General features: G+C 41.3%; 10 protein-coding genes across 21 annotated transcripts; 6 read left to right on the plus strand and 4 right to left on the minus strand.

The window, feature by feature from the left end:
* Nucleotides 1–5,982: 5,982 nt before the first annotated feature.
* On the plus strand, nt 5,983–23,281 carry LOC120949577 (zinc finger protein basonuclin-2-like). Its single transcript, XM_040366966.2, has 2 exons — nt 5,983–6,834; nt 17,121–23,281. The coding sequence occupies exon 2, from the start codon at nt 17,329–17,331 to the stop codon at nt 21,265–21,267; it is 3,939 nt and encodes a 1,312-aa protein (XP_040222900.2). The 5' UTR covers nt 5,983–6,834; nt 17,121–17,328; the 3' UTR covers nt 21,268–23,281.
* Nucleotides 23,282–58,982: 35,701 nt separating this feature from the next.
* Nucleotides 58,983–62,559, plus strand: LOC120950797 (uncharacterized). Of its 3 annotated transcripts, XM_040369119.2 has the most exons (4): nt 59,116–59,225; nt 59,287–59,321; nt 59,689–59,956; nt 60,183–62,559. In XM_040369119.2, the coding sequence occupies exons 3-4, from the start codon at nt 59,709–59,711 to the stop codon at nt 62,215–62,217; spliced, it is 2,283 nt and encodes a 760-aa protein (XP_040225053.2). In that variant the 5' UTR covers nt 59,116–59,225; nt 59,287–59,321; nt 59,689–59,708; the 3' UTR covers nt 62,218–62,559. The 3 variants fall into 3 exon arrangements, with proteins under 3 accessions (XP_040225050.2, XP_040225053.2, XP_040225052.2); XM_040369116.2 differs by lacking the exons at nt 59,116–59,225; nt 59,287–59,321 and adding an exon at nt 58,983–59,109; XM_040369118.2 differs by lacking the exon at nt 59,287–59,321 and having other exon boundaries at nt 59,116–59,243.
* Nucleotides 62,560–62,562: 3 nt separating this feature from the next.
* On the minus strand, nt 62,563–64,005 carry LOC120950804 (mitochondrial import inner membrane translocase subunit TIM50-C-like). The gene is made up of 2 exons (XM_040369132.2): nt 63,730–64,005; nt 62,563–63,655 (listed from the first exon to the last, which is right to left on the minus strand). Exons 1-2 carry the CDS (start codon nt 63,956–63,958, stop codon nt 62,634–62,636), a joined length of 1,251 nt encoding a protein of 416 aa, XP_040225066.2. The 5' UTR covers nt 63,959–64,005; the 3' UTR covers nt 62,563–62,633.
* A 267-nt stretch (nt 64,006–64,272) lies between these two features.
* LOC120950798 (tyrosine-protein phosphatase non-receptor type 9) lies at nt 64,273–82,037 on the plus strand. Of its 2 annotated transcripts, XM_040369122.2 has the most exons (8): nt 64,273–64,963; nt 65,105–65,257; nt 71,527–71,760; nt 71,956–72,186; nt 77,351–77,559; nt 78,898–79,497; nt 79,577–79,967; nt 80,034–82,037. In XM_040369122.2, the coding sequence occupies exons 2-8, from the start codon at nt 65,243–65,245 to the stop codon at nt 80,466–80,468; spliced, it is 2,115 nt and encodes a 704-aa protein (XP_040225056.1). In that variant the 5' UTR covers nt 64,273–64,963; nt 65,105–65,242; the 3' UTR covers nt 80,469–82,037. The 2 variants fall into 2 exon arrangements, with proteins under 2 accessions (XP_040225056.1, XP_040225054.1); XM_040369120.2 differs by lacking the exons at nt 64,273–64,963; nt 65,105–65,257 and adding an exon at nt 67,755–68,532.
* Nucleotides 82,038–82,722: 685 nt separating this feature from the next.
* LOC120950801 (sorting nexin-27) lies at nt 82,723–89,945 on the plus strand. 2 transcript variants are annotated; one of them, XM_040369126.2, is made up of 5 exons: nt 82,723–83,454; nt 86,002–86,104; nt 86,185–86,913; nt 87,052–87,420; nt 87,501–89,945. In XM_040369126.2, the coding sequence occupies exons 1-5, from the start codon at nt 83,144–83,146 to the stop codon at nt 87,567–87,569; spliced, it is 1,581 nt and encodes a 526-aa protein (XP_040225060.1). In that variant the 5' UTR covers nt 82,723–83,143; the 3' UTR covers nt 87,570–89,945. The 2 variants fall into 2 exon arrangements, with proteins under 2 accessions (XP_040225060.1, XP_040225061.2); XM_040369127.2 differs by lacking the exon at nt 82,723–83,454 and adding an exon at nt 85,043–85,687.
* Nucleotides 89,946–90,549: 604 nt separating this feature from the next.
* On the plus strand, nt 90,550–101,996 carry LOC120950795 (myogenesis-regulating glycosidase). Of its 8 annotated transcripts, none has more exons than XM_040369109.2 (8): nt 90,550–90,652; nt 91,957–92,435; nt 92,494–92,656; nt 93,265–93,404; nt 95,518–95,686; nt 99,630–99,725; nt 99,805–101,665; nt 101,756–101,996. In XM_040369109.2, the coding sequence occupies exons 2-8, from the start codon at nt 92,104–92,106 to the stop codon at nt 101,890–101,892; spliced, it is 2,898 nt and encodes a 965-aa protein (XP_040225043.2). In that variant the 5' UTR covers nt 90,550–90,652; nt 91,957–92,103; the 3' UTR covers nt 101,893–101,996. The 8 variants fall into 8 exon arrangements, with proteins under 8 accessions (XP_040225043.2, XP_040225044.2, XP_040225042.2 ...); XM_040369110.2 differs by lacking the exon at nt 90,550–90,652 and adding an exon at nt 90,661–90,819; XM_040369108.2 differs by lacking the exon at nt 90,550–90,652 and adding an exon at nt 90,661–90,815.
* LOC120950800 (cilia- and flagella-associated protein 45-like) lies at nt 96,401–99,623 on the minus strand. Its single transcript, XM_040369125.2, has 4 exons — nt 98,277–99,623; nt 97,051–98,209; nt 96,731–96,972; nt 96,401–96,653 (listed from the first exon to the last, which is right to left on the minus strand). Exons 1-4 carry the CDS (start codon nt 98,387–98,389, stop codon nt 96,548–96,550), a joined length of 1,620 nt encoding a protein of 539 aa, XP_040225059.1. The 5' UTR covers nt 98,390–99,623; the 3' UTR covers nt 96,401–96,547.
* Nucleotides 101,948–121,276, minus strand: LOC120950794 (A disintegrin and metalloproteinase with thrombospondin motifs 7). The gene is made up of 13 exons (XM_040369106.2): nt 120,438–121,276; nt 112,349–113,725; nt 111,924–112,158; nt 111,362–111,524; nt 109,476–109,604; nt 109,250–109,375; nt 108,681–109,072; nt 108,487–108,588; nt 108,276–108,389; nt 103,554–104,263; nt 103,104–103,485; nt 102,925–103,042; nt 101,948–102,858 (listed from the first exon to the last, which is right to left on the minus strand). Exons 2-13 carry the CDS (start codon nt 112,419–112,421, stop codon nt 102,274–102,276), a joined length of 3,129 nt encoding a protein of 1,042 aa, XP_040225040.1. The 5' UTR covers nt 112,422–113,725; nt 120,438–121,276; the 3' UTR covers nt 101,948–102,273.
* A 3,632-nt stretch (nt 121,277–124,908) lies between these two features.
* Nucleotides 124,909–127,600, plus strand: LOC120950807 (uncharacterized). The gene has a single exon (XM_049606043.1). It carries the CDS (start codon nt 125,067–125,069, stop codon nt 125,865–125,867), a length of 801 nt encoding a protein of 266 aa, XP_049462000.1. The 5' UTR covers nt 124,909–125,066; the 3' UTR covers nt 125,868–127,600.
* A 5,069-nt stretch (nt 127,601–132,669) lies between these two features.
* LOC120951273 (uncharacterized) lies at nt 132,670–136,994 on the minus strand. The gene is made up of 7 exons (XM_049606757.1): nt 135,822–136,994; nt 135,468–135,756; nt 135,243–135,393; nt 134,956–135,180; nt 134,521–134,850; nt 134,380–134,466; nt 132,670–134,304 (listed from the first exon to the last, which is right to left on the minus strand). Exons 1-7 carry the CDS (start codon nt 136,258–136,260, stop codon nt 134,179–134,181), a joined length of 1,647 nt encoding a protein of 548 aa, XP_049462714.1. The 5' UTR covers nt 136,261–136,994; the 3' UTR covers nt 132,670–134,178.
* Between the last annotated feature and the right edge of the window lie 6,695 nt (nt 136,995–143,689).

The following is a 143,689-nucleotide window of genomic DNA, read 5'->3' on the forward strand; positions in this document are numbered from 1 at the left end:
CTCTAATTGAATTACTTTATGGTTAAATTGGTAGCTCAGCATAGCAAGCGGTTGGCTTTGTGATGTTACCGAAGCCTTGTAAAGGATCAAATCGCATAATTTTGAAAGGAAGTACAAGCGGACTAAAGTGGATGGAAAAAACAGGATAGAGTTGGACGGAGCATTCAGAGACAACTACATGAATATCAATACTGGAACAAGAAATTGAGGACCGGAGGCATTGTAAAACCATAAAACTTTATTGCCAAAATCGGTCCCTTTACTTTATTTTCTCAGATGTATTTAATTGGTCGTCTGCGGATTCGTTTGATGTTTTCAGACGATTTTTTTTACTTCTGTCTTCTTTTAATGAAGATTATTTTGGAAGAATTGTGAAACACCAGCCAGATCATTGACAAAAACAATTACCAAAAATATTTTTTGCAAATCGTAGCCTATTATTTTCAATAGGTGATACTGCACGCCCTAACCTAAACCTGTGCGATCTGTTATTTCTTGATTACCCACCTCAGGATAGTCAATATATGGTGGCTCCGTTTCCTATGGGGCTTGAACCCATGACGTGCAATATTGTTAGGCCGTGCGAGTTGACGCCTGTACCACGATACCGACTAAAAACATATACCATGACAAATTATTCAATCTAATGGTTGCTTTTCGTAGACTGAGGAAATCCTAAGCAAATATGCTGACGAGAGGGTGAAAATGCCCAGCAAACCCTAGAATGGTCAAACTTTCAAACAACCATCTTTCGTTTCCTGCACCCCTTCTCATCCCGGGCAAGAAGTCACACAACATATGCGAGAAACCTGATCGAGACAACACTCATTGTTTAATATTCAATCTACATGCGTTCTTCTCCACACCGGGATTAGTGCGCGTTTTTAATGGCTCGCTCGTTGCTACAATTATCTATAATTTATCATAACTATCAATTTTGGAGTGCTAGAGATGAAGACTACCTCATGCAAGTACACCTGAAGCGCGTTTCGATAAAGAAAAATGACACAACAAAACGTGCCACCTCATTCCACCTCTCGTGTACAATGAATAAGTGACCGTGAACAGTATCCATCCGACTTCCTCGCTTCATTAGACTTTCTTCTTTTCCCTCCATGTAGTGCTAGATGGTGGTCATTCAATGTGGTCACTCCGGGGGAGACGTTATTGAACCGTCCCGTGAAAGATCCAACAGTGAGACAAGCCACAAAATGACAAGACAAACGAGTTTGATGGTTGTTTATGGAGGGGACGCTTTCAAACCGTAAGAGAGGATAAAAAAACATAACACATCTATACACCTCTAATGGGCGAAAAATAGAACTAGCCCAACTTCATGAAAGGCAAAGCCATAAGTAAACCCCGTAACAAAGAAATAAACCCGACTATCGTCTAAAGGAAGCTATCGAGCAAAACAACTGACACACCAAAAAGGTACAACGCCCCGGTAAATACACCGATTGTCGGCAAGCCAATGCAACGCAGTTGCTACAATAAAATATTTGGAAATCTTCATTATGCCATTAGCCCGTTGGGTGGTCTCCTTTACTTTCCTGACCAAATACTTTCCACGATCCTTCCTATGCCCCTGTCACTGTACTCGCTTTTCTGTTTGTGACCGGTTGTCCACCCCAGGTGACCCTACCGAAACGCTATCTGATCAATGTCGGGTCGGGGCTTTTGAGGTTTTGCAAGATGCCACACAGAGCAAATCGTAGAGTAACGGAACCTTTTCTCGTTTTCTGTCACTATTAGCGTAAAAAGGGGCGCACTGTTGTTATCATATCAGCACAATCAATTATTACACTAGTGTTTATTGCTTTACCTTAAATTTTCATTCGTGTAATGATTTTTTTCGAGGTTGTGGATAAGAAAACAAAAGGTTCAATTACATGACACATCACGTCATCATTCGCTATCTCAAATTTGTTACTCATAGCATATCCCTAATCATAAACGTATCATAAATCGTAAACTGATGCTCACAATTCTCACATTGGATTACTTCTTCTTCTATGGCACAACAACCGTGGTCGCTCCAGGTCTGGTTGTACCGCTACTAGTGGGCTTGGCTTTCAGTAACTTATTGATGACGAGCATGTTGTTAAGTCGTACGAGTGGAAAACTGTACCACGAAATCGGCCATTAGATTACTAATCAATACAATGATGGAAAATTACTATTTAAACAAAAATATATTTTATTTCATTTCATTTTATAGTGTTTTTTTCTTCAATATGTCATCTTAATATAATATTTGCTACATGAATTATTTTAGCTGTATATACCATTTCATCACACTCACCTATAACTATATGTTTTGAAATCATAACAGAAACTTTTGTTCGAAACCCAAAATAACATTGACTATCTCAATAAATTTGCCTATTCTATCCTTCCACAACACAGCTGCGCCAAATCGATGTATCCCTTCTCTGTATAAGGAGAACGAAACATTGCTTTGCATGCCGCTGTTTCGCCTGCAGATTCCAGTTGGTTGCTCTTCACGCTATGGCCAAGAAAGGGAATCTTTACCGATATCGAGTGCATCGTCTTTATCTTTTTACAATACACAAGAATTTGTCTAAGAAAAACAGAAATAACTTTGGGAAGGAGGGAGCAATGATTTTTGTATGCTCCTAATTAACCCCTTTCCTGTGTACAACCATCAGATCCTTTCAAAACATCCGTGCTGCTCTTTTTTACTTATTATTATTTTTTGCTTTATTGACTGGGTTATGTGGGGGAAGGGATATCCTCACGGCTCTACCTGTGCTGTTACAACACTCTTCATATAACTCGTTCGTTAGCGGTAAATTTCAGAGCGCGCATTCGAAACAGAAAAGCGAAGGAGGCCGTTGTTTTTCTTTCCTTCGTCCATAATTCTGCCACTCTTTTCGTTAGCATAATTTCTTCCCTAATTGTTAAAATAACAACAGGTCTTCTCCACATGCACATATTCTTCTCGCTAGCATTCGCCCGTGACGACAAAAGGTTGTGCTTTGATTACCCTTTTAACCGTTCATAGTTCATACAAAATGATCAGGTATTCTTCTAGTTCTTTAGAGTTTTAAACACGCCTCGAAAGTTCAATTTTTCGTTCCAATAGCATCGAAAAATAAAACATCTTTCAACAAACTGCTGAGATATCTAGCTAGGGTAGCTTGCTGCTTGCAGGGGATTTTCGAAAAAGTGTGGAGATTGTTATGTGTGAATTTTTTTCTTTTTTTTTGATAACATAGTATGTCCTGTTATTCTTATTTCAAAATGTTTTTTTGTGGTTTGTGGTGAATGAAATACATAATCAAGCAGGAGACGAAAAACTGTGTCACATGATATATCCGTTCCTGTCAGATGCTGCGTTTGTGTGCGGCTGTGACATAGCACAACTTTGCAAGTATTTGTGCTTGGGAGACAAAAGGACGTGTTTGCGTCACATAAAACCACATAAGAGCAGAAAAGTCTTTCGCTTCGTCCACCCATGGCAGGTTTGCGAGAGAAAAGGAATTCGAAGAGACAGCAGTTTAGATTCCAAAGAGAAAAAATCTGAGCATGAGCAGGATGTGACTGCGCTCAGAGAATGCTGTGACACTTCAGAGCATAAGTCGCAGCATCCCTAAATTTAAAAAAGTAGGCGTCACCGCAATGACAACGAAAACAATGCGACGCTTCGCAATATTGTCCCCGTATTTCCTTATTTATTTGTCCCCTTTTGTCCAATATTCTGTAAGGACACTATAGTTCAACATAACACTGTATACACAGTTATGTACGTATATAGGTTAGTAACTGCGTTCTCCAAGCAGAACCATTCTGCACTAAATAGCTTCTATACGTTCTCTACATGGCAGGAATATCAAAATGACAATTTCAATGGTAGGGATGGATGGTGAGCAGGCTGCCAAAGAATATAAAGAATAAATAAATATAAAGAATAAAGACTGTACTAACTAATCCCTGGATACTCTGAGCGATTCATTCGAGACCATCAATAATATCAATATGGTTCCTGGAAATTTTGTTTGCATGGAAATAATTTTAACTTTGAATTATCCATTTCATATCAGTTAAATATAATGTACATACATTTTCTCTTGTAAATACAGAAGCAACACAACATGCTACTACATGAAGAAATGTGTCACAAAAAAATCCATCAAGAATAATATTGTAATAACCTTGTAAATGGAGTGATATAAGCGCATTGAAAAAGTATATGACAGAACTGTCGCACGCCGCAAGGACGATATTATGAGAAATAAGCAAAACTCCTGATCCACAGCTTTCCCCGAAACAACGGTTGTTCTGTTGATTTGAACAGCACAGACTTCGCCTATATATACAGTCGTATGTCGTTCGAGTAGATTTGCTGGTGTTGGTGCACTGTGAGGTGCGCTATGCAATCGAAGGGATATCTTTCCCACACAGCTCCGTGATGCCGGCTTATGTTTTTGTTCTCAGAAATGCCATTCAGCTTCAAAGCGTTTGCAGGAAGGAGCGAGAAGAAACGATAAAAGCTGTCAAATGCGAGAGAAGGAACTATGTTGTATCCTGGCCACCTATCTAGGATAAGACGGTATAGCTTACTATATTTACACAACCAACACAACCACACAAGTAGATGAACCGATTTCCGCAGACTGCAGTCGGTGACATATCGTAAATGCGAACTCAAAACCTCTGCGGAAGGAAAGGAAAGCAGCTGAGAGATTTTAGTGACAATCTTCTCCTGCGCTCTCTCAACTTCATAGTATGCACGGAGCTACTGCTTTGACGCAAGCAACTCCTCGCTTATTTGCTCGGTGACAAAGTAAGGACTTTTTCTTATTTCCCATACTGACCACACACACACAACGCTTAGCTTGTATATATAATAATTACGAGACCCACCGCTTTGACGACACAATCCGGTGTGACACTCGCCCAGTAGGAAGAAGCCAAGCGTAACCGACCAATCAGAACGATTCGTTTAACGGTGTCCGGCGAACGTACGGCGGGAGATGTCGCTGTCGTTCGCGTGGTCGAGCATTTGATTCCGCCTACCTTTTGAAGCACGTGCTCTTTGCTTGCACTGACAAAAAGACATAACTTTTAGAACAAACTGAGTTTCGAACAAGAATGTGTACATAGAAGAGTAGGAGCAAGATGTACTCTTCTTGCAGTGAAGGCAGTTTGACAATCTTGAATTAACGTTAAAATTGAAAACAAGCAACTTTCAAACTGTGTTCATTGATTATTTTTAGCCTCAGTTTTCTGGATATATTTAGAATGAAATTAATCTATTCATCATCTATAACTGACTGAACTTCCTGGGCGACGTTTGTAGTAAGTGTGCTTCCTAAGATTTGCCACTTTAATCGATGGGAAATTAGATAGTTTTGTTAAATGTTCTTCTAATTATTCGCTGCACTACGCGGCAATCATCTTCGCATTGAATTTGGGACTCAAAAATTGTGTCGCTACTGAAGCAATGCGTGACCGCAGGAATAATAATTTACTTACACCGAACAAACATTCTCTACCTTGAATCTCAGAAAAAAAACGCATAGGCTAGATGCAACGTTCACAGAGCATCACCACTACAACTACATCATACGCAACGTTCTTTGAGAGAGGGGAGGTGATGCTACATAATCCACATAGCAAATGTAGCCTCTCTGGTTATTGCTCGGTTCTCTGCTTAGCACACGTTTTGTTACGCACTTGAAACTCAAGCTTCACCTGACTCGCCAAACCAATACATGCACAGTCAGCGATCGGCTCTGCTCGGTATTCTTCGGTAAAGCTTGTTACTGGGTGCAAGGGGATGGATGCTACATGTAGGGGGTGACTGTGAGTGAAATAGCAATATAATGAAGCTACTGCGTTTTCTTTCTTGTGCGTTAAAAATCATCATGTTGCGCTACACGAAAAACAAGTTTCTAGGTATGTTGCTTATGTTGAGCGCACCTTACACTTTCTAACAATACATTGCCATTTATTCGAAGTCCATCAAGCGAGTGAGACCGTCGGACTCTGCCTCTCTTGGCTGAGGTATTTACTTGAGTTAGTGTGTGTCCCTGTCCCTAATAAAGGGAATTTTGCAGGACGGTTTAATGAAGACTTGTGATAATGTAAAGAAAAAAATCGCAATTTGGGGATAGTGAAGTGTGAATAGTTAAAGTGTGCAGCTGGTAATTTGTTCAGTTTCTTCCGAGTAGACAACTATCTTTGTGCGATCGATTGCCCTCAGTAACATTGAAAATAAGTTTGAAAACTAATATTCAAATTCCGAATTCATTGCTTGTTACATACTTTCGGAGCACCTTTGATAAAGTGAAGTGAACCAAAGTTGAAATGAATGCGGAAGTAAACGGATGAGTTACTTCAAAGGCCTATCAAATAGTGTGACAAGCCTGCGATGAATATGATACCGTAAGTGGAATCGTGCATATTTTGTTCATGCAAAGAAAAAAAATTGCGTGCTAAATGGCTTTGGCGTGATCCATTCTAGAAGTGATTTAAGCGTTTCGATCCATCAACAATTCTCTTCAGTTTGAGAATTAAAGCATTCTTCTTTGTAACAACAAGGTGTCACTTTGATAAGTAAAGGGAGAACGGGAAATACTAAAATGTGTATGTGTTGAAGGATGTGATAGTAGCAGTGTGTCGTCAATTTACGTACAACTATATACAAGCAGTGATCATTACCGCAGGGAAAACCAACTAGAACATGACACAATAAAAAAAAACTGCGCGGTCTCCCAGATTACCTGCCACAAATAATGGCTATTACATTATACATTACAGTGGAAATAAAACTGTGAGTGTGACCGGACTTGTTTAAAAATTTAGGTAAGTTTGTAAATTAGTGTTTTCTCAAGTGTCCTTAAATATTTGTTCAAGTAGTGTGCCTTGTGAGTGATTGCAATGTGATAGTCTAGTGTACAGGTCATGTAAGTTAGGGAGAATAACATTGAGGAAGACCACATTATACGATTGTGTGTTCACTGCAAGTGTCAAGTTTTTGATTGACGTATCGCAAAGCAAATGCATTTTTTGCGGCTTCTTGGCGCATCCTATGAGTGTAGATCAAGTCGGCGGCTGAGCTACTGATAATGTGTCATCGAGTTCGTCCGGATCAACATCGAGGGCATCGTAGGAGGGAACTCAGATCGGACTACAAAGTGACTGAAGAAAACAGAACACGTCGTCCGGTGTCACAAGGTCCCAAACGTTCGAATTCTAGAAGATACTGGAAACTAAATGCTTATTGCTATGGCGCCAGCTTCGGCTGGCACACCCATTGTATGTTAACAGTTGGAGGATGTGTTGTAGCGTGTCACTTTCTTTTGTTTGGGCTCGACAAATATTAAAAAAAAAAAAGTCGAATAGATCATCCAATAGTTGTGATTGAAATGGCAACATAAGAAGATTATTCTTGCAATCTGTGCAATTAACATGCACAGCAACTGGAGTCAATTCCATTTGACGATAAGCGCCGGACGCAGTCACTAAAACGCCGACTAAAGCCTTATCGAAGAGGCTAGGCCGCGTGCTATTTGTATAAAAAACAACAACATTGACTGCGACACTGACATGCTGTCAAACGGCAATACCGCCATCGCCGCCGGGGTAAGAGGCAGTGACCGCGTCTTCATCATCATCATCATCATCATCGCCGTCTTCTTTGTCGTGATCATTTATAAACCTGCAAACGAGTCTTATCGCTTGAAGAGTGTCAAAAGTGATCAACCGTACAAGCGCTGGTAGTCAACGCCAATACCACTTTCTGGTGTCACTGCACAACAAGTTGTCACAATGAGATTCGGCGTGCTGCACAAGAGATGGAAATAAAAAAATAATCTACCAGTTTTCACACTAACGTTTTTGAGCCATTAACGCACAGTGCTATTGATTTACGTCACACATCGTTGCCTGGAATAGAAAGAATGACCTTGTCACATAGACATTATAAAATACTTCAAAAAGGCATGTTATCGCAAAACTTGAAAAGAAATATGCTACTGTTTTGTTTAACTACTATCAATCTTTATCAATAACATTGCATATCATACATAGTCACCTACAAAAACTTATCTGTTACATTAGTTGATAAATATGTTTGAAAGCCTTCTTGTGTTGTTTGTTCACATTTTAGTACACTCAAATCGTTTTATAGCTTTGAATAAATGTACATTGAAAGGAAATAAATTAAATATAGACAGACTTGTGACAGAAATAACTCTTCTCTCAGAGAGATAAAGGAAATAGAATTTCCGTAAAGATACCAGCTAACGCGAACCAATGTTTTCCAGATGACGCAAGGTTATTTTCTTTTGTCACCAAAATGTGGTTTCTGGTGAATCTGCGTTGTTTACTCGTTTGCGTTTTCATCCAAGTTCATTTTTCCACTGTCCTATACGGTAGATTTTGTAGGAACATAGCGACAAAAAGAGCTTCTAGATCAGGTCACCGTCAGCCGCTAGGTATGCTGTCAACCCACAGCGGGATGCTTGCCCGGCAACGCGGACCAAACTGATCCATCTGAATCTTGGTTTGATTTGTTATTGTTATTACACATTGATTTGTTATGGTTAGCGTCAAACGGAACGAATCGGCTATGGTTCAATCAGATTTAGAATTGACGAAGCACGTTGAAACAGACGAACAGACCAAAGCAGAGCAGAGGAAGGAAATAGAAACTGACGGAACATAGACTCTTGGGGAACGAGTGGTGAGGTGGAATAAGTGAAAATGTCACTCGTTTAAATCGTGAACTGTCATCCCGCATTTAAACGATCGTCACCTCACACTATATTCATTTATACTGTATATTGATACACAACTCATGTACGTAAGATATGGGTACGAGAATTCGACGAACAGACCAAGAGCTTAAAGGGTGATAATCGGATTACTTATCGGAGTATTAGTTTCAAATCATGTTTGAACAGATACACTCGTGAGTTTATACAAACTCTCAATATATTTAAAGCAAAAATACTAGAGCATATTGGGTTACTTACTTACAGCATTAGTAACTTACAGCAAAAAAAAGACTCACAAGACAGTCAAGTAACAGTGTCTTAAACGCCATAACTTAGTCAGTAAAAAATATATTATATCAAAATTGCTACGAGCACCTTAAAGCAAATGTGAAAGAAATGCGATCATTACATTATGCCTCTTGACAATTGCTCTCAACGACCTTGAAGAAAGCTAGCCTTTTAACAACGCGAACGTCGAACGGAGAGTGGATACGAACGCTGAATATGCTAGCAGTCCACGGGGACACGTTAAAGATGGATACAGAAGTAATTAAGCTGCTCAGACGACGCACTAATGTATGACCGCATTCGTGTACATTTTGTAACATTTTGTTATTTGTAGTAAGAAGAGCCTCAGTACTAACGCGCCGGTTTTACTGACGGCTATTACGAAAAAATAGTAGGTTAGTGGATACACGTTAAATGTAAAATAATAAATATTTTCGTCCAATATCTGTTCAACTATTGAAAAAGTTCAGTGTGAAAATGTCACCGTTTTATGTCAGATTTTATAACAGCATGCCTCAATATGCTGCAATGCCAATGGCGAGAACGATGACGATCCAAAGGGTTATTAATATTTTATTGAACAGCGGCTGTCCGGTGTTCGTTAGGATGATGGGGCACGTTTGTACGATGACGCGACGCGATTTTTCTTCTTCGTGTTTCGATCCAAATTTTTTCATTCCGGAATCCTCGTATCCAACGTGCGAAGACAATCTTGACGGGTTCTAATTGTAAAGGCTTTCAGCGGACCGATACGATGCGAGATGCGACGAGCTCTCCTCGCTTTTTTATGGATCAACGCCCAAAATCACATCCGTCGCAAGCGACAGGACACCGATCGCCGTGAGTCTGTCGATCATCCTCTTTTCCTCCATCTCAAATCACTACCACCCTTACACCCAACACACTCTTTCAATTGCACATTCCCTGCATCTTGTTGGTGCTGCCTTATTTTAAGCCATTTACGACACTTTCGGGCTTTTTGGTGGCCGCTGACCGCAAAATGAACGATTCATCATCATCATTGCCATCCGTCTGTTCGTAGAGAGTTATCTTTCTGTCTTTGGAGTTGTCTTGAACATGATTGTGTTCTTGTGCTATGTCAACCGTAGCGTTGATGCGGTTGACTCCTAACAGCGGGAAGGTTGAAATAAAACTTATTATTGGTCACCAATCGTAAACCTGGTGCCTGGTCTCCTTCTTTTCCGCCGACTGTTCACCTTTGCCTCGTTTTGTGAGAGGGATCATTCTTCTGCTGGCCAGACGCGCCTGATACAAGTGGCAGGAATTTTTAATTTACAGTTGACCAGCCGTCCGTCGGGAGCCGGGAGTTTTATGTTTTTATTGCTCGGTCACCATGCTTCATTTGCTTCTCTTCGGGACTTGAAGCGCAACGGCCACTGTTTTAGCCCCTTTTAGCCCCAAACCAGGACATTGTAGCAACCTACCTAGTTTTACTTTTTCTCGCAATCTTCTGAACATTCATAAGAGTTTGATTTAAAAATCGACCCCTATTTAGAACTCTTCGGGGGATTGCGCCGGCACAGAACCGCACAATGATTATCGCTTTATAGGCCACAACCACATAGGCTTTGGTCGTCTGCTGTCCTCGGAATATAATCTTCATGCAGTACCATACACGCTGAGGTATGTCTTGCGGAAAAGAACCGTAAAAATCTGTCGCCTTCCGTCTTGAAAGAGAGACGCAAGAGATCCAGTAATTTACAACTTCACAAGACCAATGCATGGTCGCGGCAATGATCAACCGATCCTTCCTATATTGGCGTTGCAAATTTTTTCCCGGAACACATCACGAAAGATTGAAGTTTTTCGAATCGCCCTATCCGAAGGGTATTTACAATCTCTCAAATGAGAAAGATTGGGGAGATGAAAAATCGTAAATTTTAATTTGTCATTCCAAAGAATGAAGTTCTACTCTGAGGTGGAAAAGAATGTGATGAAGAAGAAAAGTGAAATAACAATATAATGCGGCATACCGCCTACCAAGACGCCTTCACGATCGGATGGAGAGATTAATCACGGATTCGTATGGTTCTGCTCCTAACGTAGTCATCTTCTCGTGAAGACAAAACAAGCGCTTGATTAGTTGTCCAAGCATGACGATTAGATAATTTATCAAATAATTAAGACAAAAGAGTGTCCGATCTTCCGATCATTCCAGCCAAGCAATGGAATGATGCCAGCAGTTACTCATTCAACTCGGGTTTATGAATTTGAAAAAAAACGAATGAAAATAATAACACTAGGATTTAGAAATGTACAAACCAAATACAAATGGCTTCCAAAGATCAAACCCTCTAAAGCTAAACCACATTAAGCTGACCCCACTTTGGTTTTGATTAAAAGATCCATCGTCTATTTTGACAGTTTGATATTCTCTTTGCTTGGCGCGTATCTCCACGAAGTTTCGACGCCGACGGTTGGTCGGTTGGTTGTCTTAAATTAAATTCAAGGTTACAAGGAGTCTGTCGGACATTGAAGAACACACCGTTCAGATTCATCTTTTATCCAGCGGACACATGCCAAATGATGGCGTATGTCGAAGTACGAATGTCAAAAACTTAGTGATCAGAACATTAATCATCAGCGTTCGTCATGGCGATCGTAGTTCGCTTTCGTGACAAAGAACGCCAATAAGCACTGGGTGTGACAAGGTAGTGGGGGTACAGGTGCCAGTGTCGACCGTGTATAGAAAAGAAAGTAAACACTCAATGTACGCAGGTTATCAATGAGTAAGTCTTTCATAAACCCCAGTTTGTCACACGTTTTGTGAAAAAAATTGAAATCAGTTCCAAAACTATATATTTCATGAAATAAAATCGTACATAAGCTGAAAATATCGCACGAAGTAATCATTGCTTTTTTTACGAAAATAAGAATCTGCTACAAAATACATAATTTAAAACAGTATTTTAGTTAATTAAGTTTGGTAAAAAGGGACTACCCATCTTCATCGAGTTGTCGTGTGAGTTAATTACCATCAACATGACCGCAGACCAGTTGTACAAGGAATCTGTTTTATTTTGAATGCCGATTTAGAATTGAGTTGAAGAGTAAATCACCATACCTGGACGGAAAGCGCTTTTGAACTACGCTTTTTTATTATTTGGCAGTTTGTTTTTCATTACCACAAAGCGGACTTACAGAATAACTGTCGTCTTCGTTGAAGGTAAATTGGTGCAACTTTATAACATTTGGAACCTCATGCATGTACCGCTTCAGAATAAATTCGCTCTCCAAAACACTGTGGCTTGGCCCCAGCGCTGTGATTCGACAGCCAATCCTTTTTGGATATGAAACGTATGGAATCCCTGAACATCTAACCATCCGTCGACTTTACACCGATCGTACTATGATGCTGTCGCGACATTACCGCATCGCGATCTACCTTTTTGTATGGTGCTAAAAAAACAGCCGTCAGTACTTCGCCTCAACTTCCTTTACCCCCTGAGCAGATTTCACTAATGACAAATGATTGATTTGTCCCTCATTTTCGTCAAAAGGCCGGCTGCTTTTTTTGAGACACGGGTAAATTAATTGATGCGTGCATACCATACGCGCCGAATGTGCGCTGTCATCAGATCCGTCTGATCCCATCGTTTTGCTTTACACATTTTATTTAGAAGACACATTAAACTACAATCTTCTACCTAGGCATCTTTGAGATGATCGGATTGCTGAACGGTTTGTTCTTAGGAAAATGACATTCTGTCACATTTAAGAGTTTTTTTTCTCATATTGCGCAAGTGTCATGAATGTTCGGTAAAGTTTTAGATGCTTGTATTACTGTTTACAATGTTAACCGTTGCCAAGGCGAACAGGGTACAATGCATAAAACAAAACGAAATAATGAACAAAAACGACAAGCTCTTACGCTTCCATTACAACCGGAAGGAAACATCATTTTCCCCTCTTTCGATAAATCGATGTAATTGTGCTTAATTTTGTAGGGGTCGTTAATCGAGCTGAAGGTTGTTTTCGAGAATTGCTTGGAGATAAATCGATAACCCGATCTTGGAGAAGGTCTGTTAAGCTTGATATTTTGTAGAGGTTGGTCTTAAGCGGGAAAATGTGGATGAAATTATCAAAAACTAAACTTCCTCTACTGCGCTGGAAGACATTTGTTGCCTAGCAGGAGTCCGTGTTGTGCCGCTGCCCTGATTTATGACAAGGGATGACACTTAATTAGGGGGTACAGATAACGTCATCCTTAGCCTTAGACTAAAGCAAAAAGGTTCCGTCGCCAGAATCGCTCGATTCATGGTTTTTATTTGAAAATTAGTGTTTCTTTTTTGACAAAAAACAGCTGCGATAAATATGCTGTGCGATCGCTATGTCGATGGAATGGACACAAAACACCTCAACAAATAGACTATATATCCCCAAATGCTAATATAGACTGAATAAAAGTAGAAAAACACAAACAAAACATTTAAAGTGCTTTTACCATTTATCCACCGTTCTGTTGAAAATACAGCTAAGCAAAAACAACAATTGAAAGTGACGTTCAAAGTCCTGATATCTTGCTTTCATTTCGAAGGGTAGAAACAAGACGACCCAATTTACCATTGTTTTTGTCAAATAAAACGAAAAACTAGCGCCTTCAAGTATGAAAAAAACATAAAGCATTGCTTTGCTTATGTCTACGAATGGTCTGACTAATTTCCAATTATTAAAATAGGGGTTGAATTTCAACCAAACTTTTCGGTACATTAATTTCACACAAATAGCACAAACATGTTGTTTGGCGAAGCATATTGTGTAAAAAACATGAAGCTGTCGCACAATGCCGTTGGTGTTTAACACTTGCCAAAGTATGTCGTACAGAAAATGGCTGTCATTTGGTTATGAAAAGAAATTTTATTAACATTTCTTCGTGTTTGATTCAACATGTTAAGTGTAGGCCTAAAAAGTGTCATACATGTTGCGTTGATTTTTCTCTCCACTCCTGACGAGACACGACCATAAGAATCGATATAAGTTTCAGCAACAATCCAATGAAATTGACAGTTCAGAAATACACCAACTGATTTGATTTGTATAGGTCACTGCCATGAATACATTTAATGTATTTCCTTATACTCGTACTTCTATCGCTCTCATGTGAATTAGCTATAGATTTCAACTCAATCCTGGATAAAAACCATAGGTGTGAGAATACGAGAACGGCAAAAGATTTTCCGCATTTTATTAATTTACAAGCGTGCGAAAATGAACGTCACTGTTTTACGTTGATGATCGATCATATCGCGACGTAATGATCTTGTACACTTGGTCAATGTTAAACATGTAGCGGTATTTGTGAGACCACTGGTGACCTGTAATATCTACACAACTACATCCAACAAACAGGTTTGAATCGGCCTGTGCTTATGGAGTATTAGTTATTCATATCAATTTATGGAACGGACAGCCTCGATGAAATCGAACGATCACATCAACAAAAAGCAATGAGACAAGGGATCTTAGGACGATCCCATGCATTTCCAGTATGGCTCAATGTGTGATGTATCCCTACGGTAATCGTGCTATTAGCGCTTACGCACGCTAGGGTCCTTAGCTAGTAGGCTAATAATTTTTTGGTTAACGTGCTCAATCCTCGCTACAATAACTGCCTTATACAATGTTGTTAGGAAGACTGCGACTGCGATCAACAGTAGACGAAGTGGTCAAGCCGCATCATTTTTATTTATAACTGCCCCGACGCAGTGAACGTCCACAGTACAGCCCGTTTAATCCAATGTTTTATTCAATTTTGCCAGCAGTGGTGTGGTGGGCTGTGAAGAGCATTTATTGAGGCTGTCACACACCCGGTTGGATCATGCTGGATGACGTATTCACTCTTCCGGCCAATGATCTTTGAAAGAAACAGCAGATCGATTGACGAAAGAAAATGATTTACTCGTTAAATGACATTCCTCGCCGTTTCTTTGCCTGAGTCTGTCAAATATCGTGGCATATATCCAGCACAGCGCTCGAGAAGACTTGCTATAGCGGCTGTAGAAGTGAAGGTTAATCTTAAAATAATTGAAAGGCACACATACAGCGACTAAGATGATGCCGTCCACTGTTGCGGACGACCACCCGTCGATGCATGCAGACAAACGCGCATGCGTTGATGTATAGTTACAAAAACTGCATAGCATTACGTTGCAACTGCCTCCGCTTCGTGCCCTTGTCTGTACTATCTACGTTGTGAGTTTCCATTAAACAGGAACTGTCACTGTCGTTGTCTTTTCCAGTGCTGGCAGCATCAATACGTCAATACTAATGATGGTGGTACTCAGTTTGTGCATGTCGTAGCTGTAATCGACAAGCGACATTTCTCCTGTTGCCATTAATCTACTCAACTCTACAACCACTACGAACCAACACATGATCTATACTGAACGTACTTGCTTCGATGATCTCTATAGACTGCGTCGTACCGGGTATATCATCATTACCCATTATCTGAAATAAAAATTCTCGTTTCAACCAAACCTGTTCGACCAAACCTCGCCCTTCTAGTTCGTTACTGGTAACCGATGATCATCAGGAAATTAAAAAAATTTTGAAACTATGAAATTAGTAAATTTATACTCTTTTCTTTACAAATGAACTAAAGCTTTACCTGTCTAGTTCTTTAATGAGCTAGAGTATATCTCCTTCACTTGATAGTTAGCAGCAAGCAGATTTAGAAATTATACTCCTATTCACCACATGCTAAACGATAAATGTATAGGATTGTTTAACAATTAGACACATTTTTTAAATGTTTGTCACATTTGTTAACAATAAACTTTCGTAATTTTTCATTTGCTTAGTATTAGAATAATGTTGTGAAATAAACTTTTAAAATGGCGACATGACTGTGCAGATTTTTTCATTAATTATATATTTAAAAAAAAACACACATTATAGGCTATATAAAGCGGGCCAACAGTTTTACCAATTTTTACTAAAGTCTACAATAATAGAACAAGCAAATAACTATGCCTAACTTATATACAATAGACAAATAAAAGGAGAGTTAGTTTATGTTTGTGCTCTACATGCCCATGCTATAATCAGCTAGAGTATACTTTATACAAAAGTGATTTTTCGCGCATAACTTTGCGTTGATGCTCAGTTAAGCACATTTTGATCTCGTTTCACCGTTTTATCTTTCATCTGAATGAAACTTTGGCGACACTGAAACGGATAAAGGCAATAAAAGCAATCGAAACCATTTAATATCTCCAGTGACAGCTAAATCACATTAGCAGCTACCCTTCAAATAGGAAGCTCTCTAACTCCATTCACGCTGCATCTGGTTTAGTGGAAGAAAACACAAGATTTCTTATCTGCATTGTGAATGCAATACGAGCACTTACGTTATAAAATCTATAAAACCCTATGCTATACTTTCCGACTGGCCGCTTCTTGTCTCTTGACATGTGCGCTTTTGGATGTTCCAGCGTCGTCATCCTTACCATAACATGCTTGAGGTCTTGAACGCAAAAGGTAGAAAAAACGGCTGTCAAGTAAAAGGGGTATAGTGTTTTTCGTTTATGGTCCATCTTCCTACCGCCCTGTCGTTTTAAAGGTATGTCCCCTTTTATTCCCCTGACCCAACAACAGTATTGATGCGCGCCTGTTTCTTTTTGAAAGGCAAAATTTCTGAACGGATGAAACAATAAACAAACCATCAACCTCCTGCAACTGACATTTGACAAGCCTCGGGTCCAATGTTTAGAAGCGTTGTAAATCCCTCCGCCGCACCCAAGAGAACTGGGAAGGGGAATCGGAATGGGTGAAGGGGATTGAGAAAATCAAACATTTGATTAGTGAAAACAATTAATCTGACCCCATACCAAAGAATGAGAAGGGTGCGTCTCGCACACACAAACAGTCGTTAGACGAGAAAGCTGCAACTCATCCTACCCAGGATCGATTATTTAGGTTCTAGAAGCGATTACCGAGAGATGGATATGGTTTTGAGCGTAAACTATGTAGGAGAGGAGATAGATATGGGTTTTAGAAGAAACTGGTTTGTGGTATGATGTACCTAACAATCTTTGTTCTTCTCATTTTCCATTGCAGATTGTTATTACTCAGCATAAAATAATCGTGATATACTCTCCACACGATGAAAACGGCACCATCACACGCTGCAACACATTTAATGAGTACGCGCTACGGCGTGCAATCGTAACGTACCGTCGAGGTTGGCCATTCGCTGTGAAACGCAGGCAGATTTACGCACAGGAATACGTACGGGCTGCGGACCACTACACATCAAGCTACCCAAATGGTTATGTCGCCCAGCAGACGACTGTCTTCACCAGGTATTGCTGCCCATCCGATAAATATGCATTTGAGCTCTCTGCAACTGAACTCACAGCTGCAACTCAATGCTCAAATGCACCAGAAGTTTACGGTCGGACTTACTCCAAACCACATGAGCGGATTTTTCAAGAGCCCATCGACTTCTCCGAGCAGTATTAATGCGAATATGAGCAACAGTGGCGCCAGCGCCTTGACAAGCTCCAGTCACACATCGTCCAAGCCGGCAACCAACGGTAACAGTGATCGTAATTCTCGGGACAACTCCACTCCCACTAGTGCCAGCACTAGCAACAGCGGGAACAGCAACAACAGCATGCCTTCCGTTACGGAACTATCTGCACATCCACTCAATCGGCTCCAATCGATGCAGCCCTTTGATTTCCGCAAACTTTCGGCTGCTGCTGCCAGTCTGAGTGGATTCACGGCGGCAGGTCTGCCACCACCGAGGCTAAGCCCCGAAGCAGCTGTTGCTCAGCATCATTTTAATCAGCAACAAGCAGCAGCCGCAGCCGCATACGCTGCCAACACGGTCAAACGACGTAACTCACAGACCTCCTTGGATGCGCAGGCGGCAGTATCTCGTGAGCATGCTGCAGCTGCGGCCAACTTTATGAATCTGTCCATGAGTGGCCATGGTTTACCCTTTCCCTTACCACCTCCACCACCATCATCGTCAGTCGCCATGTCGTTGGCAAACTCGCTCAACCACTCAGCTGCCGCAATGGCCGCAGCGGTCTCGGGCAACCCTTTGGCAGCTAGCTTCGTCGCTCAGTCATTTCCAAACCTGCTGGCTGCTTCAGCCGCCCGCGAGTCAACTCGTAGTAAATCACCTCACTCACACCACAAGCTGCCGCATAAAGCAAGCTCCCATGAGCAACACAAAAACTCTTTGGACAACAGCACTTCGAATGAATCTGGAATCGTACGAGATCATCGGGCCGGAGACGGAGAAAGAGAGTCGTCAGCAGCACACCATCATCAGGAACAGCGTGATCGTGAACGAGAAAATGTTCTAAATCTGAGCCGTGACTTGGCAGCTGCAGCAGCGGCTGCAAATCGTCGCCTCCAGCAACCACCTTTGCAACCTGGTGCGGCAATGTCTCGCATGCACCACCTACCACCATCGTCAGGAGGTCAGCTTAAGAAGCCTCCTTCGTCTCCAAGCAGCAAGCGGCAATGGGGTGCAATCCCGCCCAACCTTGGTACACAGTACGTCAACCCAGCGACAGGAAAGAAACGCGTTCAATGCAATGTTTGCTTCAAGACCTTTTGTGATAAGGGTGCCCTCAAGATCCATTTCTCGGCTGTACACCTGCGAGAGATGCACAAATGCACTGTTGAAGGGTGCAGTATGATGTTCAGTTCGCGTCGTTCCCGGAACCGGCATAGTGCCAATCCTAACCCAAAGCTACATTCTCCGCACCTTCGTCGCAAAATATCACCACATGACGGTCGCAGTGCACAGCCTCATCCTATTCTCCTTTCCACAGCGGGTATGCCACTTCCGAATGGACTTAGCCCGTTACACCCGTTCGGTCCCGCGTTCCCTCTTATTCCACCCGGGGAACACCTACGAGGGCATCCATCGCTCTCGGCATTAGAGTTCAAGGCAAATATGGAGGCCAGCATGCATAGACGGCTCGCTGCCGAACATCATCATGCGCAAGTGGCAGCCGAAAAGCATAATCGTGAAAGTGCACGCGTTTCCCTGAGCCCCGAAAACTATCGGTACCGCAGCAGCCCCCATAGTGATACACCTGATCGATACATGGGCTCTTCTTCGGGGGCGTCGTCAGGAGCACCACATCTAAACAGTTCAGGAAGTCGACTGGACGACGAAGACGGCGATGAAGACGAAGACGATGATGATGATCGCAACGGAATCGTCATTGATGGTAACGATGTAGATGACGATGTCGAAGGGCACCAATTCGACATGTCACTAAGCTCAGAGTCAGAAGACGTGAAGTCATTTGGCCGACATGAAGACGATGAGGATGGATTTTCGGAACGAGGTGAGGAGGAGCCACAAGACTTCAGCCTGTCGAAACGCCACAACAGACCCTCTACGGATGCTGATGACATTGCTAGCAATAACGGCGATAGCAACGGTGAAGTAACTCGTGATGATGTTAATGCATTCCTCTCAAGCAATAAACGCAAACGCAAGAGTCTTAATCCCACCAAATGTGCCGTGGTTCCTTTGTCTCGGTTGTCAAACAACGAAGACAATGAGGAGAAAGAGCCAGCAGCGCGAACCGAAGAAGAAGCATGTGAAACATCGATTCCGCTGGTGAAAAAAATTAAGATAGAATCAATCGACGATGATCAACCTGTAGCTTTATTGAGGTCGGAACAAACAGTATCGCCAGGTCCAAAATCGCCAACCGAGCAGGATTCAGCAGTGGTTTCTCCTTCTCTGCAAAATGGAGATTGCGATAAAGAAGGTAAGGAGAGCAATGCTAACGAAATTGAAAAAGATGATTCATTAGTCTCCGATCGAAGGCCCTCAGGGGATGAAGAAAAAAAGGTAGTGCCCAATGAAACGGTTCGTGTTAAAGCGGAACCTACGGAGGAAGGACTTCAAGAACAATCCGCATCAGAAGCCACCGATTTGTCGTTAGATCTTTCCAAAAAACAATCTCGTTCCAGTCCTGATGTTAACGCGAATGAAAAATTCCAGAGCAAGTACTCGATTGATGTTCGACCATCGTCCGAGTTGCTAGAAAATCCGCTTTCATTAATACGCCCAAAGCAAGAAGTTTCCGAAAACGATCGCCAACGCCCGGGCTCGGCAGACAGTAAGAAAAGTGCAGGTGACAACTTTGATTCGGCTAACACACTACGGCGGCTAGAAAATCTTTCACATGGTCCATTGAATGATATTATGATTCAACGAGCTGCAGGGCTTCTTGGCGGACCACAGTTCCCCCCGCTAAGCTACTTGATGAATGCAGCGCCTCCGAGCCCGGCTAGGTCACGCAGTCCTTCTCCACCGACTTGCCAGGATCACGAGCTAGAAGATTCGGACGACAACGTGGATTATTGCGAGGAAGGAAACTGTTTCAGTGATCCCGACGTTCCATTAGACAAGGACAACCCAAAGAAATGCTCAGCCTGCGGCAAACTTTTCCAAAACCATTTCGCTGTGAAGACTCACTACCAAAATGTACACCTAAAATTGCTTCATAAGTGCAATATTGATGGATGTAACGCGGCTTTTCCTTCAAAGCGTAGCCGTGACCGCCACGCTTCAAATTTAAACCTTCATCGAAAACTTCTTTCAACCACAGCTGATAGCAATGAAACAGTTTTACCAATGGAAAAGCATCAACAGCAACAGTATACTGGAGCAGCAACTTTCCCCGGATCAGCTCTACCAGCTGAATTTTTGGCCCGTCTGTATGCCGATTCCCAAAAATTCCCTATGAACTTGGAAGCAGCGTTCAAGAATCATGCACTCGCTTCGGGCGGTTCCGCTTACTCTGATCATTTTCTAAATGGATCAAGTACCCAGCGCAGTTTCCAATCGGGTGCCACCAATCCCTTCCTGTTCCCTCCTCTTGGGGGCCTTGCCGGTTTCCCTGCGTTGTCTCAATTTTCTCACCTTCTACCGCACCCGTTAAATGGCATCGCTACACAATTATCGGGTGATGGGACTGCTGCAGCTGCAAGTGGATGTGGTAGTGGCGGTGGTGGTCGAGTATCAGCGTCTAGATCCGAATCTCCTATATCCGCTTGTTCGCCACCAGTTACCACCAACATTCCATCACCTCTATCACAGCACGACAGGACGACACCGAATTCTGGCAATGGTGGATCATTTCACAGCTCAGCTTCAGAAACACGATCAACTATCCCAGCCAATAACAATCGATGCACGCCGGACTCGTTTTCGTGATCAATAGATGGAGTGAAACACTGTTGCCTTCTAAACACCGAACCATAGGTCTGTTGTCACAATGATCTCGTTTTATTTTAATTACTTCTACATATTCGGCCTATTCATTACGTTAATAGAATGAGTGGCGAGTATACTTATAGCCTTTAATAGATTGAATAGAGCTTTGCTACTTTCTTTGAAGGGTTAGGAGATAAACTTATCTACTATTGAATTCACTCCATAACATACAGAGTAACAGAAGCTACCATGCTTAAAGTAATGACATGATTAAACGGCCGTTAATTAAGTGCGGTGCCCACAAAACGACTGTGTAATCTTAATCTCAAATAAATGAATTTATCAAACAATTAATCTCCGAGCTCCCTTATGGGTAAGGAGCATAATAGCCGGGGGAATGTACCAAAACATTGCGTATCTCGTATCGTAATTTATTATTAAAACCTTTCATTGATAATCCCGAGGTTATATATGAGATAAACTCAATTAAAAAACGATAACGTAATCACAAACCTTCATTTACATTGTAAGAAATGACGTAAGGCTTGCTTTAGCTTGGGTTAATGTGGATATGGGTAGCTACAATTAGAAAAAGAGGAAAATAATTTCTTTTCTTCTTAATCGTTGCGTTAGGGAGATCGTCACTTTACTTAAGTGCCCAGTGATATGAATATATATGTACATTCAATAATAGAATGCAATGAAGATGTAAGGCACTCGTGAATCATAACATATTTGTAGTAAAATCGATTTCGAAAACAGTTTGATTGAATAGACAAACTATTTCCATAAATTGATATTTGATTCGATTTCGAATTTTAGCTGAAATTAAAAACCAAGCTCATGTTGATCTACAAAGTGCAGGAATAAGGAGGAATATAAATAAGCTTTGATTTAAATTGGATCAGAAAAATTAAAAAAATCATTTGATTTTAATGTTCGCTAGGTTATTTTGATTACAATTTATTTTTTTACGTTAACTTTGCATGGTTCCTAATTGTAGAAAACATTCAAGTAAGCATGCAAAAAAAGTGTACATTTTAGTGAACTGTGAGTCTCATTACAACGATCTAGCAATATAAGCATACAAAAATGAAAAAATTGGAATTATGTACCTCTGACTCTGTCTCCAAACTACTCTAGTTTTTAACATTGAATTGACAAGCAACAAAGATAAAAGGAGCGTTGTCCTTGTCGACCAGTAAGCACATGTCTGTCAGCAACACCAAAATCTTCCATGATTTAAGTTTAGTCTTAGAAGAACGTGAGAATACTACTCTTGTAGGAACAATAAGGCAACGTCGCACAAATATCAAAACTAATCTTGAGAGCTTTTTACTTTACTTAGGTATTCACAACGCACTCCATCTTGCTGGAGGTTACAGATTAAGCGTTCTGCAGGTAGTGATTTCAATCACAGGCGTTAGAAGTCGTTGCGTTAGCAGCAAACATCCTATTCATGAATGTGCAATATTTTAAGCCTCTATCTAAGACTGCGCTCAAACTTAGTCGTTGCGGAAGTAAGCTAGATGTGTGAACGGTAACTAAAATGAAACTGTTTAATTAGTTTCATTTTTTCACTAATAACACAGAGAGTCATACGAACACTGTGTTCCATGGGTTAAGAAGCGTGTGCTCTCCTGTATAACAAATATAAAATGTATCGTAACATAACGATCGCTGATTGGATTGATAGGATTGAAAACAAACAAGCGGAGAGCATTTTCAAACACACAGTAAAAAATATTTGAAAATTTTATTTCCTAGATAATATCAACGATGCTCTATTGGAACTGATAAAGTCTACTTGTATAAATATACACATAAGAAAAGAAAAATAAATTCTGATGTAACTTAGATAAATATTAGTTCCTCTAAAGGGGAAAGATCAGTTTAATGTACTACCTACAAAAAGCAAAAATCAAGCAAATATTGAATCTTCCCACCTTCCCATTCAGCGAGGGGAGTAGACAAACATGGAAAAATAAAATATCTTACATGAATCTTGATACAATTCGTTAATTTCTTTTTTATATGTTTCTAGGGGTAAACTCAAAGTGAGAAACACCAATTCGTAAAATTGTATGGGTTTGTATTTAGAGTAATTAAGTCAAATGATTTACCAATAAATCTAATTTATTTTTCAAAACTATGTTACACAACAAAAGCATTTTTGCAACATTTTCACAACATGCTGTGTGCTATAATCGTTTCAATGCTATTTTCCATGTGATCACCTTTCATCTCAATTATGTATCCAGTAAGTGGGAAATGCAACCGGTGCATTATTTGTGAAGCGTATCCTATTTTGGATAGTCGAAGAGTTTCATTTAGAGACAAGGATGATGTGGTGGTCCCGTTCTATTCGCGACACCATAGGCTACAGAATAAATAAACAGATCCTTCAGCGCCTGCTGCATTTCGATTATCCATCACCTACCGATTAAAATAAATGGGGGAATGAGCCGTTGCTAACTCCCCAACGCTTGCCCAATAAGAGCCAGCAACAGACTCTCTAATGAAATCACTACCAATACGTACTAGCTGTGGTCAAAGGCGAAGCTATTGCAACGCGGAGAACATAGTCATGTCATGTCATCGAAATCGCTTCCGGTTAAAGGGAACGAACTGGTTACGAACAAGGGAGTCGATAGGTAAACACTGAACTTGCTGTTACTGCTCCGCTATTATGCGCCCCATAGTTTGTGTCAATAGCAGGTCTGTCTGGTATGGTTAGCTTTTCGCCCAAGGCAAGGGAACATACTTTTCGGTAGTGTTTGCACATTGCTATATGCAGGACTCCTCCGGAAGTGCAACCCATATCTATTTGTTAACAGTACAGTTATTTCAACCGCTTGCAAGATTGGGCCAGTTTTTGATATTTACAATTAGCCATTTTAGTGTTGCAATATGACTGGGGGACAGCCACTCTAAAAGCACATTCTAGCGGGATTCAAAATGTTAAGTGTGTAAATTAGTTAAAAACATATTTATTTCCATTAAACAATTGATCTTTTTTGTTCAACGTGCTAACTTCAATGTAACATGCCAGTTGATTTATGAAAATGATGAAAATAAGATTTCATTTCAGGTGGGAGATACAATTAATAAAATAATAAAGTTAAAATAAATTAAAATTAAATAATTATTAAATACAAGATATTGTTCTTCATCAATTTATCTTCATTCATGCCATAACAAACTTTTAGTGGCAAACTTTTAACAAACAAATATTGTTTGTCTGTATCCTCAACTGTTTTCAGAAGTGCCTATATCTTCAATTGTTTCAAGAATATAATTGAGCGTCAAAATACTGTTTATAATAAATTGCTTAAAAAACTCAAATTCTGACTATTTTTATTTATTTTTGATAAACGGGCAAACCATGTTTCTTAAAAGAATACATGAGTTGACACTCTCTATTCTGCTAAGAAAACATACTAAAAAGATTTTTCATAAATAATCATGCAACTCCACCGTATATTCGGTAACAAAAATTTTGATGATGTGATTCACATTAAAATCTGAATTAAAAATCCTTTTAATCTATTACTTCTAGGACTAGTTTAGGTTGAGGATAAAAGCTAATATATTTTCAACGGATTTATTAAATCCTTCAAGATAGGTGGTACCTGCTAAGAGTTCAACGACAGAACATGATAGACTTAATCTGAATACAGTATTTTACTTACGAATGATAATCGCCGAATTAAAAGAAGCAAGCTTCTTAAATAAAACTTTTATTCATTTTTGTTAACAGATCATTACAATTGGTGATCTTGCAGCGTTCCTACTGTTTATTTTGTTAATTTTTTGTTATAATTTTTACATTAAAATATTCATTATTCAAAGTATATCAAATTGACAGAAATTCTAGATTTACAATGTTCAGTAACATATTCAACCTGATAAAAACAAAATATTCGTAATTGTACCGCACCAAGCCTTCAATGGGTGGAGTTTCAGATACAGCACGCATTATAGAACGGAATGCAAAAACTAAAAGAGACAAATGCTCATGTGGTTGAGAGTGACGGAGAAATCTATGGTTGGGATAAGGATATTCGTTGCTGTAGAAAAGGAATTCAATCGTATAACTCTGCGTAGTACGCAAGAATGGGATCATTGTGGTTTCAGCCTTGTCGCACATACGCACGAATACAACGATGGTTGTCATTCTGCGGACTCCGCCTCGCAGAAAATGTTGATGCTGTGGTCAAGATCGACGTTTACTTTTTTACTCTGCTCGTTGAATACGCGCCATATTCCGCGGTTTATCATCATCAAGACCACGACATCAGCGATTTGTCGCAAACGTTGGTTGATCAGGAAAAAGGGCGGCAGGGCGCATTTAATGACAACGTCACGATGTCTTGGACTGGCGTTCGATTCTCTTATGGCCTTAGAGCATGACCAGCAATATATAAGCGAAGGAAATGTAAAAAATCAATCTGAACACGATTTTAGTTGTTCGGATGGATTCAAGGTCTGAGTCAATATCTGAGGCGTGGCATTGGCAAAAGCTAAATTTGCATGTAAATTTTGTGCGTGTAGCATTTTAAATATAATTTTTAGTTGTAGCAAAAACACATTTAATAAAAATATATCACTATTGAAAAACAAAATGTATAAAATTTATTTTAAAGATTGATGTACTGAAAATTACAGTTCTGTTTTTATCCTTTCGCGACCAAGGGAAGTATTTTTCTTTTTAAAAAAATCGTTGTCGTTGGAGAACTTATGATCGTGTGAACATTTACAATAACAAATAAGGACCATACATACAATTTGATGTTTCTAATGTAATTTTGAACCCCTACTTAAGTCAAAAGAAAATAATAAAATTCATCCATATTATTTGATATGTTCCTTACATGGTTTAAATATTGTATCTCGTTTTTGATTGCCAATTCTAAAATCCATGATGCTTCTCGGATTGACGAATTGACGGTTTGCTTCTTAACAACATCGCAAAAATTATCAAAATCGAATGGCGATACCAAACTCCTTGTCTGTCAGGAAATATTTATCATACCCTCATGCCTTGTTACATGTTTGTTGATGATTTTTTGATTCCATATTCCTGGGAGAACAAAACTAGGACTGGTTATTATAACTGCGAAGGACGTGATTTTGTCATTTCTATTCGACATTCTGGAAAACCACTTTCGCAAATCCACGTTTGTTGTTCTACGTTTAACAGTTGGATGAAAACAAAATTGTCGGATATTCCATCGATATCGGACACTACTAGAATTTAGAATTTTTGCTAAATCATGCCCATTCCGTCAACAGTGATACAGATTGTCATCGTTCGTCATTTGTTATTCTTTCAGCACCATATAATGCGGGGTACAGTTGATGCCAACCATGAGGAAGAAGACGACGTTCTCGTAATGAAGATGACGTCTACAAAAGGGAACGGAAAGCAATTAGTCATTTGTGCGCCGTTTTGGTGATTGATTTCTTTTCAGTTTGAGGTATTGACTGCATTACGATTCGTTTCTTTACTGGACGCTGTTTTGTAGTATTATTGAGCTTGCTCAGAAAACACAAGACTTACTATGCTGTGAGGTGCTTTAATTTACATGATTAATAGTGTCTTTGGTTTGTATTTATAAAATGAACCTGACAGTTTAACTTTAAAGAATTGAGAAAAACTTCACATTAAACCGTTCCAACTTTAAGCACCTTAAAGCAAAAATTTTTGGTTTTTCCCCTTACTTATATTTCATTTTGAGGGTGCACTTTTACAACGTTAATATCCTTGTATCATTTGTTGGTAAAGCAGTTGGCACATTTTGTCATGTCATGCTTTAATTTGATCCGATCAAAACGGAAATAGGAGTACTTGCCAATATTGACAAGGCGTTATACATTGTTGCACTGTTAGCAGTCATGCAGTACAACTAGTATAAAGTATTTGATCTTAGCCTTTTAATAAAACCACATCACACAGGCCTTAATACACGCTAGAAATTGAACACCAAAAAGCAGAAGAAAACATTAAAACCTGGTTATACCAAAAATGTAATTTTTTTCTTTACATGAACGTTAATTTGATTTTGTTGCTAATTTATCAAACGGCATTAATTAATAAAATCGAAACAAATATGTTTTTGTTGTACTGATATTCTTTCATTAGTTCAATATTAAAGAAAGTAACATAAAATGCATACCAAAAGAGTTTTTTTTTAAATTTTAACGCGTGATTGAATTAAAAACAAAACCATCTTCTGCGTCTTACATATTGTGTTATATTGTTGAGAAGAATAAATTATTTGCTGTAATAAGCATACTCAAATATAAATACAAAGATGAATGTCAAAACAAGCAGCTGCATCGGACAACATATCATGGTTGCTGCACATTCAGTATGAGGAAATAAATACCATAAAAGAACTGAAAACCCTACGCGTTATTCTTCTTTTCTATACTGGCGTAATCCTATGAGAGCAGGTGATCAATGCGATCCTTCCTTCGATCCCGTGGCCATAGGGCTTTTGAACGTGTGTCTAAGTATATGTTCGTTCTTTGATCTAATGTTTTTCGGTCTTTAAAATAACAATTGGTTGAAAGCAAAGGCTGTTATTTATGATCACCATCGCATATCCGTTCCGCAAATTTTGTTACGCTTCTGTTCTTATCGCGTTCATCGTCTCACATTTTGGTTATCATAGAACACTGGGTTAGCAGAAAAGATTTAAATTTTGATTAAACAACTGTTAGACAACACAAAAATAAACAACAGTATACGTAAGCCCATTGCTTCATATTAAAGAGTTTTTATACTATTTAGGAATTATTTTGAAAAAAAAACATTATTTTTCTCTCATTATTTTGTTTAAATAAACCCAATTTCTGACCAGCAACAATGGAAATCGAACTATTTCCAACCTGAGCAAGAGTCCGCACGGATCATGCTCCGTCTTCGATTATAGCTGTTCTAACCGATGGCAGATACAATGAAACCAAATTAACTAAACATTAAGTGTTCAATTTTTCCACAGTAATTGAACTTTCACATTGGCCCACATAATTACATTAGCTGCGATGACCAAATACTGAATAATTTGCTTTAATTAGTCTGCAGAGTTTCACAATACATTGTTTGATCGGACAGCTAAAACAACGATTAAAAGGAACGTTTTCTAATCGACTTTGAAACAAGTTTTACCATGTTGGTAATTCAAACCCGTTGCAAGTAGCATGTTTGATCGAAGAGACACGGATTGACTTCAGCAGCCATGTTTGCATTACGCACCTTCAACCATGCTGCAACACAGCGAAAACGGAAATGCGTTCTTTATGTGCGACTCTATAGAAGGTGGCTTACACACATTTCGGTATCATTATCGGCTCCAATCTTCACAGTAGTTTTCGGAAAAGTTTTAGAAGTGCTGAGTTGCAAGACTGCACCTGCATCGTGGACTTTTATAATTGGCAAACTTTATATACATTGAACTACGCGCATAGGCTAAATACACCCGCAACAATGCTTTTGAGACGCATCCCTTGAACACCCTTAAAACCATTCTGAAGTTTATTTACAGGGCTAGTTGCAAAATGTGCTACCTACCGGTTTGTTTTGTACCGTGCACAATTTTGATTAGAATGGTTTCCACTCTATCTAGACACCGTCGCATTATCCTACTAAACATACAAACACAGTAGTTCACATACGTGTATTTTTAACATGTTACTTACTTCGATGTAATAATGTAGCTAAAGCCGATTAAAGAGTGAACTCCACCATAAACAAACAAATTAAAGGCAATTCTGCAACTAGTGAGTTTTCTGAATATTTAGGTACTTTAGAGCACGTTTCAACTTCTTATGCTCACATATGATTCATTTAACTGACAGATCCTGGAAACAAAGGTTGTAAAAGCATAACAGCTCGAACGGATGAGTCACAAGTACGTGTATAGGTTTGAATGATCTTCTCGGTCCTACAGCTTACTGAAGATTGCAGCTGCACAATCATGGTATTGAACGTGGCTGAAGGTTGCCAATTAATAGTCGTTGCGATTTTTTATGTAGCGGTAGAGGATTTAGTTTAACTCAATCATTAACCATCCATATAATTAGCAGTGGACACCGGTCGCAGGGGAACCTTACCAGGTTGAACCAAACGTCTCAAACCATTCGAAATTGGCTGAACGGTAAGGTCCCTGCTTTTGCATCGATACTCGGGTAACAGTCACAGACATTGGGAAGCGCTTTCCCACGCATTGAAGCTGAAGATTACTCGAAAGGAGAGCACGAGGATACGCCCAGCAAAAAACTCGTTTTGCTAATTCTTGTTCATCGTTAGACACTGTTTGATTCATCCAAAGTCCTGTTCGTCAGCTTTACAGCGTTTGCAGCTTTACAGGTTCATTGATGGTGAGAAAGCTGGAAACTGTGTTGATGGGGCTAGCTCAGAGAGCATTGTAGATGATCTTCGTGCTTATATGTAGAGAACAAAATGCTACAGTGATTTCGTTATTTTACGATCACATTGCTTTGTAAATATTTCGAAAGATGTATTCCGATAAATTCTCCAGTGATTGTTTCTTGTCATCTGATAGATTGTAAAAATAACAAATTTTTTTTGTTCGATAGTTATAAATCTTTTGTTTTTTTATGTATATTTGATGCTCCAGGAACCGGTTTTTCTCTCGCTCCAACGGTAAGACACAACCGGTAAGGACAAACACCCAACGGACAGTATTCAGTTTTTTTCGAGTAGCTGTTTGAACGCTGCAAATGATTGACCGTTTGCGTAGAAATAAGAAAATGTCGTACTACAGAATTATAGTTCAACCATAAAAGAAGTACAGGAACAATTTAACATGATTATAAAATGCAAAGCATACTTTGCAATAATCATCGTCATCACTTACCGAAATGTACCTGTGTACTTACAATAAATGAGACAAACAAATGAAATAATGCCCTAATGCGTCGCTTCAAATCGAAAAACAATAGGTATAATCAACCTTTTCCAGAGCTCAAACGGCTACTCGGAAATGAAACTCTTCGTCGCCGTTTCTCCTCAACCTTTCTTACTGGCCATTGGATTTATGATGTCCTTTCCTGTTATGCTCTACCGTGCGAGCGAGAAAAACACCCGCTCCTGAGCTAGCAAATGCTCGTTTATATGCATTTATTCATGCGTGTTTAAAAGTACCAACAAAGCTAACATTGCAGCTCATTGATTGAAATTGAAAAGCAGCCGCGTCTGCCAGGTCAGTCGACTCATTGATGGCTATGCCGAGGTTTCGATTTATTGAAGCTGAAGGGACAGAGCTTGAAATTGTTTTTACAAGCAATCAGCGTCCACTTCTATGTTCACTTGCTGCTACACAAGGGATAGAAACTCATCATTGATGCAAAAAGGGTCCTCGTTCATCTGCTTGCCACACTCACTGGTTGAATTGTTCTCCATATCATCATCGATATCAATCGCTTGAGTCGATTCATTTTGTACTTGCCTGTAACCTACGCATGAAACAGTGTAAGCAGTGTATGTGTGTGCATAGCTGTGGGTATTTGTATGCATCCGTTTTATTTGCATAACACGCGACCGGACAGCATTTTGCTCTCGTCATCGCCTTCCGCAGCAATTGCAAAAGAAAGAGGACGTAGGCATTACCATCAAACCGAAACCATTCCATTATCAGTGATTAAATGTTGTAATCTGGGGATGATGCCATTGTTTGCTCTTGTGGGTTGATCAATCTTGTACGATAGGAAACTGGGAAAGGGTGGGAAAACGACTAAAGAATCAAAGCATGAAAGAGTAGCAGAGTAGTATTTTGATCTGATGTTCCATTCCACTTCATTGAATCTTCATCTGATGTTGCTAATGTGAGGTAGCCTCATTCAGTTTTCAACCCCAGGTTGGTTGAACGCAGGTTGGACATTACAAATTAAATTAAATCCCTTCCATCAACTACCTGTTCCTGTATCGGAATTCCATTAACACCGATTGTGCCAGGCGTTTGAAGCGTTAGTGACAAACAGTGACAAATGGAATTAGTGGCTACCTACATTTTCCACATTAAATATTGAACCACTCATATCGACTATAGGATTAATCTGCTAAGCTTCAAATAATCCCCAAACAATGCAACGCATACTTGATCCTCTGTTGCGGTACACAGCGGTGGTACAAGGAAGCGAAACAAGCTGATGGATTAAAAACCAGCTGTTTAAAATGTGTCGGTGGCGAGGGGCTTAGTTGTGTAACATCCGGAAATGTCCCATAATTTCAACACCCCTCCAATGCACCAACATCAGCAACGATAGAACCGCACCGAAGAAAAACCGATAAATAGCACCGATAGCACTTCCACCTTTGCTGTGTTTTCAACTCTACCTGCGAGCTCCTATGTAGTTGATATGTCTCGTAATGTTTTCCATGGAGCGGAAGGTGGATAGCGTGAAAATAAGCAATTCATTGCCATTTTCCAGCAACTCCTACCATTGTTACCATCATTGTTTGCTGCACATCCTGATGGCTGCAATTTAATACAATTTATTTATTCACAACGCTCGTCGAGGGCGACGCATTTTTCAGTCTTGTGTTGTACCTGTGTACTGAAACTGTTGTTTTCAAAGCGGCTTCAAAGGACTTCTGCCTGTCTTGCGCGGTCGCTGAATAACGCCCAAAAAGGACATGCCGTGCACATGGCAGAATAGTTCATACTCAAAGGACTTTGGAGGGCGTCCTTTTCGATTCGTTCAATTGCAGGCTTGTGTCATGGCAGACGGAAAAGAAGGCTTCCTTGCTGGACTATGGTTCGGGCCATTGGTGTGCCTGTTTTACTTTAAGCATGGCGTAATGCAAATCTCCTCCTCACCTGACAATGTTTCTGTCTCCTCGTATGGTTGCAAAGTAACAGAAGAAGTTTGAGTTGGGGACGGTACGTTATTTATGCAACATTAATAGTAGGAACAGTTTTGTAAATTTATCAAAGACACGCCTCTGCGCCTCGGCCATGTTGCAAGAACGACACAAGGGCTTCCCATGACACAATGAACAATTGCACACTTGCTAGTGTCTGTTAAAAGAATTTTAAACTCTGTACCAATCAATCAACAATGCGAATGAAAAAAGATCCTAAAACGACAACAAAGACCAAAAAATGCGCTTAAACCATTATACAATTTTCACTGGAAAAGGGACTTTAAATCAATCGCGAAATATCGTCAACATATTTATTTATTTACGTGTTTCCAGGGATCAGTAGCAATTCAACATAGCGTTCGTCCATTTATTGACGACCAAATCAGAGAAACAATAAAAATTGTCAGAGATGTTATTTATTTGGAGGCATTTTAATGAGATTTTAATGTTTCAAACGTTTAATTATGGCTGTCTTTCAGGAGCTGTATGTATTTTTATGTTGCTATTTGAAACGTTCTCTTAGAAATCGTTTGCCGGCTATTCGTTATGTTTCCCAGTCATTTGCAGACGATTCATTGCTCTTCCTTCTCTGAGAACGGACTCCTACAATTCTCTTCCTAATAATCATGCCGTTCATGTTCCGTTTTTAACCCAAGCCACTGTCGGTATGGTTTGCCATCCTTCTAAAGTTTGGAAGGCAGTTACCACGTTTAATCTTTGTGTTTTGTTCGTTACCACCTTTCTGTTCTCTCGACTCGCCATATCTTTCGCAGCTTCCACTGAACACGAATGTTGACGGAAGCGATGACTGCGATACAAATTTGTACTGGATGTGGATGCCGCATGGCGCTTGAGTCAACGGACCGATTCGTGACGAAAATGAAAGAAAACGTGAGTGAGATGAGCCACCATCGACCTACCGCCATAATGCGCCAGATAATGATGCGTTCCTTTATGATTCAATGTATTTCGGGGTTTTGGCAGACACCTGAACAAAAAACGCTGTAGTAAATAAAGGACCCATGGCGTCTGGGTGGATAGGACGGTCCATTTGGAACGGTGGGCTTGCTCGTACAAACCAAAACAGATACCCGAATGCTACGGTTTCGTTCCTTTGTATCAACACCGACAAAAAGAAGCATTTCGAAGGAAGCGCCCCGCAAACGAACAACCAGACGCAACAGTCTCTTTGTGCCGTAATGAGGAGTTATACTTTTTGAATCAGTTTGCTTCTTGTACCCTGTCGTAGCTCATACTTTTTGGGGATGCGCGAATTCAAGATCCCGATTGGCCCGTTGTATCCATAGAACAAGATGCATGTACAATAAGATTTATCCGATGTCGGCCATGAGAAAACGCTTACTACTTCGAGATCTTCATTTCGTTCATGCCAGCCTCTCCACATCGAGCTTTCTCTCTGTCAAGAAGGTTGCTTCTCATATTCGGATGAGAAAAAACGAACTGTCTGACCTAGGCAGTCTCTTACAAGTGCGACTAATGATGACCTCCAATGGACAGAGGATTTCTTTAGGCAATGAGGAGTAGGAAACCCCCGTTGGTTAATAGATATCACGCCTAATTCCCTTCTGCGATTCACTTTTGATCATGGTTCACTTCTGAAATGCTTTTCTACCTTTTGGAATGAGTGTACAGGCGCCAGATTTGACCACCGTTTCGGAGGTGTATTTTTATTTTATTAGCTAATGATTACAATTTAGACTACCGAATTAAGGCTGGTTGGAAGATCGAAGTATAGCGCGACTAATGCTTATAACTGGGAAAATAAGATGAGGAGGGTCACGGCTCGAGAGATATAGTGAACTATTAAATGACCGGAGTCACTAATGTTAATGATTTGCTTCTGATTCCGTATCTTCGTGTGAAAGAGCCACCTCAATTTTAGGCTTACCTTCATTTTACCAAGGATCGATTAAGGTATTTCTAGCTCTGTTAGGTACCAAATAATTGTTGATCATCTTTATACAGCCATCTCATACGTGAAAAATGTTCACATGATTTCTCGAGGGTCATCCGCTTCAGATATTGTAAGTGATTAAATTTATTTACTTGAATTAGAAATGATTTTATATAGTTATTTGCAATCATTATTACTATTTTTATCGATAAAGCGACAGTCCGTCAAATCAATTTTTAGCACTTGCCTGAAATATAAATTTAACAATTTATCTTTCGCAAATTTTATTTCGTGTTGTTCGTAGCACAAATAACGTACAATCTATGATTCAGCAGAAAGATTTCAATGTTTGTTTCTCGTTTGCTACCCTGCCGCGACCGGGAAAGGCGCCAATGTCTTGCGCTACATGTGGTTGATGTAGGCCATCCGTTTTTCTTCCATTCAGTGATCATTTTGGGCTGGCTGGATTCTTGTTCCTGTCAGAGCTTTTCTTTCCCGAAACAGTTGCTTTAAGTTGCAGTCCAATCCACCTTTTAAACCGAAGCACCTTGTTGAGCACCGCCATGTGCCGTGTGCTGATTTAAATCGTTATGTTCACGATATTTACAAGAAATTATTATCCCCTACATATACCCTCTTTGTCGAACCCGGTAAGCTTTGTGGCTAACAGCTGCCTGAAGTAGTCTCCAAAACAAGTCACCAGCCCAAAACAAGATCTGCTAATGTAGTAGGATCGACAGAAACGAGAGACAAGCAGAACTGACCATAAGATAAACGAGACGGCAACAGTGAGCATCTTTTGGTATCCACAATAACAAAATGTTAACAGAACAAAGCGATAATGTTTTGATATTATTTCTCCACCGTTCATCAGCTTTTTTTTTCCTTCAGCGCTATCTCATTTTTATAATGTTTTCTACATCTTTTAGTCGTTTTTATTGATATTTTTCTTAGTGCCCACAAAGAAACCGCGCATCTTATTGAAGTTAGGACGTAACTTTTCTGCGCTCATGTTTGACAGCGCAGATCGTCGCGCGGCAAGGAGCCCATTTTTTTGGCATAATGGCGATGTCCAGTGTCTTTCTATGTTTGTTTACTTTTCTTTTCTGTTGTTCCACTGTCTACCCAGATTGTGCATTTCCGTCAGATTTTAATTACTTTTCCTGTGGTGCTTAAGTTGCGATGAAATAGTTTACGATAAGCCATCGATTACCTTTACACGACAATGTCTCGATATTGCAACGATTCGTAATATGCCGGAAAAGACACAAAAATAACGATCTTTGTATTGTGATGATTATAGACTATAACATTTGTTGTACGGGGGAGGGTAACTTGACTGTTAGGGAGGAACATTTGATGGTTTTCAAATGATCAATAGATCGCAATCGATCGAGCGATGACATTGAACTTCTGCTTCTGAAACGTTCAGTTCTGTTCACCTCTAGGGAGATAAGGTAGAGTGAGTCTTCGTATTATTTGTCTTTAGCTTATATATAATGCAAATTATTTCAACTCTTTTCTGTTATAGCAGCCGTAAGAACGTGTCTCTTAAATTCCGACGTTTAGGACGTTAACGTGATTTCGGAATATGGTATCGTTTGCATGTTTGCAACGTTGTCACTTTCAGAGGAACAATTTTATTAAAAGAAAAAAAATCATGCGATTTTGTTTCTTTCTTGTAACGTCTTTGGTCTTTGCAAAACAAAGATGAGGACGAGAAAATTGGTTGTAAAATACATCACAAAAATTGGCATAGTATATTTACGAACGCAACGGGTACTAGTTCCGATCATTCAAAAACACATCCGCAGTGAATCGTATTGCCACATCCGATTTTGCATTTAACACATTCAAGTATTTTTGATTTCTGTGCTTCAATTCTGATACCCATATGTCTCACCCATATTAAAGGTGTTTTTAGGATTTAATCTTTCTACTATTTTTTAATCCATTACGTAGGTTTAGCCAACACTAAATCAACCAATACACTTTCTTAACTTTAACCAAACAAAGTACGTTTGTTCCGTCGTCGAGCCACATACTAACTAAAAGGAATATTTAATTGAAAATGCTCAACGTGTGATTTATGCTTACCGTGTGCCCAACCACATAAATTGAATTATTCAATTAACCGTTAATTTATTAACGGCAAGCGTTATGCTGCCGCGGGTCTTGTAATGGTGTGCTTTTGTACAGCATTTGCCTTCCAACTAGTTTCTTTCGCATTCTCACATATCCCTTTCTTTTGTTCGATTGGATGGATATGTACATCAGGATCGTTTAAGGAAATTCTCACAGAAACAACAACACCGAAAGGGAAATGAGTTATCACTTTGATGCGCAATCCAGTTCACTTTGAAATAAAAAGCAATGCAAGAAGTAAGCTATTCGACTCGCTTCGCCTTAAATACATCAATTTTGCGCCTCAATAAATCTAATCATTATCACACTTAAGCTTTGATGTAGCCCTTGCGAACCAAAACAAAGTTGTATTCGTTTTTGTCGATTTCATAGCCTCAGCCACTTGTTTGCAGTTCCACTCGTGGTCGAACGTTGCGTTGCAACCGATTTGCTTTTTCTTACCCTTGCCTTCTTGTACCCTTTTATAGCAAGGCTGTACTGAAGCTAAAGGTTTCGCTACATGCCACTAAATCGAAGTGCAAGACGATAGACGATCCAACGTCTCCGTTTAGCGCGCGAAGTTGAATTGCAGAAAACGAGCGTAAAATGAAACTACCGCCGCTGGGCATCTCAGTACGCGAGAAACCAGAGCATAAATGATCAGAGAAAAGCAACACTAAATCCCCCTAACATTTTGCTGTATTGTTAAGTTAATTTTTATTCACTTGTTTTAGTACGCATTGTTTCTTTTTTATACTTCACAAATCGATCATAATAAATGCATTCGTTCATGTATTCAATTATATATCAGTAAATGTAACAACACTTTTATCACGTTTCTTAACTGTACTAAAATCTTTCATCGAAACCTTATTTATGCTATTCACATCCTCCAGCGGAAATACCGCGCCAATCGTATGTGCAATGCAAAAACGTCACACGAACGAAATGGTGTGATTCGATGGTGCAAAAGGTTGCGCCCGGGTGATGCTGCATTGGCACTGGTCTTCGACACGTTGTGCACCACAGACTGTTCCGGTCGTGCTTGGTAACCAATTCCCTGCGGAAATCATCTCCCAGCATCGTACCGGTCGTTCTTTACAACCAGCTGTATGAAATCACGGTGCAGAAAACGCGACTGACGACGAAGGGTGTCGCTCATGCAACAGCCCTTCCGTCGTCAATGTTGTCCGGTTTTGAACGTCATTTGTCTTCGGAACGCAAACGCCGCAAACTTCACAGAGTAAGGAGTAGAGCTTTGGCGTGATGTTATATGTGTAGATGTATCGTTAGCTTCTTGTGCACGTTGCGCGGTTTGCGCGATCATCATGATCATCTCTCTCGTGTTGGTAAGGAAGAAAATATGCTACCCAATGTTGAGCATTGGTTAGTCATCGTAAAGCGACTAACGTCGGCAACGCACCTAACGTCGGCAACGCACCGTTGCAGTACTGTTGAAGATAGCGGCAAACTTGTTAACGCTCTTTATAAATGTTCAATATTTTATTTTTATTGCACATTTTATCATTGTTAAGACATTTTTTTAATTTAAAATAAATATGATATAACCATAAACGTGCTCGTTGCTCCTACTAGCGCCAGGTGATGCTTGACATGCGTTCATATCTATTAAATTTTGTAGCCAAAATGCCTCTTTACTCTGTTTGAAATTGATCTATTTCGGAACGAATCGTAAACGTAAGCCGTATCAAACGGAATAAGAATCTGCTGTATCCTGTGTTCAAGTATGTTATTATTATAAATTTGAAATGCAAATCATTAACAACACGTATATTGAAGATTGGATTAATCAAAAGTGGGCAAATAATTTCGTTTTCTATATTTATGTCACTAAAAATTCTAAAAAGGGTTGTCAAGCAATACCATCCAATCTCATAAAAAATGCCACTCAAAAACACATTTACTCCTTCTTTAACATTCAGTATCCACCCTTCCACAAAACCGGTTCAATGCGTTAAATCACTCAATGCCGGATAGGTAACATGACGTATACAAGAAGACCTTGACAACCGAGGCGCCTTCTGCGATGAGTTGACAGATTTCTATGCACCCTACTCAGCCGGAAGCCAAAACTGGAGAACTTTGAACTGAAACTATCGAAATAATCACTCAGAATAAAGCGTTCAAATTATTCAATTTGGAAGCAAAATCAAAGCCGTGCAAAAATTTTACTCACATCACAAATATTACCATATTCAATTGGTGTGGTTTTTTGTTTATTATTTATTCATTCTGTGTGGGCCAAGCAAGACATAGCCAACAGTAGAAATTTAATTTACATATTAGTATTATAATTTGAGGACCTGGTAAATGTTATGGTAAAAATAATTTCAGATCTGATTTATAGACGACTGCTGTTAATTCACTCAAAGTTTTATATATTTTACCTATCTTAATTATGGCAATTATTTGTTTTCTTCTCAGAACAAATAGTTTACCAATCTTCAGATCTTTTGTATGACAACAAGGATACCTAACCATGTACGGCAGTCCAACTGCAGTAGTTTCATGAACGTACTACATTATCATCAACCAACACAATGGATCGGCAAAGCAAATCTCTTTGGCAAATTATTATTAGCTGTCGCGAACAGAAGCTGCCGTCACAGACAAAAAGACTCTAGAAAGGAACTCTTTTCAGAGACGATCATAACAGCCTCCAAATAGCAGAGCAGAGCGTACCATCAGAACACGATCTTGATCAAAAGCGACGCGTGTTCGTATAACATTACCAATCAAAAGTTGAGTCATTCCATATCTTCTATCGTGTGTCGTATTTTTCGCATTCTTGCTTCTTTTTGTAAAGCTTTTACATAATTTTCGTACGGTTTTTTACGGAGTATTATACCTTATGTTTGCAGATTCTATAAAAGATACCGTATTTTTTGCACATTCTTTACACATTGTTGCACTTTATGTGAACTTCTATCTTTTTTTCATACCTGTGATGCTGTTTTTATGGCATAAGGGCTTCTGTTCAATGTTTCCTTGTGGGTGGTCTTTGAAAATACAGAGAATAAAAACGAATAATTTAAAGAGATGAAAATTACTTAAACTCAATGGACAAACATAGCACACATCCTTCGAATGTGAGGTATTTTTACACCTTTCAAGTACGGGAGAAAACAGTAAAAGGTACGACCGCAAACATGTTAGTAAGACTGAAGCTTCACACACCCTTCATAAGCATATACTTCAGCCTTCAGTCATTACTCAGCGCTCATTATGATGTTTTTGGTTTATGATTTTCCCGACTTTGGCGTCTCGACAATTGGCCTCGACAAACACTACTTTGCGGCGAGCACGGAAGAATGATAATCCCGAGCCAAACTAAGTTGAGAAGAAACCTTTACCGCAACGTCTTTATAACTATGATATACAATCGTTCCTAAGCGGGTTATGTTGGTGATGAAAACAGAAATAGTGTTGAATGTATTTCATAAATTTTCACCTCAGCACTTCTTGCTATCCACGTAAAACAGCTTAAGGCAAAAAACCCTCGCAACACCATTGGTGAAGTTATTTAAAATATGTAAAGTTGTACCACGTCGAAACTTAAACGACAGGTGCAGATATATTGTAGCTTTGTTACATTTAAAATTGACAAAAATTCCAAACTAATGCATAACGATTGTGATCTTAAACGCCGATTCACAATAATGTTTCACTATATTTTTTCTTTCAAAGCGAGATAAGGAAACGAATAAAAGGACAATAATAAAGGATGGAGTTATTCGAGCGATTTGATATTATAAAACTGTTGAGAATGTTAATTTAGCTAAACCTAACCGTAAACTATCGGTTAAGTTTCCGGACCCGTATCGCCAAAGGCGAACCTGCTGTGTTAAAATCTGCAAAATCGTACAATCTTCCAATATTTCGTCGCCACACAGCGATTCTGCGGGTCCACGGGAAATGTAACTTCATTTGTCAAATTGACAACGGGTTCATTTTTCACAGCGGGGATGAAAATCATTGACAGTTCGTAGTATCGTTCAAAACTGACTCAATCCACCCGCGGCCTACTTGTATTCACATGCTCAATCCGCCACCTTCTCCATCTCCATTCGTCACCCATGGTGATCATCACTTCCCGTCATCGTTTCGGGATTCTGTAAAGACACATAAACGCAAGCCAATCCGCGCGATTCCATCACTTGGCAGTGTTCATCCGTTCGTTCTCACCATACCATAAGCACCAGCACCCCCAGTTCCTTACCGATCGCGTTTGATAGGCAATGATACAGTCCAGGTGGGGGTGCGGGATCACAATACAATAAATTGTAATGTTGATATTGCGCGAAGCAGAACAGGCGGAAACGATTGAAGGACCAACCGATGGTGGATCCTTCTTGCGATACTTCACCTTTACCTTGGTTTATATTACCTTACTCAATTCGCAAGCCTCAATCGGTTGACAGCGGTCACTGAGCAAGACCCTCCCCCATGCCTGAATTTCTGCATGCCATCCTTTCCCGAGCCTCCCGCCCAGCACCATAAACCACCAAGAGAGCCTCAAATCGGAAGGCAGCGTGAAATCGTCTTGGCAGAAAGATAAAACAGACAACGGCAACCCTGGAAAGATTGTCCCTTCCATTTCGCTATGCATCCCTTCGATTCACACTTGCCGCTTTGGTATTCACATACTCACACACACACACACACACACACACACACACACACACACACACACACACATTCACGCAGCGGTATCCATACATAATCGCTCCATAAACCAATATTTCATCGGAAGATATCGAAAGCAGTATAAAATAATCATATTTTATCCAGCGGTGTGTCTCCACATGGAGTGTGTTTTTTATCTACGTTTTAACTTAGGTCTCGCTTTCCCAGTCGCGTTATGTTGCGGTTTTATTTTTTGTTATTTGGAGCCGAAAATTGGACCACTCTGATTCTCACTCTTTGCTCACCCCTCTGGCAACGATTTAACCCAAACCTTGAAATTGATAACTTTTTTGCCTCTTCGCTCTGCTGCAACACATCCACGTTCCTCCCCCGTTCGGACACGGCTCGCATGCTAACGAACTGTCCCTTACCCTGAGGTGATTCGATTATGTGTATGAAGCGTGGTACTGCGGATATAAACATCATTTCTCATACTTATGATCGCGTCACGTTCGGAGCCCTTTTGTCCGAGCTGATCTGACATCAAAATATTCATTTAGTTTACAATTCCACTCTCCACTGCACGGTATTTCATTTCATCTGTCTTGCCGTTTCACCACTCTGAAATATCTTCTCCCGCGTCATGATTCCATAAGTGACCGCCACCATTCGTGCACGCAAAACGTTTCCCTTTTCGGGATAGATTCCTGGGTCCCGATTTACGTTGTCGTGGTCCGATGAATTCCATTGTGTCGCATCAAAATCATACTCCAACCACCAAACCGTTGCTCAAAGTCTAGGCTTCTGATTGTTTGACATTTCTATTTTTCTTACGGGGTGTTTTTTGTTACTTCACTGTCACTGTTGTTGTTGCTGTCGTGGCTGATGTTTTTCTTTGGCATTTTCTTCATGTCGCCGAATGCTTGAAAGAGCAATGCGTGTTTAAGGTGCGCTCATGGAGGTACGGCAAACAAGTGGTCCATCATAGCCCATGTCGTCAATGACAAGACAGCTTGCACCTAGTCACGAAGCCGCTTACATTTCAAGCTTCCCTTAACAGCCCCGACACATGAGAGACACATGGAAAGGACGCTAAAAAGGATTTGGAAGACCCTTGGAAAAGGTGAACGAAATACATTTGCCGTATCACTTAATGTCTCATGATGAAGCGATTTTATAATTTGTCGCAAAGCATGGAAAGAATACACTTGTTCTAAAGCTATGCTTTTCTAGAGAGGTCGTTCAAGGTTCGACTTAGTAACGATAATAAACACTTGGTCAAATTTGAAAACAGTTTGACCTGAAGTTGATAAAAACCAATCCTGTTTTGGGATGGTCCAACAGTAAATTGGATGAACGCGCCAACTCCTTAAAATTCGGATCTGTTCGATACTCATCGGGAAAATCACCCCCCCCCCCCCCCTTCCTCTTCTCCTCCCATCACTGACATGCCTGTCTCTTTAAAAGGAACCTAATAAGATATTATATATAGGCTAGCCTGACCGACATGTACAGTTGAAACTAACAAGAAGAAAATGATAAATTTTTAATAAACCGCTCAACTCAATTATAACTGTTACGAGAAATAAGTTTAAACATTAGTCGTTTTATTTGCATTGTTTCGTGTTGATATATATGATGCTATTATATATATATATATATATATATATATATATATATATATATATATATATATATATATATATATATATATATATATATATATATATATATATATATAACAGGCGCATATATATACTGCAATGATACTGTAATGATATCTTGTTACATTTATAAACATATATCTTTTTCAATGGTCAGTACGAATCAGACCTGAGATCAGTGATAGCTCTCCATCGATCACACCCCATTTATCTTCCAGCATGTCTCATCTAGACATTCAAAATATGTCATTATTTATTGCGCCTGACTAGATTTCAGCTCAATCGCAACCCTTTGTGTTTAATGGCATAGTTAGAGGGAAGAGCAACCCAAATAAGTAAGTGCATTGATGATCCGAATGCAAATTAATTTAGGCTTATAAACAGACTCACCACCTTTAAAACAATGAGAAGAAACAATTAAATACACTGTATCACTATGCAAAACTTATTAAAATTTTCTTGTGTAAGAATGTGTACCAATGTGCATGGTACCAATCACTCTGGTCAATGCTAGACGACGCGACAAACGATCATTGAGCTAAAATGCAAGCTGTGGTTCGTGTGTCGTTATTAATGTGATCTATAAATACATATATTTTGTCGGCTTCATGACAAAAGAAACAGAAAATTAATCATATTTTTTCTTCGTCTGTGTTCCACACACGCAGCGTGTGCCCGAAACATTCTACCTGCGCTAAAGCACGATCGTCACACGGTCCTTGGATCGTTGCCGACTGATCCAGACTGTCCGAAGAGTCTGTCCAATCGAGGTACCCACGAAATTGAATTTTCGTTCGTTTGACTGTCCATCCCAGGGGTTCGTCGCTTGCCTCTTTTTGTGATCCTTCACTACGTTTTGTTCGTTTTAGTCACAGTTGTCGCAAGTCAAAAAGCCTTATGGCGAGCGCCTGGCTGTGCTTTGCGTTCGTCTGATTTCCCATTCGATTACATCAGCTTTGCGTCCCGAAAATTGCGGTAAGGGACGATCTGGCCTCGAGGCAAACGAAACGATCCTGGACTGCTTCACCCGATCTGTAAACCATCGCTTGTTGTCATCTTTCTCGCTCAGCAACAGATGAAGCGTAATTTTGTTCTGGATTAAGTCACCGGATGAAAATCAGGACATAAAATTGCTTCTATAATTCGGTAAATTGGATCATCCAACCACCAAAGACACATCTGCCAGAGTATCAGTAATGGCTTTTGTTATTATTGTGCTCTTAAAACAATCATCGAATCAGCCGATCGAAATCACGATCACCTTATTGTGCCTAATTTAGGTTCTGTTCTGTTTTATGGTATTTTTGATACTACCTTTTTCGAGACGCTTGTTTCCTGAAATGAATGTTGTAGGGATGATCGATTTCAAACATGGTTTACTTGCCACGATCAAGCCTCCCGCAGATACTTCTCATGCATGATCAGAACAATTTTCATTAGTGATCCACCACACTGGATGCGACAAAGGGGACCCTCCCAGGGGAACTATGTCTGTAGATGAAAAAAATAATTTGTGAACCGCATGATCCACAATCTGTTGGTCCTTTATGGTGCCATCAGACACTCAAAAGTCGTTTAAAACATTTTGTTTTTGGAACCGAGCTAGCAATTGTTGTTGCATGATACATTTTCAACACGTTTTGGTTCTTTTAACTTTGTTTGACTTGTGCCTTCTTCAGATAATTCATCGTGTCATCAATAATTTTAATAATAGCTATATTTTGTGTTGGAAACTCGTGAGTGCCCAACAGTCTGTCAGGTCACAACGCTAGAGAAGAGAGTGAGAGGGTGGATAAAAACGGTAAATTAGGAGAGAAGGAGGAGGATTGGTCGGCTCCTAGCGAGTTAGTTGAAATTCGACAATCGGTACATGTGGACTAATTTTTTGATTTAACCTCATACCACAGTAAATAAAGTGTTTTCTCTAAAAAATCCACCGCGTTTTTCAACATTTTGCGTTAGTTGCTCTTGAGTGCTATAAACAGATAGAAAAGCATATAATATAAAGTTCAAGCGAGTCTATCATCTTTTTTGTGAAAGGTGATTGATACATAGGTCACCATCACCATAGGTCATTGTTTTGAAATTGACCTTAAAGGCGATCATTGATTCTACCTGATAGTAAATTCCGCTTTTTATCGTATCTATCATCGTCATGAGTTCGAGCCCCAAATGGACCGTGCCCCCATACGTTGGACTGACTATCCTGCTGTGGGTAAAACAAAAAATCACAAAAAGCAAAGCCCACTTGTGGTACTTGTGGTTGTTGTGCCATAGAAGAAGAAGAACAACAACAACGATCGTTTTTCATTGTCTTTTGCTTTTCAATTTCTAGAGGTAATATACGGGGAATTGGGTACATAGATGACAATGATTTAATAAACAAATATTTTGCTTTTTTAAATTAAGCTTAAACCAGCCTCCCATTCCACACATAAGGCTATCGAATGGGTTAATGTTTAAGTAGAAGTCGTACGCTATTTGAAATATGCAATATCAACTATTAATATGCTGCATGCCAAGATAAGAAGATTCCATTTTGCAAAATTCATCATAAAATATAAAAACAATTCAACGGTGTGTGAAGTATAGAGAGCACTTGCAAAACGGTGATTAGGATATGACTGCAACGTATAATACAAGCCTCAAGAAATTCAAGGTCGCTGGAGGTGGAGCGCTAGATTTTAAACTACCTATTTCAACTGCCATTCATTGATGATAACGGCTTACTGGTAATTCTCTTTAGATATTTGTCTTGTTACCTCCTCACTTAGAGTTTCTTGGTCCATCGTTTTTCAGCGCGCTTTACCACTGAGTGGAAGGTTATAGATTGCATTTTGATAAAACAGTAACGAGTAAAATGCATCAGAGTAGGTCCATGGACATCAGTGCTGCTTTATGTAGCCGCTGTCTGAATTATTGCCAGTTGAGTTCTCCAAAAGAGGAGGAGTTCCTTTACTTCCCAATCGCTAAGGAGTTAGCACCAAAACACGCTACGGAGGTACTGCAAAAAACAGTGCAAATGACCCAGTTGTGTAGGCTTGCTCTGCATACCATATATTGTTTGTTCTACACTGGTGTATATGATGATGTAGGTTGTGTAAGACATTCTATGCACCAATCCTCGTTTACAATATGACCACTGGAGTCGTTGGGTCGACTAGGACCTGGCCAAAATGATGCAAAATTGCAACAGTCTCACGTATCGGCCGTTCTTTTCTCGTTTACATCAAATGATAGTTTGTCTGTACAATAAGAGCTGGTTTTATGGCGTAATGTAACAGTATATTTATTCATCAAACATTCTGCTTAAAGCATTTTAGCTGATTGCATTGAAGATAATTGCCAAGGCACCCGTTAGAGAGTGAGACTCATTTTACAAACTGCTACACGCTATAACAATACATTAGAATAAAGAATATGTTCTGGGTAAATATTTAAAAATCTAAATTCATCAGTAAAACACATAAGCAGAACAGCAAAGTTATTCTTCTTTTCGTAGAATGAAACAAACCGATAACCTTGAACCCAGACGACCTGTGCGACAATCTGGGAAACCAAAACAAAATCATCCGTCTCCTGAACAATCATCTCCTTCGACATCCACGAGAAGCCACGATTTGAACATTGTGTACGACATAACGACAACCATGGCTAAGGTATTGCTATTTCACTTGAACCATTGGAGCAGAGATCAAGAAAACTCATTAATCATTCATTCTTCCAGTAAACACGTAAAGGAAAGACATTCGACACAGGTTATCTCCCTAGGTCCCTAGCAGAGACGGTGATGAGAGGGTCGCCAACACGGAAGGGAAGCTTCGTCATCTCGGTGCTACCCAATTGTATACCTCTCTACTTATTAAATTATTACATTTTAATGACACGTATCAAACCGCTCGCGCATGATCATCGGCGCGTCGCAGCAAGGGCAAAGAGCATGGCTGAACACGAATGCTGAGCCTTATTTATCACCGAGAACTTAGTAAAACTGTTAAATAGATGCACCTCACGGCCAACCACACGAACAAGTTGATTATAATGATATTACACTCTGTTTCACTTCAATGGAATGTCATCAAAAAATAAATCGTGACATCGATCGTGAGCTCTATTTCCGACAATAGAAAAGGCATATTTATCAATGTTGGTGCGGGTAGTTGTTATTATAAAAACACAAATAAAATATGACTTATTTATGATAGTCGTACAGTAGATATCATGGCTCCTATATCACCGATCTTGGTTTTGTTCTAATCCGGATTAACCTCATACTGCTAGGACTTGAATATTGTATAACGCAGTAAAAATAAGTCTGATAAGCCTGTATAAGACCAGTCTGACTACGTAAGTCGATATGCTAACAAGCGATCATGCAAAACTCTTTATAATACTGTTTTCAACTCAGGACGAGTATGTTACTATGCAAAAAAAAATTGATAAACATGATTATCCAATTGTTTCCAATCGCTAAGTGTTGTTAATTGACAATGTTTAAACATTCCAGAACTCAACACGGAAATGAGGCTGAGTAAACTGAGCAAAAATAAAATAATCCATTATCTTATAAGCATTGGCATCTAATTACCTGTAAATAAACACAAATGCGCTCTTCGTTCTCTTACGACTGAACTCAATCCCCGCCAATGTCCCCTAGGGCTAATTGACGCTGGGTAGGATTTACACATTAGCAAATTTCCTGCAATTTAAAAACGCACACACCAATTCTATCTAGCCCTTTGTAACAAAAGCCAAAGTTTTGACGTAAAAGGCTTTTTTGTCGGTGAATCAACTCTCACATTCTTAAAAAAAAAATACTCATTCCAGTTTCTCTTTCATTATTGTTCCTTTCACTTGCTTTATATCCTTTCCGTACATTCGGCTGATTTCTTCCCTGTTCTTGCTCCTTTGTAGCCTGTTTCGCCTGTTGGTTATTGAATTGATTTTCTTCATATTCGATGATATAATTTATGCAAAATATGTTAATGGTTTAGTTGGCGGCGCTCGCTGCTGCTTTATCACACTTTTACTGAGCAGAGCAGTGTGATCTCGTTTGAAGATTTCTGCTGTGGTTCATGGCATTAAATTAGTTAATGTTCTTGTTAGGCACGTAAGTGATGCGTAAGAGACGCTACTAACCACTGAAACACTATGTGTGTGTGTGTGTGTGTGTGTGCCCGCGTGTGTCTGTGACTGTTTGTGTGTGTAAATGAAGCATCGTTGCGATGCAGTTTTGTTCATTCTCGAGTGAAAAGAGCATGATCAGAAGCAGCACTTCTTTCTCCATCTCTACTCGCTCTCTGCCGCGCATCGTCGATGCATTTAGTTGTTGTCTGTCTTGCAAATAATACGTTCTTTAAAGGCTGTTTAGCTCCAGGGCGTGCCATAAATTGACATGTGATGATTTTATAACTAATTGAAAGTTAATACAACATTACATAACCACTTGGATTGCACGCAGTTGGCCGCTCTTCGGTCGATCGCTAGCAGGAATTGACTTAACATTTTTTTCATTACAGTTATTTAGGTGCAGCTAAAAATTCAAAAAAAAAATACTCAGGGTGGTGCAGCTATTCACACCTTGGGAAATCAATTTGATGAATTGCCGCGGCGCATAAATTGGATGTTAATGAATTTAAATTATGTGTTGCACTTTCGCTCGTGCACATATCACTTAATGCCAGTTCGAAGATAAAATCACAAGTACTTTGTGATAAAGTAATTCATGGACGTTTCTTGCTCAGATCGATTGATTAGTTTCAGTAGGCGTTAGATAACTGTCATATTGAAAATAAATCTTTTAGCTCGCACGGACGTTAGGGATCAGAATCGGGAAAACCTGTTGGTGCCGCTTGTAATGTACTTCGTGACAGTTCTGGCAGAGTGTTGCCATACGAAAATAACCTCGGGCAGAAACGAGAATTGGCGCAAACCTGACGACGGAACGGTGATGCACTTTGGCAATGACGATGATGAGAGATGGCGATAAAATGTGCGATGAGTAAGGAATAAATAAAGCATTTATCTCGCTAATTGCTGACATTGTAGAAGATATTCTCACACTTTACATCCAAAGCTACATCTGAGACCTTCGCGGGTGTCACGCTTTGTGATGGTTTCTCTCTATAACCGATTACAGCCGATTAAGATAGTCGTTCTAGAGGATACTGGATCAATCGCGCAACCAGGAGAGTACCTGATGTATCAGCAATTAAAGTGCTGTTGAACAGAATGGAAACATGATCGAAGGCAAAGACGAATAAATCAATAATGTTGCTAGTGGAAGACTTAATTTATGCAGCGAGATGTACGAACGCTACAGCAACTGCATTCATGATACTGTCCGATTGGGAGGTACCCTGATCTGGTCATGGTTTAAAATGAACTTCAATTCAATTTGAAGTGTAGCTTTTGCAACTCAATAAAAGCTAATGCTCGTCTGTCATTACAACTTTACAATGTTTGGCGGGACGGCATTTCATATAAAACTTTGTGAGACTTTTATTGTCATTAGAAATTGTTTATATTTAACAATCAGAGAGGCTTTGGTAACAAGTTAAAAGTGTCGGAAATGGTCATAACATCAAACTTTTAATCACCATACTGCAAGTGAAAAAACGATGTGTTTCTGGTAGCGTATTTCTGTCAGTTAAATAATTGTAGCGAAAAAGCATGAGCTTGAATGACCTAATACAATACCGCTGGTATGGTTTTATGTTTAATAGCTAAATATATAGATACGGTAGAACTTTCCTTAGGTTATGCTAGGTAGAGAATTGCTCAAGCCGTGGACCATAAAGGGATGGTAAAATTTGAACTAAGAGCCCGAAGAGCTATGGTTGGAAATTCACTCCCCTATCGTTTACTTCAAATGAGCCACAAATCTTCGGTGTCATCTCAACAGTTGATTAGCCGCCTCAGAAGTGAATTTAGATTGCACGGTGTGCAGTCTAAAGGAAACACGTCACAAGACAGTTGAAATAGTACCTGTTTTAGAGTGCGAGGCAAAGGATGTAACATACAGGGTAATAAATGGAAAATTTATTTGCATTTCACTACTGACGGTACTGATGATTGGTGCTGCCAGTTTCTGTACCACTGTCGGGGCTGGGAATGCAATGCTAGGGGAGACCTAATCCACCTTTCCTGTACCTTGAGTGCAGTATGACATTTTGACTTCCACACCGCTTCCGCCGTCCACGTCGTCCGGCATCCAGCTCCATCTGGGATCATTTGCTACGGTAGTCGTGATCGTAAACGTACGTTGCTATATGAGCAGAACCGCTTCACATTCAGCGTTCCAAGGCAAGATGCTAGTAGGCCCCAGTGGCAGACCAACTCTTGATCCACGATGTGATGCTTTCTTTGCGTAGTGTTCTCACGATTCGACACGCGGGAGAGGATCGGTGTGTTCCATTCGTTTTTACCGGTACGTGTTGCAAGCTGCTTCCTGAGCATGGTTTTGACTCCTGAATAATGATTTCCATATCTCCTCTCCGCCTTTGCTGTTGAGGCCAAACACGCAATATGTATGCTCTCCGGCAGGATCATCCTTCCATTGCTTTGAGGTTGTACATTCGGTGAAGCTAAACGCAAGGTTGGAGAATGGTTCTGTGCCAAAAGCGTGGTTAGGTCAGCTCAACCGATGAATGCAGACATCAACAATATCGCCTTCGTCGTCATCAGCATCTTCTGGTCATCTGACTTCTGGAGATGGCGAGGTTCTATATAATTTAGACACACGGTTTTAAGTTCAGTAGAGAATTATACATTATAGTTTCAAGAAGAAACACCCATCATTCGTCAATACAGTTTTTTATCTTATTCGCTTTCCAGACTTGTATCCTGTGTCATCAATCGTTCGCTTATCTTTTTCATAAAGTACATTTCAAAAGTTATTTAGTTAATTCAAACAAAATATGTATCCAAATTTATAAAAATAAGAAGTCAAAACTTGTTCTTAGTTTTTTTTGCTGTTTTTTAAATAATATATTTCTATCTCCATACGTTATCATTCAAAAACTGTTCTGATTCATCAAAATGTTCATACACAAAAGTGATTAGATGGAAGATTTTCATACAAAAGTATAAACGAACACGTATACGATGGTGCGGTACCGATTATCGTGCTATGTTAGTGCTTGATCGCCTTGGTTTCTACGGAATGCCGCTTTTAGAGCAGTTTGTGTCCTGTAATGCCAAAAACTCCACTTCGAAAGCCAGCCCCGTGGTCACGATTCTGACATCCTATGCTGATAATTATAATGACAGTTTACGATTTGTGGCGTCTCGATTTTCTGTACGTTCGTTTTCCTCGCAATTCGCATTGCCCATCTCTCGACCATCTGCTGTAGCGTTCGCTACCATAATGTTGTGTTATCTTCAAAAATATCCACCCAGACAACTTGCGCGTTTGTGGTGCACGTCAGTAAGGTAAATCCTACCCGATATAATTAGTTGGCTGCGATATCGGTGCAAAGAAAAACATTATCGAGGTGCGTTTCCTCACCAGTTTAGTACGATCGATGAGTGATCGCGCTCATGATGACGTTTGACGCGGCGTGAGAACAAGTTTATGGTGCTGGCAATTTTTGACAAATACCCGGATATCCCGAACGAAGCGAATGACAGACTAGACGGAAAAGAGGAGCAAAAAATGAACGCTACGCTTGCATGTCGTGACGAAGAGATGGCCTGCGCTTAATTAAAGACTACAGAGAGCAGCACGAACGCATGTAATACATTAGAAGTAACGAAAAGTAATCTGAACAGTACTGGAGTATTGTTAAAGTGTTTGTTTTTAAAGAAGCCCAAGAAGCAGTTACCCATTTATGGTATAAATTAAATGAAACATGAATTGACTCATAATTAATGACAACAAAGTAAACTTTTAATTTTCAATGTAAAAAGTACGTACTTAGCTATTCATGAATATTCGATGTCATTTTTGTACTCACAATGAGCTGGAGCTAACCCAAAGTAAAGGAATCCGAACGGTTATAGATCTGAAAGTTTCTGATCCATTGTCTTGTCTCATTTGATTTACTTATCTGTTGGTTCAAACTCGTCAAATTGAATAAAAAATCATGTAAAGCAATATGAATACAAATATCAAACGAAAGGGACATTTTTAAACCCAAACAATATGTCATGTTGTGTGAGCAGTTATAATGTGCACATCGGCAGATAAATTCCCATAATCCTTGTTGAATTCAAAATGCTTCACGCGTTGGTGTACAGCAAGATTTTTCGGGGTTTTTTTTCTAACTTTTCCGCTCCACCGCATGCAGTTTGAAGTGTTTGGGCAAAGAATCCTACTGACCTTTTCTCCTTCAACACCCAAAAAGAGAGTCTGATAAACCACGACTTTGCTCTGTCAAGTGCAGCCAAATTCAGCACTAGAAACGGATAAGCAATTACACAAACGCACATATATACAAACAGTTTGGATACCGAATGTGGCATTTAGAATGTGGCGAATGGTCGCTGTGTCCTTTTACGAGAGAAGCAAAAGGGGTTTCGTTGCTGTCGGATAAATCCCCCTGGAGGGTTGTCCATTTTCCGAATCGAAGATTGATTGGGCCCGAGAATAAGTTTTCCTCCATCACGCTCCGCAATCTCCTTCAACCGTGCGCGGCATTACCTGTACGGTTTCGTTCGTTGCAAACAGAAATCATCGAAGTGAAAAGACCCGTGAAAAGTCTTGCTTGCGGATTTTTTCAAAGCATTTCACCCGTCGAAGGCCAGCAGCTTAATCGGTCGATACTTGGATACGTGGCTGGGATACGAGAAGTTGAGATGGGATTATTTATCATGCTGGACATATGTTTCGGGGAAAAAAGGGTTTTTCCAGTCCATCCTGTGGAAGATGGGTTTACACCTCCGTTGAAAGGGGTGGTAGCCGCTGTGGTTAAATTTAGTGCTGCTGTTTGCTTTTCACGTGTTCCCCCTTTTCCTTATCGGGTGGATTGCAACGCATTAGAACTGATGAAGGCGCGATTGTCGGTGGATTGTTACTGAAGTCACTTTCCACATACCACTTACCCATTTTTATATTCCAACTGCCGTCTCAAATTTCTCCCTTTCTTCCATTGTATCCTTAGTTCCCGATCGATGAAAGTAAGTAACTGTTAATCGATTCACATATATACCGTATTCGATGCAAAATAATGCAAAGCAAATTCCTATCCAGTATCGTCCGGCTGCTGATGGGATGTGATGAGTTGATGTGATGAAAGCAGACCGTTGTAAGTTTAACATTACATCGGACAGTGTAGAAAACTACTCTAGAACACGATCATCAAAATGGAAAAGATAAAAAAAAGTTAATCTAATCTAAAGGATCCAAAGTTGGTGGTTAAGATGGTACCCCTGTGCTATCGAAGCACGGAAACTGGACGTGACCAGAAACAGTGACACCAGGCTTCAGAGATCGGTCAATCATTACGGTAGCGAACGAACACGACCGTCATCCCAGAAAAGCGTCCAACAATCTGCACCAATGACCACGAACCGGCGACGGATTGATTATGTTCATGCTCCCGCCACGGAATCCAATTATACTGGGTCTACGACGCTCGACCACGCTGATTTGTGGTTGCAAAGGTGTCGCTTTTCTTGATATCAACTTGCGCGCGCACCATGATAAACTTTAATCAACATACCTGCAGTAACCTTTTGACATCACTGCGTCTTGATGATAAACAAGTTTAGCACACTGCTCGTCTCCTGCTTTCGGATGTAAGACACCCACTTTGGTATTATACAATGTTAATTCAGGAGTGATCGATCCATCCAGTGATGATGAATTTCCGAGTAAAACCAAATGTCTGGACGTCTCACAACTTCGCAGCACAGCACTGTTTTTATGTGTTGTCCTCGTCTTTTTCGGGTAACTAAATCGATAAGCATGGACTAAAAAACTAAAAATCGTTTTGTTAATTTTATTAATTGGTTCCCGGGAAAATTGCATACCCCTGAAAAGGGAATCAGACCATCGGTTTCGGCTGCTGTTGTGCGTGTGCTCGGACGAAATTAAGGCAGCCTCACCTCGCTGGTCAACGCTGACTGTTTAAGCATGTTCTTTTTTGTATCGAAAAGATTTGTCTCTGGTGTCGTGCCATCCCGAAGAAACGAATCAGCTCCGAACGCAACGGGAAAGTCTAATGATGATCGCTGTGGCTCCCGTCGTCTGCACGTCATATTATTATCATCTTTATAAAGATTACTTCTATAAATTATCTCTTAACTCTTCAGCTCGGATGATAGTCTATGATTATCCACAAACTCCTGAGCATAACTCATTTTGTCCTTGTTTAACTGGGGATGGATAGGTAAAAAAAGTATGTTCATGAAAGGACGATGAACAATAGCTGTGGCAGTGAAATAAGGGTATGATTATTTGAAATAAAAAAAAATCACTTGTTAGATTCAAACGGAAAAACACTCTCATATACACACTCTTTTAATCAGTTTTTGTAATTCGAAATTTTTCTACAGATCTTCAAGGAGTTTTGGTTAGTGGATGGACAAAAAATTGCATTTCTTCTTTTGGAGAAGAGACAATAAATAACTCTCACACAAGCACTGACCCCAATTACTCAAATAGAAAATTTAAGGGTTGATTTCGCTTGACGTGCCTTTCGTTTCCATCCGCATCGTCAACACCGACAGCAACGCTGACCACTAGCAAACTCACCTATGGGATCAAAAATCACCCCTTGTGAGAACGGGTAAGAATGCAGAACACTTTCCCTTGCCAATCGTACTTCAGTGTTTCTTGTTCGTGATTATTCTTACGAGGGTGAAAGATTCCTTACGAAAATTAGCTAAAGATTGAATATCAAGTAGCAATAAATCGTTCAAGCGTCTTTTTGTACAAAGGTCAAGACAAGAAGTGAGGTGCTAGGATCAATGCCTTCGTTTTCGGCCAGTCAATTAGGCGTTTGACATGCTGGATAAAATCTGTTCCAGTCACACCTTTCAAATGCAAACCAAACCTTTTGCTAATGTATTAATGCTTTATAAACTAAAATCTAAATTAATATTGACCTCAGTTTTTACATATTTTAAAACTCAATTTGTCATCGAGCAATATCGAAATTATGAGGGAAATGTGAATATATTTTGATCGTTATCTATAGCTAAAAGCCTATTTTTATAGCCTATTTTTTAAAAATGCGCTATATATGTATGATGAATGTGTTTAAATTTCTTCTCATTATTTCTCTCAATTCTTTAAACCTTCTTTCGCTATCCTCATAATTCTGAATGGTGACTTCATAACAATGAATTAAAAAATGATTGAAACCATAGAATGATTATAACGGTTTAACTGAGAGGAGGAGAAGCATTGGAGAAGATCGTAGATTCAATTGATTTTTGTACATTATTTTACAGCACGAGAACGATAGCAGCGTATATGTTTGTAGTTTTACATCGTTCAGAGATACTAAATGCGATCCCGTATATTACGAATGCCGTTCAATATTATGCATAAACTTTCCAAGTATCAAAAGACATCTTAAAAACTCCAAACACGACTGACATTCTCAGTTTGAACGGAATCCTGAACGACCACAGTAGATGAACAAATTGGACCATACTACTTACTTGGCGGAACGTCCTACGCGGATATACGAGAGGTTGGTCCTTTCGAGATTTGAACCCAGGCATGTTGTAAAGTCATGCAAGTTGACGACCACGGAACCGCCCTGATTGTAGGAGCGGAGCATTCTAAAAATAGCTAAACAGCGGGTGGCGCCATCTATTAGTGAGATGAGGTGTGAAATGAAGCTTTTATTGCCTCGAAAGCACCCTAGCCGCAAAATTGAAGATTTCGGACGTCGTGTGGACGTCGTGTGGACAAAATATCATTCAATGCACTAGTCCGCTCATGTTAAGCCAACCAAAGCTTAGTTAAAGTCAACGGAAGGTCAAATATTAATATGAGGGATACCCTTTTAATCCTTGTTACCGGAGTCTACTGATCGGAAGAGAAAAAGGAACGTCTCCCCCGCCTCTCGCTCGATGCTGTAAGCGAGAAGCGACCCGCCCCGGCTTGACTGACGCATGCATCGCTCGCGTTGCCTAGCTTGCTCTTTCTCTTGCCGTTTTTGAAGACGCATCATCGTTGCGGATGGTGCTGCGCGGCCATATCGCTATCTGGAGGGTGGCATAGAGAGTTGTATTCTAGCCCGTCGCTGCACTCGCCATTGACGTAGCATGCGTAAGTGACGTTTATGATGTATGCACAGTCGATAGCGCTGCGGCTGCACTCGGGGATTGGCTGTGGCGACTGGCCCTCCGGGAGCCTCAAATGCGGGTGGTGCAGCCGGACCTTTCACGCGCCAAGCTGCTCTACGCGTCCTCGCATTCTATGGATGGCTTGGTTGGTTTCGGCTGCCCCTCGTTGTCGTGATACCCGAACACAACACAATAACATACCCGTCCTAGGTTCAAGCCCCGTATGATCCTAGTGGCACAGGACTTTCTATCCCGCTATGGGTAAATCAAGAACATCGACTAACAAAAAAAATCATGTTGCTCCCTTCTTGTATGTCCTTCCCGTTCCTGTATGCTCCCTCCAGCTCGCTTCGCGCTTGTCCCCCTTTGTTTAGAACCTATCGTCGCTCTGGAACAATTCGCGCTGCCGCACGCAATCCACGCCTTCATCTTCTCATCTCACCTCTTCGACTATCACCCTTCCCGCTCCTCCTTCCGCTCTTGTTTGACCCCCCTCCCCCATTTACCCCCATTTTCTCCCTTCCACCTTCTTTCGTTTTAATTCGTGATGCTGTTCAATAAGGCCAGCATAGTTTAGTATACAACATGTAATCTGTATTTGGTAAAAACAATAGTAAGGTGCGGGCAGGGGCTGATTAACCAGTACGCTAACTTAGCGGCCGCATGGGGCTTAGAGGAAAGGAACCTCCCCCCCCCCCCCCTTGCTCACAATTAAAATTGATTCCCAATCTGTCTCTGGTTTAAAATTCCTCATACAACTTCTCGCTCGACATATCCGAATGGCTAACATTAGTGTGACCGCTTAGGGTCTCCACTTGTGTTGATCCGCCACTGGGTGCGGGTCGACCTACCGGGTCGGAACCATCCGCAAACGATCCCGATCATTTGGGTTGACTCGAACTCGATGCTCCCACGATTGTCGTCGTAGCTGTCGAACTACCTAGCGTTCCAGCTGGCCACATACTAGCGCTGATAAGCCCCTACAGCTCCCTGCCATCTCCCTACTTTCTTTGTTTTACAGATGATCTTGCATCCCCCACGTACCGAGGCCGAGTGCAGCAACTCAAGCCCACATCTTCCCGTACAAATTTGCTTCTTCTTTGACGTAACGAGTAATACTATGGACCGGACCGTAACGGCTTCTTTACCTTACTAAAACCACGTTATAGGATAGTCGGCTCTTGATACCTGGAGAATGGTCCGGATGAGAATCGAACTCGTCTGGCCTCGTAGGAACCGATCTAATCACAGCACGCGTTCAATGAGTCGGGACGCTGGTCGAAGAGAGCAGCAGAATTAGGATTAAAATGCATTCTGCCTTTTGGTTTAAAGTCTGTATACAATATGCGGCAATTAATTGTTGCTCGACCGAACAAAAAGTTTACCTAAATGTGTCCCAAATATACACATATCATAATACTGTGTTTGTGGTTGTGTTAGTCACTCTTGTGGAAAATGAAAGATTTGACAAACTTGAAATCAACATCATACATGAAATGTAGGACCCCTGTGGGGTCAATGAAGGGGGAGTTAGTGGAGTGTATTAATTTTTTAGGTCATTTAATTTTGCCCACCAACACAATCACACACCAGCGTGAGCTTTTTGGCGGCCATCTTGAACCCTCAAAAACCCCTCGCTCGAAACGTCAAAAACCGTCACAACTACTTACAAAAAGCATCGCCAGCGAGGTAAAATTACACCGATTTGGAGCGTTGGCGAGCTCGTGAAAACCGGGGTTTGGCCTGCGGGACTTCCCCAAGCGAAATTTTTCGGGGATAATGAACATAAACTCATGCCATCTCCTTCTATTCATCAGCTCTACTCTCTCACACGCATCGATGAACTTTTACACATCTCTTTGTTCATTGTGCTATATTTGAAGGGTTTAAAACTGATAGATAACGATTCATGTTCATGAACTAGTAGTGGTCAAATGGTAATGGTGTAATGTTTGCACCATGGTCGACATGAGTTCAATTCCATTTTTATTGTTTTCATTGATGATTTAAAGTTTTGATTTCTTTTTAAAACATGCAGCTCCAGTAACTTCAGACCCCTTTACTCATTGTTAGAAATGCGTGTTTAATAGTCAATCTATTATTTTTATTGTTTTATTTATTTCTTTTAATTAATTTAGTATCAGTACCCCTTCATACAACAAAACAAGCAAATACCCAAGCTCCCGACCACGCTGGTTTTCGCTGGTCTTTTCGGGGATAATTCGTTTACGAATTATCCCCGAAAAGACCAGCGAAATACAGATCATTTTCGGGGATAGTGAACACACGTGAAGGATGAACCCATGCAAAAAAGAGCTAAAAATAGAAATGAACATTCGGATTCATTCCCTTCCCTCATATTCCAATTCATGCTCATGCTTCATCCTTGATGCTACCAACCACATCGCTAATTCTACTTCGAATCACTTTGCCAGTTGCGCCACCATGTTATTATTCATGATCGTGCTATTTGCTTGTTTTGTTGTATGAAGGGGTACTGATACAAAATGAATTAAAAGAAATAAATAAAACAATAAAAATAATAGATTGACTATTAAACACGCATTTCTAACAATGAGTAAAGGGGTCTGAAGTTACTGGAGCTGCATGTTTTAAAAAGAAATCAAAACTTTAAATCATCAATGAATACAATAAAAATGGAATTGAACTCATGTCGACCATGGTGCAAACATTACACCATTACCATTTGACCACTACTAGTTCATGAACATGATTCGTTATCTATCAGTTTTAAACCCTTCAAATATAGCACAATGAACAAAGAGATGTGTAAAAGTTCATCGATGCGTGTGAGAGAGTAGAGCTGATGAATAGAAAGAGATGGCATGAGTTTATGTTCATTATCCCCGAAAAATTTCGCTTGGGTAGCACGATCATGAATAATAATATGGTGGCGCAACTGGCAAAGTGATTCGAAGTAGAATTAGCGATGTGGTTGGTAGCATCAAGGATGAAGCATGAGCATGAATTGGAATATGAGGGAAGGGAATGAATCCGAATGTTCATTTCTATTTTTAGCTCTTTTTGCATGGGTTCATCCTTCACGTGTGTTCACTATCCCCGAAAATGTTCTGTATTTCGCTGGTCTTTTCGGGGATAATTCGTTAACGAATTATCCCCGAAAAGACCAGCGAAAACCATCGTGGTCGGGAGCTTGGGTCCAATGAAGTTTGATATGCACGATCCAACCTGCTCTTGAACAGCGTGGCGGAAACGTCAAATATTTTATGCCAAATTTGGCAATAATAACAAAAAACAATAACAAAGCGACACGTAAATGTTTCGGTATAAAAATTGAAACGCAATAGACATCGTTTTTATGAACACAGGTAATGCTGCATTTTCAAACGGTCAGAACGCATCACAGGTCCTGTGTGTTAAGGATTCAAACTACCCCCTCTGATCCACTATTGTCCAGTTATTTTCGGCAGATTGAACTGCCCAGGTATCTTAATCCTTCTAGGTAAATGTTTGCTTAAAGCGTTTGTTTTAACCAAAAGGCACAGTTTCTTCACAGAAAATACGCCTACAAACTTAGGAGGTAAGAATCAGCGTACAGTTCCAACGATACATGAATTCTACATGTAAATCTGTAAGATATCGATTTGTAGGCGGTTTTGTAAGCCACTTTTGTAGAAGTTTTGTCTGTAGTATTTACTTTATGATTTTCTGCCAATCAGGTAAATAAATAGAAAGAGGTAAGAATGAATTTAAAAAAGTGCAAGCTCTGAGCAAATGGAAACATCTTATTCTTTCCACTGTTCTGCTAGCATCACATTACGGTTGGCTTGCAAACAAAAGAGGCACACAGTTATAAATATCCCTCGCAGCACGAACGTGTCAGCTCCTGCGCATAAAATAATCACTGTTTGGTTTGTTCATACTGTTTTCTTGTGATTTGTGAATAGTGTGACAAAGACCAGCGAAGATGGAAGAACCGGATCGTGATGCAGCACATGTTGGTGCAGTTGGAAAAGTTGACACAAAAAACGATGCGCTAACGGTTTCATTTAGTTCCGAGGATTCCGACAGCTGGACTCTGCTGGGAAAGGAAAGCGATCGGCAGAGCAAAGAACCGAGTGGAGTGCAAGAAGTTATAAAGGAAGAAGTGACTGTGGAGGAAGGAAAGGGCCAACCGTCTCGAAAGCAGCGTCACGACAGTCATCGCAGCACTGAGTGAGTTATTAACCATTTTATATGCGGACTTTAGCCTTTAGGAGGATAAAAATAGCTTTACTAGAGACAGACTACGCTCCACCTTGATGCGATCTTTTATGCACTACCAATGTGTTCCGGTTTGTAGTTTTCATGTAATAATCTGGCAACAATTTAACAAAGGTGTAACTGTTATCGATTGTGTCACATGTGTTGAACTGTGTTTAATTTAAATTGTCCTTTTCAGCTCGCAACTAGATGAATCTTCCGATGGAATCAGCATCATCAGTGAGAGTGACGCCAGCAGCTTGCCAATGGAAGAGGATTTGCATGATGATAGAGGTACAGTTCATTTCTCCCGAACCATCGATTTAAAGGCTGCTGACTATGAACCTTTAACGCCACCATTTACGCCGGATGATGTAAAAACAGTAAAAGAAGAAGGGAGCATTCAAAGGAAACGAGAAGTGCAGGTGAAGCATGCAGATGAAAATTCAGTTGAGCCGGTACAATCGATGGTTGAACATTCCCCTGTCAGCAATGCCAACTGGATCATATTTAGCCTGATAGCCACAGGTATGGTAGCCGTTATACTTGGCAACTCAATGCGACTTCAGAATCGCGTTAATGAAATCAATTTTGAGCACGAGAAACGCATTTCGGAGCTTGAACTGGAAAACAATATTTTGAAGAACGAGATGAACAAACTGCGTCATCTTTATACGCGCTCCGAATTAGACGAACAAGTTCAGCGGGCTGAATTTGAGTGGATGGATGCGCTAAGAGAAGCAAACGTGGTAGAACCAATTGAAGATTATGAAGAGCCAACTCGGGAAGCTAATGCCGCCGAGGCAAGTTTAAAGGTTGAACAAATGGTCCGAAAAGTACCTCCTCAAGATAGTGGAGTAAAAAGGAAAGTTGTTTGGTCAGGAGACGAAGAGGAACCGATGTTGATTGTTGACAAAGACTATGTTTTACCGGCGTTCTGCTACAACAAAGACCAAGCGGTGCATGACGATCTGTTTTCCGAGTATAGTGCCAAATATTGTGATGTAAAGAAGCGGAAGATCGAATCAAAACAGAAAAAGGCAGAGTTTCAACAGAAACAGCAAACTAAACAGGAAAATTATAACAAATTTATTAATCCAGCAACATTAGAACCATCTCAAGAAAAGCGCTCTGACCCTAGTAAACCAGCATCACCATTTAATATCGATTATCAGAAAGCATTCGATGCCATTAAAGCAGAGGGTAGTGTTATCGTGGATGCATTGGGGAGCATTTTAGATCTATCACCCGAACCAGAGGACAGTTTAGGAGCGAAAGTTCGAAAAGTTACTCCTGAAGCTACAACGCCAGAAATACTTGATGTGAAAGCAGAATTGCTTGAGCCAGATCATCACCAGGAATCCAAGGAACTGAAGCACGACGATAGGAAACAAAGAAAGTACAGGCCGGAAGAAAAGAAAACACATAAACAAGAGGACAACTCTCATTCTTCGGGAGAAAGTCAATATTCGAAACGTAAAGACGGCAGTAATCATTCGACGCACGAAAGTCGTCATAAGAAGCAAAAGAATGGTCGTGCAGACAACGGTAAATATGAAAATAAGGAAAGCCAACGCGAATACGGAAGCTATGAGCATAAAAAGTTCGTCGAAGATAGCAGTCATAAGAAAAGTCATAAAAAAAAGCATGGCGACGATGGCAAACATAAATATGTTACGGAACGAAACAATGGTCGTTATTCAGATTCTTATATTTCAGCTGACGGTAGCGATGATGATGATGATGATGATGAGGATGATCATTACAAAAAGAAATTCGATCAGCGTGAAACATTTAGCGATCACAATCATGACGGCAAGTCTTTTGAAACAAATCGGGCTAAGCAAACGGAGGCACTCGACGAACGGATACAACACATTCGCGAACCAGCTGGCGAAGGTTCGTATCTGGAGCAATACAAACGGGCAGAATCGAAAAAAGGAAAACGTCACCAGGAAGATGATTATTACCACGGTCAGAAGCATAATAAGCATGCGAATAAGCAGCAGCAACAGCGGAAAGACGGAGACTGGAACGAGAAAAGGTATAAGGGCAGAGATGAATACCGTCAGAATGGCGGTAAACATGGTGAAAGAGGCTCAGGTGATCAACATTGGCAGGAACGCACGAAGCATGGTCGGCAGGAAGCTAGGGATGAGCAAAGAAAACGGGTGGAAAACAATTGGTATCTAGAGCGAGGAAATCAGCGAGAGGAAGACCGAATTTTCCATTAGTCAAACCGTAGAGCGCGATAAGTGAGGATTTCATAAGCATCCCGCTTTAAAATTCATAAAACTCTTTTCTATTCAATTTTTCCTTTCACCCACACTAAACATTTTAATTTTTTGCAGTGTAATGAAAGGATGTCGTTTATGCGTTTCTGCATACATTTTTCAAAATGAGCTTCTACCACAAGTCAGTTTCAATGCATACCGTAGTAGTCACAATGGGTATGCTGCATTTGGTGTGGTTTTGAACAACCATGCCGCAAATGTTATAATATCCACCGCTAAACAATACATGTGATATATATGGAACTAATAAAAATGTGTTTCAACTCTAAAGAAAAAAAAGAACAGTTTTTGTATGTTTGGACATGATAACGGCAAATACGACATGCTATGGCCTTTATTTGTATTTCCCAGCGTATCTAGCGTCCGCCACCCAGAAAACTCGGTCTCCATCGCTGTACCGCTGGCAGGTTACGTTGCTTTTCCTCGTGCTCCCGTTCGGCCATTTGTTCAGCTAGGAGACGCTGATTTTCGCGGAATTTTACTAATGGATTTTCAAACGATTTGTAATAAGTCATCACATCACGTACATCTTCAACCTCGCTCGTAGCAATCGTCACCAGCATAGCCATAAGATCGAACAGCCCAGCATCGTCATCGTTACCGGTCCAGCGCGGTATGTTTAGGGTATTCTCCGGGTGCAGTTTGGTAGAGTTTGGATCCCAATCGACAACGATCACTTTACTTAGGTCTCGGTTTAGGTTGTCCAGATTTTTCACATGATGACCATCGACAAAGTGTGTAGCATCCCTCACCAAACGGTACATTATGTAGCCCCGAGGATCAAGAGCGTCCAGTATCGGGAACACTGTCATCCCTTGATCGGCGGTGAACACTACAATTTCATAGTTTGCGGCCAGCGTTTCAAGGAACTTGTCGACGCCGGGACGCTTCTTGAAACGCCAGCCAGTTTGGTAGGTCCAGTCTGGGTGTACCAGCACATCTTTCATTTCAAGCACAAGCGTATAGGGTGGTTGAACGTACGGATATTTCAGCGGGTCGGGCAATAGTTTTTCGCGTGACGGTTCTTGAATCATTTTTTGGTAATAGGTCATCGATTTCCACATCCTACGGAAATATTGCTGAAAGGTGGGCAGTTCCATGAACTCATCGACGATAATGTTACCCTCTGCGTCTCGGTCAGGCGCACCAAACACCCATACCGTGTACACACAGAAAGCGGACACGGAAAATCCAAAGAAGACGAATCCGAACTTCATCCTCTTCCAAGATGATTCCTTCTCTGCCTCCTCCTCCTTCCGATGCTTCTCTTGCTGCTGTTCATTTTCCGTACCTTCAACGGCGGTTTGAGGGAATAGCTTTGAAAGCAACTGCGGTGTGGGAGCATTCTGCTGTTGTTCGTTGCTAGAACCTTTTCCAGCTGCAAAATAACGGGGAAATTACACATATTACACAACTGTCGTTCGGTCGCGAACACGCGGGATCGATACATACAAACAGCCGAAAAGAGCCGAACTTGCCGGCAGTGCAGAAATTTGGCCGAGGTACAGTACGACCGGATCCATTTAGATGGAAGCGGACTGGCGTCCCAAGCCTTCACGTATCCTTGTTTAGACTGACAGTACTGCGCGCGATTTGTGCCATACAGCGAAGAGACTGAAATTGTTTGAAATTGATAAAATTGTCTGAAACGAAGAAAGTCGAACAGGTTTCTCGAAACCATTTTTAATGTTTAGATTCGTGACATCGGAACGGGCTCTGACACATGCTACTTGACAGCTTCGCCTGTCCTATGTGACAGGTAACATCATTTGAGATGTGGATAAAATTTTCTGCATATACTTTATTATCCATTTGATTAAATTACCAAAACCAATCCTCCAAAACCAAACCAAAGTCCCGTTATCGTAATGGATTTACACTATCTAAATGAATGAATCGGGTAAAAAGTAGAATTGAATAGAAATTCTGAGCGCCTAATGTCATATGTTGATCTGTCAACACGCACGGAAACTGGCCAACCGTTCCATCTGTAGTTGTCATTGGTTTCGGTCGTGGTTAGGTGGCATACAATTAAAAGAATAGAATAACACAATTATACTACAAGACTATAAAAGCTTTTGCTGATATCCAGTAATTACAACTAACATTTACTGTTGTGAAATAGCATAGTTACGCGAGTGGCTCGAAGCCAGCATATACTGTGTTTTAGTAGTGATTTATGCAAAACAAAGCTGCAAACGCCAAGGAATCGCGTTTGTGTGGCGGAATTTCCTGTCCACTTCTTGTGCATCATTCCTAGCACAAATGCATTTGTAAAGGGGGTTCTTTCGTGATATTCCTGGTTCGTTGTTTAACCATCACAAAATTGCACATTTTCGGGCCATACACACGGCAGAATCCTCTCAACTAGATCTATTAATTTCCAAGTGAGCCGAAGTGTTGTGTGACCTCCAGTCAAGCCAAAGCGATTGTGAAACAGTATCACGAAAGGTCATCATCGGTGCCACATCTTGTTTATTACAAAAAGTTAGTGCGGCAGCGTTTTTACTGCATACAATAGAACAGTAAAACTGGAAGGGGTAAACGTGACAGCGAAATTCATTTAAATGTGATTTAAGATCAGCCCCCTGAGCAAATTCACAACTTCCTGTGACGATCGGAAATTTGGTCTGGAGATAAGCTATCATTATTGTGGATGTTATCAATACGTTGAGAACGAGAAAAGGTGTGTTACGAGTTCTGTGTGTATTTTCTGTTACAAGTGCCTATAATTTTGTTTGTCCAAGGTGTACATGCCGTTAAAAATACCATTTAACACACTGTATAATAAAAGGTTTGTGTTGTATGTTGTGGAACGATTTTTAAGCAAGTCCGATCGCTACCAAAACATTCCCACTCCAGGGAAGTATACACTAGACGTGGTTAAGAATAGCTGGAACACGAACAACATTTGCTAAAAGCCATTCCAGTGCTGGCGTACCAAGCATCAGTTTAGCTGGCAAAAATGGCACAAGAAGCGGTAAGTAGGCAATGCGCTCTGGTAGTTAGTTTCAGATCAAATTAAATCATGCACTACCACAATCACTCGTCATCATAGCAATTGGCAAGCGTTTGTGTCCGCGATGTAAGCGCCCCTCAGTTTGAAATTGCGTCGGAGATTAACTGAAGATGTATTTAAATAGTATAGTTGTTTATGTTCAAACGCAAAGAATCGTCCGTCAGCTGAAGGACCCTGTTCATCAATATGAAATACTGGTGCCTATTTAGCCACTTAGTGTGATGTGCAAAGAATGCCATGGAAACCGAAACATACTTTGGAACAATATTGAAACGGTACATCTAATTATGTTGTGCTATTGCTAATAGATGAAAATACATTACTTTAGAACATGTTCGCCTGGTTTGGCTGGGTTGGCCGAGTTAGTTGATTAAGAGAAAATTTTAAAGTAATTCAACTTACTTTGATGTTGTGTTTATTGTGTTGTAGCTACAATGTTGTCATCATTTAACATAAATTCTACTTCATGTTGTCACGTTATGCTGGCGTATAACTACTTTTTTATTGATTTTATATTGATGACGAGCCAAAAAGTGCCAATTTTTCTAATTTGTTGGCGGGCAAGTTACCCCAGGAACGCACGTGTTCGGTACGCACTCGATCATTGGATCGCAGCAGGCACGATGAGGATAATCGCACACCCATTCACGAACATTGAAGTGCAATCCAGGCGGACACTTCATTTCGCACGCTCGGCCAGTCTCACACACATAATAACGGGTGCAGTCGCTGTGCGGCAACATCACTGGCTGGGGTGGATTGAATGCAGGACAGCCAGCATTCGCCACACAGTTCAGTGGACAGGAGTTGCAGTTATCGTTAAACTGTTCCAATGATACTGACGGAATCGGTCCCGAATTCAGTTCCAGGCCTGCAGCCAATGCAATAACAGCGAAAAGGATGAATTGTTTCATCTTAATCTTTGACCGAGACGTGTGATTTCCAGAGTATTGACTGATCGAAAGTACTTAAAACAATATGAGCTTTATGTGTAAAAGGCAGCTGATTTTATACTGCTTTTAAGCTTAAAGATTTACAGACATCAAACAACAGACATCAATTAGAAACGATTTATCGATATTGTGAATGATTATCTGATAATTTTGTCACATCAAGTCGATTATTAATAGTGATTCCATCAATCATCGTTTCTTTCCATTAGGAGCGACAACAGAAATTGGAATAATTGTTGGACGGGTTAAACTATTTTTTATTTTACAGAAAGCGTTTTATATAGAGTTAGGCGTGATGGATGGTGTATGACAAGTGATGGCTCGTTTATTTCTTTGTATTCTTAGGATTTAATACAGGATATCTGAAGGCAATGTAAAAGGATTTATTGCTATTACCAGGTATAAGAACAATGGAGTGGCATTTCCTGCTATTGTGGACTGGGCTAATTCATCTCCAAGAAACACTAATCGGGGTTTGATATAGTTAGAGAAGGGCATAAAAAATAATATTAGAATTAGAAGCGAAAGCCTTTGCAACATCACAAATTATGAATGCAGGTTACGTTGCTTAAAATATCAATCAAGCTTCGAGATGCATGATTTTGTTGCCTAATGCACACTGTGCGATAACCTATTACCAGGTATCAGTTAAAACATTCTCGAATTAAAAAAAACACTAAAAACAAAAATGTTGTCCATGTCTCTCAACAAAATACATCCACCCTTTTTGTATCTATGATTGTAACTATGATTGATTCGTATAACTGTATGTTGAATATCGGTATCTGAATGTTATCTACACCCGAGGGCTTAATTTTTGTTATCTAACAACTACAACTTAACAACATGCCCGTCATGGGTTAATACCCGAATGGACCGTGCCCCCATACGTAAGACTGACTGTCCTGCTAAATCCAATTAAATAAGTCACTGAAAGCCACTAGCGGTATAGGCATGCCTTGACTTGGCCGATGGCCGGAGAAGAAAACAACTCTAGAAGCAAACAACCTAAACATAGAGAAAAGCTCATAACAACGTACAATAGCTATCAAATGTCCAAAAATCCGAAATGGAAAGGGCGGATTTTGATGCTTTTTAAATCAATTTTCGTTTAATTTATTGTGCCATAAACATGTCTTAAGCTATTGTTGGACAAACTTATTTCCAGCAAAATGCTAGCTAACTAGCAGCTGTAATAGAATCAAAGAAAGCCATGCGCATCATCATCTGAAATCATGTTGCTGTAGAAAAGAGCGCATTTTAAAAGTCCAAAATGGCTCTCACTATTCCATGCTCTCCGAGCATTATTTGCAGTTCTCTCATTTGAAGACGCTGCATAAAATGTTTGCCTCTTCTCTACCATCGCTCTCTCATGCGATCGTGTGTCTTGATCGAGAGGCTGGAATTTTCCAGCGATCGTGTTGGTGCTGCACACTACATTAGCTGCTCGTTCAGAGCGATGTTGATTGATGTAGTGGTACTGCAGATGCAGTGCATGGAGAGCCAGGGCAAGTCTTAGCTCGGAGCAGTCCGGATGAAAGAAAGAAAGTCAATTTCTTCGCAGTATGTGTTCAGTGGTGCTCGCGTCGCGTAGCCCATGCGTCTCTAGACAACGTTGATAGAGATCTTCACAACTAGGATACTGCACTGTTTCCGGAACTATGCTCCCTGCAGAATAACAGTAGTGTGGAAGTGACGTGACAGTGTTTAACTGTAGATTAGATTTACCCTGCAGACTGTTTCAAGCGAATAACGTACGGTTTTACAAAAGAGGATGGCAACTATGCTGTTCCCTACAACGATCCATTATGCGTTGCGCATAGGAACTGCTTTTTGAGAAGCACATGATTTCGTAAAGAAAGAAGCAAAGCCCTGATGCTGCTGCGTGTGCGTGAGTGTTAGTGTTGCAGTTCATGCTTCGCAATTTTTTCACGGTGGTAGTGTTCCGTTATAGTGTCGTTATTAAACCGGCAGGGCAGCTAGAAGCCGCTGACCTCGCCAGTGCAATTTACACGAATGTCGGAAAGTAAAAGATGCCCTGCAGAGAAATGGAGCAAAATGTGAAAGTGAATCATCTGCTTTATGTGCTGCTGTAATGTGATATTTTTCGATGCTATAGTGTACGATTCTCCAAAGCAATGTTTTGTCGCTTTCCTGAGTGGAGTTAGTAGTATGTAATATAGTATCGTAAGTTGTAATACAATTAATAATCCCCACATTGTGATAATGAAGAAGAAAAACAAAATTACAATCATGGACCTTATCCTGCTCTGGGCTCTAAAGGTAAGGATGTTGCGTAAATAGAAATTTGACTTAGTCTGATTGTCGGATTAATTATGATCTTTCTCGATGTGTTTTCATTTTTATTGAATACGATGCAAACGATACTAAAATAATGTAACTTTCCCTTGGCACGTTTGATTCGAAACACAAAATATAATGGGATTTAATGAACCATTATAAAAATTGCAACAATAAAATCATAGTTGGTTATTTGAAGTGATGGATGAAATAGTTTGATCGCGAAGCAATTTAAAATGCCAGTTACAGCTAATGATAACAGCGTGGCAAAGCCTGATCAATTTATTTAATCCATGTCATTTAGAGTGGTTCATATTTACACTCGGTCGATGCTCCATTTTTGCTTTAGTTTTCATTTAAAGTTTAGGTCTCTCTTTCTTGGCCTAAACTGAATCTCGCCTAGGATGTTCGAGAATAGAAACAGGAAATCAGCAAAGCTAAGCGAACGTTGCAGATGCACGTAGGGTTGAAAATCATTTCCATTTCGAGTTATTTGACCCATTTCCTGCGCGTCGTATATTCAAATGAAGTATGAACGTGCTCGTGGCAGCACAGGAACAGTGGACGCAATAGGATCGAATTGGCTCGCATCCGCACACAAGCGCGAACCGATCGCCTCTCAGCATCCGCAGACGGCATAGTTAAGATAGTAGTTGAAAACGGGGCAAAATTGGCCAGTTAAGCAGCTGCATGTTTTATTGTTTCTTTATTTTTCTACAAAACGCTATTATTCTTACACTGTTTTATACTTCTACTATTTATGATTTCAAATTATACACGGCCTTAAAATAATTCATTAATACATCTTTTTTTATTCAGGAGAATTCCTTATCAATTATATTTAAAAACCTGTAAAAACAGATTGATGTTTGAAGTCATGCTCATTTGCCAAGTTTGCGATTGGGGTAAAATGGGTACATATTTTCTCTTCCTATCTTTTTGAATTTTTTGATTGGCTTTGCGTCATATGTCATCAGAAGCTGCCCATTTTGCCCCATGCGAAGCGTTTTTTAATATTTTCTGTTATTGTTGTTATTGTTGTTTAACAATCGGTTATAAAATGTACATGATGTTGATAAAACACTTCATTGAATACATTCTGAGTCTGGGAATCTATCTTTTCTGTGAAATAATGCTTAAATAAAGAGTGCCCATTTTGCCCCGTTTCCCCCCTATTTTATAGTGTACGGTTTCTGATCGACCTCGTCTGCGGGCTTGAAACGGATACACCTAACTGCCTGTTTTCCTTATGGTGATTACAATGATGTTGACTGTGGGGCTGTTGCTGGTGATAGTTGCATTGAAAACGTTAGCGAAGCATCGTGGAACTTGCTTTTCTCGTTTGCTCTCCAGCAGTGGCTTGTAGGCAAGACTTAAGAAAACCTGCTCGCACCCTTTCTATTACTCAGTTCTGATCTCTTGCGATGCATCCTTTGTCGCTCTATGAAATACTGGTATCTGCTGTACCGGCCGGCATTTATAGTACTTCTCTTTGCTTCTTATTTTTCTTCGGATCGAATTTGCGGTATCGTAACTTTTTGCGGTTTTCCGCTTGATCCGGTAGGCGTAGTAGGTTACATGGCTTGAGGGGTCTTGGAAATCGGTCAACGAACGGGTTTCGTCGAAAGTTGCCCGGTTGTGTCGATACAGCAATTGGAATATCCAGCTACAAACGCGTACGGAAGAAAGTACCAAAAGTTGCTGCTTGGCCTCAGCTGCTCAATGTTAGCTACATGTAATTTTCAAGGGATGTATTAAGATTTGTGCATCCTAAAAAATGAATAACACATAACATTTTAGATGTTGTGTCCAGAGCTCCTAACGCGTGAGTTAATCTAATTTGATATGCCCTACTACTTTAATATGCTACTGTCAAGTATTATGAATCACGTTCACTGGTACTATTTTAATGGATTAGCAACTCTTTTAAATGAATAAAAACGTTTTGTTAATGAGCGTCAAAACGGTAGTAAATCTATTTTAAGTAAAAAGTTTGTTTGATCTGAGCAAAAGAAGAATCGATTCGTGTATGAGCTTCCCATGTAAGGTCGAATTAAACGCAAACTTTCTTTCCGAATGATTACAATCATCATTTGCAGCCAAATCCGACAAAAGCTCTCGAATCAGGCGCAAACCTTCCACTTGAATTGACCCAACAGCTGTACACGTACCTCGCCACTGTCCGAAGACTTTCGCTATGTGCTGTGTTCCGAATTGAAACCGTTACGCAGTAGCTTCGAGATCGGGATGTTGGAGTTGGTATTTTCCTCGTAAATCAACGTTTTCGCTATGTTCTTCATTTCATATATCTTCCTATTGCTTTTTTGTTCGTTTCTCAAGTGATGTGTTCACTTCCATACCTACCATATCCATACCATATCACGCTCTGGGTAAAGGTGTAATAAATAGTAAGACAGCTGAGTATCTACCGGACATGTCTGTACTTCTTCATCAGTAAAAGAAAACTTGGTCCATAAACTTTTTTCTTCTTTTTTTAATTATTATATTTTGTGAATTAGCACCAAAATACGCGAAAAACGTGTATTCGATTTAAAAATGGTAAAGCTTGTGTTATTTATGTCTGCTGTTGTTATTAATCGTCTAACACAGCGATGTTCAAACGGTGCAGAATTCCTCAGGGGGGGATTTTCAATTTTTTGGGTGGCAATTTTTGGGTTGCCACGCTCTCCCCTGCTCATGAGCTTTTGAGGGGGGAATGAAATCCTATATGCACCCTACATGGGGGAAAAGCTGTATAAAGGTTGAAAACCACTGGTCTAACACATAACATCAAGTTCGTTTCTTAGACAATATTCGATAGTAAGTAATCCAACAAAATGTAGCTTTGCAATTGATTCATTCTAAAATCACGAACCTGTATAACAAAAAATCGTGCATTCGTTCGGCTCGTTTATACATTCAAAATGTTATTAAGATGGCTAATATTGCATTGAAATTTTTATTTTTCACACGCAGGCCGTAAAACAGTTCATCGATCGAATCAACAGCTCTAGCAACGACCCAAACCGAAAGGCGGTGACACCGGCAATTGCAACCCGATTCCTCTTGGCACGAAAATATGACATCACTCGCGCAATGGCACTTTACGAGCAGCATGAACTAATACGGCAACGGGAAGGGTTGTATGGATTTGATCCACAAACAGAACCGCTTCGAACAGAGCTGGAGACGGGCAAATTCACGATTTTGGTAAGATATGTCATCTAACATTCTCAAATATGACAAGACAGTTACGATTAGCGCGCTTGCCACAGTTACAATGCGTACACTTGGTTAAGTGTACAAATTGTCTAGTTGTTTTCATAGTTTTACATAGAATTTTTTATTCATTCAAATCATAATCTAAACATAAAAAAGTAAATATGTTTTGCTTGTTTCTTACAGCCGGGCCGGGATGCCAGTGGGGCAGCAATCGCCCTGTTCACTGCCAATCTTCACTATCCAATGACCGTGACCCATAAAACAACTCTTCAGGGTGTTGTATATCAGCTAGACGTAGCTTTACAGAGCAGCGAGACACAGAAAGCTGGTTTAGTATTCATATATGATATGAGTACTTCGAAGTATTCCAATTTTGATTACGATTTATCGCAGAAAATCCTCACACTGCTAAAGGTACGTAAACATTATTACCATGTTTAAAAAAGTGTGTGTGTGTGTGTGTGTGTGTGTGTGAGAGAGAGAGAGAGAGAGAAAGAGAGAGAGAGAGAGAGAGAGAGAAAGTGAGAAAGTGAGAAAGAGAAAGAGAAAGAGAAAGAGAAAGAGAAAGAGAAAGAGAAAGAGAAAGAGAAAGAGAAAGAGAAAGAGAAAGAGAAAGAGAAAGAGAAAGAGAAAGAGAGATAGAGAGAGAGAGAGAGAAAGAGAAATAAAGAAAGAGAGAAAGAGAAAGAGAGAGAGAGAGAGAGAGAGAGAGAGAGAGAGAGAAAGAATAGCTTCTGGTGTTGTAGGAATCTTCGGTTCTATTCAATATAATAGTGAACCGTTCATATATAGAACAACTATTTTAGTTCATATTGCACTTGAAACCAGTTTTGATGAACCAGATAATATATACTTCAAGCTGCTACGAAGAGAACTGTCCTATGCAGACAAAACTATCTGAAACGCCGGCGTATTTGACAACCCTTTAGTGACCTAAAGTCGGTGGTTGTCGCGTTGGTCGAATTAATATACTCTGCCGTTATGTTGGCAGACACAGCCGTACAGATGCTAACCATTACGTACGCATGTCCCGCCCACGTGTGCCAACAGATACTAACCGTACCCGAGGATCAACCAAGTTATGGTCAATTGGCGTCGTTAGCTGATCGTCACAGCCCAGGTGACGCTGCATATCGAACGAACACTATATTCAGTACGTCATAATTCAGATGGCGTATGTGTATCCCCGGCATTGAGCGCTTGTTGCCTAGTCGTATCGCTGTCACAAATGCGGTGTGTATATATCGTGCTCTCGAAAGTTTCATACAAGAGATAGTAGTATTTAAATAATATGTTTCAATTGAGAGTTACCCCGCGCGTCTCCGTATGGCGCGCATATTGTGTTGCTACTGTTTGTGTTTTTAGCGACGTTCTAGTACGGACGTAACAGCATGTACACATGCAGCGGATGTTCACATATACACTGTCGCTTGTCGAAAAGAAGCAATTTGTAAGCGGCGCAAAGCGACAAACGAATGAACAGTAGTAAGTGAGGGCGGTGCGCTAGGCACACGGCGCACGTTACGGATTTCCTGGAAACCGAAATATACGCCTGGATGCCTATTGCATCGCAGGGGCAAGCCCATCTTAGGACAAATATCACCTGTTGTTCCGCTGTTGCCCTCATCGAATTCCTTTCAAAGTCGCGGGGTGATTCAGTCAACCGGGAGTAATCAAACGAAGCGGGACGGCGTGAATTTTGCTCGCGCAAGTCGTGTTGATTTATTTGCTCACTCGCACCACTACCTGCCGACATCGTACATTTTTTTTCTTTATTGTGCTTGTTGTCTTTCATTGAGTCATCGTGAAACCTAGAGGTTCCGTTCGTAATATCAATCGTGGTGACAACACATGCGCATGCTCGAAGACGTTAGCCAGGCGCGCGTATTTCGGTGCACGTATTCGTCGTGCTCAAAAGTGTAAATATATGGTAGATCGTCGTGAATAACAAATCCATTTATTCTGCTGCGGAAAAACGTGTAAGGGAAAACATCGGATAGTAAAAAGTGCAAGATTCGTACGTCCATACTTTGTACAACTACAAGGAAAGCGTAGCAATAGCGCTTCAGAACGTAGCGCATATCTCGTGACGGTGAATAATACATAATTTATAATTATTTAATTGTGCTGGCAATCGATAAGATATCGATGATTTGTGCTGGTGCGATGCGAGCTGGTTATTAGGTTGACGATCCTTAAGTGTTACGAAGTGCCTAGCTCCCGGTTGACGTAGTATCTTGAAATTGTATTCGAATCTCGTGTGTGATGTTTATTGTAAGTTTAATAAAATTTAATAATTAAAAGCAAGGTGTTGGTTGCGTACATTGCTTTTCATTGTTAGCTTACTATGTCGCTAATTCACTAGCATGTTCACGTGACCTTCGTTAGCAGAACAAAGTTTCGAGTCGATCTAATATGTGTCTGTAGATTTGCGCACACGCAGAATCAGACCGTACACAGATTAGTCTCAGCGCAGAAGATGCTTGTCAAATACGATGAAGCTGCCATTGCCTCTCATTAGAACATTGGAATCATATTATATTGCACAGTTTCAAAATGCCTTTCTTTCTGTGCGTTGCGATGCATTGCGATTGAATTGAATGTCAGCGAAAGGAGTAATCGTCATAGCAGTTGAATTGTTATCAACGGACTTCATGTTTTAATTTGCATTGTTTTCCTTAAATTTCTTAATTTAAAGCTTAATCTAAACTGGAAACGTGTAAAAACATGACGTAGTTCTAATACTGGATAGCGGTTGAAATTATACAGAAGTAACAATTTATTTCTGGTGGTATGCTCTAGCCACCGGAAATGATTCCATATTCTGCTTCTTAGATTTCGACTTCATTGAATGTTTCCCTTTTTTATGCGATTGCTTTTACCTGTATATTACCATCACATGCGCGTCCCTATTCCGAGTTCCCTTTTTGCAAGGACGATATAACGTTATCCTGACAACCGATACCAACGCTACCATCTGTATGCGTGTCTATGACGATGCGTGTATGTGAGTGTATGCGTGTTCACGGGAACAAGTTCATGTATGTATGGGTTTCGTTAAAATGCGTGTGCGTGCGGTCGTTGAAGGCGCACGCGTTTCACGAACCAAACACGACGGGAAGAGTTGGGTTGTTATTTCGTGAACAGCAAGGTTGTGTTTGCGTGGACACGCACGCGCATTTGAACGGTTCACCCTCGTTTTGGATTGCACAAAACGGCCAACTACAACACACATCGACAAAATCAGCGCCATATTACGAAGTGACCGCTAATCAGTATGCATCAACTTTATACGCGAGGCAAACGAACAGTGTTGAATTCGCGGTGCCAAAATCAAAATCTCTGAAACATTGGTGTCAGTGACCAACTTATTTCCAATACGTCTCTATGGTATGTGCATTCATGAAACAGTACAAAATTGAGTGACGGTAGTTTTTCAAGTGCAAACATTAAGCATCACGATATTTCGACTCTCGTCGACCCTTCGAAAATGACGTCGTTAGTGTCATGGTGTTGATGTTAGATAGTGTTTGTTTTTAATTGCGAAAATCTCCCAGCATGCTTACCAGTGTTCTGTACAGAATTTGATTCAGATAGTTAGTTGGCCGTGGATAACGTTTCTATGTAAATCTGTAAGGCTGGCTTCCGAATCTGCAGTTACGGCGGTTTTGTGAAACACGATAGTTATCAGTGAAAGAAAGTGTATGGTGAAACAACTCACATCCACAATCCGAACGGATAGCTCTTGCAAATGTGGCGGCTGCGGCAAGTAGTGTTATCGATTTTGTGGAAAATCTAGCATCCGTCCAACTTGTGGTAGCGTTTTTTGTTCGAGAAAAGGTTATAAATATTTCCTTTGTTCTTCTGATCTATCCAAGCGCTGCGTATAACAACAGTGCATGTAACAATTAATCGAATGTACAATCGACCTACTATCCTACAAAATTTTCCATATGATAGGAAATGTTTGTCGTCATTATAAGAAATATCTGTGATTAATATTAAAGAGAAAGCGTGCATTGAAGGTTAGTACTGAAAATGTCGGCTCGGTTAACTGATGACTGTTTTTGTGTGTGTTTTTGAACATTTCGGGACTGTGTCATTCCGTTTCGAGTCGGATGAATGGTCGTCCTACGCATTTTTGTCGACTGTCGTTCCTGCAAAAAGAATCGATTTTACATAATTGAAATGTCATTCAATTCCCTGAAAACAGGCGTGACAAGGCGACAAAAGAATCAGTGAAACCATACTCAAACGTCGTCTCTTCCATCGGTCAATGAAGTACGACAAAATCGAACATTTTTTAGCAACGCGATACTTAAGAAAGCAATCGAAAGCGAAGGATATACAGAGAGAATTCATTAGATGCATTGAGTTTCAGTGAGAATGCAAAATGCAATGCAAGCAAGTGATCATGGCAGAATGGAGCGCGTTTGTGCTTAAAATTAACAAAAAATCAAGCACCTCGTTAATTAGTTCAATAGAAATAACATCACATTGTTGTCCTTGTTCAAGGGCGTGATTTGGCGTTGGATCAAGCATTCTTGAATTCTTTGCGTAGGGCTAAAAATATAATACTAAATTGTCGGCTGTTCGTTCGACATTTTTAAAATGAATACTGTAGCAACTGTAAACTGCTAGCTAAGCCATATTATACTGTTATCGGTCGCTGATGATTCTGTAACAATTTCCCTCGTATGGCCTTGCATATTTTGATAAGGAATTTTAGCGAATTAATGAATTTATCAAAAACAATAATGTGCAATATCTATAACCATTCTACTAAAAACACAAACAAAAGCAAACCATTGTATTTGAACATTTTAAGCGCTACAATTCCTAACCAAAAAATAACTCATGGCCTTTAAGGGATAATCTTATCAATTCCTATGAGTTTTAAGATTTTTAGTATAATTTACACAATCTATTAACGCCTAAGCACATTCCTTGTTGACCCTGATGCGCTAGTAAATATCAACAAATCTTAATGCATAACAATCGTAAAATTCATTGAATGGTTTTAACCATTAACTTTTACTATTTATGTAACTTTTACAAAGGAAAGAATCGGTCTTAGTTAGAACATATGTCTTCAAGACGAACGAAAAAATAATGTTATGTCCCCTTTCGCTATTCTTGTATTCTTTGCGTCTGGTGGCCTAAGAATGCGTTTTCCCTACCATGCAATTGTATGTTTGTATTGTTTGTATTGTAATGGGCGCTCTATCCAGTTGCTATTCCGGTTTGTTTTCCTCTTTTTTTCGTGTGTTGAATGGAGTTAGATGCCACTTCATGTGATACTTGATAATGTTTTATCTGAAATAGTACTACATATATTGGATTATTTTCCTACACATGTAGAAAGTTCAATCAGGGGCTTGAAATTAACATTGTCTTTAATAGTACATTTCATTACTACATTATTTTTTGGGATTAAATATCATTTAGTGATTGAGTTAAAATGAATGTAAAATATTGCCATTTAAAAATGATCACTTAACTGACGTGGATCGATGGATCACTGTTCGGCATCTACTATCTAAGCTATTACTGATTACGGTCATCTTTTCTATTTCAGGGCGGTTATCCTGCAAGATTGAAAAAGGTCCTTATCGTAACAGCTCCGCTTTGGTTTAAAGCACCTTTCAAAATTCTAAGGTTGTTCGTGCGAGAGAAATTGCGGGAACGTGTCTTCACCGTATCAATACCGCAGCTTAGTTTACATGTTCCTAGGGAATCTCTTCCAGTTCGGTTAGGTGGCACTCTAGAAGTCGATCATTCCTCATGGTGAGTAGAATTTATACATAATTTGATTAGCAGCACACTTTACAAAGCGGTGTCCAGCACTGTTACTGAATTTCGTTTCGATAAACCCGATTCTCACATCCTTATTCCCTGGTGCGTATGATGTGGCTATTATTGCTTGATTGCACCTGTCGTTGATTTAGTGTTGTTTTGTGGCAATGCGATCGCTGTTTGTTCATTCTCGTCATCGCTATTTAGTATAACTGAAACGAGTTTTCTCCTCTGGCCGCCTTTTCGGCTGCATATGTAGTTTTATGAAATAGCACTAGCATAAAGCTATGCAATAGTAAGGAAAGAGTTTAGTTATCTGGGATTAAAAACAATCGATTCTTTTGTTCCCTATAAAAATCGGTATCTCCTTCCGCAGGACGCACAAATCATACAATTTCTGGGTGTTGGACTGCGTCATTTATTGTGCATGCCAAGTTTAAGGTAACATGAAATTAACTTTCTTCTCAACAGTAATGCATCCTTTAATCGAGCATCAGAATTTCACTGACTCATATTCGCCCACCATAGATACATGCCATCCTCACCCTGTACCACAACAAACCATTCTATGACCTTTTCGAAATTGAGTTGTTTTTTTTTCATTTGTATTATTATTCATCGCTTTCAGGATTGAACGTATGATGCAAATAAAAAGAGTAATGAAAACTGTCAGTCTGTTTGTTTTTTTCAACGAACATGTGCAAACAATACACGGAAAAAAAATAACGTTAATGAGATACAAAAAAAAAACGAATAGATATCCTTAGCTATAGTTCTGATGGTTAACTGTATGAAACCGACTTCTAATTGTCAATCTGACACCTTTTTATAATTCGTATGTTGTATTTTTATACCTTGGAAGCTTCACTTAAGACGATTTAAGGCACGTGTAAGAATGAAATATTTATTTGAGGTGCATGTTTAAACAATTAAGAGGTCAAAGACGAACTCCTTGTAAAATTGCAGTGAAAGTCTATTTTCTGTACCGATTTAATTTGGTAGTAAATGAGATGCATAGTATGTCGTGTTTCATGTAATTTTTGTAAAGAACGCCACATTTTAATCATACATTTTCCACCTTTGTGAGGGATAACGGGATTATAAGTTGTTGGAAGATAGTCATTTGGATAAATGTAAGGCTAGTATACTTTTGTCATTATTTTTCACGGTCTCGCTGGTTTTTTTTTACACAATGGGTTTTCTTACCGTCTGTCATGTTTAACTATTCTTAAATATAAATTTAAAATGGTATTATATCCTGCATCGAAATCATTTGAGTCGTGTTTAATCGTTTGAACAATATTAATTAATGTTAAATTATGTTTTCAGGTTATTGCATTGTTACAAATCGATGACGAATCGTGAAGACGAAATTATTGCAACAGCGGGCCAGCAACAGCAGCAGCCACAAACATCTCAGTCCAACTCCACGGATCTTAATGGAGTGATTGGTGCGAGTCCCGTAATGGGTAGCGCGGGCATTGCGGCGATAGCTGCTGGAACAGGTACACTGGACACTCATCATTCTCTAACTGGTGTTGTTGGCTCGGAACTAGTGGACGTAGAATTTGTGAATTCTCATAACCATCGAGTGTCTCCTGAAAATGGCGCCGAGGTGGAGGATCACTTAAATGTGGAGGATATTAGCAACATAGCAGTTGTGGGTGCAAATCAACATCTTCCGGCAAATCATGCAGGCCATGTTGGACATCAAAATCACCATACAACCAGTGAGCTTTGGACAGAAAACCCTCCGAGTAGCGCTTCGTCTGGCTTTAGCGACGATGACAGTTTGGCCGGGGCAGAAGGAGACCCTAAAACGATCGAGCAAATTGTGCAGATGGTTCGTGAAAGGGGAAAAATGGGTTTAATCCGCGAATATACCGAAATAAAAGCCCGCGCTCCAGATGGTACCTTTACGCATGCAAAGTAAGTATAAGCTGTGCACGGAATCGGCCATTTATTTTATTCTGTAATGGTAATGGATGTGAAATGTCTGTTTTTACAGGTTAAGAAATAACCTAGCAAAGAATCGATACACGGATGTGCTGTGTTACGACCACAGTCGCGTAGTACTGTCTCAGGAAGAGGATGATCCCGCGACGGATTATATCAACGCGAATTTCGTCGACGGTTATAAGCAAAAGAATGCATATATCTCCACACAGGGTCCGCTGCCAAAAACGTCGTACGATTTTTGGCGCATGGTCTGGGAACAGCACTGTTTGCTGATCGTCATGACGACTCGGGTAATGGAGCGGGGCCGCGCCAAGTGTGGACAGTATTGGGAACCGACCGAAGGCGGTTTGGCGGAGTATGGTTCATTTCGATTGCGAACAATGTCGATAGAAACTAACGAAGATTATACAGTGGTGGAGTTGGAAATAAGAAATATTAAGGTAAGACAGACATATTGCATGCTAACCGAAGCGTGTGTATTAAAGTATGGTATATTTGTATTGCAGACTGATGAGGTAAGATGCGTATCGCATTGGCAGTTTACCAGTTGGCCCGATTACGGAGTGCCGTCGTCGGCGAAAGCTATGCTAAACTTTCTACAGCGTGCCCGTGAAAAGCAAGCAGAGATGGTCCGTGCGCTAGGCGATCTTTGGGCCGGTCATCCCAGAGGTCCACCTATAGTGGTTCATTGCAGTGCCGGGATCGGTCGAACGGGAACATTCATCACGTTGGACATATGCATATCGCGCCTCGAAGATGTCGGTACGGCCGATATCAAGGGCACGGTGGAAAAAATTCGATCACAACGGGCCTACTCAATACAAATGCCGGACCAATACGTATTTTGTCATTTAGCACTGATTGAGTATGCTCTTTCACGCTCAATGCTACAGTCGGTGGACCTTTCGGAGTTCGACGATCGAGACGAAGAATCCGATTAGAACATAGCAACTTAAGTGACAAAATCAGCATTAGCGAAATGTGCGCGCATGTGATCTAAGACGATTGATACTGGTCCGGCTCATCGGCTTCGGATTTAGAATTCCTGAGTAGGTGTGGAAGCTATCGTATTTTGTACAGTAGGCAAACTGTTGTTAATATTCTGAACGCTGTTTTGCACTGTTCCACCTCCAAACCGATTAACACTTTCTCCGCAATCACAGTAAATAGCGATCCGTTTTTCTAACAGCATTAGAGGTTCTGCTGATGTATCATACATGCAATCACGCTTCACGTTAAGTATGTGGGTTCTATTACTGTTTTAAAATAACTTCACTAATTTTTGACACAGCAGACAGAAACCACGATCCTACATCCTACATAAGAAACGATAAATCCTGACTGTCAATCTGCGAAATACCAGGAGATATTAAACTACAGCATGGGAAGAGATGTGGTAACACACGGTAGGAGACTGTGGTGTGCCCTAGTATTCGCATTTAATTTGGCTTTTTATTATGTATTAGCATCAAAGCTCTTTTCCCAATCCGGATGCTTTTCAAAGACAGTAGCAAACGAAACGGCCAAACTCATTTCAACAGCAGGTGTAGCAGGTGATTATAGTTCGAGTAAACTCATGGGAAGACGTTTATCTCTACGTGCAACAGACAGATTTCAAGCTTTATCACCTATTACAGTTCAATGCGAAAGTCTTTTGCAATCATCAGGAGTAGATCAAAAACAAAAATTGTATGATAATTTATAATAATTTTCCAAACCCGCTACATTTCAGTGCGGTAACATTAGAGACAAGAAACAGCGTAGATGGCGTAGAAAATATCATCAAGTCCAGTGAAATGTGAAAAAAATCAATTACAAAAGGGAAATGTAGTAATATTAAAAACCACGGTAAAAACTGTTGTAACAAGAATGCGAGAAATAGAAAAAAAGATATCAAACTTTATTTTTTCTATTTATTTTATCTTTAGTGAAGGCGATATTCGTGAGTGCAGATAGAGATATTTAAAAACTAGAACGGTAAAACAATAATTGGAAAGTGGTACTGGTACGTTGGGCGTAACAAACAAACAAAACAATAACTAAAAAACAGCTCCGAAAATAAATTTAGAACATGATACACATATTGTGACTACACTGAAGGTCGTTCAAGAAAACTTGTATTATTCATCCCTTTTAAAGTAAAATGAACAGAAGCGGGTTATTGTCGCCGCTGGTTTGAAATCAAGTGAAGGCAGATAATCAAATTGTATTGTCATAAAATTAAGCCAAGTTTACTTCTGAAACCCGTCATCATTCTTTTTATCTCAGTAAAAGCATCAGATATTGTGCGGCCAAGTGCAGATGCAACATAATTGCAAAACCACGCCGGCTCACGACTCCGAGCTGGCGGAGGTGGTCGTCATATTCCTTTTTGTAACAAAACCCATGATCGTAAGGAAGCAATCGAATAGATGAGATATTTCTGCTGGACAACGCACTGAATCGTGAAGCCAGTGTGAGGTGAATGTGAGAAAGAAGCGAAATCTAAAATATAACCTATTAATGGTTTACAGCTCTGTTCTTCTATTGTGTTTATTTCTCAGAGAAATCCCTAAATGATATGAAGTATTGAAAACTGTATGCCGGCATGACCGTGTAGGTTGCTCGCCAAAATGAACGAGATGATCGCGCGGAACAAGGTGGATTATTAAGATATATGCTTAGTCCACTTTGGTGCGAAGTTAGCAAATGTTGACGATTATAGACTGATGTGTAGGTGTCTTCTTCTATTTGGCGTTAAAGTACATGTCCTACGTGGACATGTCGGCTCGTACAGAGAGGAGGCAGGGAAGGCTTTCAAGATTTTATTCAGAACTACACAAGAGCCTTTGATACGGGGCGGGGGATGCATTCGAGGCTTGAACCCACGACAGGTCCGTTGCTAAGTTATGCGAGTTGACGACTGGACCATGGAATCACCCCACGAAGAACATTTCAACACGATTTCGTAATACATAGTAATTTAAGGCGCGCTTATACGTAGTGCGTAAGATGTCAAGATCGTATTGAGATTTATATGAACTGTGTTAGATTGTATGGTATTGTATTCAATAATCCATACAAAATTCAATACCCGGATCCCGATAAGCGCTACGTTTAAACGCAACTTAACACTCAGCTTTATTGTCGAATGTCATTTAGGATGACCGCATCAGAGCTTATAGTGATATCGTCATGAATGACAGCGACTGTCAAAAGGAAAGAAACGAGAGAGATAGAGAGTAAGCCTGTGAATAAAATATAATTTTCTCCCTCGTATAGCTAGGCAACTTGTGCGGATATCTGCCTTTCTTGCGAAAAAAGAACTAAGTTCTGGCGAAACGGGCGGTCGATATCTTTCGGTCAAGTAATGTTCTTTATCGGAACGAGCGAGGCTTAAGTGTTAATAGTGACCATTTGTTCGACATTTGTTTCCATTTGACTGTCTGCGTTAAGGGTGTTTCCAAGCTGGAAGGGAATGTGTGTAAGCAGATAAATACAACGCAAGGGAAAATGTGAAAAGTTGCTAGTTTGCTGAAACCCGTTTGTGAAGTGCTCGTGCCATTCCGCTGTACTGTGCCGTAGTGCGTCGATTACAGAAATCTCGACCGACAGAATACAAGAACAACTCGAAGGAATGGAAGCGAAAAATGGCAAATCTGGTCCTACAACCACAATCCCTGTCGCATCGTCGGGTGGTGGGGGGTGCAGTGTTACCGCGACGGTCAAGAATGGGGTGAAGGAAAACCCGAACGGTCCCCGGGTGGTGACCATCTACAAGACGGAAACCGGTTTCGGGTTTAACGTCCGCGGACAAGTCAGCGAGGGTGGGCAGCTGCGATCAATCAACGGCGAGCTGTATGCACCACTGCAACACGTCAGTGCTGTTTTGGATAACGGGGCCGCGGAACAGGCTGGCATTAAAAAGGGCGATCGAATCCTGGAAGTGTAAGTTCAGAAAAATACCCAAAGTATTGTAAAGAAACCAACAGTGCGGATTGTATACGTTAATAATTAATTATTTAACTCCATGTGAGTCCATGCTGGCCAAAACGCTTGAACTCTGGTTGTGGAAAATAGCCGAGTAAACCAGATTGTATTGACTACATTTCCATCCTTCGCATCAATACATGCGCAAGTAGTTATGTGCCTTGCATATCATTCCCTCATAGAAAAACAGACACGTAATTACCTTACCGTACCGTTTTCCGATGTACATTGAGTGGATTATGCTTACTGATTGCCACTCGGTTTAGAATAATATCAGTCGGTCGACAGGGTATGGCTCATTAATTGGATTGAAAAAGGTTTGTCGTATAAAAGGTTAGATAGATGGTAGAGTTCCCATATGATAGTAGCCAGAAACATAAAACAAGCTATCTGTAAAGTAGGTATTCATTTTGGGGTTTCTAGCTATATGGTATGGGTGTACCTTATGATGGCGTTAACGTAAACAGTGTGAAGCAATCGATAGTAACATATGCTAGCAAAACTTATACTCCCCTTTTTTCTCATCACCATCAAAGTCTCCGTTCTTAGTGTCTGGAGTAGAATGGCTTAACGGCCAATGTATAACATGGATTGAACTGTTCACTTTCCAGGCAAATTGTTAAAATCGGATAACTGATTTGTACGTGAGCCTTACATTGCCAAAGTACGTTGATGTAAATAATTGTTTGAGTTGTTTATTCAGAATTTAATACAAATTACGTCTAGCTATGGTTTGCAAGTAGTACAGATTGAGCGAGTAATGTTTGACTTTCCTTGCTTATCTAGTGCGGAGGATAAAAATTACATGCATTTTTGACACCGATCCCTAACCGAGCTCACAAACGGGTTGATAAGCAGAGAAACAAAATAGTCAAATTTAAACAGTACATGCACGCTGAGCAGCATACTGCTGGCCTCTAAATGTGTTGGATTGTTTGAGCTGGAGATAATTTACGAACATATTTGAGTGTAAAAATGTCGCACTGAAAAAGTACTATGGCTGTTTGTATTTTTCACCGTCTTCAGAAGACACGATATGGTATGGTGCCCTGTTTCAATGTTTATTTAAAGGAAAGGCGGTTTCGGAGAATTGCTGTACGTTGATTATATCGTGTGCAGTTGTATTGTACTAACATACGAACAAATGCTCCGTATATGAGTGCGCATGCCATGTAAAATGAAGTTCGTTTGCGATAGACACATGCTCTGGCGCACTCAAAGGTTATCGGGTTGGGATCCACTAGCTAAAAGAAAGTCATCCGGATTTCAGATGTTACGTTAAGGGAAGTTAGACTGAAACTATCATGCAGAAATGATCTTCTCCAAGACCGATTCTTTCCTAATTTTGCTCTCCTTTTTTGGGTCGCGAACGAAATATTTGCGCTATTTTTACTAATGTATCTTTAATCATACTTTATCATGAAAGATGGAAGAAAGCATGGAAGAAAGCATATTGTAGCATACTTCTTATTAAACTACTACTTTTCTAATTACTATAACGTTATTTTATTCATTTAGTACTTACACATATACTGCGTGTTCTACGTGTATGCAAATCGTTCGTAATTTTACACGGTTTATGTTGCAGTAAAAGCTATCAAAAAAGGCTACAGCTCTGTTCCTATCTATTTCTAAAGCCAATCTCAATTTGTGGATGTAAGCTGCCGTATTAAGTTCACTAAATCACAGCCGGCTTTGTCTGTGTAGCCATCCACCAAATCGCTACAGCAATACTTGTGGCTGTGACTGTCTCATGTGAATTATCCGCTACATCGAAACAAATGAATCATCCAGCAGTAGGCACATGATTACAATGATTATACGGTAAACTGACTCCAGCATGCAGGGTCTAGTGGCGCTGTGAAGCTTAGCTAGGTGGCTTTATCAATGCGCAAAGATCAGTCTCATAGTGCTGTCGCAGGTTGGTGGACATTCGTTAGTGCTTTCCGCAATCAAAAGCTGTGTTAGGTGATATCAGGTTTGAAGCGATTACACATTTGAACATGCAGCGAAGTATGTTTTCTTCGTACTGCGCGGAAAATACTGATGACATTTTCGTTCCGACACATTTGACTGTCCTGTGCTGCGAAAGCAGCGATGAAGAGGAAAGCAGATTTGCAGCTGGTGTCAGAAAACGTTGCGGAAGACGTGTTCCTATTCCTACTATCAGCAGTCTAGTTGCAGAGCGAAGGTTTGTCCGCTAATTTCTTTTCGCAAACGCTGCACTGCTACTGTGTACTGCGTTGAAGAATTATTTGAGCGGCAGTAGTATGAAAAATGGCTTCTCACATATTATGTAATGGTGACACACATATGCACCACCTTCTAAGCTATTGTGTACTAAATGACTTCGCATAGGTGTGTTGCCTTTTAATGATACACATGATGGAAATGGCTTTCAAATCTATTGAAAAAATAAGTAAATACATAAATTGCAAACTCTACACAACAGCACAATGGTGGAATTATCATTTGGTTGCTGCTCTTGTCTTTTTTCATATTTAGCAATCATGTGAACGTGGAAGGTGCTACTCACAAGCAGGTGGTGGATCTCATCAAATCCGGTGGCGATACTCTAACGTTGACCGTCATATCAGTCACACAGCAAGTAAGTTCGAACTCTGGCGACAATACGCGGTCGCTTGTGTGTATTGGTGGCACTTACTAACAGTTTGTTTCTTGCTTCAGGAGGCGGAACGTCTTGAACCGACGGAAGACCCCGGCGGATATTCATACATCGACTATTCGGAAAAACGTAGCCTGCCCATTAGTATTCCGGATTACAACATCATTCATCGTGGGAACGAGCGATACGTTGTTTTCAATATCCATATGGCTGGTCGGCAGTTGTGCTCACGACGGTATCGCGAATTCTCAAACCTACATCAACAGCTAAAGAAGGAATTTTCCGGCTTCAGCTTTCCCAAAATGCCCGGCAAGTGGCCGTTCCAGCTAAACGAGCAGCAACTGGACGCCCGCCGACGTGGGCTGGAGCAGTATTTGGAAAAAGTCTGCGCCGTACGGGTGATTGCGGAAAGTGACGCAGTCCAAGAATTTCTCACCGACACTGTAGATGATCTGGCAGCGTCACCAGTCGATATTAAAATAATGCTACCCGATCATGCCGTTGTAACGGTGTCGGTGCGAAAGTCGGCGAATGCACAGCTCGTGTGGGAGCAGCTGGTGCAGCGAGCCAATCTGACCTCTTACACTCAGCAATATTTTTACCTTTTCGAAATTGTCGAGTACAATTTTGAGCGTAAGTTACAACCCCACGAAATTCCTCATCAGTTGTACGTGCAAAACTACAGTACGGCTTCCAGCACGTGTCTTTGCGTAAGGCGATGGCTGTTTTCTATAGAGCGAGAAATGTCGCTTCCTGCCGGCGAGCAGGCAGCGAAGTTCATTTTCTATCAGGTACTTACCGTGGGGCTTCAGTCGGTCCTATAGGTTTCGTAAAATTTTGCATACATTGTGGAGACAGGAGCTTCTGAGTGTTCGAGGTTTAATGTTGATTGTTCTGATTGTATCTTTTTGTCATTGTGATGTTTGCAGGCCGTCGATGAGGTGAATCGCAGCAATATTCGTGCAGATGGACGTTTGTATGAGCTGAAAGCGCTACAAGACTCGAAAAAGGCGGACGAATATCTTGCACTAGCACGCACTTTGCCCGGCTACGGTGATATCGTCTTTCCACATTGTGCATGTGACAGTCGTAAGGAGGGCCATGTGGTACCGGCAGTAGGCATGAAAAGCTTCCGATTGCATGCCTGTAGGGAAGACGGTGCACTCGAGGCACAAACCGTAGAGTTGCAGTGGGCTACAATCTCACGTTGGGAAAGTGACGAGGAATCGATGGCGTTTTGTTTCCAGTACAGCCGCTCGGACAAACCGCCGCGATGGGTTAAAGTTTTTACACCATACGTAAGTTAAAATCTTATTGCGGTTATGTGCTAGTGTAAACATTATGCACTGATATTGATTTTATGGTTCTCTTTTTGTAGCACGCATTCTTGGCCGACTGCTTCGATAGGATAATGGAGGAACGAGCATGGGACGACACAGGAGAGTAAACAAACGCACGTTCGATAGTCGGATATGATAATGCATTTCAGTTAGCCAGGATGAGGATAGTTTTATTAGCTGTGAATGATTTGTCTTGGATGAATGCACGCCAAGACATGAAGATGATGTTACAACGGATGTTTACATGCATCGACAACACAAATTGTTGCTAATTATTTAGTCATGAAATCGATGGCGAACCTATATTTCCGGACGATACTGCGCCTGTCGCGATCGTTATGTTGGATCAAGATGGTACGAAATTATTACGATCGCTATTGTTGTAGTATTACGAAACAGAAGAAAGAAGCAAATATTACTACTATACCTTCTGGAGCATTCCGCCATGTTTAGCTATGATCTGATGGATCCATTTATGACTAATCTAGTAGTTTTGCACAGCTAGTAATATATTGCGACGCATGTTGGATGAAACATTTTTCACTGAATAGTGCAGCGATACGTCTCTCTCTCTCTCACTCTTTCCTATTTTCAAACTCTCTCTTTCTTTGTGTATTTCTTTAAGATGTCTATTATTTACGAAGTACAGCTGACGCCATCGTATGATAAGATGTTTTGTTATGGCAATTCTTTTGGAGTGATAATCTCGAAGTACTACAAAAACACACCACACACATATTTATCCCACGTCATAAATAAGCATAATACAAGTAGAGTAGAGATCTGAAATTATTTCCATTTAATTTTCCGCGTTGCATACCATTCGCTGTTGAAAAATGTCTCGCTTAGGTAGCTGATGCTTCCATTTTATTTGCCTCGAAACATGTATTAGTTCCTTACCAAACGATTTTTTAATCATGCAGCATTCTGTAACGCCTTGCAAGTAAGGCATGTTTGCGTTTGAGGTAGCCAAGAAAGGGATGCGTCGTGTACTAGCAGCAGTACGAAACATAATCGGTAACGCCTAACAACCAAAACATTTTTAACATTTTGGACAGTATGTAGCTTGTTAAAAATATTCTTATATGTTTTCGTAAATACAGTCATTTGGTTAGTGGTATGGTCTGTCAGAAAACATTCCAATTTATGTTTGTTGATTGTTGAAACTGTTGCTTCATTCCACTACGCCATGATGCCTTTACAGCATTACTATGACGCTAGTCTGCATGTTCAAAAATGGTATGAGTTGCAAAAGGGTTATGATTGTTTAGGAAAAAAAAAACAATAGTTAGAAGAAAAGAGATTTGGAGATGCAACAAAAAAAAAAAAAAAGATAATGAACAAAATCAACAAATTGGAAAACAATGTCCAATGATCTCTCTACAAAATTATCACTTGTATCTATGTCGTGTAAAGCTCCCAATTGTTAGCACGTGAACGTATAACAAGTAAAAACCTTGTAGTATTTCGATCTTAGTATTACCAACAATCAAGGACCGATAAAATTAAAGCCACCACAAAGGAAATTAATGTTTGAAGTAGACAAACCATGTACATAGAAATTAAAGAAACTCGGAAGGAAATTTTACTCTTGTGGAAGAAAGATACGAGTAGAAAACGTCCTAGATTATATGCTGACCATCATATTTAAGGCAAATTTTTGCACAGTAACTGATGTATGCTTGCGCACCGATACACACGTAACGAATGAAAGGACATAGATTTCAATTAGAACCGATCAAATGATATGCTGAACAACATCATTAAGATAGTATTCTGTATGTTAGTCTATTTCTTGTGAGACCACGATAAACAGAATTCATGAGAGTTGGCAATGTCGAGCACAGGAACGAAAAAACAATGCAACATAATCACATTGACTGCTACATGAGGCAGCGCTAGTTGACACCGAAATTACTGCTCAGACCACGTACCGTATCGATGATTACTATGGTACCGAAACCGCGCAGCTGGATCGGCTTCATGCTTGACAATGGTCGTGCGGTACTGCGCTGTCGCATCGATCGGTGCTATAGTCTCAAATTGCTTCAAATTGGGTACCGGGTGCGCTCGCTCAAACCGCAATGATGGAAAAGCTGTATCTCTTGGCTGCAGGACCTGTTCATAATTAATTTCACGAATTTTCACAATATCCAGAACCATTGTATGTTTTACTTACGTAAATAATTATCTCAGATCAGATCATCGAGTTCGTTTCCAACAAGCGAGTAAATGCACCTACCACATAATTCTAACAAGCTATTGCAATGCAGTGGAAATGTCTGTACGTTTTCCCGAACCAGTTGACGTGCAAATGTGTGTATCGTTTATGCAACACGCAATAGTCAGAACAGAATTGGATAATTTGGAGGGATCTAATTGTACGCCATTATGCAACAATATAGCAACTGTTTCTGTGTACTCTGGCCTTCTGTACATACCAGAAATAGAGAAGCAACGGCTATAGTTAAAACAATTATCAATGACGAGTCTTCTTCTCTTAACAACCGTAATCGATTTAGGCCTGGCTTAGCCAAACCGAAACGGGACTTTGGTTACCTGCTCGGTTCAGTTGAGATTTAAATTCATCCAGGGCATGTTGTAAGGTAAGGTGCATCTGACGACTGTACCACGGGACCGGCACATCAAGAACAATTAAGCAATGGCAATTAATAAGAAAATATTGTTAAGAAATAGTAAATCCTGATAACCTGATACGATAATTGGACAGTTTAAAGCTCGGTATAGATCCACAACACATTATATTATATAAAATACAAAAAGAAGCAGACCATAATTTATTATATATAAAAGTGATACTATATAAAGTTTTAAAAATAATACTAACAAAGTGTAAAAAAAACTACTGAAACATTTTGCCCCATTCCTGTACAAAGCGTTCCGAAATAGTTTGTATTTTTGAGAATAACGTCATTGGCTCTATCGCTAGAGTGGAGCCAGTTCGACAGTTTCGCTTGTTTGTCAGTGTACGTCTTTTTCAACGGCCTGAATGTCTTTTGTGTTATCGGCGAAGGTAATAGGTTTCAATTGTTTGGTTATGATAAACAATCAATTCACATTATCATCAACGAGATTGCACATTCGTGTGTCTACTGCCGCCAGTGACATGGTTTGTTGCTTGCGTCAGGTAGATTGAAGAACTAATGGATCTGTAACCTAATCACACCAGGTAAGCGAAAGAGAATGGTGTACAGCGGTGCTACTAACTCATCGAATCTGACTAGAGTTGTCCCCAGAAGCTACGATTTGCTTGACTAAGCCACCCAGTGTCTTACCGTGTATTTGTACGGTTACTTGTGTTGCGGTTAAACCGTCTGCGTGTTTTAGTGACTGTCGGTACTAATAAGTCGATAAGGCGACGAGGTTGCTCTATAGAAAACAAAAAAAAAGCGATGATATGGATTTTCATATTCTGCCTTACCGATGAAGTTTCGCGTAGAGCTGTGTGATATTGTCGCTCAGAGCATGGCTTTGAGCAACACGATTAACGGAAAAGTGTGAAATAGAATTTGCATCGGCGGAACTTGGCAGCCACTGTATGGCATAGCAGTACCAGCTCCACAGCTCCATTGCCATAGATATTGTGGTGTTGTAAAGTAGTGGAAACATTCGTGTGCAAGATTGGTTTGATGTGTTTGGTAAATTTATCTGAGAATCCTACAACAACTTCATTAGAGTTGTTCATATGGCATAGCAGTACCAGCTGCATAGCTCCATTGCCATAGATATTGTGGTGTTGTAAAGTAGTGGAAACATTCGTGTGCAAGATTGGTTTGATGTGTTTGGTAAATTTATCTGAGAATCCTACAACAACTTCATTAGACATAATACAATAATCCGTTTAATTCAAATTGTTGCATGATATGTGAACGAACGTGAAGATAATATTTTCTTTTTCGTTGGATGAAGCGATAAGATTCCGCTTATTTAGCGCATTAACGGGTGTAATGAATAATTGTCTGTTCGCATTGGAAAATGTACTGTGTAAAGCAACGATAAAGAAGACCCACAAGCGTGATGGGCTCAGATTATCTTATCTTTCTGGACATCCTTCTTTTCGAGAGGTTCGATTGAAGATTGGTCGTGCACGAATATGATAGTAAATTCCAGGTGGAGCTATTTTTTGTTAGTTGAAATGCTCAAATTCAAATAATGTTTAACAGTTTTTAATTTTTAAACAACAGTTGGTTGTATCGCCGGTGTTGCGTTTGCCAGCTTCGCAACATTGGTTAATTGCTGTGTGCCTTTAGGAAATAATTTGAATGGCATAATGGACGGCCGATGTAGCTCACGGTGCAAGTGTCCCGGTTGCAAACGACACGAATTAAAAAAAAATAAATAAAACGTGACTTTTCGATGCGTCGCTGTACCTATTTTGTGGATTGCTATTGATATTAACCCTTCATAACTCAATAAGGTTGATGGTGCTAAGAAATGTGTTTAATTTTTATTTTCCTAACGTAATATTTCTAGAATAAGAAAGATAGTCAGTGTGTACGCGAACGAAATAGTGTGTGTGAGTGTGTGTGTGTGTGTGTGTGAGAAAGAGAGGTGCTTCGAGGGAAAAGGCACATCGTTCGTAAGTTTGTATCAAATAGATAGTGCAAACAAATCGCGATCATGCACAAAGGTGCTACAACGGATGAACCACATGGAACGTCACGGCAAGGGCACGGTCGGCAGTCCAAGGCAGGCGTCCCAATCGAGAAAGAGAATATCCCCTTTGTCGATTCGGATCACGAAGACGAATGCTTTGACGACGGCGGCGATCGTTTGGCAGCCGCGATCAGTAGTAGATCGACAGTTGACCAAGAGTACGACATTATGACGGAAAGCCAGGAGAATCTCGCTCGAGCCTATATTACTGGCCGCAACGCAGCTGGTCCCAGCCTTGCCGAAAGAAGAATGCAGGAAAAGCTAACAGTTTCCATCGACACCAGCAGTAATGATGGGTGAGCCGCCGTATTAGAGAATAAACTCACAGAAACTAATTACTGCTTCCACCCATAGGGATTTGATCGAAGAGGCCAGGGACAAAGCTACGGAGCTGAAACTGATCGACGAACGAGCTAGAGGTTTGCGTCGAAACTCCATTTCCTTACCAAGCCTGAATGTGAATGAGCTGGAAGTACTGAGATCAGCGCATGAATGTGAAAATGGTTCAAAAATATCGGTAAGTATGATGTGACGATGCAACTGATGTGACGGTGAAAACTGTGAAAAAGATGCATTCAATCTCCTCAACGCCTTTCTGTACAGTTGATGAGTTAAAGGGTGTTGTCGAAGGTTATAGTACTGTCGGCATGTGGTCAGCAACACTTTGCGATTCAACTAAATTAGGTACGTAAATTAGTTGGCGACTAATTTACCCTAAAATGGTGCAAGGGTCGTTTTTTCCGCCGTTTATACAGCATCGTGAGGCATATTACCATCTGAAAGGATTTCAAATTATAGGCAAACATAGAACGACCATGCTACAAATTGCGCCATTACTTCTTAGCTTGGTAATGCTAATCGAGTAACAATGGTTGAGTGGATCGGGTGATCTTGAGTGGAGGTAAAATGTGTTCGCTTCTAATTACGAAGTACTCTCACGATACTGGGGAAGATGCATTGGAAGCACGAAACTACTGTTCAAATTGCGCACAACGGAATCAAAATCTTCTTTTTATAAAAGTGTTTTAAACAAAACGATTACCAAGTGCTCTAGTGAACCTTTTAACACGAACGAACACGCAATGGCTAGAGCACACATAATACATAACATTGCTTTATTTCCAGGTCATGGAATCTGGATCAGATTCTCTGTCGGACGGAACTACGGTTACCCCAGAAACTCCTACTACACCAGCAAACCTCAAACCAATGCTACAGTTTAATGATGATAGCAGTAGCGACGAGGACGATAAACGCCGTAGCAAGTGAGTAGCGTTGAAGCTGGATATCTTTTATCAAAGATAAGATTTCACTTTTCCACAAATAACCTATAAATCATTGCAGAACGCTTATCGCACGAGCGTCTTGCGATATCTTACATAGCCATTGGATCAATGGTCAAATGGACAAAGAGATAGTGTGGACAGCTAAAAAAAACATTGTGAGCTGGATTGCGAGCGAACAATTTGCTTCTTTCGAAAACAAAAATAGTTGCTGTAATCACTCGCACGACATGCAAATTATCTCTTCATTTGTTCCCTTTGCAATCACAGCGTAGAAAAAAAATTTTTTTTTCAACATGATTCTATTGACCGCAAATCCAATGTACTTGGCTCATTGTGATTAGTGTGGCAGGTATGAAAATAATTGTATTGCAATAAAATAAGATTGCAACGGCGCAACGTTTAGCAGCTGTCGCTGGCACTAAGTATCTTCAAACACATCAACTGAGCGTTTGATACAATCAGCGATGGGGCTTTGGCCATCATCATCATCATGTGTGTGTTTGTGCGTTGTGTTGGAATTTTCAATCGGTCAGCATCTTAATCGTCTCTACGACTAGGCTAGGTTAGTTCCTTAGTAGGCGCAGGAATCGATCAACCGTTTCCATCTTTTTCGCCCATCGCATCTCTGCGAGCTCGGCATATAAGGTAAACAGAGCAGAGGGTAGTTTGAACTGAGCGATCGAATGATAAGGTGTATTCGTTGTGAGCATTTGCGTAGGATTAGAAGTTTTAGTTTGAGCACATGTGACCGTATTTGCAGCTGCCAGTGTTTGCCAAATAATTGCTGATTATGGTCAACCAGTGTTCTGTGCAGCGCGAGTGTGAAATGGAAGAGTTTGTGGTGGAGCCTAAATATGCCACCTTCAGTCACTTCGGCCAAACAGGGTAAGGGTAAGTAGGGTCAGGGGAAACATAAGCAAGCCAACATCTACAGAGTATTAACGCTGTTCCAATTACTGTTCCATCAGAAGAAAGAGTGTTTTTTAATTGAAATAATCGAAACTATTAAAGTGTTGCAAAAGTGGTGTGAAAAGATCACTGTATGTGCAATGTGCATCAGTGATAATTATTGAAACTTTTACGTACATATTTTTTGCTTATCATGGCAACCTTTCCTTGTGAATAACTACTCATTTGCTTGCAGTGCATATTCCGCGTTCCTCCTACGCTGCCGATTAATTCCGTGCTGATATTGTATTAGCGGCTATCCTTGGTCCGAGGGTCGTTGAGGTTCGCGTATGCGTATACGTATACGTAAACAAAGCACGCAACATCTTGGCAGAACCAGCAGAAACAGAATACGTTATCATACAAAGTTGAATTCATTATATTCATATCGTGCAGATGGGTATTTTACTCCCAGCCTATAAGAAGGACTATAAAGAATGACGACACTGAACCTTACTCTCCGAATCACAGAACGAGTTTCTCTCTATCGCAAACGCAAACGGTGCAGAGATAGACAGCTCTCGGAACATTCAATGATATTACAGTGGGTGCAATGTGTTTAGCAGTATTTACGTTTTCGCTGATTTACATTCATACAGTGCTTGACCGATTATTGGCAACAGAATGACAACAAATACGAATCGTTGAAAGTATATATGATACAACAAAACCAGTTTTAATTCAAAGCATTTGCCACACTCACACCTCAAACAAAATAGCACTACAGCGCGCGTAAATTTGAAACCGATTCCGAGACGATGACGAAGCTTATGATACAACAACATCGACAATAACAGCCAGACAAACAAACAGCTGTTGTGTGTCGAACGGTGCGGCAGTGCGTCTGGCACTACCATTGCCGCATTCAACGAGATAAGGTCTGCCTTGCCGGTCGGTTCAGGGCTGTTACGCGCGGTGTCAGATCGTTTAAGTGTATAATGTCTACATTGCATTTTACTTCCTAACAACATAAAGCTGCTATAGTAAGCATATTTTGTGTATTCATCAAGTGACATTTATATCAAAGTAGAAGTTTAAATCGATTGTGATGGGGTGGTTGTATGGTTATCGAAACGGTTATTTACACTAAGTCGTGATATTGTTTAATTTCATAACCCGCTGCATGTACCACCAAATGAAACAGAAACCTCTTCCGGACTAAACGACGCTCCTCGATTGCACCACTGCCCGCCTTGAGATTAAACGACAAGGAGATGATGTCGAACGACTTCGATACGCACAGCGTGCTAAGCAATCAGGCTTCGATCACCAGCGTAAACTCATTGGCCAGCTTGCTGAAGGAAAAAATGCAGGTAAGCTTTTGCAATGAGCTGTTAAGAATTGAAGAAGCAAAAAGGTAAAATTAATCCAGGTTTTTGGGAATCCCTGTGTTAAAACGTGCGTCATCGGGGGCGGGTGGTTCATGTTTTGCGGGAAGTTTTGTTTCAGTTCCAACCAGTTCCAACGGGCTGTATCGGGCTGTGTATCATTTGCTTTGGTGATCTACAGCGCACGGCAGGCGTCGCCAGGTCTTGCTTAAGGCTGACATGTGCTTAAGGCGACAAAAGACGCCGTTGAGAATGGGGTTAAGTGAGCCAAATTAGAAAATTACCGCGGTCGTTGGTAGCGAGTACAGTGTATCCAGTGTAACGAAACGATCACGACTAGGGGGATATTGGTGCTGGCTTTATGTTCTGATCGTTTTACGTGTTCGCAAAATAGATCCCATAGTATTCTGTATGATTTATATTCAGCGATAAGAAAATGATTTGCAACGACTTTGCACATTGACTTGCATCTTTTCAGCACGAAAGTAATAGATACAAACTGTCTGATCAATGAGACGGCTGAATGAATGAGAAACGAATGAGAAAACCGCAAACTGTATACACTTGAGCATTGTTTCCCGTGTAAAACGAGATGATTAATATTACAAGGTCATCACGGCACCAAGCCAAGTTTAAATCAGGTTGCAAGTGCTATTTGTGAAAGTTTGATCAACAATTAGTGATTGTGAAGGCGACATGTTTGAAAGATAAGAACATAAAGAATCACACACGAATTTATTTGGATAGATTCATATGAAGTGGGGAAACACGATATTGAAACCAGACGTACTTGCGAAACGCATGCAGTGAGCCCCCTCCTGCCCTCCTCGCGCTCTCCACTCACGCTCACTTTCCGAGATTGAGTTGACGCTCCACATCCTTGATGAAACGTTCCGGGACCTGGCTTTCTTTCATCATTTTTATTTTGTTGGCAATAATAGTTTTGATGTTCCTAATGAAAGAGAATGTAGTGTAAAGGGAAGTGTATGTATATACTATTGGCTAAATGCGTTCGTATATGTTACATACCTGTCACGTTTCTTTTCCGCTTCCAGTAGGGCTTGCTGTTCGTTCTTAGCAATACGTTCCTTTTCGCGGCGCTCTTGCTCTTTGAGGTTCATTTGTTGAATGATCTCTTCGCGGTATCTTTCACGCAGTTTAAGCTGCTTCCGTTTCTGTTCCATCTCCTTGGCTTCTTCAACTTTTAGCTTTTCAATCGCTTTTTTATGCTCTTGCTCATCGCGAGCTAGCTGCATGGCACGTTCCGTTTTCTAAAATGGGCAAACAAAATGCTTTACTGAATGTGGTGTTGCATATGCGAGTTTATGCAAGCTTGGACATAGACTTACCACGGCCTCTAATTGGGCGGCCCGCGCCACTGCCAACTGTTGTTCGAGCTCTTTCTTCTTGATGGCGGCTTCTTTCTCACGGCGTCGAAATTCCCGCTCGATGTGTTCCTGGCCCCGCCGAAGGTCCATATCATTCTTCTCCGATTTGGTGTCGAGCAGTTTTTGCTGAATCTTGAGCATTCGGTCGTGCTCCTTCTCCCGCACTTCGGCAGCAATTTTGCGCTCAAATTCTATTTTCTTCTGCCGTTCCATTCTCTGGCGCATATACTCCTGAATTTTAAGCTCGGCTATACGTTGCTCCTCGAACTCGACCTGCTTGTAGTGAGCGGAAAGCTCGTATGCCTTCTTTAATCCCTCGCGGACCTGATTGACACGATCGTGGCGTTCCTTTTCCTTCCGCTTTTCCTCTTCCGCAATTGCCATTTGTGCTTGTTTCAGAACGCGCGCTTCTTCCTCGATCCGTTCCGCTTCCTTGAGGCGCATCTTTTCGCGTTCCAACAGTTGGTTACGTATTTCCTCCGAGTGTTGCGTGGTGAGCACTTTGTTCACTTCCCTTTTCTTTTCCTCTTCTTTGAGTGCCTTTTCATTTTCCTGCAACATCATTTTCTCGAGGCGCAGCTCCTCCGTGCGTAGTTCCCGCTCGATCTCCTGCTTTTCCGCTATCTGTGCATCCCGTATAATGTGACATTTGGCGGCCAGAATGATGCGGTTGGCCCGTTTGACCTCTTCCTCTTGCTCCTGTTTGGCGAGGAACGCTCGGTCGATGATTTTCCTCGGGCTCGTATCGGAGTCTCGGTCACCTTCTCCATCTTCCAGTATGTTGCCCACTTTTCCACCTTTTTGTTGACGCTCGCGATCAATTTCTTGCAGTCGTTTCTTGCGCCGTTCAGACTCTTCCAGCATATTCTTCTTCTCTGTCTCATTTGCTTTAAATTGGGCCAATCGATCCTCGAGCGTCTTTAGTTTAGCCTTGTCCTGCATGCGTTCATAGTCCTCCTTAGACCAGAAAGCAGGATACACGGACGATTCTTTGCTGGGGATAAGCAAATTTCGCACATTGTCCTTGTTCATGATTTGAACGACATTTTTCCCTTCGTACGGATCATCTCTTTGAAGATGAATGGGTCTCCATCGAAGCATGAGATCGCATTCCTGTGGGCTGAAAACGAAGCAAACACTCAATAACTGTACGATGGATCCTTAACATAAAGTATTAGCAAGCTTACTGATGGCGATTGTAAACTCCCGGGCGATGTTGTTTCGCTGGCAAATCATTGCTGTAGTTAGATTTGGCTTGAGCTTTTACAAAGTTTTTGGAATGTTTCGATTGCATTGGCATATTGAAAATCGTTCAATAAATTGTTTGCAGTTATTTAGATCGAGTTTTAAAAATTGTTCTGGAAACACTTTGCACTACTCTCTTCCAACGTCGATGCAACCCGATACCAATGCGCTAATAAAGTGAAATGTTTACTTAGGTTTCCAGGTGTACCCTAAACCGTCGCGTAGTGAAAGTAATAAACAGCGCCGATCCTACAGCCAGTAGCCTAGGAAACGTTTGATGTTCGCGAACGACCAATACGAAATGTTTCCCAGTTTGTATTGCTTTGCGATTGTTTGATGTGTCCGACGTGCCGGTAACTCATAGTAACGGTTGCCCTAGAATGGAGAGGAAACAGTGGTGTGGTGTGGTGCGACTCATCATCATATATGTTGGCCAAAAATGTGTGAAAACGTGCTACGGATGACGGGGGCCGGGAATTGAGATGATAAAAAGAAGATAATAATGTATATCAATATTGAATACGTTTCTCAGGAGCCTGCACCCTGATAGATGCTTCTCAGCGATCAGACTAGATATGGTCGCCCAGAGTGGCAGTAGTGGGTTGGTAGAACAAACGTATTGCTAGGTTTTCGGACAAGTTCATTTACAAATCAGCAATGATCGGTTTAAAAGGAAAGGCCGAAGCTTCTATGGAAGAGCTAGATAAAGCTGGTCAATCGTTGAACGACGAACCAACAAGTGCAAACGTTTCATTCGCTTGTTTAGCAGATTTAGATAACTCAAAATATAACCTGCCTCTCCGTTCGAGGAAAGTGTCTGTTTGTTATATAGATCGTGAAAAACGATCACAAATTCCATCGCTCTTAAGATGGCAGGCATTGCGCGAGGTAATGATTGTTCCGGTATGAAGTGATTTTATTGCTAGTGTCGCAACAACAGGCAAAATAAAATTTTCTGTGAAAGTTTCCGAAATGCCCTGTAGCAAGGATTGGCTACTATTAATTTATGTGGTATGTGGTTGCATAGAGAAAGTGAAATATTTGACACAATAGAAAACACTACGTAGTGTAGTTACTTGCACAATCAATATTGAAATACGAAGAAACCAAATACCTGTATACCGATATCAGCAATGTTAATTATTCCGAGCGTCGCCCGCCGTAGGCTGAACCTACAACTGCTATCAAAATTAATTTGGAGTGCGAGTGGTGTGATAATTCAGCGACCATGCCGACGCTGATTGGTTTCCCACATACGATGGTCGTGTTCTAATATTTGCTTGTTTCGTTTACAGAACGTACCTGCTATCATTCGCAAGAAAAAGCGCGAAACTAAAGACTACAAGCTTCGCGTGTTTGTCGGGATGTTATTCCTTATCATAGTATTTCTGGTGAGTAAATAACGAACGCAATGCACTGTTCTTGAGAGTGTGGTGTTTGTGGTGCTAATTAGTTTGTAAAACGTTTCAGGTTGGCTATGCGTACGTTATGTACAACCAGAAGCTGTTGGCCAAGTCGTACTTCGAGAGCATTAAGTTTCACAAGAAAACTAGGAACTTTCGACTGCTGGATGGGAAAGGGGGCGAGCTGTTAACGGGGGTGTTGGGAACATCGCTGAATATCGAGCAGCCGTACAACTGCTTGCCGAAGGATCTGAAGGACGATGGCAGTGTTTGTTATGAGTGGAACTCAAAGGCGAGACTTTACATGAATCTAGCCAAATCGCCAGGACCGGACATCAAATGCTACTCCTTTCAGTGGGAGTCTTTGCTAGCTGATCTCTACCCGACGGACTGTTTCGATGTTTCCGAGGAGCGTGGGTTCTGGTATGGCGGAGGATTGACCAAGGGCATTGAATACATTCTCGGGAAAGCAACGATTCCTGCCGGACCGTTCGTGACCGGTGACATCAACATGCATCAGTGGGGCAACGCACTGAAGCGATATTTTCTAAACTCACGCGGAGTTGCCATTCAAGTGGACGAGAAGACGCCTCTATACGTAAGCGTAAACACCGATTCCGGCAAACGGCTGTGTTTGCAGGGCAAAAACGACAAATTTGCCTTTGTAAATCAGCAGACGCGCTTCCCAGAGTTGAAGTACACCGTTTGCTCGGGACCGGACATGAAAACGCTTCACAACGGGCTGATGCAGAAAAGCCTGTGGGATGGATTGACTGAGCGGGATAATGACGTGATAAAGTCTCTGCTACGCGAACCAGTATGGCAGATACCGGCCTCAAAGCAGGAAGATCTCACCGAGGTGGCCATCTACAATTACACGGAAAGCATCATTGCGCTCGGATATCTGCGGCTAGGGCATGTGCTTGTGAACGAGTTTTGGCAGCGCACGATTGGCGATTTCCGGCTGGATTCGGAGCGTTTCCCCACGCTGGACGAAACCGTCAACATACTTCACCGGCGAGGCTTCCGCGTTTCGTTTATGATTCAGCCGTTCATCAGTACCGAAAGTAGCAACTTCCGGGAAGCGGTCGCCAAAAAGCTGCTTATATTTGAACGCGAATCGGAAAGAAGCATCCCGGCACTCACGCGTTACAAGAGCACTACGAGCGCCGGTGTGTTGGACGTAACCAATAATGCCTCCATACCGTGGCTGGCCGAGCAGCTGAAAAAGATATCGGAAACGGTAGAGATAGACTCCTATTTTGTGGACTTTGGCACTGCGTTCAACATTCCACGCTACTATCAATGCTCCCAGACGCTTGTCAATCCGGACGAGTACAAAAACTACTTCATGGAGCGCTTTGAAGGCACGCTGAGCATCTTTGGTGTGTCGAGTGCCATATCCGTGCCACGTCCGCCAGCGTTTCTTAGTCTACCGCCAGTGAATAGCTCGTGGAGTGGACTGCAAAGCATAATTCCTACGATGCTTTCCTACGGCATTATAGGCTTTCCGTTCTTAATGCCCGGACCCGTCGGTGGAGACTTTGTGCTGCCTACGCAGCAATTAAAGAAAATGTATTCATACTACTCCTTCGAGCTGCCACCACTGCCTGATAAGGAGCTGTACATCCGATGGCTTCAGCTTGCCACGTTTCTGCCCGTGTTGCGTTTCACTCACCTACCGTCGGAATATAGAGATGAAACGGTAACGGTAATTGCGAAAGAATTGGCCGACATTCGGCAGAGAGTGCTTCCCTTGCTGGAGCGTTTTTCGAGCATCGCCATGGACGAAGGATTGCCGATCATCCGCCCGCTTTGGATGCTGGATTCGACCGATGTGAACTGTTTTTCGATCGACGATGAATTTTCCATTGGCGATGGAATGATTGTGGCTCCCGTGCTCAAAAAAGGAGAAACGGTTCGTGAAGGTATGTTCGTGGCTGTCTCTGTCTGTTTTGTATCACGCACGCAAAAGTGGTCGCATTTGTCTAATTTTTTTGTGTATGCATTTGTTGCAGTTTATTTACCACAGGGCGTTTGGAAGGATGGCATCGATGAGTCATTGCGGAAGGGAAGCCGATGGATACACAACTATCACGTGCCGCAGAATAAAGTAGCGTATTTCATAAAAATGCCCGATAATACGCGTTTCTAGCTGCAGCGCTAGCCTACATTTCTCCTCTGTCCAGAGCACGCAAAAGGCAGATAAATCAGAAGTATACTATTTATTCTATAAAATAAAGATTTATTAAATACAAACACGTGGTCTCAAATGACATCATAAAAAAGTACGTAAAGCGTTATGAAGAGTGCTGCATGTTCCGCAGCCAGCAGTTAGCATCATACACAGTGCGCAAATGCTGATCGGCAAATGCATGCAGTTTTGTACTGAGTATAGTCACGAGTGCGTTTTATTTCACAAACTGTTTGGGCAAGGTGTGTCCAGCATGTCTATGCAAACACCGAGAGCAGTGCCATAAATGTTAATATAACATATTCACTCTCCAAGGTTGCACTGCGGCGCGATTGTTGTGTTTCAGATGTTGTTGTTCACCTCATAGTCGTCAGCCGGTGTCGACGGGGATGGAAGATCGGAGGGACCGAATTCTTCGAATGGTATCGTATCGGGACGTTCTGTTTCCTGGCCAGATCGCTGATTTTCTTGACATACGGGCAGTTCCTCGCCGCAGGGTTCCTTGTCGTGTGGTCGGGGTTTGTTATTGCAATGCGTATCCGGTCGAGCGTTGGAGTTGGAATCAACGCATAGAATCGATCTGCGCCGTATCGGCACAGGCTTGTGTGGCTTGCGGCAAGTCATTGGGCATAGCTGCCAAGGTCCAACCCACCAGTTAAACGGACACGGATCGTCGTTGCAGTCTCGCGCAATCGGTTCATGCCGCTTCCCAAATGCATGGCGCAGGCACTGCTCCTCCTTAGCCACTCCCTTGCCACGATGATAACATATTGACTCACGGAACTGTTTTCCTCCGCCGCAGGTGGCCGAGCAAACTGACCAGTCCGTTAGCTTCCAGTAGTACGCCGATTGGTTTTTGCCGTTGTGTGAAGGAAGTGTATACTCGTAGCGAATTCCTGCCTGATTGTTCTTCTTCTTGATTACGATCTAACGAAAGATAAGGACAAATTAGGACAACCGAACGCTATATACAACTTACATATATATACTTACAAACACATTCACATCCTCCATGATAGGGCCAGGGATTTTGAGCCGTTCTTGTTCGTTTTCCCTCTCGTATAGACACAGACTGCTCGCTACTTCGTACTCGCCGGGCAGTTGAATGAAGCTAAGATGGGAAACCGAATCGTGTTAATGATGTGTGACGGCACAGCGCTAAATGAACTTACTGGTTGCAATTAAGATAGCATTCGTTTCCAGTGGAACGACCGACGCCGATGAAATTTTTTGACGGCAATATCTCCTCTATAAGCACATTGCGTGCTCCAGCGGGAATCATTAGTACATCGTGTACACCGTCTGTTGTGTTGATCTTCTTGTTGATTTCGCCCTTCTTCACGAAGCAAGTGTCACCGGTACCGCCGCAAACGCCACACCTATCCTCAGTAGTGTTTGAGTCGACAACCCAATCACAACCTACCTTGCGACAGATGCCGCCGATGCACATGTCGTTCGTACCCAGGTTGCAGAAGGTACCATCGGCCGCCGTGTCTCCGAACGGTACGATCATTGTGTCCTCCGTGTTACTGCAGTACAGCTCGCACGGCTCATCTGGAAAGGCAATGGAAAGAGCGGCATTAATCGAATGAATCGATAATAGTTCCCGTTTTTGCACTTACTTTTATCGAAGTAGGGAAGCCAGGTGTATTTTTCCCCCTTGATAGTGTCATTGTCATGGGCCGAGCACTGTTCCGCTCTAAAGCTGGGCGTTCCCAGCGGGCAGGCCTGGACGTGGCAGGTTTTGTAGCGTGCCCGTTCGCCGATGCAAAACATGCCACCGTGGGCCGGCGATGGATGGTCACATTCCCGGGTTTGCTTAGCAATGCCGACGCCACACGAGCGGGAACATTCGCTCCAGGGACTCCAGTCTCCCCAGCCACCGTCGACCGGGGCGGGCAGTTCTTCGACATCGACGCACTTTTGATTTTGGCACCACATGCGCCGACCACAATTGGTGCCCGGGGCCGCAGGTCGTAACATTGTGGTGCACACTTCACCCACAAGACACCAGAGCTGTGTGCAGATTTCGTCCAGCTTGGAGCACACGGTCATATCCTCGTCGGTCGAGTTGAACTGCAGTCGGCACTGCAGATCCGCATTGTACATGGCCCCTGGGGGGAGCTCCGGGTACTCGTACTCTTCCTGGCTGGGGGCATCTTCGAGACACTTGCCAAGACCCTGGTCGAGGAAGTGCGTAATGTCACGCCGGCTACAGTTTGACCATGACACCTGCATAGTATCGGCTTCGAAGCTTGGCGTCATAATGTGAAGAATCGGTCCGATACGGTGATCGCAACCGGTTTTCGCCGTATCGTGGTACATACCAAAACTGCAAACGTAGAAAGGAACAGCTCATTAGGGCAATTGTCTGTGCGAAATAGTTTCCGAATCGTGTGAACTTAATACTGAACCAGGAAGCATGCAACCTATACGGTAAGGGCTAGCGTTTTTAATGATGGGGCTGAGCTCGTATAATTTGTCTTATCACACAATCATATGTTTAGTGATTTCTAATAACTTGTCTCCGCTGCACAGAAAGCAGTGCTCCGCTGCTTTCTGTCTGTCTGCCTGCCTGCTTGCCTGTGCGAGGGGTGTGGGTCCGTGAGATAGTATGTACTATGAAATTATACTAACAAAATCGCCAAGCGTGAATAAACACAGCGTTTCGCAGAGTGTGAATAGAAATCGAAAGAAAGATTTATGGTGACACACCACGATAAATCAACCAACACCAAGGGATTGATCTTGCAAGGCATATATGTTTGCACGCTTTACCTACACCCTGAACAAGACAGGCCTTCAGGACATGTTCGACATGGCGAACATTATTACGGCACTGGGTAGTAGTCAGAGAATTGAGTTGTTACTTGTGTTGCTGGTTGTCGAATCGCCTGAATTTGTGCGCGCCTGCTTCGGACTGACATACTACACGGAATGTTTATTGCATGAAAACGTAGTCAACAACTCGTCATTGTCCGGAGTCAAGCATCAGCAAGTTAAGCAAAACCGTTCGTTCCTCCTTGGAACGGCCGTTACTGGTGAGGTTCAATTTCAGTAATATCAAGTAGTAACTCTATTAAGATTTGAACAATTTCCAAATGAAATTGACACGTGGTAATGGCGCAAGGCTGTTGAATCTTATGCAGCGATTCATTTCGTCTACATATATCACACTACGCGAATGCTACCATTCGGCGGGTGTATGATTGGCGCGCTTAAGTGAAGTTAATTAATTGCACCCAAGCTGATCGTCGGGCGGTCGGAATTCAACAGAAGTTGATACCATAGCCACGATATAAACCATAGGCCAGAATAAACCGTGCAGATAGCAGATAGCAATAAAGTATCCGCCGTTGCCGCTACGCAGAAAATTTCGCAACTGATCGACATCATTGGGCAGTTTTTATGAAGCTCATATCTGTTTTTTTCTCTCTCTAATTGTAGATCGTACTGCGGCTGTAGCTATCGTCTTTCTGGTGCGCAGAAAGTAGCACGAGCACCCAGCACTGAGCTCAGAAATGTTCATCCATTGGTTTAACCGTTTGATGGAAGTATTAGCGATCGTGCGGTTTCTGCTCGCGCGTCAGTTGCAGCAGCCTCATGATAATGCAGATTTATGGGACTACTTTCGATAGTGCATGACATCATCTTATCATTATCTGCATGCAGTGACCAGGACCCGACTGACTAGGACTAGTAATCGATACAGCGCAGCAAACACTGATGGATCGTTCCGAGGTGCGTTTGTGACTTTTATGATTGTGGCTCGAACACAGACACAAACGGCATACGTTAGCGTTTGCAGGTTTTGCGTTGGGCCTAATAAAGTTGTTCTAATTATTCTGCATCGCTCGGCTTCACCTTAAACGCAGTGGTAACCATTAGCGTCACAGCGTGATGCCTGAGGGGCCATCCGGTAGAACAAACTGTTTGTTTGTTATAAAATTTATAATGAAAAGACAGCTTGATACACCTTACGGTGTGGGGTGGTTGCGCTATTAGATGCAGCCAGCGTGTCGCTGTTGACATAAATTTCAATATAAACCCACCGGTACCGGTTGACGGAGTCCCGATTGATCACCCGCATTGAGAATATATTTGTGACGGGTTGAAACTGTGGAATGAAAAAAAACCCCATCAAGCTCGGACGAGACGTTAAGGAGACTTTGCGACGGCGTTATAGGTTATGTGGCCAATGGAGCTACGATGCCTGGCGAAGGGTATCTCGCGATCTCACAAGCGCTATTGGCGTAAAGACGAACGATCGCCAGCAGTGCGACGCTCGTCTATCGCACCCGTTAGAAAGATACGATCAGGCACGGGCGGGGTGTGCTGGTCTAAATGAAAAATTAGCTCTAATCTAAATAATTGCAGAATAATTAATCCCTCACCTCCCAGTATCCACCTGCATCGCAGTGCAGCTTGCAGTGCGGTTAGGGGACGTACGTATTCGGAAGCATTCCGTCGGAAGGGACGGTGCCACTGACGCTGAATTTAGTGGCATTAGTGTGAATGCGTTCGAATGGCTTTTGTCACGCTTGTTCGCACACTTTGCATCTGGTTAGCATATTATGTTAATTATTGTCTTTGCCAAGCAGCAATCCGTAGCATTTCGCATGTGACGGTTGTATGTCCCTGAAACAGCCTCTCCGCGTCTTTGCGTTGGTTAAAAACTGGCAGTGGCTAATGCCTACTAAAATGCCTCACGCTGCTAAAAGGACAAATTCAGTAGTGAGAGTAGTGGGACAACAACAGCAAAACAAAACTTCAAAGTCTTAATCGATGTTACTTTATCAAATCGAAGGATTTTTGGTATCACAACTGCATTATCTGTTGTTTTTTTTTTAATGTTGCTGGGTTGGAATTGAAATTAGCTTCCATTTCGGCTTGTCGGCTGACATGTTACAGCAACAGATAAAACCTCACAAGTCATCGTTCGTGCCACGTTTGTTTAAACGAATGTGAGAAAAAAAATCATCGCGCAAGCATCGTGAGCCGACTTTGCATCGTAAGGAACGCAAGAAAGAAGATGAAAAAATGCCAACAATCGTATCCCAAGAAAGATACATAAATTATCGTTGGTGAGATTTTCCTGACAGTTCAATTAAAGCCGCCCTTTCTTCGGCCGGATCAACAAATCGGCTACAAAGGAGCCGCGTGTAGTGCAGCCATTGCCATCATCGTCGATCCAACAAACGAGCGAGACTCAACGCTTGCATACAGCATTTGCTACAGAGCAGCCGTAGAAAGATCGCTTTCCATCGATCAACTCGATTGATCGCGTACTGTCGTCGAATGCAAAGATGTGTGTCTCGGAAGTGGAGAGTAGATCAGTGTAAATCATCAACTCGCTGCAAGGATGTCTAATTGAATGTAAGAAACACGTGATAGTGTACGTTTGTGCGAAAGGAGTGGCGAAGGGGGGGGGGGGGGTGAGGTTCGCTCGCAAAGCAACAGCTACAATTTATCGAAATCAGACCGTGATTATAACAAACTAATCCCCTGACTAACGTCCGCCTGACACGCGTGCAAAGGTGTACACAATAAATAACGTAGCACGGAAAGGGTTGACCAATCGATGTGCTGTACCCCAGAACGTTCGAGGGAGGGACTTAATGCCTTGCCAATCCCAGGGCCCATTTGGTTCAATTACGGCGATAGGGGTGCTGCCCTGGCGGCCGGCATTCTCCCTTCCATCGGCCAGAATAGCAAAACAATAAATTATTCAACGTGTCAATACAATTAGGGATCATAAATCTTTGCCGACGAGGTTTGGCCAGCGCATCGGCTTTGTTGTTGTGAGTCGAGTTTTGATTGGAAAGGCTTTGCAACCAATGCTTCTTGATGCGAAGCCAATGGGATGCTGTACGGTTGCAGTGTCGTCTTTTTGGTGACATCTGATCCATGCACACCATTTCCCTTTTTTCCTCGTAAGTCATGGCGGAGGAAGTCATCAATCAAAAAACTGTCATCTAGCCCCCCTCACCTTCCAGTGCGGTGTTTCTGATACCATCCGCAGTAAGCGACTGTGAACGGATTATAACAACAAATGCAAATATTGAACAACAATTAAAGCAGGCCCGTCGGCTCGCGCACCTCCACCGGTGCAACCATGCATCGCGCCCGGCATGCATCGCGAATGGGGACGCGAATGGTTTGCGGAGTGCTACTGTCAAGGCAGATTAGCGCAGAGCCGCGTGAAACGTGAAAAGTTGTCGAGTGATGGTGGGCGAAGCGGACCACCATCGGCGAACGAGCATGCTTGAAAGTCGGTATTTGCCGGCAGGAAATAGGCAGTTGGGTTGCAACCGAGCACTCTTGTCGGAACGGTCAACACTTACTTGTGGCCCAGCTCATGGGATATCGTATGCGCCAGGGTAATGCCGTTGTCCTCGTTGACGCTGCACGATTTGTCCGGCCGACACATGCCGCCTACGTTGGCCACGCCGAGGGTTCTGTTGGGAACGAGCAAATTGGTCGATCGGATACATACACATACACACATAAAATCACACACAGGTATAGGGAGCAGAATGGCACGGCGGTACTTACGCGCATCCATAGTTGGAACAGATGTTCTTTCTTGTCACTAGGATGGCCACGTCATGATGGTGTGGATCTTCGTCGGGTTTGGGGTTAAGGTTTCGCTGCCAGCTGTCACGGAACGAAAAGATGAAGCATACGATAGACATCGTCAGTGATGGCGGCGAACCCGGGCGCGGGGATATGTAACAAGCGAAAGTTACCGACAAAAGTTCTCCAGCGTGTTGCTGGCCATGTGCGTGACGTTGAAATCGGCATGCGAATCCTCCTCTTCGAGAATGATGATTTTGACCACCGTAACCTGGATGGAGTTGCCAATGGTGGGATCTTTGTACAGCGACGAGACCATATTCATTATCATCAGAAGGTACTGCTGAAGATCGACGTCCTGGTGAAACTGCACCATCGAATGGTCCGCAACGACGAGGGCCTCTACGTGGCGGGGTTTGCTAATGCTTCGACGCGTTCGTGCCTTGCCTTTGCCCATGGTTTTTGCCATCTTTCGCTCACCCTCCTCCCGGTGGCCCGTGTGTGCGAAAGACGCCGTCAGATCGGGATGCTGATTGCGCGTTTTGCGGCCGCCTTGCACGAGGACCTGTAATGGAGGCCTTTGGAAATTTCTTACACATTCGCAAACAAACGAACTGTACGTAGAACAGGAAAATGAACCTCATTCAGATTGCATTGTTGAATGAAAATCGTTCAATCATGATCGACGAATGAAATGAGGCGTGGACACAGGAATGCGTTGTAAATAAGCGTTGGATATTACCTTGCCTTGGTGTTGCCATTCTAGCCGCGTTTCGGTCAGCCGGCGGGGCTCTCTGGTGCCGCAGTTGCTAAGATGACGCTTCTTGCGCTTTCTTTTCTTCTTTTTGATGGCAGATCGCGAGTTTTTCTTATAATTGAAAGAATGGAAAAGAGACCATCGAGAGTTGAATGTTGTTTTTTATCTTGCTTTACTCATTAAAACACTGATCGCATTATACGAATTGTACCTTTGCTGGCGTCTCTTTAACATCGGCTCGTTTGAAGACCACGTGCGGATGCTCTCCATTCGGACCTTGGGGATGATGTTTCGCTGGTTCAATCCAATACTCCGTACGATTGGTTCTCAAAACACCGGCCTGAGGTAAAGCCCGAAAGGTGTTAGTTTCAATTACTGTAATACTTTCTTATGAATTATATTGAGTTTGATTCCACACAAAAACCCATATTGATCTCGAGCATGAAGCAGATCTCGAGCATCATTAGATTTAATTAAAAAAAACGAATTTAAAGTAAATCCCAGCCTTAAGGCAAAGCGTACGCTTTGTGGATTCCAACGTATCGGATGCTAGGATCCAGTTTTGGCAGCAATCGGTCGCATCGTATCGGACGGTGGCGACATGTTTAGTGGTGTGGTGAGTCCCATTAGCTGAGCATAATGTTTCCGTGTTTGCTAAGCGGCTAGTGACCGGTTTCTCCACACGTCCTACTCTCCAAATGACATCGTGCGTGTTAACATTGCCACCGCAAAGCCATACTCGCGATGAAGGAGATGCTTTGCTTTTGAAGTAATATTAGATTAATTAAAATATTATGCAGGCAATTACGATCAATTAGTGCTCGTACTTGAGAGCATCATCCAGAAATATAATTTCCTTTCGGAATAAAATATGATGCTCAGTTGTGGAAGGGCTATAACGTAAGAAGTTGTTGAAGTGTGTGCGAGTTGGTAATACTTATCGTATTTTTTAGTTATTCAAATAATTTTTTGATGAAAATATGGTTGTGTTTGCACTTAAATATTATCAAATCAACTAACAAAATATGTAATATGATCGATTGTTTGACGAAAACCGAACACCGAAACTTTGAGAGCAAGGCAATAAAAGAGGTTCGTTACTATACATAATTGTTTTATTCAACGTCGCTCCCTCAGGATGATGCAAAGATGAAAAAGCAATGTTGAGCAGATAAATCTTATCCGATAATTAAATTGATCTCGAGGGTCAATTGCATTTCCCGTCTACCGCCGATTGAAATCTTTCGTTGCCATAGGCTTCGTAAAGGGTTGTGACATGGTCTTCCGATGAGATTAAAAAGCGACGCAGACATGTTACTGATTGCGCTGGCTGTGGAGTTTCTCAAGTTGATGAATTTGTCATAGCCAAGCGTGCCATGGTGAGGTGGGGTCACCAGAAAATGCAATGGAGAACTAATTAATCGGCAAATGGAATGACAAACGACCGCTCATTCACCAAACCTAAGATCTTTGGCAGGATTGGTTGATTAAAATGAAGCGCGTAAATCCAACAGAGTTCGATTACAACAGCTCGATACATGCACGATGTTTGTCCCAGCACATAAATTAGGTATGGCAGGGATCGATCCTTAAAAGGGCGCAACTGCCCTTACTCTGTAGATTGAGCTGACGAGCGGAGATTGTGGCAGTCAAACTATGGTAAGGGGGTAGTGGTTTTCTCGATGCTCCGTCGCGCTTGGTGCACAACCTCACGACTTAAAAATTAATTATTTCGTCTGATGCTGTACAGGTACGTACGAATGAGTGAGAAACTTTAAAGCACGACTGAATCGATAATGATCGGTGCAGTAAGGCGCTGGCGCCAGGAAGGAAGTCGCCGCTGCGCCGCGTCGTGAGCATTGAGGCTGGTAGAATGCAGTGTTCGATCGATTGGGCGGTCTGTCTAGCATAGTGCACGGTTGCATGAGATGCAGAAGTTGTTGAAAAGATTCAGCTTGACAAATCCATACGAACACTCGCCAGCGGAAAGTAGGAAAAGTTACGTTGCTACAGCTTCTCTTGTGGCTGCATTGCTTGGAGAATTGAAGTAGACCATCAACCGTGCTGAACGATGGCGCCAACGGCAAAACAACTTACCAGTCCATTGCAGGCGGATAGTGCCACTCGAGATTGGTCGTGACCTCGGACCTGGCCTTGGTAGTGACAGTTGATGTTCCTCATAGGTCGAACTCGCGTGCGAACGTCGCGCCGATGTCGCTCGATCACCATTAAAGGCGCAACAAACGAAGCCGTCGACGGTCTGGACTCGGATGTAGTTGAGAATGGAATGGAAGAGAGTTTATCTGTGAGTTTGGTGCACTCTTCAGTGCAGTTCTCTTGCAACGAGTTTCATATCAATCAACAGGCGCACTATGGATTCATTAGGCTTCAACTGTTTTAGAGGCGTCGCCAAGCCTTATAGAATAAGCGTCGTAGAAACATAAATGCGCAGCGTAGACGCCACAGGTTACGCAGCGATTGAAAAACTCGTTTTGTCTCCTCTAAATACGCTACTAGCATTGATAGTGGCGCCTAGCCGTTCGTGATGCTCGAGGCATAAGCGTCACGGTGGCGACGAGTATTGATTGATAGGTGAAATCACTACGGAATATTCCCAACCTTGCCCAGCCATAATAGTTTTCATGCTCAAAATACTTACTCAAGCTCCACATGAAGCGTTTCATCGTCTATATCGATGTGGTAGTGGAGTTGTTGTGAGGGATTACTTTCCACTACGCTACGCCGACCACGCCGCCGGCCGCGATCAGAATGAGATTCATCTTCCCCGTGGGTGTAATGATGAGTTAATGTATGTGAAACAATTTCACCGAGATGATTTACTTTTCGTGGTACGATCACTCTAACGCCCTCGTTCAGATGGTGAGTGTACAGTCCTGTTAGGGTACAAATAAAATCTTATACTTTTGGTACGCTACTTATACGCTACTTCGAAGCGTGCTAGTGTTTTGGGCTCGAATTGTAGCTCATGTAGGGAAAAATGCGTAGTCACAGAAAAGCTTAGTTTAACGAGGAGTTGTAGCGTAATATTCTGAAGACATTAGTGTATTTGATCGTAAGTCCTACCTTGATATGATGTGAGTACAGGATAAATAAATAAAATCAACGGTAAAATGTACAATGCCGTGGACGAACTCATTTTATACACTTGCTCTTTTGTGGTGATGGTGATGTTCGCATACAGTAGATAATCGAAACAAAATATTAAAGTTTCACTGTTCACTTTTCATTTTTAACATTTTTTGCTTCGATCAATTGATGCACTTGCAAAATATCCAACACGGTACGCTAGTTATGGGCACTAATTTCACTGGGCTTTTTCTCGCACTATGCAATACTAGAGGCTTGGTTTGAGATTTAGTTAATAGATACACACATCAGAAGGTTTTTGCACTGCTTAAACTGTACACTTCCAGCAATTGATGTGCATAGTTCTCGAACCCGATACAGAATACTGAGAATTTAAACAAGATGCACTTAAAATCGCCACTTAAGCATTTTGTTGCTTAAACGTGTAGAGATAATATTGTGTGTATGCAACACAAACAATGTACACTAATCAAATGATGCGTCCGATCGCAGATTCACAGGTAATGACGATAAACTATTGCCCTTCGCTCGCAACTCACCACGCTGGCCAAGCAGTTGGCGTGGATTCGAGTTTTTATCCATTATCGATCAATCTACTCATGGTGAGATCGCACTGGAAGTTGGAATCAACCTACGCGGGATATTGAGGATGAATTAATACCAATCGCTTCCACAACTGTGAACTGGGCGGATGGCAAGAAGCCGCAAAGAATCAGTTAGGGCTTGGTGTCGCGGCACACGTTACGCTCAACTGTTCGGCTCGGCCGTGCGTACGCAAGTGATCGCAATCGTGGTAAGCGGCGGGATTGTGGTCTCGCGGTGCGCAACAAACTCGAGCAGCGGTGGTCGTGATGCTGTCGCAATACTACGACAAAACGACAACGCTGCCACGCTCTTTGGAGTATGGCGACAGCTGTTGGGTGGAGTGTAGCGCGCAGCGTAGTGCACGAGGAAGCGAAGTAGGCAGTGATTTTCAATCGCTGCCGTAGCGATGAATTCTGCGGTTAATTTGTGGTCGCCCGGTTTGAGCGCCGCGCGAATCTGGAACCAAACCGACGGTACGAGTTGTAGGCGATCGCGTGAACCGTCCGGTTTGGACGATTTTCACAGCTCCCTGTGATGCCTTCCGCTTGCCAGAATGGTTCGGAGGATGTACAAGAAAAGGTAGCTGCAGGTGGAAGTCTGGAGAAGTTCGACACGCTTTTATCTTTCGTCGGGCATCGGGTAACAGCATCCAACCAGCGCGCCAACTCTGCTCGTACAGCGTGGAGCGGCCTACCTCACAGGTTGACTGTGAATAATACCTCGCTCCAACCTCAACGGGTATTCATTGGCTTCAAACACTCCACGAATCTGAAAGGAGATGAAAACAAAAAATAAAAACGGCTCATCACCACGGCGATAGCGGTCTGGCAAAACAGCAAATGATCAGGTAAAATCGAAATCAGATAAGGTCTAATCGAGTTTTAATACTGTGCCGCCAATGTCGTACATCTTCGGGAATGGCTTTTCGATGTCGTCGCATAATTCGAAGGGACGTATTGGAACCGTCTGGAAGGGGACGACTGTGCGCCGCGAAAAAGATCGGCGGCTCCTCGGGCACAGGCGCCACATGTAGACTCGAATGGGTGCCTGAATTGCTTTCATCAGCGGCGACGTGGGTGGATATTGGAATACCTTTCAAGAGGCTCGCGTTGGCCCGTCAATGTTCGATAGCTTTGGCGTTGAACATCTATTTGAATGAATAATTGATTTTTAAACAGTTCACACGGTTGGCAGACAAAAGGCTTTGTTTCGGCGACTTTTACTATATGCGAGAGGTAATAAAATAAACCTTATACACTGACTTCGGAGTAGGACGTTAGCCGCTGATGCTACTCCTTTGCAATACTGTATCGCAAATACATTCGTTGACGAACGTTTTTTTAAACCAAATCGTTATCGATAATCGGTCGTAAAACGCTGGCTTGGGCTGTGTTCCTCAAATTGCTGTCATATACATAAGAAAAACGAATGTTGCAAATAACGGAGTGGGATATACACTCATTTATTGATGTTTCTATATGTTTACCCGTTTGTTTGGGTTTCTACTACCAACGCCAACCAGTTAACAACTGCGAATTTGATCAACTCATCTTATTGTTGTTATTTCATAGATTTGTGTCGAAAATCAAAATTCATACCACTGCCATTCGACGCAAACTGTTATGCAGACATCTCCAAACGAATGCTTTCCTGGTGGCGCCAGAAATTAAAATGCTAATCGCTACTAGCGTCGATAACAGTGTCTCATCATTGGGCCAGAGAAACTTGTGCTACAATTTATGGACGGTGTTTAATTAAGAGTTTTATGTGAAGAGAGACGCTGTGGCAAATTTTGGGTCGTTTTGCCGTGGGTAGGATTCGGCATATTATTCGGAATCAAATTCTGGGAATTGTCACAGTATTGTGTGAGTCTGAAATATCGTATGATAAATGAAACCGCGGGGGTAAATGGTATCGCAATTTGAAAGCCCGATAATACCAGCCACTCTAGTAGTAGTGATAGTGTAAAGAACGTCATTCGCACAAGGAAAACGTCCTCCACCTAATGAATCCTACACCCACGACGCGAAAGGATGATATATTGGTTTAACCTTGTGGTAGGATTATATGCTGATGGCTTTGTTACGCCATGTTACGCATTGGAAAACGATACAGGCAAAACGAAAAGTTTATCTTTCTTTCGGGAAACGTGAATCCTACAACGTTCACGGCCTAGGTCCAGTTTTGTTTAGCCGTAAAAATCTTCCCGCCATCTGAACACCGGCAAGCGCTTTGGTGGCCAACTGAAAAGGATTTAAACCCTCGGTGTGCGATACGAATGGAACATCGCACTAAGCTCTGGGTCGCCGATGTGGGTCGAGATAGAAAACAACAACTCTTCGTAAGATGGAGGAAAAATGAGAGCTTAAAACAGATGAAATAAATATAGCACACACACACACACACATAAGACGTCGATGCATGCGTATTCGATTCGCTTGAATATCGATGCGACCATAATAGCATGCTCAATTCAGCTTAAGATCAAGTCAGATCGGTCAATATGGCATTACTTTGGGCGATTTGTGCCGCAATTACTGTGTTCATCACTTCATTCATCATACCCAAAATGGCCGTCGTTACTTTACGGTAAAGTGGGTAGACAGAGTGTAAACTATGGACTGCTCGCTCCAACCATAATCGAAACCACGATCAGTCGAGGCGACAGCTTTGCGTTATAATCCTTTCATTCATTTATGTTTGCTTCCGTTGCGGCGGCGACGACGACGACGACGACGGCTACCAGAGCAACGCAAATGGATTAACTGGACTGGCGAGTTATGAATGTAGGATCACTACTAGGCGCCAACTACTCACTCGCTCGCAGATTGGTCTAGAGCGTGACGTCTTGGGCAAACATAAAAATCCCATAAAATAACAATGAATAAATCAATACGGCCAAAAAGGCCATTGCTGTTTTCGTTCCCCAGCGGACTTCGAAAGGAGTGCTATGGTTTATAAGGAGTGTTTCGGAAATGTTCACTGAAAACTGTCGAACTTCGATTGACATTAACATGCGGCTTATCACCTGTTAATTAAAGTGTCATCCTCAATGTCTCCGTTTGCTTTGTTCGCAAATCCTGCACACTATTATTGAGTGGAGCTTTTGAAAAGAAATCGACGAGGGTGACAATAAAAAACTACAAACCAGGCTTGACGTTGGGGATTCAGAATGCGTTTCGCAAACGAACTCCTAGCAGCGGGTTGTTTTTTACTGATAGCTTTTTTTTAAGATTTTGCAGTGCGTTTTTTGGAAAAATTAAAAGCAGTTTGTTTGATTCGATGGTTTGCTGCTTGAAACTGCTCGTCAGTAACAGTTTTTTAGCACCATCACCAGCATTTTTTTTTTGTAATTTAATAACATACCATATAGTTTATGTTATAAAACTAAACTACCTTTAGTTGTGAATGTCTTATAAATTGTTTACTTGATACTTCTTCTTCTTTTTCTTCGTTGGCCCAGCAACCGTTGTCGGCCTGCCTGTACGTACCACTAATGGGATTGACTTTCAGTGACTTATTGATTACCATAGCAAGATAGTCACGTCCTACGTATGGGGGGACATGATCCATTCGCGGCTTGAACCCATGACGGGCATGTTGTTAAGTCGTACGATTTGACGACTGTGCCACGAAACCGGCCGCCTGATGCATCTAACTTTTTTTTTGTGCATGAACTGGCTGGTATAGCAATATTTACCAATTGATTGGAATCGAGGGCAGTTTCTTCGTACACTGATTACTCATAACGTACGAGCAGAATCGAGAGCGTGTGGTAATTAAATACTTCCTATGGTTCAACGTTCATTCACAGATGAAATAACGTCAGCGCTTGCTATAGGTTATTTTTGGAATAATGGATCGTATGTTATGGTAGAATGGAAGGTTAAGTAGGCAATAATCGTAACTTTGCTTTCTACGAACTCTAGCATTGATGACGATGATCAAATTGCTAATTGAATTAAAATATGATATAGATTAAAATGTGATACAGTCAGCAACTTTATGATATTTGTAAGATGACTATGGCACGTAGATGCAATGTCAACTCAAAAGCTGTCTGCCAGCGAATTACCTTGCTCTTGGAATTTGGAGAACATGGTTTATATTAGCAAAGCTCTGTGCAAATTATCACTCCATCGTACGACCTGTCTGGCAGTGGTGTGCAGAAAAGTGATAATTAGCCATGATTTATGTCACAGATTGTTCACTGCGTGTTTCCCTACCCAAGCAGGCAAAGGACTCCAAAACAGCTCTGCAGTCCGGTCGTATACGATGTTAGTTGTGTTAGAGTTGGGCAAGCACTGGCTGTCATTTGCATAGCCCAACACGGTTTGATTATTTCTACTGATATCTTGCCTTTGCTATCGGTACATGCCAAAGTTAACACAAGCATGTTGATCGAACGGAACATTTTCCTCGATTTTTCAACTGTAAGTACGATTCATAAGATTAACAAGTATTTTTTCAAGTCATTGTGCAAACATCTCACATTCCGCTGTGGCGACGTTAAAAATGTATTATCAAAACTGTGCTTTTGCAGAATTATATTGCTGGCAGTATAATTGCGTTGCACATGCATCTGTGAGTGACCACTGGTCAACTACAATCACTAATGGCCACACAGTGAAAATGTATAAAACACAGAGATGACCACACACAATCTTGTTCCTACCACTAAGTAGTTACCTCCTACGCACCACTTAGCACCTTCATGATGTTTGACATACACTTGAGTTTTGAACCAAGGCCCGTATGCCGTTGAGGGTACGAACACACCCCAAAAAGCCGTCGTTCGTGCTTAAGTGTCGCTCAGCGCGAATTGGATCCCCCAGCATTTGTACGCGCATAAGGTGTCGTGTGTAACGTGCAATCGTTTCGTTTGTGACAGATAACAGCCGGTTTAGTCTCCGGACTACGGTATACGGTTCGACTCCCACGTGCAGCCCCCAAAACAAAGCTATTAGTTGATTGGAATACGCACCCTAACATACACATACACACATAATTAAAGTCCTCCGCAGGCTGTCTGTATGCAAAAGGACCACTTCCCTTTTGGGGACTTTATTGACAGGCTGTATATGGCGACGGTAGCGGTGACAGTTAAGTGATTCGACAAATTCGCGCTACGATGTACGCCGCAAAGAGAGGAAAAAAGATATATAAATAAAAATATTGAAAAGAGAATACATTTAGATAGATAGAGAGAGAAAGAAAGAAAGAGAGATTATTATGGTTGAAATAAACCGTTGTATGCAGGGAGTTTCAAGAGTCGACACACGTCGTTGCTTCTTCTAGAAACTGAAGCAACTTTCGTGATCACATTATCAGTTTCTCTAAAGAGGGTACATGAACAAATGTAGAATTTTATATACTTTTTACATCTGTACTCATATTTGCATTATAAGATTGAATTGAGAGAATTCGGCCCCGTTAGTCCGTATTACAATACGATAAAAGTTGTAGAAGACCAAAAGGATATTATATTACATTTTCTCGTTGATCTCATATCCCTCTATCGCGTTTTTTGAAAATAGAATTCAGCTATTTAATAATAGCGTAAAAACAACAATACTATGGATAGGACAATGACTGTGGATAGGAGAGACGATAACATTTGTTTCCGTTTTGCTGGATTTCCATAGTAGCTGTAAGGTTATTGTGTATGGTTTTTTGTTTGTGTGTGTTGTGTAAGTTGCCTTGTTGGTGCCATCTTTCCAATACGCTATTGGCCCATTTAAGATATCTTATACTTCAAACGATGGGCGCCAGATTTTCATTTCATTTCTCTCTTGCTCCTTCTTCGGATGGTTTGGAATACGATACGATACAGATGAAAAAAGGCTATATTCACAGTTTGAATTTGTAATGCGGCTTGATTGCTAATAAATGGAACTAGCGCCTCGAGTTGTACACGCATGTATTTATGGTTTTATAATCCCGGGAGATTACCATTTACGCAAAATTATGAAATCATTCCATCCGTTTCAAAGTTAGGAAATTGCATAGTGATTTAGGAAGGACTGGATAAGATACAGAGACGAAATGTTTGCATATATTCTTTTTTCTTAATTTTAACAGCGGGGTATATGGAATCTGATGGCAAATATGACAATGTAGCAATAAACAAAAATCGGCAGTGAGGCTACGAAACTGATAACCTTGATTGCATAAATCCATTTGGACTTGTACAATTGTACACATTTTTTAAAGAGCAACTCCGTTTGTTCTTTCTGGTTGGTTTCATTTTGCTACCAAAAATCCAACCACCCATAGGGCCGGAACGTGTCCCGTCTTGCAACGTGCAGACCGGAGCAGACAAGACGTGAAGCAGAAAGATTGTGTGAAACTGTGAATAAAAGAGCAATATTGATTGCATGCGGCCGGTCGAAATCAGATACAAAACACAACGGGGCCAGCCCTCGCTTTGTCTGATCGGCCAAAAACCATAAAAGGTTTGTTTGGTGTGTTCGGTGCATTCAACGATTTCTCCGATCGTTGGTATGCCATTGGTATAGCAAAGGACAGGCAAAGGGAGAACAGAGCCCTGGGATGCGTCCTTTATACCTGCCTGCCTGTTACTCGGGTGTCCTACCCTACGCCAGTGTCGTTTCACCTACAATCGTGGTGCTTCAACAATAATGATCTCGAAGTCGGTTTTCGGTTTCTTCCCGAACGAGTTTCTTCGAGATTCCTGGAGGGCTTATGCAGCAAGGTAAAGCATTGTGTAAACACCTTGCTGGCGCCTAAATGATACCTTTTCTTTCTCTCGTTCGTTGTTGTTGTCGTTTGCTTTCTAGCAGTGTGTTCTTTGACCATTGCTTAAGCGTCACTGAGATTCTGATATTCTTCTACACTATAGCTTCATGGCAGCAACTTTTGACCACCGAAAAGCAGTTGCGCAGCACGAGCGAGGAGCGTGTTTAAAGCAATAGAAAACAAACTTCGTAAAGAAAAGAAGATCAGATGCAGAGAGACTGTAAATGGAAAAATGGGAAGATCAGTTTCCGCAGGCGTACCGTGTCTGTCGGACTGGGAGGCCGCCAAGATTACGTTCGGCAGGGTGTCGGTTCTAGAGTTCATGGAACTTGTCGGTTGGCACCTTGAAACCATCCGCATGTCATGTCTTGTTTTGTGTATTACCCTCGTTGAATCTGTGCTACATTGGGTTTGAAAGAAATGGCTCAGCGAAAACTTAATGGTTCCTCCGTTACAAAAAAAACTTTCTTGCTCCTCTAACGAAAAGCGCGCGATGTGCGTAGCTATATATTTTCAGTAAAAGTATGGTTTGGTCAAACTTTCTTCACCTGCCAATGAGCAGCATTTGATTAGTATTACTTGTTTTTAAAAAAAAACCATAAATCCATTTGCATGGATATCGATGTGTAGTAGACGAGCGGCCCAAGAAGCTTATTAAATAAGTCCATAACAATAATTCATTCCAAAAATAAATACATCATACAAAGCATCTATAGTTTACCTTCTTCTAGTGATGGATTTGTATAATATTTGGCGTATTTCGAAGAAATTGAGGATGAAATAGATTTCCACAGAAGCCACTATGCATTGATTAGTTGTGTACATTCGGCGCCGTGCTACGGCGTATTAAGGCGTAGTTATGCTAAGCATCGATCCATTTCATGCATATTACGATCCTACACTTGCTTGCAGGCTGCTTACACACAACACATAATGAATTATGATCACTGGATGTGGCAGATGTTGGTGGTAGAGCACTTAAGTCGCCGAATAGCACGGCAAAGTGAAAACACTTGAAGCACTTGAGATGTTTATTTACGACTGGTTACAAATTGATCACCGATACGCAAGCCGTTCTGTACTGGTCACTTTGAAGGGCAATACGTTTCATTATTAAGCAAGCACCGCACGCCTGACGACTTTAGCACTGATCTAATTCGCCTCGATGGAATAATCTATTTGCCGTCATTCAACTAGTCAATTTTCGAAGCGCAATCGCTACGAAAAGACTCCGAATCCTCACGGCAACTCGATAGAAAAACAGACGAACGCGCACCACCGACAACCGTCCTGTGCGAGAAGCAGGAGAGCAATAAAATGTCTTACTCTGAAACTCGAACCACTCAGCCGAAACCAGTGCAGTGCTGCGCAACCACTTTTACATTTCTTCAAACACTATTTTAATCTAGGCTAAAAGAACGATAAATATTTTAAACATGGTATATCATTCTAACCACACTTATGATTCATCTAATGTATTGCGTATGTAATCTGTATAGAATATACAATACGTATGAAAGTATTTAAAGTTTAGTACCACTGATGCTATGTTTTGTTGGTTTAGTGGGCTGCCACCATGACACAGAAAAAAATGACTTTGTTCGTTTTAGAATGAGGCTCTGCTTAAAAGTTGTCATAGTTTAAGTTGTTGCAAATAAAATGAATACAAGCAAAACAACACTATTTTATATCTCAATTGAAACGGGTCTATAAGTACATGAATTAGATTAAATAAGGCTAGGGCGTAATATTCTATAAAATACTTGCTTCCGCATTTTTGAAATTGTGTTGAAAAAAATGTTTGGACATGTCCAACAATCGGTATGATCGAGTGTCTCCGAAGATGAAAATGTTGGTTTTAAGATAAAACGTATATACTTTTATGTTCGATATTTGCCAAATCTATGTTTAATTCAACATGCCAACTAAAATAAACATAAACGCCACAGTACATGGTACCACAAATTATTACAATCAGCGACATCAGCAACCAGTCATGTTCTGACGCTTTCCAAGGCAAGAACTGTGCAAGAATATCGGGTAGTTACTCAGTTTTCATGTCACATTCGCTTTCATTATACTTTTCGTATCGGCATCTTTATTTGTTTGATTTACATCAAAGTATTTCCGTTCAAGGGGTAGATATTAGTGTTGGGGAGGGGGGGTGAGGGGTTTGGTTACGTTTGAATGATTTCTAGCGCCCATAAAACGGTTCCGGGCGTAATATATGAGTAGGTTGTATTTGTTTCCTTTCTGCGATGGTAGAGTAAACAAACAGTGTCGCAAGCCGCCTACACGATGGACGGCATGCGCCCGTAAAAACACTCTGGGTACGACGGTGAGGTTTGGCAAGTTAAAACCTGTCACCGAATCATAAGGTGCTGCATGCGACGACTCCAGCACAAATCGTTCCTGAAACGGGTTAGTGTTGACATTATTCTCATAATATTGAAAGGTGAGTAGGCTTTTACAGTTTGAACGCAAACCAAAATCATGTTTGATAAGCGTTCATAATGTACGGCGAAGTTTGGTACCTCCGCAGTGTAGGCTAACAAACCGTTTTAAAGATGATTTTAAGCACTGAGAATGAATGAAATGCTGGCATCATACTGATCTACACGACACGCGAGTAAATGTGTTTGTATCAATGGGTTAACGTTTACTGTGAATCGAACGTGCTTGAAGAAGAAATCGAAGCGCTTGAAAACCACACAGCATGTCGTCGGCTTGACCGGTCTCGACTCGATTTTCATTCATGAAAAATAGTGATCTACCTTCTCCTGACCACACGCCTGCACCTCACTGAACGGATGGTAAGCATTAATGAGACGTAAATCAACGAAACTACGGTATGCCTTACGTTTGTTGAACGAAGCGTTGGGTGCGCGTTCGCGAAAGTTAATCTGCGCGTCTCGGTTGCCCACGTTCGATTCCGAGGCAAAATTGTCAGAGCAAGTCGTTCGATCGTATAGCTTGCTTGTTGACCAGTTTTACATTTTGTTTTCAGAGGCTCTTTGCTACTATGACTCGATCGATGTTTCTTTACTTCCCCTTGCCGTCTTTTGATTCTGAACATAAACATTGGAGTATTCCATTAAATTGTTAGCCCACGCACTTGTCCTCATGTATGAATTAAATTTATTCGACAAATGTTCTGCGCCATTGGTAATGTGCAATTTTTGGCACAATAGAGAGAAAATTTCCTTATGACTATTAACATTCAAACTTCGCAATATGAGCTGACAGTTACTACTGGATAATTCTTTTACATGAGTTCCAACGTTATGGAGCTTATATATTCTCTCATCTAAAGCATGAATTCGACTCAAGTTTCACTTTATTACAAAAGATTTAAGAAAACCATGGCCGAGTGAAGAAACCTACGTGTATTTTACCTAGCATTGATCTAAATGATTTGATGCGTCAAACACTTACCTTAACAAACGAGCCACTTGTTTGTTGTTGTGCTCGTGAAATTTCCATCATATATAGTGTCATGTTTGAGTGAATTAGAAATAGACTTAGTTTAATGGAAGGAAATGGAAAAATTGGCTATTATGAATAAACTACATATGGGTTATGAATGATTTTGGTAATTTTTACTTTTACTTCGAGGTGAAAGCTTAAGAAGGTTGAAAACCACTGACTTTAATATCCGCGCTAAAAAACCATACGAAGTTTCAATATTCAATGTGTAGTATAAATTTAATTTATTTGAATTTAGTTACTTTTTTAAAAATATTTAAATCGCTGCTAAACAAAATCTTAAAGGTCTAAATCGTCTGAAATGTACAAACACATTTTTTTTAATAGAAACGGAAGAGACGTGACCGTCCATTGTGCTATTAATGTTTTCATGAAACATTTCAAGCTTTTCCTGAGCTTTGGAAGAAATTTGAAATTTATATCTCCGCTAGACATTCACAATCGATTTCACGAACCTCTACAAAAAAAAACATAATTAGAAGTAGCCATAAGCCATCCAACCAACTTATAAGAAAAAGGGAATAAGTACGCAAGCCAACTGGCTTTGATGGTGAGATCCGTGGTGTTTTCCGTGGCTGCATGGTTTTTGAACAGCCGTGCCTGACACACAAATTTCCAACACATGAGCTTCGAAGGGTGTTTGTACTGATCATAATTTCAGAACAAAATTTCCAAGTAAACTGTCCTCCAAGTAAAATAAAGGATTATTATATTGATAGCTTTGAGATAGCAACGTAATGCAAGCGTCCTACATTAACCCTCTACGTAGAGAAGTGTGTCACCATCACATTAAGTCAGAGAGCGAACGCCAGCGCTGGCGTTTTAGTATGCTGGTGTAGTGTGATGCTTCGTTAATGGGATCGCAACTTGGATTACAGGACTAGGTGCACCACTCCGGTAACCGCATCTAGATCTCCGCATTTAATACATCAGACGTCCTTTTATCACAGGATTTCTCTACGGAAATATTGACTGTTCGGCGCTGCTGTCTTCCGTTAATTTATATTTGCCTCGAGGAACCCTATGTGCTCGGGCATTATTGGCCCACATGGAGAATTGGACACCTTTAGCGCACAGGATTCATGATTACGCATGTGCCAATCCCTAAACACTAGTCTCATGGTACAGTCGTCAACTCGTACGACATAACAACATGCCCGTTGTAAAATGGATTCAATCCCCGTATGGACCGTGCCTTCATACGTCCCTCCAGGACTGAGTATACTGCTATGGGTAATCAATAAGTCACTTAAAGGACAGCCCCGCTAGTGGTACAGGTAGCCCATGATCGACAACGGTTGTAGTGCCGAAGAAGAAGTATTCCTGAACACGGTATCTGAATCTTTTTGAACCTGGATTCTGAGCGACAGAAATTTTATCTCAAGGTGCTGTGTCCTGATAATGCATGTTTTTAAAATGTGTTAAAAGAGAGTGTTTTTGATGATATTGATTTCAAATTTGTGAGATGTGACTTTGAAAATGAAACGTCTGTCATTAAGACAAGGATAACAAACGAAAGTATGGGACCGCAATGCGTTGGTAACGCCGGATCTATCTATAATCCATCAATTTCGTGATATATCATAACTACAGCTGCTGGTCGTGCATATTCCAATGTCAATTAATTACGCAGGAAGAAAGAACCATCAATTGATTACTACATCGCATGAATAAAGCTGTCCAAATTCTTAAATGCTCTTAGCGTGATGAAGTGCAACCAATTTATTGTCATTTTCTGTCGAATGTTAACACGAATAAAGCCTTCGGTAAATATTCGTTGTGTCTTAGTTCTATGTGAGCTGTGCATACACCTGAGTAGAACATCTGGAAAGTCGCTAAGTGTTTTTTTTTGGAGCGCAACTAAATGAAGGCGAAGAGTGGTAATCGGGAGCTTTTTGAATCGCTGTTGCGTTTTCCGAAGCGAGATGTGTTTGACTGTGTGCCATTGCATTATCTCGTTCTCAAGATGAGTGGCATGGGATGTATCACCCCCCGTGCTGGTGTCCGTAACGGTTCCACTATGACGACGTTGATAGATATTGGGTTGTTTGTGACGAATCTAATATTAGCTGTGACCATGATGATTTACGGCATGTTCATCACCCAGCGGCACATGCAGTCACCGATCATGTTCATCGGATTGAAAATGGTGAACTTCACCTGTTACGCCTCAACTATTTATGGATTGATCAGCTGCTTCATCAATCGGCATGATATCTGGAAATTCTACAACGAGGCATACGCCGTTGATAACATGCTGGAAGAGCTAGGCGAACGTACAAATTTCACGCGCAGCTTTGCACTGTTCGTTGCCTACTATGGTACTGCCATAGGGATGTGCGTTCTAGTGATCGCAGTAATGTACAGCGAAAACCTACCATGGATGCTGCTGCTGAACCTTGGCTACTCTTACTTTAGCCTCACAACATTTCACATCCTCAGTTTAACATGCCTCGATGTCGTACGGGCGCGTAACGTACGTTTAAATAAAGTTTTTCGGAAGCAGTTTTCGCTCGAGGGAGACGTTGCAGATCCACCAGCGCTAACAGTCTACGACCCGAAGCAAACGCTGATATTGCGCCAGATAATGCAAATATTTGATAAAATTAGTGACCTAGCTGACAAGGGGAGCTACTATTACGGTATACAGGTAAAGCGGTACTAAATGAAACCACGTAATGAAGGATGCCATGCCATAATGATACGCGTTTCCTTGATCTTTCATTTTCCAGATTATGGTCAGCATTGCGGGCTCTTTTGTTTATTTAATGTTTTACACCTTTGCCTTCACACTCGTCATCCGTTCCGTGTTACCTGCCGAGATTGTGTTCAATGCTGGGCCAATAATTTCATACTCAATGTTCGCGTACAATGTATTTATTGTGGCTTTCTACGGAAATGCACTGAAGCAGCAGGTAACGTGGAGGAAGTCACGATTTAATCAAATTAATATGGCAAAAACAAATACCCTGAGTTTTTCTATTTTACTTTTCAGGGTAAAATTACCGGGCAGCTGATAGACAAGGCCATCAATTCCACAAATAATGCTGAATTAATTGAAATGGTATCTAGGCCACTGTCCCGCTCGTAACTCGATGTCGTGTAATGTGACCAGAATATTTTCCTACTCAGCACATTCACCTCATCTCTGTTGTGGCTTAGTTGTTTAGTAGTTATTGTTTTAGTTTAACGCGCTCTCATGATAATGCTTTTCCCAATGAACTTTGTTTTTGTCGTTAGTGTGCACAGCTATGTTTCGCTAGCACGTTTGATTTTGTGCTTGTGTTTGGGCTTATAAGCACATTGTGTGAAAGCGTTAAGCTAACGTTAGTTTGATTTGCTATCGTTTGGTACATTTGAATGGCTTAGCAACGCGTAGAGCTTTTTGTTGCCTGTTCATTCAATTCTCAAACGAATTGTATCCTATATAGTCGTGCAATATTTTGCAGTTTGAGTAGAGTTCATGTTGCCTTTATGTTGGGTGTTTGGGCGTTCAATATCTGTTCCAGATTCTTTGCACCGACACTTGACCATACTGTCAATGTTTTAGCCCTATTGAATCGGTCGATTTGGTTTTTGGCACATTGGGAAATTGGAAAGCTGGTTGAAAGTCTGTCACACAACACACACAAACACACTCTTTGAATGGGAGTAACCGGATGGCGTCGCAGTAAAATTGACCCTTGATTGCTTATCCAATGCCATCTAGCACTATTCAAGTGATGCTCAGTGCGATGCTATGAACTTTACATTGATTTTGTTTTGCTGTTGCACCATTGCTTTTTGTCTTGTAAGAAGTTATGTCCTTTTTTGCTGATACCATGTATCTGGAATTGGGTTCTTTTCATGCTTCATTGGTGATGATTGTTTGCTGTTGTTGTGATTTGACGCATGTCTATGGCATTACGTCGATGTACATTTTCGGATGAGCGCTCCTGGAAACTGCTAAAACAAATACACCCTCTCTCGTTTGACCTTATCGTGTGCGACATGGCGGATGCTTCTGGCGATTGCAATCATGCGGGTGCGCTGCTGATATGTGGCAGTTGCGTATGTTTTTGATGCAACTGGGCCATCGATCACCGATGATAACATGCGGACTTTTTCCGTTCGACTGGACACTGATTTTTTCGGTATGTTTCATGCACGATGCCTTGTTATTGCTCCTCAAACACGTTTTAACTCAATTTCACCCACGCTCTAATAAAAAATGGTTCTTCCGTCAAAGCCACCGTCATGCTGGTAGATTTTCATGGATTTAATAGGACAAAAACCATAAAGTGTAGCATTTGACATCAAAACATAAACACTCGATCGATCGTTTCAATCAGCTGAAGCTCAAAACAGAGCAAGAAAATGAATATAGAAATCTTGACAAAACGCTATTGTATATGTTGTACCACCAACATCAGACGATTTTTTTTTATTGAAAACAAAAAACGGCCATAAAGGCCATGATTTTATGTGGACCAATGTTTCGTTAGCTACAATCAATCCAAATAATAACAGGCTTTTAGGATGGGAAGGGTATATTGTTTTCATGCAGTGAAATTTTAAACTGGCACAAGACACAAAAAAACTACTCTAGCCTTAAAGCTCCATTATCAGCTCAACTCTATGAGCATATTTTTATGGTTTGATAAACTGAAACACGGGTTTTTTGTCACACAATAATGATTTTTTATTAACTAGGATAAAAAATGCTAATATTAAGAGACGTATTTACCCAAAAGTATATTTATATATCATTTTATATTAGTTTGATAAGCAATAGAATATTTACACAATTTATTGTTTCAGATCCTTTCTACCGCTGCAACATACATCATCATTTTACTTCAATTTGAAAGCGCTGGAAGCTCATCAGGCTAAAACACGAAAGCGCATCGGATTGGATTTAATTAGAAAAGACACATCCTCGTATGTTATACGGGGTCTCAAACATGAGTATACAGTTGCTGTTTTATGTTTCGTATGGTTTGAAAACAATAAATCGAACATATTTTTGTATTTTCTCAAAAACCTAACGATAAACAAAATTCGAACGGTAGGACGAGCAAGTGCAAATCGTGATGAAACTTGCGTACCGTCTGTATAGCATGTACAGCCGGAAGGAATATTTCACGCAGCTTGCGAAACGCAACACATGTCCCGTCTTTCTGTCTTGGAGTCATGTTCAGAATTCGTTTCAAGTTGACGTCGACGTACGATACTTCGCAACGACGTCGTGTCGTTGTTGTCGTTAGTTGCAATAAGGGTGGCGCCATTAGCACCGCAGGGAAGATGAAAATTCTATTGTGAAAGTCTCGTGTGGTTCTTTTGTGTACGCTCTTTGGAAGAGTCACGCTTTTCAGAGTGCGGTAGTGCGGTGATAGTACGTACGGGGATAAGCTGGTAGGGGTCTAACAATTGCAGGGTGTGATGATTCCAAAGATGCATCTACGGCTCAGTGAATTCTCGTCTACCGCACACTCCAAGTAGAAAGGAAACTGCTACATTGCAAGAGAAGAAAAACATCAAACTATGTGCGGCATTAGTATTGTTGCAGAGTAATTATAATTCTGATGGTGTGAAGACAGTTCAATATTTTGGTATTGGAGCTTTTGCAATCTTCTAAAAACTAGCGCTCTGAAAGCATGTGGGATTTTGCCTTTGATCGATGCATTGTTTGCCTGCTGCATGTGCTGTTAAATAGAAAACCCAGAACCGGTTTGGTATTTTCTACGTTACGTGACATTTCGCATCGGTTAGTTTTTGCTCAGTTCTGTTCAGTGACGTTACGTCAACGTTTTTTTTATTTATTGTTTTATTTTATTCAAAGCCAAATAAAAGTTCATTCTAGCACAAATCGGATACGCTAGGAGCATCAGTTTCTATTTCATAGGTGGGTATGAGAAACGTTTCGTCAAGTTTGTTCTTTTTGGCTTAGGTATATTATTAAAATGGTATGTACTTAAAACACAGGGAACGATGTTCTGCTTTCCTGCTGGAATTCTATTCCTATCCCCCAAAATGTGATTTGACGATTCTGAAATACTTAATAGAATGCAGTCGATATCAGCTAGGCAGATTGGCGAAAGTTTTGCTGTGTGTCGGTAGGATACAGAACCGCACACAAATCAAACGAGTAAACGAATTTGCACTCATGGAGGAAAAATCAAATCAGCGAGGCGTAAGCGCCCTCACTTCCGATTGTATTGACAAACGGTGCCAGATCGGCGGATGCTGCGTTGAGTTTGATTTGAATTCAAGTGAATTCCGTTGCTGGTATACGTATTTTGCGAGCACCCACAAATATCCCGCACCAAGAAGGACATGCAAGGTGGTTTGTTTGCCTGTTGAAATACATCCTCTTCAGTGTGTGTATGGTACGGATGCGGATATGATAAAGGCAGTAGATGCAGTTGGAGCGCTTGCGAATTTGCAATCGCGGTGGGTAAAATGGATGTTTTATTATCTTCGCTGAAGGCAAGGCAAACAGATTTTATGTGCCCCTAAAACTTTGCCGGCTTACGAGCGACAGGCCCTGAAGATGTTCAATTGAATGTTTGAAAGTTGATTGCCTGCAAGAGAACACATGTTGCATGATCATGCTGTCGATCGGCTTGCTTTGCCAATTTTCAGTTCACCGCCGTTTCGTAGTGCTACAGATCCCAGCGGGTAAATGAATTTAATTGAAAACTTCCAACGTGCTAAATTGAATTAATTTGATGTTTTTCTGTTTAATATTCAAACTTCCACAGCATCATATGTTTGCTGTGCCCTGCCTGTTGTTTTTCTGCTTCACCGTTGGCAGATACATATGCTGGCCTCAACGTAGCCGTCGGTGGTAGGACGTGCACGAATAGCAAAACGAATAACAAAAAATCTCACGAAGAACGATGAAACTTGAAATTCTCTGTCCTTCGTGCGCTGTTTATGCGGGTTCAAAGTTTGACTTCTACCAAAAGCTTGTTTCTCCTGACGTAGATGAAGTGTGATCCGAGACGGCTGAGGTGCCTGAGTGGTTGTTGTTAATGCACTAGTGGCTTGCAAACTTTTTTGCCAACACTTGTGAGTGTTTGATTCAGTGTGCATGACCGATGGCTTTGATAAATTAAAGGCGGCTCCCGTGGATGATAGACCTCTCCTGTTTTATTAATTTTGGTATCCGGTAAGTAAAAGTGTTAAACGAATTGTTTTGCTTGACCTAAAGTGCGGCGAGGCTAGCGCTCGATGGCTGACGTTATTTTGATGTGAAAAACTTTAGTAATTTCTGGAGAGTGTGGTAAGTTATTCGGAAAGGTTTAGTGACACGTATTTTGCTGAAAGTGCCGACCATGTCTATGTTGAACGTCGATAACGTGTTTGTTCTTCTAATATCACCATTGGAAACTTGGACAGCCCAGTAGCATTAGCATACTAAACGAGCTGAGTAAGTGCGAGAAATCCTTTTAAGCTCCCCACCTGGGAACCTGGGAACATCAAATGGCTGCACTGGAAATAACAAAACTGATAAACTACTTAGTAGATTATGTTCTATAACCATGTTAGCTCTCCAAAAAGTCGATGAAGGTTTATTTAACTGATCGGGCTCGATTCGTTGACCAGAGAGATGCTGGCAGTATTCTAATTTTTTTTATTGCTATCTCTAGTTTGTTAGCACTTGTTCAAAGCAGACTGATGGGTCATGTTCTGATACAAGCTGGACGGTTGAAAAGTTTCAATGTCTGTTGCCGATGGGAAGTAATCAGCTAGGATCGAATGTAGAATCCTGGGACCATCAGACATTGCGAGCGATTGGGAAGGGTAGTTGATTTGATTCAATTAAATGATTTCCTTCCCGTCGTTCTTTGCCATCGGCACACCAGTGTTTCGTCCTCAATAATGTGTCATACGCAGTGTCGTTCGTTATGAAGCAAGTGTCTTTCAGTTTACGGTATAATCGATGACCTTGAGGCTGAAAAGGTAGGGTTTGTTTTGTGGGAGTCCAATGTTCGTTCTAGCCAGTACCGGCCAAGTGTGTGCTATTTGTGTTAATAATTGTGATTGCTATTCGTGCATTTCCATAGACAAACACCATCAGATCGATGCGATTAGGCGTATGCAAGAATATCCAACTGTTTGTTTTGCCATAACGAACGGCTCATCCACCTCAGTTGATCAGCTTAGCGATGGGAGAAATCGATTGATGAAATATAGTTGAAATGACATTGAAGTATGTTTCTACTAAGAATTAGAAAAGTTTGCTATGTAACTTTAAGAATAGTGTGTTGATACACTTCATTATAAAATTCAATAATAAAACAGCGAAAAATAAATTCCCAGAACAATATGAAAAAAAAACTGATAACGTACCACGCGTTTTCGAGGTTTTGAAATGGAAATCTCGATAAGAATAACAAGCGGTTTACTCGACGCTTTGAACAAAAATATCTTGAACGGAGTAGTCTCTTTGCTAGATAATGGAATAAACAAATTAATGAAATAGATGTTTTTGGAACGATGACCATATACCTCGTGGATCAGTATTTCCGCTTCGTCTAGAAAAAAAAACACGAATCCATCGAAGGATGTCAACAGTAATGAAAAAAAGAAAGGTTTATACGTCTCGTTGACTGGTCTGTAAACGGAAGAGTCCGCCGAAGCCCAAAGTATTAAGAAAAGTTTTATGTTCTATTACTGCTTTTTATGCAGAAGCCAACAAGACAGTACTTTCAAGTTCGAGCTTTACGCCTAGGAAGGGATCTGGTCAAATGAAGGTTAATGATGTTGTTTTTCAGACGGGCTAAAGTTGTTGATAAACGTTCGACTAATTGCCGTTCAATGCATTATCTTAGTAAAGCAGAGAATAAGTTTCGCTCCCGAGAGTACAATGATGTTACATTGGTTTATATCAGACCGTACCGATATTGAACGCAGCCCAAGGATAATTCCTATACAAAGCACAACGATGATCGACAGCGTACGCATGGATACGCTATGCAACAATGACTGTTGCCTTAGAATCGTTAATCTCTATCTAAAGAGGTGTTAAGTCTTCAGCACGTGAATAATTTATGAATAATTTAATAAAATTATCTAATCAATAATTCCCCTACCCATATCCCGTGTTTAGAACGTCTTCTGTTATCAGCAACACTTTCCTTCTAAATGCAACCAGCTGTGCCTGCTGTGCCGATAATGCTAAATGCTTCTTTGTTTGACATCGCCTAGTGATGATGAGTGACAGCTATTGTTAGCACGTTTTAGTGTAACTCTATTGCATGACAATAATCATCTACCTGTGTTAACTTAGGGACACCATGAAAACAGGAAACAAAGTCTTGGATCAAAAATGACGAAGAATAATTAATTTAATTATCACTCTTTTAGGTTTAGGCTTCAAGAGAAATTTCCATTGATAGGTTAGGACGAAACCGCAAAAATGATAGATTTCATAATACAGTTCCTAGTTTAGATTTCAGTAAAAGTGTTTATCTGTCCTATTCTCTTATTTTTTCGACATTTGGATGTTAAACTTTGCTTCAACGCCAATGTAATAACGTTTGTTCATGCAGGTTATTAGAATCGCTGGCTAGAAGAGTATGTGACGACTGTTGCTAGGTGCAGTGCTGCTTTCAAACTGGCCTAGATAGTGTTGATGGAGTATTTCGGATTATCTAGTACCAGTGGTTCTAGAAGTTGCACCACAAAGTGTAATTTGCTTCCGCCATATCCGATTAAACAGCCTCGTCGGTGAAGCGCCGAAAAGTGTTTCACCCCATTACGGAGTTTTCGACTGCAACTGCTCTCGTTTTGTTCCTATCGATGTGTGTTGTGCTAGTGCTATACCCAAACACAGGCATACAAATACACACATATAGACACACACACACACATACACACGAGAAAGATATAGAGGGAGGAAACTTGTGAAATTTAATATGCACCGATGCATCCGGTTCCCTTACTGCCTTTAGTCTCTCGAGACAGGGGTGTGTGAGTGTATTCGTTTACGGGGAAATTTATGTTGTGTGCACCGGTACCCTATTTTCGCTTCCATCGCATTAAAGGATGAAAAGTTGTTTTGTGGAATGCGGTTATCGCCGTCTGCCAAGGTGCATCGGAACAGTGCGTGACGTCGTCTATTTTGAGCGCGGTATGGTGCACCGTGGGAGCAAGGAGCGCAGGTTCGCATCCCTTGGAAAGCAGCGTTTTGTGCTGTGTAGCACGTGAGTTGTGTCCGCAAGTTGTCCTGCTATACATTTGTGCCGTTTCATGAAGTGATGAAGATCGTGCTGATCTTGTGTTCGAACGAGGAATTTGGCCAATTTCTAAATAGAAAGCTGGAGTGCATTCGGAAGCAAAAGTTTTACAACGTGTTTCCGGGAGCAGTTACCTTGCAGAGGCCTTGCGGGTGTCGTCGCAGGGGTTGTCGAACATGGCACGCACACATTACGGCACACTTGGCACTTTATGAGTTATAATGAGTGGAAGGGAAAAACATTCCTTCATCCTTCTTATCCTTCATCAAGATGCTGATGCAACCGGAGAAGAGGTTCGTGTTTTCCCAGCACGATAACAGGAAAGGGTGACCGCGAAAAAGGCAGGTCAGTGTCAGAACGATTTCGCTTGGAGTTTGCTCGTGCACGCGAGATGAATGTGAAACCAGCAAGCCTCGACAAGCACGAAACCAATGAAAGTTTCAAGCATTAGGGGTGGAGAACGGAAGCTCAACACTTTTAGTTCGGGATAGTGCAAGCGTCCCTAGTAAGGCAGCAGGTCTTAACTAATGATATATAGTGTCGATGACGATGTAATTAGGTGTGATGTAGTTGTGGTGCCCTTTTGCGCAGAGGCTACGTGGTTAGGTCATGCTGAGTGGCTGTCACGTTCCTGTTCGGCAAGATGCATCACGATCGAAGCGGGTGCTGCTAACAGCATAAAAGTTATCAAATATATGCGCGTTTGTTTTAGTTGTATTTGTATAAAAAGCGGCTTACAATGTTGCCCAGTTAAGGTTGTGGATTTGTGGTAGTCATGTCGCCATTTTGTTGCAAAATCGCACTGATGAAGAATTTGGGCACACCAAGCTCAAACTGAATCAATATGACACTGTAGGTGGCAAGGGCAGAAATGATCTGAAATAAAAAATCGAAAAAAGTGTATAGTTATAACGTATTTTGGTTTCAACCGTCATCAATAACTCGACCTACTGAAAGAGCTAAAGTCCAGTCGAAGCAGAACAATCCGCACGATACAACAGGCCTCTGATGTTGAAGATGATGCGAAAAAAGTACAAGCTAGTACACCAAAGGATTGTAAGCAAAAATAAACCAGTATCGTTAGATAGTGCGACAACGGGGCAACATTGCGATGATGAAAGTGTGTCGAGCAGGAAGAAAGATTTTCTTTGCTCCCCATCGTGCAATCTGGAGAGTCGTGCACGTTTGGTGTAGCGTTACAGAGATGTGGTCGATAAAAGAAATAAGCGGATTATCAGGCAGATTATGGTACGCCACGCGATGGAACGACATTGTAAGCCTCACAGATGTGAGCGAAAAGTAGCTACTTGTAGCGCACGACCGCTCGATCATCACATTCCTCTTACGTACCCGTTCCACTAGAGCCGGCGTCTTGGATGATTGATTTATTGCCTTATGGACCAGGACGGCCGTTTGCTTGCCCTGCGGTCGAATTGGATAAGGAGGAAACGTACACTTCGTCAATGGGTTGCGATGTTGCGCTGATTGGTGATTCGCGATATTACTAGAATAATGCGTGGGAATTACCTCTCTTTTCAGATCGCTCCCAAGTTTGACAAGCACCAGGAAGAGCAAAGTGTACAAGATAGTTAATGCTGAATAAATCAAAGCAAGGGCTAGTACGATCGGTGCCGGGTTGGTTAGCATGTGTCCAATGGTAAGAATGGAAAACACTACTGTGACAATCAGTGACGCACAGAACATCATTGGCTTGAAATTCGAGAAAAACGATAAAATCATGTAAAATGCAGAATGTTTTATTTACTTTTACTACACGGTGCTGAAATAAATGATATCTAAATGTAAAGTAGAGAACAGACAATCACCTGCCACGCGAAAATGGTGCAAAATATTCCAATGGCATCACACAGATTGCTGTAAATTGCTGTAAATCCTTGTATATGATTCATCAATACCCTGTACGAAGCCGCTTGTTCTCCTGAGTGTTTCTCCACAAAACAGATCCTATAACAGTGAAATTAAAAAAATCTACATTCTAACACACGTTCAACTAAAAATGATTTACAATGTAAGCGTACCGTAGCTGCTTGTTGAATGCAAAAAACCGGTCTCGAAAACTATACAACCCGCTGATAAAGGCAACCACGCAGGATATATGTATGGATCTGATAATGTAATAGTAAGAGGTAATAGCCTGCATTGGCATGCTCTGTAAAGAGAGAGTTGTGTTGACGAGCATTTTTCCAGCGGTGTAATCATTTAGGATCAGTAGTCCCTGACTAGCGAATGATCCCAGGAGCAACGCCACACAAACTAGGTGATGTTTGGAGTGCTGAATTTCATAGAAATATTTGCTAAACTGAAAAATAGTTCAACCAATAGTTTGGTGTCCGTTTAGGTTTATAAGTTCAGGTATAAAGTTTAATAATTGCCAGCTTTATTTACCAGAAAATCTGCCTCTTCCACTAACTGCACCATGTGCAGGAACTTTTTCCGAAACAGCAGCACCAACGTGGCTGACACGGAACAATTAAAGCCAGCAAGCAGATATAGAATGAGAGTGACCATGGTTATGATGCGGGATACGGGCATATTGAGAAACATCTTGGGCCACGATACGTAAAGCATTTGGAGGAAAAACGTTTGCCATAGAGTAAAAATGGCGATGTCTATAAATTTAACTTCTGATTTCAACGTCTTGGAGTGGTTACAACGATTGTTAGAGTGGTGAGAATTAGATGGAAAGGAACGCCCTTTCGCTTGGGAAATCGTATATGGGAACAAACCGAACAGCTTCAGTACACGTATATTGGGTTTCATCGTTTCGAAGAAACTCCCGATATTAAACCAATATTTTAGCCGAGTTGACATTCCGGGAAATTTGTTCCGAACTTCGAAACCGAACTTGTGTCTCTCTGATGCTTTATCACACTGATCGAGAAAGCGTAGCACCGTTCGGAAAATAAAATCACTTCCCACTGATGGAGGCGCACGGTGGATGGTGTAGAAACGATTCCAATCTGCACTTTTTTACTCAATTTTGTAATGTTACTCGAATAAAATGGAAACCCTTTTCCGCTGTTTTGCCAATTCACATCAACTTCTCAGCGACAACTGATGCATGGCTTGAAACAATACTTCGCGCCGAGGAAATATAAGCCAGTCCGTTCCATTTCCCCCAGAACGATCGTTTGAGCGGTGAGGCGTGGATAGATAAACATACCACAACGTGTTTACAGAAAGTCATAATATTTGTATGGTGGTAAAAAACGCTCTCGCACTGGGTGCATGAAATAGGAGTGGTAAAAAAGCATTGCAGGTGTGGGAATCATTCGGAGAATGATGAATGTTTTCTATCCACACCCGGTACGAACGTTTCCCTATAGACGTTAAAACCAACAAACATCACAGATAGAGGGGTTTAGGACTTTAAATTTAATTTTCAAAAGTTAATGCGGAAAAAACAACTCCTTTCAAAAGGTTGGAACAAGTGACAAAATAGTGGAAATAAACAGCATGGAAAGTATCGTTATTTTGAAACAGAACCTCAACGACTTGGTAGAAATGATTGCATAGAAACCAGACCAAGGCGCGATGCATTTGGCATAAAAAGGTTTTAAACATTCATATCTATAAGCGAATTATTGTACTTTCTTTACCACCTGTCGGTACACAATTCTGATGGTGATATTTCAACGACAAGGAAAACAAACAAATTGTGCGATTCAAATTCACTTACAGACTTGAACCAAAGACATAAACTCGCGCGCACGGTGAAAGCGAGTGGAAAGAGAAATAACAGCTTGCTGACTTATGAATATTTACTGAATTTAAAGGAATGCTGGAGTGCAGCAGCATTGACTGCAAAAGGACATGATCTTGGGCTTGTAGAGGTAATTGAATAAAGAATGGTATTTATTCAGCAAATAAACTATCGCAAAATGCGCTGTCACCAAGGGCGCTATCAAACGATTGCAAGCGAAATAAACGCTGTGACTTTGAGACAGCCGCTGCCGTCCGTATCATTCGTTTGTCGGGTGATGCCTGCTGCAAAAAGGGAGCAAAGCAGTTAAATAAAACAGAAACTTCACTAATTTGCTGTTGCTACAGCTTTACCCAAGAAGTGCATGAGAGTGGGAGCTGGACTGAGAAGATCAGTGACAGTGACGGAAGCTTTCTGCGTTGCGTCTGTACGCAAGCATGGGCAACTTTAGTCTGTCACAGTGCACAGTGCACTGACTTGTTCAGCTTCTCACCAGAGCCACAATACTGGAAGAGCGATAATTTATTTAAATTGCAACAAAAAGAAAATGTTATCCACAGCCGGCCAGCATAATGACGTTAAATCATTTAAAAACGGCAACTTAAACGGATGTCCAGGAAGTTGTGTTTGGGCGGTTGGGAAATTAGTCTTCTGTACGCTGGTACCGTACGTTTCCATGGAACTTCTGTCAGCTAGACGCGCTGGATGATGGCCGAGTAAAGGCCGACTAGATAGGAAAGGAGAGAGAACAATCGGTGCAACATTGCTGTCAACTTTCAGTCCCTGCGAGCCCTTTATGTCCGGTGCAGTGCTATTCGAGATGGCTTCAATTTCCATTTAGCATTTTTCCTTGCCAGCCAGAGCCGGAGCAGAGTGGTCTAATGACGGACGTAAAGTTTTCCGATAAAGAGATAAGCGGAATAAAATAAATGTTTTACGTGACAAGCGTTTATTTTGAGCAAAATATGACCCATCGAGGGTCGCCCAGTCCGGCAATAATGGCCAAGGGTGAAGGCTTGGAGGGAGATTCGTTGTAGCAGTATGCCTGACGGTAACATGCGGTTCAATCCCAGCTGGGGGTTTGAAACCCTCGTGAACTAAGAGATAAGGGAAAGGATTCACCTGAGGTGACAGAAAATATGTGCCTGCAGAATCGCATGCTGAATGTAAGTGTCTTTGTTTAGGTTGCTGTTCATGCGAATTGTTTTAATTTTCTCGACTCGTAAATAAAACTACAACGACATTTGCTGTTCACGACGGGCAGCATTATGTAGGTTGGTGCTTCCAAAACTCGCGCTAATAAGTTTCGAAAAGGGTGTTGTTGGTTGTTGTCCATATTTAATGCTTGGAGCTATTTTCAATTTCATACAATTTACAGATCCATGCCGAGCAGCTTGTCCAACGCGTTAGGAGTAGAACCAAGGTAAATTCTGAGCCCTTTGCGTAGACACGAATTTTTGGAAAACCCCGTCTTAAAAAGAACCGAACGAATGACTGGAGGCTATGTCTAGCTAATCTAGATGAAAGATTGCAGTTTCCCTCAAAGCCGAGCGAACGCCCACTGGCGTGAATGTGGGCGAGCTGTAAGCTGTAATCAGTCGTAATTCATCTGTTTTGCAGTCAAAGAAAAAGCTAATCAATGTGTCAGGTTCGGACAGTGGTTCATTTTTCACACACTCAGCTGACGGTACGCGTGGAAGTGCGAGAATGAAGAAAAAAAATAGCTTCTTAGGATACGAACATCTATGGGAATGTCACCGATATGGTCAAGAAAAATAGATGTTTTTGTAACAATGATTTGACGAAATTGTATTTGTTGGTGTATGAAAATGGTATAATAAAGTAAAATTGAGATTTCAGTTGCATTCATTCATTTCATTTATATCTTGTATACTCTATAACTTCATGCAGTAGGAAATGTTGTAAAAAAACCACACCGTGGTGATTTTAACTACAGTCGATCAACCCTAACGATCGCTTTATGTCATTACCAGCTATATGGAGTGAAATAACAAAGGCTTACAAAATCTAATCTCCGGTGGAACGTTACTGCCGTACTGACCCGGCTCGTTTGAGTTGTGTCGAAAAGATCAGTTTCATTTATTTCAAAAAGGAGCTAATGTCTCAACAAACACATTTTCGGCTAACATGTGAGACGAAAAAAGCCCGTCTGGGTCGGTGGCATATGCCGAGAATGTGTTTCACATATTTTTATTACATTTCCCTTAGCAACTATTACCACATTGTTTTATTCATATTTTATATCGAAAGCCGTACAGCAAACCGCGGCAGTTAGGAGTTGGGCGGTTAGTCGCTTGGCACTAGATATGATGGGTCGTTTTATTTTTAGGTAGCGTCGTTAGATGATATTTTTGATGGAATTGCTTTGAGGATAACAAAGCAGGCGGCAAAAGAACACGAATCAAATCGGTCACTTTTTTATAACTCTGTCGCAGTAGCTGAGAGAAAGAGCAGAGCAATGAATCGTTAGGATACATGGAAGGAGTGAGTCCGGTCTTCCTGGCTGTGGTGGCCCGTATTATTTTGAGGATTTCGTTTGAGCGTTGAGTGGCTGGTTGCTGGTATCTTTGGCAAGTGAAACTGGATTAAAAACGGAATAGAACTAAAACTAGCATGAGATACGGGATGATGTGTCGTGGTCGTGTGGGACTCGTTGGTGTTTATTTTTAACTCAACATTTTACCCGTTTGTGTGCAATGTGCTTTGGAAGTGGGTCGGAACGTGAACCGAGGTTACCATAAAGCTATTCAACAAGGTTTGATATTTGTTTTATCTTTAGAACTTTGTAAATCCTGACAGAACTATCCAATATTGTGTAGTATAAGCACACCCCATCCGTATAAGATTCCATCCGGATACGTAATTCCAGCATTTATAAATTAACAGAGGTATGTACCTCTGTAAAGTGCAGATAACACATAAAAACTAAGTATAAACATTTTTAAAACTTAAATATTATTCGTATAGCGGTATCGTAAGAAAACAGCTAGATGTAACATGTTTTTGATTGAAATGTTAATATTTACTATTGTTTTACCCAAAGCGCATTAAAGGCTCGTGCTCGTAACATGCATAATTCCAACCCACAATGGGCTATAATTTTCGAGTAGTTTGAGAAGGCCTCGATTCAGTTCAATCAAAGCTCAGGATTTTCTCTCACAATGCCTTAAGGTGGTGTGTTTCGAAGATGTTGAGTGATGTACCGACGGTAAACGGTCGAACATGTCACGCTTATTGGTATAGGTCGAAAATTAACCAAGGTCAAAAGCTCGAACCGGAGAACGAATAAGGAGGAAGCATTCGCAGGCGTGATTTAGGAAGCTTGGTGGAACGTCTTGGGGGATTGTTACATCCAATCAGGCAGAAATTTTGCGTTTAACTTGTTGGATTGGATGTTGACTTTTTCCGGTCGCTGGTGAAATTGGTTTTAAGAAAAAGGAAAACAGAAACCGACTAGTCTTGTACAGCGAACTTCAACCGCAGCAGTTACCGGCTCCCTGCGGTGCGCCTAAATATAAATGCGCCATCGCACAGCAAAGCGTGGTATTTGTTCGGTAAAGTCAACATCACCGATTGGAACGAGCACAACCTTATAGCAGAAAAACATTTACTTTCTAAAACCACGCCATCGAAGGGGGTATGTGAGCGACGGAGTGCGTGGAACGATGGCATGAGGAAACTGTGCGTATGCTCGCCATTCCTCGAACGGGCGAGGGCACCATTCGTTAGTTCGATTTGGGAGTCGGTACGCCGGAAAAGCTGTTGATTTGCATTATATATTAATTAAAATTTGCTTCCGGAAGTTCACATTTTTCATAATTGATTACGATAAGTGGGAGCATTTGCTTTTCTGGAGCGGACCGTGGCGGAAGCTGGGCTCAATTAAATCGATTACGGAGAACACACATTCCTTATTCGCTCGAAACCAACTCTAGAAAGCTTCACGTTTGTGTATGAGTGTTTTAGCTTGTGCGTTCCATTTCGTAAGGATTTCGCCTCATTCATGGATGTTTTTTTTTCAATACATTTGGCGTAACGTTCTACTTGGTCACGTCGGCCTATATAAACTTTCGAGGCGTATTTAGTAACACGCAGCCGGATAGACAATCTTTGTTACGGGGGGACCAGGATCCCCGGGGGGATTTGTACCTACGACGGGAAAGTCATTAAGTCGTGCGAGTTGACGACTGTAATACGGGTCCGCCCTAGATGAGTTAAATAACTCCTTTAGTGCAACTTTGGCTAAAAGAACGATGTGTTTTATTTTGTTTTTTTTTTGTGAGGAATTGAGTACTGTTGTTCGTATCGCTTTGATGGGTGACGTCTATCAGAAAGTATTCTCTCGTGTGAAGGCAAATGTTTACTTTAGAATCTGGAAAAGAGATGACGGTCACGAACCGCACAAAACAGATTAGTGGGAAATAAGAAATGTAAACCGTGGATTCAAAATCGCGGGCAACGAGGGTCAATGGAATAGGATTATTGTGTGCAGTGAAGCCACTGTTGAGTAACAATGGTTCACACACTTCAAGCCACGAGGAAAGCATCGGATAACGTTGGTTCCTGCTAGCGGCCGATGGCGATCCGTGGGCGCACGTTTATTTGGAGATTTAGTTCCATTTCTCCGTGAGTCGAGTGATGGTCGAGAACGTGGGTGCCCCGAGGGTCTTCTGCACGAACTCACAGGAGATTCGTGTGAGGTTTGTCCCTGAACAATCATACTCCTCAAGTGCAGGTGAACACATCTCGCGCGCCCCTGCTCAGGTACGCCACAAGTCCAGTTGAGGTGAAACCACGCACATTGTGGGGGCGAGGCGTTGAAGTAAGAGGGGAAGGGGGAGGTGTGGGTAGGTTTACGGCAACACGCGGCCGAGCGTGTTTTGTTTGCATTAGGGACTGAATCTGGCGGATGCGGTGCAAAATATGTTATGCAACATAAAACATTGAAATAACCATATATTCATAAGGTACCGTCGTTTTCCTTGGTTGAAGTTGTACCTTTTGAATGTGTTCGGAGTGTCCTCCGGTGTCGGTACTGATTGTGCTTAGTTGAAAGTACGAACGGGTCCACAGGTCCAATGTTTCATCTTTCCACTTCTTGGAACTGAGGACTTATTTCGTATTCATGTTTGTACGTTAAGCGAATCTTAAATTTTAAGCTTGCCGATGTTCACGGGTTCGTCGACGGAAAATTTTCCTTTCTTCTTTATCTTGCCAGTCTACGCAAGACTGCACGAACCTTACGGTTTTCGTCATTCGATGTGTTCTTGCTGCCCCAGATCCTTGCCGAGTGCTGACGGGGATGGTTAGCAAAATCTCAGAATGCAATAATTTGAGGACACTTTGTCGGATTGTTTGGCGAGATTTAAGATTTTTGTTTTGTTCTGTACTATATCCCCTCATAGAAAGAGGATGTCGTTTCACAAGGAAGAACGCAAGCGACTAAGATACAGCCGTTACGATTGTACACCCAGAACTGTTCTAGCTTTACTCAGTAGCGGTGTGGTAGTAATGGAGGATCAGTTTTTTTATACATCGCAAAGCTAGCCATGCTTGTATTTGCAGAACGTTCTTTCGTTTTACGAAAGAAAAAATCTTAAACGTGTGAAACTCTGTACAAGTCGCCTGAACTGGATGCGTGATGGGAAAGAAAACATTGGAGAACCTGATATGGTGAAGCAGCCGGTTGTTAAAGTTGAATGCAATTCGCATGAAATTTATCCATCGAAAATCCAAAAAACATTTCTTCTTCCTTCTTCAACATAAACATTGCACAGTCGAACGGGTGCGCATAGTGAATTGTGTTGCTTTCCCGCACCGGCACAATCCGGTCGCCGTTTCTAACAACTTGCCGTTCTTTATTTGTGTGTGGCTGGTATTATTGCACGGTAACGGGTGCAGGAGAAATCCGGCAAGGATGATAGGAGCTATGTAGGTAGCTCCAAAAGGCTCATACATGTGACAGGAGGACGCCACATCACGAAGACTCGAAGGTGGAAACGTATCTTATCTCACCGGCAAATGTTATGTGCGCTCTCGTCGCTGTAGTTCGTTGTTCCTTTGGGATGGTGTGTGCATAAACATAAACAAGCGAGACGTTTTGTTCTGTTGCTGAAGGGTCCTATACCTTTGTTCAAAGGAGTTTCAGTACAATGACTCTTCATTTCCGCAGCGAAATGGATTTCTCAATAGGAAAGAGTAACGTTGGATTGAAGGGCTTGTGAAAGTGATGGTATGTAGAAATTTGCACAACTGTTGTTCGAACTTGTGTTACAGAAATATTAGAAACCATCATTATTGTTATGCCATGAGTACAAATTGCATTTTATTTATAATTGGATTATGGTTTTAGATTTTTGTTTCATAAAACTATTCATTTCAGAAAACTACTCTCAAACACTTCTCGTTCTTATTGCAAATAAAATATGCAACGTCTCCGGAATGTAATTAAACTATTCGGTCCTTCAGTGATCTCGGTCCTTATCATGGTGATGATGCCATCTAAATGGCAAAAGA

Source organism: Anopheles coluzzii, chromosome 2 (assembly GCF_943734685.1).
Source record: "Anopheles coluzzii chromosome 2, AcolN3, whole genome shotgun sequence".
Taxonomy (NCBI): Eukaryota; Metazoa; Arthropoda; class Insecta; order Diptera; family Culicidae; genus Anopheles; species Anopheles coluzzii.

What these genes read in the sequence shown, in the direction of transcription:
- LOC120949577 (XM_040366966.2), top strand. Translation starts at nt 17,329, where the DNA reads ATGGTTATGTCGCCCAGCAGACGACTGTCTTCACCAGGTATTGCTGCC.
- LOC120950797 (XM_040369116.2), top strand. Translation starts at nt 59,709, where the DNA reads ATGGAAGAACCGGATCGTGATGCAGCACATGTTGGTGCAGTTGGAAAA. An exon ending in GACAGTCATCGCAGCACTGA is followed by an intron (nt 59,957 to 60,182) that starts GTGAGTTATTAA and finishes TGTCCTTTTCAG; the next exon opens with CTCGCAACTAGATGAATCTT.
- LOC120950804 (XM_040369132.2), bottom strand. Translation starts at nt 63,958, where the DNA reads ATGGTTTCGAGAAACCTGTTCGACTTTCTTCGTTTCAGACAATTTTAT. An exon ending in TCGGCTCTTTTCGGCTGTTT is followed by an intron (nt 63,656 to 63,729) that starts GTATGTATCGAT and finishes GTTATTTTGCAG; the next exon opens with CTGGAAAAGGTTCTAGCAAC.
- LOC120950798 (XM_040369120.2), top strand. Translation starts at nt 68,476, where the DNA reads ATGAAGAAGAAAAACAAAATTACAATCATGGACCTTATCCTGCTCTGG. An exon ending in TCCTGCTCTGGGCTCTAAAG is followed by an intron (nt 68,533 to 71,526) that starts GTAAGGATGTTG and finishes TTTCACACGCAG; the next exon opens with GCCGTAAAACAGTTCATCGA. An exon ending in CGGGCAAATTCACGATTTTG is followed by an intron (nt 71,761 to 71,955) that starts GTAAGATATGTC and finishes TGTTTCTTACAG; the next exon opens with CCGGGCCGGGATGCCAGTGG.
- LOC120950801 (XM_040369126.2), top strand. Translation starts at nt 83,144, where the DNA reads ATGGAAGCGAAAAATGGCAAATCTGGTCCTACAACCACAATCCCTGTC. An exon ending in TCATATCAGTCACACAGCAA is followed by an intron (nt 86,105 to 86,184) that starts GTAAGTTCGAAC and finishes TTCTTGCTTCAG; the next exon opens with GAGGCGGAACGTCTTGAACC. An exon ending in CGAAGTTCATTTTCTATCAG is followed by an intron (nt 86,914 to 87,051) that starts GTACTTACCGTG and finishes TGATGTTTGCAG; the next exon opens with GCCGTCGATGAGGTGAATCG.
- LOC120950795 (XM_040369109.2), top strand. Translation starts at nt 92,104, where the DNA reads ATGCACAAAGGTGCTACAACGGATGAACCACATGGAACGTCACGGCAA. An exon ending in GACGATAAACGCCGTAGCAA is followed by an intron (nt 93,405 to 95,517) that starts GTGAGTAGCGTT and finishes CAAATGAAACAG; the next exon opens with AAACCTCTTCCGGACTAAAC. An exon ending in AGGAGAAACGGTTCGTGAAG is followed by an intron (nt 101,666 to 101,755) that starts GTATGTTCGTGG and finishes CATTTGTTGCAG; the next exon opens with TTTATTTACCACAGGGCGTT.
- LOC120950800 (XM_040369125.2), bottom strand. Translation starts at nt 98,389, where the DNA reads ATGCCAATGCAATCGAAACATTCCAAAAACTTTGTAAAAGCTCAAGCC. An exon ending in GGAGTTTACAATCGCCATCA is followed by an intron (nt 98,210 to 98,276) that starts GTAAGCTTGCTA and finishes CTTCGTTTTCAG; the next exon opens with CCCACAGGAATGCGATCTCA. An exon ending in CCGCCCAATTAGAGGCCGTG is followed by an intron (nt 96,973 to 97,050) that starts GTAAGTCTATGT and finishes TGCCCATTTTAG; the next exon opens with AAAACGGAACGTGCCATGCA.
- LOC120950794 (XM_040369106.2), bottom strand. Translation starts at nt 112,421, where the DNA reads ATGAGTTCGTCCACGGCATTGTACATTTTACCGTTGATTTTATTTATT. An exon ending in TATCCGCCTGCAATGGACTG is followed by an intron (nt 109,605 to 111,361) that starts GTAAGTTGTTTT and finishes GCTTTACCTCAG; the next exon opens with GCCGGTGTTTTGAGAACCAA. An exon ending in TTAAAGAGACGCCAGCAAAG is followed by an intron (nt 109,376 to 109,475) that starts GTACAATTCGTA and finishes TTCAATTATAAG; the next exon opens with AAAAACTCGCGATCTGCCAT.
- LOC120950807 (XM_049606043.1), top strand. Translation starts at nt 125,067, where the DNA reads ATGAAGGCGAAGAGTGGTAATCGGGAGCTTTTTGAATCGCTGTTGCGT.
- LOC120951273 (XM_049606757.1), bottom strand. Translation starts at nt 136,260, where the DNA reads ATGTCAACTCGGCTAAAATATTGGTTTAATATCGGGAGTTTCTTCGAA. An exon ending in CGTGGCAGGTGATTGTCTGT is followed by an intron (nt 135,181 to 135,242) that starts TCTCTACTTTAC and finishes TAAATAAAACAT; the next exon opens with TCTGCATTTTACATGATTTT. An exon ending in TCGCAATGTTGCCCCGTTGT is followed by an intron (nt 134,467 to 134,520) that starts CGCACTATCTAA and finishes TTGGTGTACTAG; the next exon opens with CTTGTACTTTTTTCGCATCA.